This window comes from Lontra canadensis, unplaced genomic scaffold (assembly GCF_010015895.1).
Source record: "Lontra canadensis isolate GAN:19392208 unplaced genomic scaffold, GSC_riverotter_1.0 scaffold51, whole genome shotgun sequence".
Lineage (NCBI taxonomy): Eukaryota > Metazoa > Chordata > Mammalia > Carnivora > Mustelidae > Lontra > Lontra canadensis.
This window is the reverse complement of record NW_022631045.1, coordinates 9429972-9574150: the sequence shown is the minus strand read 5'-3', so window position 1 is coordinate 9574150 and position 144179 is coordinate 9429972. Positions and strand designations below refer to the sequence as shown.

At 38.9% G+C, this 144179-nt stretch overlaps 1 protein-coding gene across 1 annotated transcript; it reads left to right on the top strand.

The window, feature by feature from the left end:
- Window positions 1-67740: 67740 nt before the first annotated feature.
- Window positions 67741-126915, top strand: HTR2A (5-hydroxytryptamine receptor 2A). Its single transcript, XM_032874024.1, has 4 exons — window positions 67741-68123; window positions 68573-69313; window positions 72108-72308; window positions 126029-126915. Exons 2-4 carry the CDS (start codon window positions 68902-68904, stop codon window positions 126826-126828), a joined length of 1413 nt encoding a protein of 470 aa, XP_032729915.1. The 5' UTR covers window positions 67741-68123; window positions 68573-68901; the 3' UTR covers window positions 126829-126915.
- Window positions 126916-144179: the final 17264 nt, after the last annotated feature.

Below are 144179 nucleotides of genomic sequence, written 5' to 3'. Positions count from 1 at the left end.
GTAAAATTCTAATAATTTGGGGATTTGAAGAAAAAATTATATCCAATCAAAGGCTATATTACTTCTCAAAAAAATTATACATTTTAAAGATTTTATTTATTTGAGAGAGAGAGCACATGAGAGAACACAAGCAGGGGGAGGGGCACAGGAAGAGGGAGAAGTAGACTCCTCTCTAAACTGGGAGCCTGATGCAGAGCTCAATCTCAGGATCCCAGGATCACAACCTGAGCTGAAGGCAGACACTTAATCGACTGAACCACCCAGGTGCCCCAAGAAATCATATTTTTATTCAGACTTTTCAATAACAATGTTTTATGCCAAAGGAAAACAGAATAAGATATGAGTTATCAAGGAAAGCAAATGTAAGTCAAGGATTTGGTATCTAGTCCAACTAACTTGCAAATATGACTACATCAACCTAGTATCAATGCATTAAGAACACAGTATTTTCCCCATGATTTTCCTGAGGGATCTACCTGAGAACAAGTTTAATGCCTAAGTAACTAGTGAAACACTAACCTAAGGACAAGAGATGAACATTAATATGCACTTACTTGTAGAGCTAGGACACAGTGATGGTTAAAAGTGTGATAATATATTATTTCACAGTTATATTCTCACAATAAAGAAATTGTACAATTTTTTAAATGGGGAATAATGAGGAAACATGCATCAAGGAATATTAACTCTTTTAATGTGTGTGATAATAGTAGTCTTGTGTAATTCTGAGCCTGCTGTGTAAGTGATGTGGAATAAAGTAATTGGGTAATTATGTGATATTCTAATTCAACCATCCTATCTCCTTGAAAATCAAAATTTCCAACATGGAGGAAAGAAGAGTCATATGTAAGATAGAAGCTACTAAACAGAAACCCTAGTCATGAATTTAATTTGCAAATATTTCTCATTATATAATATTTTTATATGTTTTGGGGATATTTCTTCCTAACTGTCCACTGATAAGGCCTAGAAATAACCAGCCCAGTAGCAGTGAAGAGCCCTACCACGGAGGTTATGGTCTTGAAAACCATTTCTCCCTAAAAAACACCAGGGACCATTGGGGAATGGCTGATTACATGTTTAGACCAGGAAATGTCCAAGATGAAGCACAAGCTATTATCCCACCAGAGAGCAAAGAAGCTATTAAAGACTACTAGGGGCATATACCAAAGACTCAGGAACCAACCCAAGAAGACCTCTACAGCCAAAAGAGGTCAATTTTCTTTTTAATAAGGATAAGATTAAGACACAAAATATATTTAACCCCTTTAATTCAAAATGACTTTTATTAAAAGGGGTAGCCTAATTGATTGGCCTTATGAGATCATGGTGAACCATTCATTAATTTGAAAACTGGTAACTACTATAAAAGGGTTATTTATGCTGTCTTTCCAATTCTAGCTACACCTAGGAAAAACCAAATAGTAGATGAGGGTAAACTTCTTAAGGTTTCAATTAATAGATGAAGATAGAATTGGAGTATCCTAATTATGCAATCTTAACAAATGACTGGATCTGACCAATGTACAGCAATGGCTGTTAACATCCACAGTAAAGAACATGCCCCACCCATGAAATAGTCTTGTCAAAAAATTCTCATGTAATTAAGTTTTTTTTTAAGATTTTATTTATTTATTTGACAAACAGAGATCACAAGTAGGCAGAGAGGCAGACAGAGGAAGGAAGCAGGCTCCCTGCTGAGCAGAGAGCCCAACTGGGGCTCGATCCCAGGACCCTGGGCAGAGGCTTTAACCCACTGAGCCACCCAGGCGCCTGTAATTAAGTTTCTATTGCAGGTATCAATATACGGGAAATGAAAAGGGCAGAGGCATGTGCCAAACCCCATGTTGGGGATGCAACCAGCATACTCAGCCGTGGGAGAAATTCTACAGATCAAATATATGAGTTAGGTTGGGAGGGGAACAAAAGAAAAACCCGTACATTCAAGAGATCATAAAGGGACTATATTATTTGGTACTGCAAAGACATTATACATATGAAGGAAAGACTACAGGGAAGGAGGGTACCAAAGTATTCGAAGTTGGACACTTTGATGGCAAGACAATAAAGAAAAGCAAAAAATTGATTATTTTCAATGTCAATATAGTAGTTATTTTTAGAAGAAGTGGAAGAGGTTGTGATTACAATAGGGAATTGCAAATATAAAATTTTACTTCTTCACATGGGTTATTTATAAAATTACTTGCCTTAATAAACTGTTGTATGTGTTTTATGCAATTCTTTATTTTACACAAACAATTTTTAAAAGTTATTGTAAGAAGATATTTTAGTTCTTTTTTTTTTTTCTTAAAGGTTTATTTAGTTGAGAGAAAGCACAAGCAAGAGAGGCAGAGGGAGAGGAAAAGAGAAACTCAAGCAGACTCCGCACGGAGTGCAAAGCCTGATTCAGGGCTTGATCCCAATACTCTGAGATCACAACCTCAGCTGAAACTAAGAGTTGGGACACTTAACTAACTGTGCCACCCAGGTGCCCCAAGACAAAATATTTTAAATGTTCTATTTCATTTTATTACGTTCAGTTAGCCACTGTATATTCTTGCAGAATATACCACATAGTTTGTCTGATTGATAGTTCATTAATAGATTCAACTAACTTCTTTCATAAAAATGTTAAAGAGGCAATATCATGTACTTATTTCATTTAATCACGATGTACATGTTGTTTTCAATGTAGTGTTCAATGATTCATTAGTTGTATATAACACCCAGTACTCATCTCAACACATGCCCTCAAGACCCATCACCCCGTAACCTGATCGCCCCCACCCCGTCCCATCCCCTCTGAAACCCTCAGTTTCCCAGAGTCCACAGTCTCTCATGGTTCATCTCCTTCTGTTTTCTCCCCCTATCAGTTTTCCCTCCCTTCCCCTATCAGACCAGTGGTTTATCTGAATTTATTATCAAACATTTTTAATAAAAACTCCCCTTCCTGGAGTTACCATTTTATTGAAAACTGTATTTACACACAATCAATCAATAAAAGAAAACTGTATTTACAGTCTTCATGCTTAAGACAGACCATGTGCACAGCATGGACTCAGGAAGTTTTTACAAGGCAAAGTAAAATCTGTCCCAATAGCATAAAAGATCACAGAAGTTTGAGGGCAAACAGGGTATCCATGGAAAGACAGATAAAATCAGAACAATTTTGATTTTAGGCAGAACTACAGAGTATGTGTTGTTTTTCCTCCATAGAACTGAAAATGTTCATAGGACAGGTCAGAGGTAGAACAGACACAAACATCATTAGAGTCAAAGAAAGAGCAATTTCTCCCAAAGCACCTGTAACAGGATATAATTTCTATTTTTGAAATCAAGAATACCTTTACACTTGGCACAGAGGTCTAGCCGACTAGCTTTGATTACAAGGAAGCTAACTCTATAAATCAGAGACTCCCTTCCCAAGGAGACATATCTGAAAGCTGAGCATGAATAGGTTTAGAGTTATTTCAAGAGGTCTGCGAAACTACACATTAGTGAGCAACACTTACAGGCTGAAAGGGTCATCCACATAAAATGTTCACTAACTGTTCAAACATAATTCCTTTTATTTTTAATATAAGAACTACTGAACTCAATTTCTCTCATATTTAGATCTCTATGTATATTTTGATTCAAGATATTTTCCTTTTTTTTGTTTTAAACATTTTCAAAGCTACAAAGTCGTTAGAAGCATAGCACAGGAACACCATATGCCCTTCACGTAAATTCACCAATTCCTAACAGTTATGGAAATACATTCTCATTCTCTCTTCCTCACTCTCTTATGTGCACACCTGTGATGTTCTTTATTTTCCTGATCCATTTTTAAGTTAGCTGCAGACTTCCCCTCTTTACCACTAATACTTTAGCATCAGCTCCTAAGATTAAAACAAAGGACATTTTCCTACACAGCCCTAATACAACTCTCATACCTATTGAAATTGACACCAACAGTCGTACTAAAAATAAAGGGAGAGAGACTAGTTTCAATAACTCCAAAATATTTCCTAAATTTTAACAATTCCTAAAATATTCCTAAATATTTTATTCCTGAATTTGAAAGTCTTTTTTCAAGTTCGTTTGTTTGTTTTTCCTGACTCAGGATATAAACAGGATCAGGGAAGAAATTTTGTTGTTTTTTCCTTTTTTTTTTTTGTTTTTAAAGATTTTATTTATTTATTTGACAGAGATCACAAGTAGGCAGAAGGGCAGACAGAGAGAGAGAGGAAGGGAAGCAGGATCCCTGCTGAGCAGAGAACCCGATGCGGGGCTCGATCCCAGGACCCTGGGACCATGATCTGAGCTGAAGGCAGAGGCTTAACCCACTGAGCTACCCAGGCGCCCCAGTTATTTTTTTCCTTTATTCTTCAATACAGAATTGTCTGAAGGACTTTTTTAATAACTTCCTTTTTTTTTTTTTTTTGACAGAGACCAGGACAGTTTTCCAGAATATACCACATAATTTGTCTGACTGATAGTTCATTAATAGATTCAACTAACTTCTTTTGTAAAAAATGTTAGAGGCAACACCATGTACTTATTTCATTTAATCAGGATGTACATAATGGCCATGTTGCACTATCAGGGATTTTAAGTTTGATTACTTCATTAAGAAGATCAGAGGCAAATGTCTCCATTGAAAGGTTTATTTTTCCCTGAGTTAGCAAAACATTAGCAAGCTATGTTTTTACAAACTTATTGACCATATTCCCTGTTTTTCATCTCAGTGACTTATTTTGCAACTGGAAGTTTGTACCTTTTAATTCCCTTTATCTATTTTACCCACTCCCCCAGCCCCAGTCACCACTCCTCTGGTAGCCACTTGTTTGTTCTCCATATGTCTGGTTTTTTGTTTTGTTTTTTTTTTTTTGTTGCCCATTCCTTTGTTTTGTTTCTTGAATTTCATAAGTGAAGTCATTTGTATTTGTTTTTGTCTGCCTGAAGCTAATAATACAGCATGTTAGTTTATAAGGAACCAGTAAAAAAAAAATATATATATCTATGTATATGTATATACATATATATATGTATATTGGCAAAATAAATTAAACAATACATTAAAAAAATCCTTCCCAGTATGTGCTATGCGAGTGCTGTGAAGTGTGTAAACCTGGCGATTGACAGACCTGCAACCCTGGGGCTAATAATACATTATATGTTAATAAAAAAATCCTTCCTCATGATCAAGTGGGATTTATGCCAACAAGGTAGGGATGATTCATCATACACAAATTAATAAATGTGATACACTACGTTAATAAAATGAAAGAGGTCATCACCATTGTAATTAGTGTGGAAAAAAACACTTGATAAGTTCAACAAATTAGGTATAGAAGGAATGTTCCCCAGAATAATAAAAGCTATATACAACAAACCCACAGCTAATATTATACTGAATAGTTAAAAGTTAAAATCCTTTCCTCTAAGATCAGGAACAAGACAAGGATGCCCACTTTGTCACTTCTAGTCAACAGAGTACTGAAGTCCTAGCCACACCAATTAGGCAAGAAAAAGAGAAGTTATCTGTATCAGAAAGGAAAAATTAAAACTATCGGTTTGCAGCTGACATGATCTTATATATAGAAAATCCTTGGGGCGCCTGGGTGGCTCAGCGGGTGCCTTCGGCTCAGGTCATGATTCCAGGCTCGCGGGATCGAGCCCCACATTGGGCTCTCTGCTCGGCAGGAGCCTGCTTCCTCCTCTCTCTCTCTGCCTGCCTCTCTGCCTACTTGTGATCTCTGTCTGTCAAATAATACATAAAATCTTTAAAAAAAAAAAAAAAAGAAGAAGAAGAAAGAAAATCCTAAAAAGACTCCAGTTTAAAAAAAAAATGAATTCATTAAAGTTAGGATATAAAGATCACCATACAGCAATCAGTTGGATTTCTATATACTATTTGAAAGAGAAATAAATTTAGCCAAGGAGGTTAAAAAAAGAGGTGGAGGTGAAAGATCTGAACAGTAAAACTTTAAGACACTGATGAAAGACTGAAGACAACACAAATGGAAAGTCATCCTTGAGCTCTTGGATTGGAGCAATACTGTGAAGTTACGCATACTGCCCAAAGTGAACTGCAGATTGGTGCAATCCCAATCAAAAATCCCAGCAGCTTTTATAAAAAAATAAATAAATAAATAAATAACCCTATCTTAAAATTTGTTTGGAATCACCAAAGACCCTGAATAATTGAAGAAATCCTAAGAAGAACAAAGACAGAGGCATCATACTACCAGATTGCAAGCCTTATTACAAAGCCAACAATAACTGTAACAGTATGATACTGGCATAAAAGCAAGCACACAGGCCAGTGGAACCTGGCCACACATATAATGTCAAATATTTTTTTACAGGTTGCCAAACACACAATAGGGGGAGCAGTCTCTTCAAAAAATGGTGCTGGGGAAACTGGATATTCACATGCTAAGTAATAAAACTGGACCTTTGTCTTACACCACTCACAAAAATTAACTTAACATGGATTACTTAGGAGTTCCTGGGTAGCTCAGTTGGTTAAGCCTCTGATTCCAGGAGTCTGTCTCTCTGCTTTCTCTCTCTCTAAAATACATACATAAATCTTTAGAGGGAAAAATGGATCATTTAAATGTGAGACCCGAAATCAAACACAGAAATCAAAAGGAAGGAATCTTTGTCACTAGTCTTGGCAAGGATTTCTAGGAAAAGACACCAAGTGTACATGCAACAAAAGCTAAAACCAGTGGGATTACTTTAGATGTAGTGAAAAGAAGGGCCATATGCACCCCAATGTTCATAGCAGCAAGGGCCACAATCGCCAAACTGTGGAAAGAGCCAAGATACCCTTCAACAGATGAATGGATAAAGAAGATGTGGTCCATATATACAAGGGAATATTATGCCTCCATCAGAAAGGATGAATAGCCAACTTTTATATCAACATGAATGGGACTGGAAGAGATTACTCTGAGTGAAATAAGTCAAGCAGAGAGACTCAATTATCATATGGTTTCACTTACTTGTGGAGCATAAGGAATAACATGGATATCAGGAAAAGCGAATTAGGGGAAATCCAAGGGGGAGACGAAGCATGAGAGACTGTGGACTCTGAAAAACAAACTGAGGGTTTTGGAGGGTAGGGGGATGGGGTATAGGTGAGCCTGGAGGTGGGTATTAAGGAGGGCACGTATTGCATGGAGCACTGGGTGTGATGCATAAACAATGAATCTTGGAACACTGAAAAAATAAAATTTTTAAAAAAGAACTCTGTATAACAACAACAACAAAATCAAGTTGAAAAGGCAACCTACAGAATGGGAGAATATTCACAAACCATATATCTGATAAGGAGTTAATACCCAAAATATATGATGAACTCATACAACTCAGCAACAAAAAAAAAGGAAATAATCCATTAAGAAGTTAGCAGAGAGAGGTGCCTGGATGGCTCAGTCAAGTGTCCAACTCTTGATCTCAGGGTCATGAGTTCAAGACCTGCACTGGACTCCATGCTGGGTGTGAAAAACAAAGAAAGAAAAAGAAATGAGCAGAGAACCTGAATAGGTATTTCTCCAAAGGAGACATGCAGTTGGCCAACAGGTACATGAAAATATGCTCAACATCACTCATCACCAGGGACATGCAAATCAAAACAAGAGTGAGATACCACCTCACAGCTGTTAGAAGGGCTAGTATGAAAAAGATAAGAGATAAATGCTAACAAGGTGCGGAGAAAGGTGAACACTTTTACACTCTTGGAGGAAATGTAAAATGGTAAAGCCATTATGGACAACAGTATGGCAGCTCTTCAAAAATTAAAAACTGAGGTATCATATGATCCAGTAATCCCAATCTTAGTTATGTATCCAAAGGAACTGACATCAAGAATCATATTGAAAAAACCATCTGTGTCCTATATTCACTGCAGCATTATTTATAATAGCCAAAATTTGGAAACAGCCAAGTGTCAGTCAACAGATGAATGGATAAAGATGTAGAATATATACGTGTAATGGAGTATTCATAATGGTGTATTATTCAGCCATGAGAATGAAGGAAATCCTGTCATTTTCAACAATATGGATGGACTTTATAAGCCTTAGGCTAAATGAGGTTAAGTCAGATAAGGCAAGACAAATACTGTATGATCTCACTTATATGTGGAAAATAAAATAACTGAACTCAAGAAGAGTTGAATGGTGGTTACCACGGGCTGGGGAATTGGGATGATGTGTAAGGGGACAAAGTTGCAACTAGTAGATAAATAAGTTCTGGAGATCTAATATGCAGTATAGTAAATACAGTTAGTAATACTGTATAATAAACTTTGAAACTGCTAAGAAACTAGGTCTTAATTGCTCTCATCACAAAAAAAATTGTGACATGATAAAGGTGTTAACTAATGCTCCAATATTGCTATATATAAATACATCAAATGAGTACATTTTACACCTTATCATTGTCACAACATTGTGTCAGTTTCTCAATTTGTAAAAATCAAAACAGAAATAGTGTTATCTAAGGAGGGATATTTCACAGTAATGTTTCCTGTTTTCAACAATCTTTGCCCATTCATTTTAACATCTGTTGATGTTACTCTGCTGGAGGGGCCAAGATAGGGATTGTCAAACTTTATTATCTTTTCTGCATTTACTAACATAGTAACTTTTGTTTTCTCAATCCCTAGTTACAAACACATGTACTGTTATCTGGGAGTGCAAATCTCCACCTAAATCAGGAGCTGCATTATCTAGGCAGACACTGGATTTCTGGCTGCAGATTATTTAAATGTCCCGCTTCCCCACAGTTAGCTGCACCAACACACAGGGCAATCAATTCTTGGCTTAGAAGCACTGTTGATTGACAGCACTGTTATCTGAATTATTTGTGCAGACTTCATTATTAGATTTGATAATGATAAACTTTTCGATTTTTATAAAATTCAGAATCTCATTATTCCTGACATCTAGTATTAGGATTCTACAAAGTGATAGGAAATAACCAAATCAGGCTTTATCTAGATCATGAAGACACTAAGCAAATAACTGCACAATCCCTACCTCCCTACATGCTGAGACCAATAGAATTTTAATATTTGATGCTTAATTTATCTTCATTTCTCTTAATTTCCAATGTATTTAATGCAAAGACTACATGGGGCCATGTTGTTAAACTTTTATGCAGGCATGTTACTCTGTAATTTCTGATTCCCTGGGCTGTTCTTGAAAATCAGCCAAAAATTGCTACAGGTGCAGAATTCAGCAGCTTAAAAGCTGCATTCAAGCAGAGACCAATTTCATCAAATGAGAACATGGTATGTAGATCTTTCAATAGGCTCAGATGTAAGGACCTGACTTACTTGTATCCTGAGCCAAGCCAAGAATCTGACTGACCAATTACAGTCCTGCCCCTCTGAGCATAATAGAAACATCAATTGAAATAGAAGTTGCATTTATAAGTCATTTTTGTTGTTATTATTAATACTAAAATTATTAAGTTTGCCAGTAGAAATAGTAAGAGCCTCTTTTCCGATCTAGGGTGATCTTATTCAAGATAGATAGATGGTAGGTATTTAAATACAGATGAAATCAAATAAGATAAAAACAGAGAGGGAGGCAAACTATAAGAGACCTAACTAGGAGAGCCCAGGTGGCTCAGTCAGTTAAGCATCCAACTCTTGGTTTCAGCTCAGGTCATGATCTCATGAGTCATGAGACTGAGTTCCACACTGGGCTCTGCTCTCAGCACGGAATCCGCTTGAAGATTCCTCCCCTCTGTCTGTCCCAACTCACACACAGAGGCTCTCTAAAATAAATAAATCTTAAAAAAAAAAAAAGAAAGAAAGAAAGAAAGAAAGAAAGAAAGAAAGAAAGAAAGAAAAGGAAAGGAAAGGAAAGGAAAGGAAAGGAAAGGAAAAGAAAGGAAAGGAAAGGAAAGGAAAGGAAAGGAAAGGAAAGAAAAGAAAAAGAAACTCTTAACTCTAGGAAAAAAACTGGGGGCTGTTGGAGGGGAGGAGGGTGGGAGGATCAGGTAGCTGGGTGATGGGCATGAAGGAGGGCACTAGATGGAATGAGTGCTGGGTGTTACATGCAAGTGATGAGTCACTAAGTTCTACCCCTGAAACTAATACTACACTATGTTAACTAACTTGAATTTAAAGAAAATCTTGAAAGAAAAAAATACAGCAGAAATCATAAGACCATTATAGTCAATACACCATACCAACTTCCTGGAACATGCTGGGATTACTTATCGTCTTGTTTTAATTAAATTTGAAGGATGATAATGGAGTAAATACTTGCTTAGAGGAAATGCTAGCTTATAGGAATTATGTAAATTTTGTAAGAAAAACCTAATAATTTTTGGATGAAATCTAGAAATGGCTGAAATTGGGGAATGGATCCTGAAAAAGGAGCTAATTCCTTAAACAAACAATGCTTTGTACTTTTTTCAGAAAAATCAAATAAACACTATCCTATTATATGATTTAAAGTAGATTATCATATTGCAAACAGAATTCTTCTACATAAAAGTCCAAATGTTGTTTAATAAGTTCATTAAATACACAGAAGTTTGCCTTGCTAGAAGCAGAAAACATTTGTTCTCTTAATCTGTTGTTCATGCAGCTGTAAATGAGCATTATTCATTCAAGACTCTCTAATATTCACCTTGGATCAGCAGAGTTATTACCTGGTGCTGCACCTTAACACTCAGAAATTTAAAAAAAAAAAATTAATACCTGGGGTGCCTGGATGGCTCAGTGGGTTAAGCCTCTGCCTTCAGCTCAGGTCATGATCCCAGGGTCCTGGGATGGAGCCCTACATCAGGGTCTGCTAAGCAGGGAGCCTGCTTCCCCCTCTCTCTCTCTGCCTGCCTCTCTGCCTACTTGTGATCTCTGCCTGTCAAAGAAATAAATAAGTAAATCTTTAAAAGATAATAATACGCATGCTTGAGCACACCTCCAAAAACACTCAGGTTTACTGGAGATTTACTGGATTCAGATATGTTCATATTTTAAAAGCTCCCCCAAGTGATTCTGATGTATATGGCCATTTAGAACCACTCAGTAGAAAGTAGATATACACAGGTTCTAGCAATTTTTGCCTTGCTAGTTAAACAATATTTAGAAAGGTAGTAAAATCTTCATTTGTATGTAACCCTAACCACCTAAGTATGGAAATACAATGAAACATCATCCTATTTCATTTCATACTATTTTTGTAATTGTTTTAGTTCTAAGAGTCTATGCACATGTTTAACAGGGTTTTTTCCTCCATAAAAACTATTATTAAAGTCACAGCTGAGTCTTAGGATGAATGATATCCTAGGATGAGCAAGTAGAGTTTGGATCCAGTGACATGGCCCAAAATTAATGCTGCCCTGGTTATGTTTTTCAGCCACATTCTTCTCTGCTATGCCTCAGTACTAGTCAAGAAGGGTTTTTGAACCTCAAAATTAAATCTGAAAAGTTAGATCAAACCATTTGAGGCTCTGGAAGTGTGAATCTTGGTAGGAGCCATACCTAAATATGGGTAATCAGAATCAATTTTTTGTACCACCCCAGAATATAAATATAACCTAAAAAGACCTGTAATTAGTCCTAATCTAAACTTCAAGTCTCAAAATTTAAATTCATTTTTTTAAAGATTTATAATTTTTTTTCTATTTTTTTTTAATTTCTTTTTAGCATAACAGTATTCATTGTTTTTGCACCACACCCAGTGCTCCATGTAATCCGTGCCCTCTCCAATACCCACCACTTGGCTCCCCCAACCTCCCACCCCCCGCCCCTTCAGACCCCTCAGATTGTTTTTCAGAGTCCATAGTCTCTCATGGTTCACCTCCCCTTCCAATTTCCCTCAACTCCCTTCTCCTCTCTAACTCCCCTTGTCCTCCATGCTATTTGTTATGCCCCACAAATAAGTGAGACCATATGATAATTGACTCTCTCTGCTTGACTTATTTCACTCAGCATAATCTCTTCCAGTCCCATCCATGTTGCTACAGAAGTTGGGTATTCATCCTTTCTGATGGAGGCATAATACTCCATAGTGTATATGGACCACATTTTCCTTATCCATTTGTCCGTTGAAGGGCATCTTGGTTCTTTCCACAGTTTGGCGACCGTGGCCATTGCTGCTATAAACATTGGGGTACAGATGGCCCTTCTTTTCACTACATCTGTATCTTTGGGGTAAATACCCAGTAGTGCAATGGCAGGGTCATAGGGAAGCTCTATTTTTAATTTCTTGAGGAATCTCCACACTGTTCTCCAAAGTGGATGCACCAACTTGCATTCCCACCAACAGTGTAAGAGGGTTCCCCTTTCTCCACATCCCCTCCAACACACGTTGTTTCCTGTCTTGCTAATTTTGGCCATTCTAACTGGGGTAAGGTGGTATCTCAATGTGGTTTTAATTTGAATCTCCCTGATAGCTAGTGATGATGAACATTTTTTCATGTGTCTGATAGCCATTTGTATGTCTTCATTGGAGAAGTGTCTGTTCATATCTTCTGCCCATTTTTTGATATGATTGTCTGTCTTGTGTCTTCAATAAATGGTGCTGGGAAACCTGGACAGCTATATATAGAAGAATGAAACTCGACCATTCTCTTACACCGTACACAAAGATAAACTCAAAATGGATAAAAAACCTCAACGTGAGACAGGAATCCATCAGAATCCTAGAGGAGAATATAGGCAGTAACCTCTTCAATATCAGCCACAGCAACTTCTTTCAAGATATGTCTCCAAAGGCAAAGGAAACAAAAGCGAAAATGAACTTTTGGGACTTCATCAAAATCAAAAGCTTCTGCACAGCAAAGGAAACAGTCAACAAAACAAAGAGGCAACCCACGGAATGGGAGAAGATATTTGCAAATGACCGTACAGACAAAAGGTTGATATCCAGGATCTATAAAGAACTCCTCAAACTCAACTCCCCTTCCAATTTCCCTCAACCCCTTCTCCATCTCCCCATGTCCTCCATGGTACTTGTTATGCTCCACAAATAAGTGAAACCGTGTGATAATTGACTCTCTCTGCTTGACTTATTTCACTCAGCATAATCCCTTCCAGTCCCGTCCATGTTGCTACAAAAGTTGGGTATTCATCCTTTCTGATGGAGGCATAACACTCCATAGTGTAAATTTTTACACAAGTTCTGCCTCTCTTCATACCAACTTCAAAAGACACACATCCTCTTGTTTCCTTGTCTTAATTGGCTCTTCTAGATCACCTGCAGGTGGGTTAATCATCCTTTCATGTGTTTGGGACTACCACACATTATTATTACTCTTCATCATCTCATTTGATTAAGGGGAAAGACCCTTCTAAAAATCGAACTGGAATGTCTTGGATAGGTGCCTCTCTACCGCAATGTATTCATCAGGGGTTTTTGAATTATGACCTATGTTAGTGATTTGGGGTCTCTAGCGAGAATTTTAAACCTTCCTACCTCTAGCCTATCTCCTTTGCACAAAGATCGTATTAGTGAAAGAATATTAAGTAGCTAATTCTACAGAAATGTGGTGACGAGTACTGGGTGTTATACAAAACTCATGAATCATTGAACACTACATCAAAAACTAATGATATACTATATGCTGGCTAACTGAACATGATAATGAAAAATAAATAAAATGAACTCTAATCTCCCTCATATCCATGAAAACTTCCGATACAGCAAAACAACAACCCATAGTCCTTAGTTCTAGTTTTTATCAGTTCATTATTTATTGGTGTAAGGTCTCTTCTCTTTTCCAAGACAAGCTACCTAAAGGATTTTGTCTTTTCACTGCTCCATGTCAAATGCTTAGCACAATGGTAGATGTATAATAGAAAAGCATTTCTACTGAATGAATGAAAAAATTGTAAGCATAATTACAGAACATTCATCCCAGAAGTCACTCCTAAACCAGTCTGTGACTCTGACTTACCTCACATAGATGTTAAGTAGCAGTGATTTTCTTCCTTAAAATATCTATATCATAGTACCTGAGCACCTCCCTCAAACTATCTCCACTCTCTGTGAGGATCCCAGAGGCCCATGTTCTGGCTAAAGATAGCAGCTTTATCTGTGGTCAAGAGGGTAACTATCATCACTATGCACATTTTTCATTGGCCATATGAAAGGTTCTTTCTGCCATTGCTTCTGACACCAAGTATGTGGGATTTTTCCTCACTCCAATTCTGATTCTCCCATACCAAGTGGGTGTCCAACAATTCAATTCTGACACCAATTCCTGGAACCAGCTCAGACTCCCCAGGTTAAGGGCTCAGTCCCACAAATCTAACCCCACTTCAGATACCAGATGAGTTTTCCAGGCTACTTACCTTCTGCCCAGCTAATAAAAATGTATGGATTCCTTCAAGTTTGACAGCTCACTATAACTACTCACAGAACTCAGGAAAGATTTACTTTTCTTACTATTTACTGGTTTATTACAAAGGATATATCTTAAAAGGGCCCAACTGAAGAGATGCATAGGATGAGAATAGGAAAGGAGGTACAAATTTATCATGTGCTCTCCGGGTGCACCACTGTCGTAGCACTCTGATGTGTTCACTAATCTGGAAGCCCCCCCAAACTTCATTTTTTAGGAATTTTTATGGAAGTTCCATTAGGTCAACATGAACTAGTTAGTCATCAGCCTTTGAACTCCATCTCCAGTCTCTCTCCCTTCTCCAGAGGTTGAGGGGTGAGGCTGAAAATTCTAAGGTCTAATCAAGGCTAGGTCATTCCAGCCCCCATCCTGAAGCTATTTAGGGGCCCCAGCAACAATTGCCTCATTAGCATAAGCTCAAATATAGTTGGAAGGAGCTTCCATCTCCCTCATGACATTAAGAGCTCTGTGCCAGGAACCAGAACAAAAGCCAAGTAGTTTTTCTTATTTTATTATACCATGTTTGTTGCCGCTCATCTTTATTTTACCTGTGGTTATACCGAAGGGAGAAATGTACCCCACATCGGGGTTGCAATCCAGTGTGAAGCTGTAACACAGAACAGCCTTAAGATCCATGATGCCAACACAATCCTCAGACTATACATGGTTCTTTAATATGGTTCATTAAAGCCTTAATGTAGGCCCACCCCAGCAACCTGGTATGCTCTCCCCAGTGGAAATTTGAAAGAGAGCCTAAGAAATCTTACATCATGATCCACATTTCTTCCTTCAAACTCCCAGTAACTATCTCCAAGCCAAATTTCTATGTGTAGACTATTTGGCTTACAAGCAACTCTTACAATTGGTTTTTCCCCTTGTTGAAGCATCCCAGAAGGCTGCCCATGAGTTCCAGATAATGAGAATTTTTTTTTTAAGTAGGTGAAACTTACATAGTGTCTACTACCCAGCAGGCAATGTACCTAGTGCTATACTACACTAATTCAACCCTTACAACAGTCCTTGAAATGGGTACTGTAATTTCTCCATTTTCCAGATAAGGAAACTAAAGCACAAACATCTTCAGGAATTTGTCCAAAGTAATACAATAAATAAGGGAGCCAAGATTCCAATCCCAGGAGTTTGGCTCCAGGGTCCAAGCTCCTAACATCAATACTAGTAACAGCATTTCATGCAAATTAAAACCCATATACTCTATTAAGTGGTTGTAATTACTAAATGATATACCATGTAAGAAAGTATTAAGCTATTATTTTTTAAAAGAAATGTTGGTTTCTCAATTTATTGTCTCTTCCTCTTCCTTCTCCCATTTCTTCTTTTTTTTTCTCCTATCAGCTCCTGGAACAGTATTATGGCAAAGTCCATTGCTCTTTAATGAGGGTGCTGAAAGCAGGATTAACAGAGAGGTTCATTAAATGTGCCAATGGGAACCCCGGATATAGGTTCATACCAGCTTCTTCTAGATGTGAAATCTTAGGCAGAAACAAGTCACAGAACCTCTAGGGATGCCTTTTACAAGAGTAACCAGACTTCAGTCTGCAATATAAAACTGAAAATAGCACTTTTTCTAAGAGAGCTTTTCTTCGGATCAAGACAATACGTCTCTGCCAATTCTCCTCAGTTCCTGCTGTCTTAGAAAACTTTGTGTTTCCATGGAGGAAAAAAATTGAGTCACTGGGATAACACTTAGGTCTGAGCCCACCACCTTAGTAGACCCTCACATACTTTGGTTTCTATGCTTGCAAACTGGCTGAGTTTCTTTGGTCAACATGTACTTCTAATTAGTTTGTGCAGCCTTGGGAACAAGCATGTAAGAGAATGCTTCTGCTTAACCATGGCTAATACCAGCAAACTTTTTCATGGTAAATAGTAAATACTGTGCTGATATGCCCAAAAGAGTTAGTTACAAATGTCAGCCTTGTCCTATCAAATTGTCATCTCTGCTTGTCATCTTCTTGGCTGACACCTGCAAGAGATAATGCCACCCTCAAGTATGTTTACAGCATCCAGCTCGGATAATGAGCCCATTTGCTATCCTACCCTCACCCTATCAAAAATCAACATGGGGTGGGGGGAGTGGAAAATCAGCCTTGAGGAAATGACAGGTAACTAAATCTCAGCCAAGAACCAAGTAGTTCTAAAGAACAAAAGCAAAGCTATGAGTGGAAGGAAGAATCTAAGAGCATAACTTAGCCTGTAATTCACAAGTAAACCCTTATTAGCACATTAACACCTAGAAGTATATGTGGCAACAGGTGCGAGTGTCACCGTGCTTAACTGAATCAGGATGAAATAAGTAGTAACCTTTCATAATTATCATTCCTTCTAAATTTTCACAGTGAGGTGATGAGACTTTTTACGTTTCCTATTGTCATTCCACATCCTTACTAAATATTCCTCATTCAATAAGTATTGCACTCATTATCTAAAACAGAGATGGCAAACTATCATCCACAGGTCAAACACCTGTTTTTATACATTCTTATTGGAACACAGTTATACCCATTCATTTGTATATTATTCATGGCTGCTTTCACGCTAAAACAGAATTCAGTAGTTGCGATAGAAATCCTATGACCTATAAACCTACAATATTTGCTATATGACCCTTTCGGAAAAGTATTTATCAACGTTTAATCTAAATTCTAGGCAAAAGTTTCTGGCTCTGGGTAAGATGGAGTAAACATATTTCCCCCACTGGTTTTCCCATTTGATTCCATTATAAAACCTGGACAGAATGCACATGGAAACTATTGGAGGACTCTGAAAATTAGCAGTGGGTGGACTGAGAAAAAAGACCACAATTCAAAATATCTTCAAACCTATGATGAGTTGGCCATTTCCCTCCCCTTTAGTCAGAATTCCCACCATCTGTCCTTACATGTGGCACAGTTGCATAAGTCTATGGCAGGATAACTAAAGCCCCATACATCTGGCCAAAAGAACAAAAAGGAAATTTCGCTAGGAAATTCCCTAGTTTGCAGTTCTCTACCACTGAAAACTCTATGAGCTTTCAGTGGTAGAGAAGCTTGTGATCTCATAAAGTGATCTCAAATGTTTGTTTGGTTTTTTTTAAGATTTTATTTGTTTATTTGACAGAGAAAGATTACAAGTAGGCAGAGAGGCAGGCAGAGAGAGAGAGAGGGAAGCAGGCTCCCTGATGAGCAGAGAGCCCGATGCGGGACTCGATCCCAGGACCCTGAGATCATGACCTGAGCTGAAGGCAGAGGCTTAACCCACTGAGCCACCCAGGCGCCCTCAAATGTTTTTAATATTTGTAATATTTTAATACCTGGGTTCACCCCCGAGCCATTTGTGTGTAGATAGAATCTTAAAATATATCAGATTTTGAGAAATGAACTAATAGACTACCACCCAAATCTCAGACTGGCCATCACTGGTTGATGCAACAGGGTAGATGCAGCCAACATTTCAAAGGCTTAGAAAAACTGAGCTGATTTTTGAACTAAAGCACACTGAATGCTGTTGTGAATTTGCAGCCTGAAGCTAATCAGGCTGTTAAAACAAAAATGTCCACATTCACTATAGGATTAAACAAGACCCAGAATCTCACAACCTGATATTCAAATTGGGTCAGATATAACCCAAAATTACTGCAAATACACTTGCCGTGGTGAGCATTGAATATTTTATGTGTTGAATCACCAAACTGCACACCTGAAACTAGTATTACATTGTATGTTAATTGGTATTCAAATAAAAACTAAAAAAAAATTACTGTGCATACCAAGAACCAGGAAATTCTCCATTCCCATGTCACATGGGAAAGGCAATCCACAGATGTTAATGCTGAGATTAAATAGATATTAGAACTATCTGACAAAAGACTTCAAAGTGACTATTAGAAAAATGCTCTAAGCAATTAACACTCTTGAAAGAAACAGAAAAATATGAAGTCTCAGCAAATAAATGAGGATTAACCACAAAATGGAAACTTTACAATTTAAGAAATTCAAGACAAATGGTTAACAGCTGAAACTCTCCTGTGAGAGACACTTCCTTTTTTAAAGCCATACAAACATGCTTTCACCAGTGGGGATGATGGCAGAGTAGGAGGACCCTAAACACACCTCATCCCACAGATACAACTAGCTTACACTTGCATCAGAGCCAACAACCCAGTAAAGGATCCAAAGACTTACCAAACAAACTCCACAACTAAATGTAGGTGAGAGGCCACATCAAAAGGGGTAGGAAGGGTAAGGACCTAAACCCTGTAGGTCTAACAGCTGGAGGGAGGGTGCTGCAGGTAGAGAGGAGTGAGGAACAGTCTATCACACCCGGGAGCCCCCAAGAAGAGAAATCCCCATAGCATTTGGAAAATCAGAGGGGCTGAGTTTCATGAGTGCTTCTAACTAGCAGGACTTAAAGCCTGGAACTTTAAAAATCAGTGGGGCTCACCTCTAAGAACCCGAAGGGCAATAGGAAGCTGAACTTTTTTTTTTTTCTTTTGATTTTATTTAAATTCATTTTAGTTAATATACAGTATATTATTAGTTTCAGGGGTAGTATTTAGTGATTCATCAGTTCTTCAAGTGCCCTCCTTAATGCCCATCACCCAATTACCCCATCCTCTCACCCCCTCCCTCCAGCAACTCTATTTGTTCCCTATACTTGAGTCTTTTATGGTTTGCCTCCCTTTCTGTTTTTATCAGAGTTTTTCCTTCCCTTCCCCTATTCAGTTTTATTTCTTAAATTCTAAAGCCTTTAAAGAGACAGCACAGCAAAGAACCTGCAGAAATACAGCTCAGAAGCAGCTGTTGAAAAGGTACCTGGGGCTTAGGGGAGGGACTGTTAGTGACTTATTTCAGAGTTCTTGGAACTCTGAGGGACTTCTCCAGGAACAAAGGCATTGGTTGGCACCATTTTCCTCCCCCGCCCTGCAACCTGCAGGAACAAGCAGGGCATTGGCATTCCCTACCCAAATTGCATACACCATGCCCCAGACCCCAACCCTCCAACATGGCCTGCCTCAGTCCATAAGACCCATAGAAACCGTGCCAACACTGTCTCCTACCTCCCCTGAAGGATGTCCATGCCTTGTTAAAACTACACACACCAACCCCATACTATGCAGAGCACCCCAGACTACCGCAGTGTCTGCAGTGGCTCCAGGATCCCTGTGGAGAAGGACCAGCACTACCTAGTTAGAAGTGTGCATTTATCCATTCTCAGCAGATTGCTCATTTAAGATTGGTGAATGTTATTTTATGTAAATTACACCTCAAAGAGCTGATTTTTAAAAATCTTCCAAAAAAAAAAAAAAAGCCAAAATGTCTTTCATGAAGGTGAGGGTAATTTACAAGAAATGCAGCCTCATGCATCTCCTTACTTTCTGAAGAGATGAAGAGAAGAGAAAGAAACTCTCACATTTCTCCTTAGCTAGGGGAATATAACCAAGAAATGTAATTTCTTGTGTTCATTCTCCAAGAAAGTAAGGCTATCTTAAAGCATGATTTTTTGTGTGCTTTTGAAACATCTCAGACTTTATGAAAACCTCTTATCAAAAATAAAACCAAAAAATAAAAAGAAGTGCACATCCCATCCAGAGTCAGACTTAGCTGACTCTCCTAACACTCAAAAACAGCCACAGATAGGGAAAATGAGGAGACAAGAGGAGTAGGTCACAAATGAAAGACCAGGAAAAATAAAAAACCATAGCAGGAGACCTAAGCAAAATGGATATTCAAACTGCTTAAAAGCATAAAGTTGATAAAAAATCAAAATGGCTGCAGTAATGCTTCCATGAGGCTGGATTTCAAAGTAACCTTTTTTCTCCCTCCTGAAAACCTCCCCTCCACCCTTCTTAGTTTTTTGTTTCAGTACCCAGTACCACCCTGAAGACACAACAAATGAGGCTGGCACCACGTACACAAATCCTGTTAAAAGAAGCTAGACCCTGTATTTCCCTACAAACCTCCAGATAGGCTTCAGTTTTCAAGTCCTTAGCCTACTGCAGCCTCCTTTCCCTGGAAAAGTAATAAAGCTATTGGTCCTCCTTATTCCCAAACTCTGTCCTCACATTAGATACGCTAGCTCAGAGCACAGAGGTCAGTTTTTAACAATAATTTGAGTAACATGCCTGATAGAGAATTTAAAATAATGATCATAAATATTCTCACTGGATTTAAGAGTTGAAGATCTCAAGAGACCCTTAAAAGACAGAAAGCAAAAACAAAAACAAAAAGCAGAGAGGAGGAACACAATAAATAAGATTAAAAATACACTTGATAGAATAAATAGGCTGGAAGAAGCAGAGTAATGAATTAATGAACTAAAATTAATGAACTAATTAATGAAAACTAAAACTAAAATGAACTAAAAGAGTAATGGAAAGTAAGGAAGCTGAACAAAATGAGAGATAAAAGTCATGCAAAATTAGAGCACACTTAGGTAACTCATGACTCCATCAGCATAATCACAATCACATAGGAATACCAGAAGAAAAAAAAATGGAAAAAAGGAAGCAGAAAATTTATTTGAAGAAATAACAGCTGAAAACTTCCTTAAATCTGGGGGAAGGTAACATATCCAGATCTAGGAAGCACAGAGATCCTCCAACAAAAATCAACCCAAGGAGGTCCACACGAAGACACACAGTAATCAAGATGGCAAAAAATAGAAAAAAAATTTTAAAGCAGCAAGAGAGAAGGCAGTGACATACAAGAGAAACCATGTAAGGTTTCCAGCAGATTTTTCAGCAGAAACTTTGCAGGCCAGAAGAGCATGGCATGAGCTATTTTAAAGTGCTGAAAGGAAAAAAATCTGCACCCAAGAATATTCTATATCCCATAAGGCTATCATCATTCAGGATAGGAGAGATTAAGAGTTTCCCAGACCAACAAAATCTATAGGATTTCATGAGCACTAAACCAGCCCTACAAAAATATTAATGGGAACTCTAAGTGGAAAGAAAAGAGCATTAAGTGAGTATGAAAAGTAGGAAACACAAAAGCAGTAAAAATTTTCCATAAAACAAACACAAGAAAACCCCAAAAACCAAAGAACAGTCAAGGGACTCACACAATAAAAGGATATAAAATATGACACCATATACCTAAACCATGAGGGGTGAGGGAGAATAAAGAGCGGGTTTAAACTTAAGCAACTAGCAATTTAATATAGAATGCTATATGCAAACTGTTATATACAAACCTAATAGTAATCAAATCAAAAACCACTAAAGACATGCAAAGAATAAGGTGAAAAGAATCCAAGTAAATCACTAAAGTCAACAGACAATGAAAGAAAAAAGGATCAGAGAGGAACCATAAAAACAAGTACAAAACAAGTAACAAAATGGCAATAATATGTATCAATAATTACTCTGAATGGAAATGGACTAAATGTTCCAATCGACAGACACAGGGTGATGGAATGCATAAAAAAGCAAGACCCCCCTGGGGAAAAAAATATATATGTTTATAAAAAAAAAATTTAAAAAAAAAATTTAAAAAAAAAAAAAAGCAAGACCCATCTACTTGCTGGCTACACCATACTCATTTTAGACCTAAAGATACCTACAGATTCAAAGTAAGAGGATGGAGAAACATCTATCATGCAAATAGATGTCAAAAGAAAGCCAGAGTGGGAATACTGATATCAGACAAAATGGACTATTTTTTGAAGATTCTATTTATTTCTTTTGAGAGAGAGAGAGAAAGTGTACATAAGATAGAGGGAGAGAGAGAGAAAGCACAAGATGGTGGAGGGTCAGAGGAAGAAGCAGACTCCCTGCTGAGCATGGACCCTGATGCTGGGCTCAATCCCAGGACCCTATGATCATTATCTGAGCCAAAGGCAGAGGCTTAACCAACTGAGCCACCCAGATGCCCCCAAAATAGACTTTAAAACAAACACTGTACCAAGACTAAGAAGGACACTATATAATAAAGGGGACAATCCAAAAATATGTAGCAACTATAAATTTTTATGCATGAACATGGAAGCACTCAAATACATTTAACAGTTAATAACAAACATAGGGGAACTAACAGATAATACATAACAGTGGGGGACTTTTAACACTCCACTTGTATCAATGGACAGATCATCCTAAAAGAAAACTCAAGCAATGGTTTTGAAGGACACTGGATCAGAAGAATTTAAAAGATTGATTTGGAACATTCCATCCTAAAACAGAACACACATTCTTTTCAAGTGTACATGGAACATTCTCCAGAATAGAACACTATTAGGCCACAAAATAAGCCTCAACAAGTTAAAAGACTGAAGTCCTATCATGTATCTTTTCTGACCACAACCCTATAAAATTAGAAATCAACCATAAGAAAAAAAATCCATAAAGACAACAAATAAATGAAGAATAACATGTTACTAAACAATAAATGTTCCTGGCTCCTAAAGAAGCCAGAAAAAGAACAAAACCCAAAGCAGAAAGAAGGAAATAATCATTATAGCAGAAATGAATGATACAGAAACTAAAAACAGAACAGATCCATTAAACCAGGGGCTGGTTTTTTAAAAGATCAACAAAACTGATAAACCTCTAGTCAGACCCATTAAAAAGTAAGAAAAGAATCACAAATGAAAGAAATAACAATTAAAGGACAACTGGGTGGCTCAGTTGGTTAAGCATCTACCTTCAGCTCAGTCCATGATCCTGGGATGGAGCCCAGAGTCAGCCTTCATGCTTAGCAGGAACCCTTCTTCTCCCTCTGCCTCTGTTCATGTTCTCTCTCTCTCAAATCTTTTAAGAAATAACAAAAGAGAAATAACAATGAACACCACAGAAATATAATTTTAACTGATTATGAAAAACTGTATGCCAACAAATTAGATAATCTAGAAGAAATGGATAAATTCCTAGATATATAACCTTCCAAAACTGAAGTTAGAATAGAAAATTTGAACAGATTACCAGCAAGTAGATTGAATCAATCATCAAAAAATTCCCAACAAACAAGAGGACCATTTAGCTTCACAGGTTAATTCTAGAAAACATTTAAGAGTTAAATGTGTTGTGATAAGCACTGGGAGTTAATACGCAACTAACGATGTACTATATGTTGGCTAACAACATAATAAATGAAAAAAGCATATCCAAGATATATGGTTTAATTAATAGTAATAAAAGTTTTCCCCACCTTAAAAAAACATTTAAGAGTTAATACCTATTCTTAAACTATTCCAAAAAATAGAAGGAATACTTCCATATGAGGTCAGTATGAAATCCAGATAAAGACACCAAAACAAAAACAAAAACAAACTACAGGCTGATTTCTCTGGTGAACATGGAGGCAAAAATCAATAAAATACTTACAAACAAAATGAAACAAGTTGGGATTGGGAGGGAGACAAACCATAAGTGACTCTTAATCTCACAAAACAAACTGAGGGTTGCTGGGCAGAGGGGGGTTGGGGGGGGGGTTATGGACATTGGGTAGGGTATGTGCTATGGTGAGTGCTGTGAAGTTTGTAAACGTGGAGATTCACAGACCTGTACCCCTGGGGGGAAAAAAAATATATATATATGTTTATAAAAAATAAAATTATAAAAAAAAAATACTTACAAACAAGATCCAACAGTACATTTAAAAAATCATTCATCACAATCAAGTGGAGGTTATTCCCGGGAGGTACATGGAGGTTCAATATTTGCCTATCAGTGTGATATATCACATCAATAAGAGAACAGATGAAAACCATATGATCATTTCAATAGTCACAGAAAAGGCATTTAACAAAGTACAACATATATTCATGATTTAAAAAAAAACCTTCAACAAAGTAGGTTTAGATGGAACAAAACTCTACATAACAAAGTCCGTAATGAAAACCCACAGTTAACATCATACTCAATATAGAAAAACAGAGCTTTTCCCCTAAGGACAGGAAAAAGACAAAACTGTCCACTTTCACTTTTATTAGCATAGTACTGAAAGTCCTAGCCACAGCAATCAGACAATAAAGAGAAATAAAAATCATCCAAATTGGTAAGGAAGAAGTAAAACTTTCATTACCTTCAGATGATATGATACTCTACAGAAAACCCAAGACTCCATTAAAATAAAAAAAAACCTGCTAAATGAATTCAGTGAAGTCACAGGATACAACGATCAATGTGCAGAAATCTATTGTATTTTTATAAATTATGAACTAGCAGAAAGAGAAATTAAAAAAACAGTCCCCTTTATAATTGCACCAAACATAAGATACCTAGGAATAAAAAAGACCAAACAGCTGAAAGACATAAAATCTACACTGATTATACTGAATAGGACACACACAAAAAAATGGAAAGACAGTCCATGCACATGGACTGAAAGTGTATCATTAAAATGTCTAATACTACCCAAAGCAATCTACATATTTAATACAATCTCTATCAAAATACCCATAGCATTTTTCACAGAACTAGAACAAATAATCCTACAATTTCTAAGAAGCCAAAGAAGACCTTGAATAGCCAAAGCAATCTTGGGAACAAAAAGCAAAGCTAGAGGTATCACAATTCCGGACTTCAAGTTATATTACAAAGCTATAGTAATCAAAACACTATAGTACTAGCACCAAAACAGACACATAGATCAGTGGAAAAGCATAGAAAACCCAGAAATAAACCCACAGTTATAGATGTTCAATTTATCTTCAACAAGGGTGGCAAGAATATCTGACAAGAAAGTCTCTTCAACAAATGGTGTTGGGAAAACTGGTTAGCTACATGCAAAACAATGGAACAGGACCCCTTTATTACACCACACCTCAAAATAAACTCAAAATGAATTTAAGACCCCAATGTGAGACCTGAATCCATAAAATTACTAGAGGAGAACACAGGCAGTAATGTCTGACATTGGCCAAAGCAACTTCTTTTTAGATATGTCTCCTGAGGCAGGGAAAACAAAAGCAAAAATAAATTATTGGGGGCACATCAAAATAAAAAGGCTCTGCACCTCAAAGGAAACAACAAAACTAAAAGGTAACATACTGAATGGGAGAAGATATTTCCAAGTGACATTAGATAAAGGATTAGAATGCAAAATACATAAGAATGTAAACAATTCAACACCCCAAAGCAAATGGCAGAAGACATGAACTGATATTTCTCCAAAGATGACACAGAGAAGGCCTACAGACACACAAGAAGATGCTTGACTCAGTCATCATCAGGAAAATGCAAAGTAAAATTACAATATCACCTCACTCCTGTCAGAATAGCTAAAATCAACATGCAGGTGTTGGTGAGCATGTGGAAAATGGGAACCCTCTTCCAGTATTGGTGGGAATGAAAACCAGTGTAGCACTCTGGAAAATAGTATGGAGTTTCCTCAAAAAGTTAAAAATAGAATGACCCTAAGATCTAGTAATTGCACTACTGAGTATTTACCCCCAAAATACAAAAACACTAGTTCCAAGGGATACACGTGCCCCAATGTCTATAGCAGCATTATCTACAATAGCTAAGCTTTGGAAACAGCCCAAGTGTCCATCAACTGATGAATGGATAAAGATATCTCTCTCTCTCTCTCTCTCTCTCTCACACACAGACACACACACACACACACGAATATTACTCAGCCATGAAAAGGAATGAAATCTTACCATTTGCAACAACATGGACTGAACTAGAGTGTATAATGCCAAATGAAATAAATTGGAAAAAAGGCAAATACCATATTATTTCACTCCTATGTGGAATTTAAGCCATAAAACAAATGAGCAAAGGAAAAAGAAAGACAAACCAAGAAACAAACTCAGAGAAAAAAACTAATGGTTAGCAGAGGGAGGTGGTTGGGGGAATGGGTGAAATAGATGGTGGGAATTAAGGAAGGCACTTGTAATGAGGACTGAGTGATGTATGGAATTGTTGAATCACTATATTATACACTTGAAAGTAGTTTAACACTTTCTATTCACTATACTGGAATAAAATTTAAAAATGCCTTTATCAAATAGTAAAAGTAAAAGTTCTGGATCACAAATTGTACGAGTATTTTCTAAAAATTTATTGTTACCTCTTTGATATACCTCTAAAATGAAGTTTTTGTGACTGAGAAACTTATCTTTATGGTCATACATACTTTTTTGCTTGCTTAAACAAAACTGGTGTCACCACACTCAGTTTTTCATCAAATACAAAGCTCTCTGGCAAACACCTATCAAATATTTGGAACATTCACTGAAACATTTTGTACTCATTAGGAAAAAATATATCAAAGACAACTGGGTTGTGCCAAGAGGACATGGAAACTTATCAGAAAGGGCTATCAAAGAATGAGTGCAACTGATAGAAACAATATTAAAATCTATGAACTCAATGATTTAAAGAGATAAAAGATAAAAAACCCATTGCACATCTTTGGAAGTAACTAGGCCACCGATTCCTTATTCTGGAGGTTGGCTATTTGAAAGCAAGAAAATAGAATTAATCATTTTGCCTTCCCTATGTGAACTGTATTTTAGTTTAACTAGTTTCAGTGGATGGATTTTTTTTTATGAAAGTATTCTAGTCAAACTATATGAGAGAGATAACAGACATATACAACTAAGAGAATCATTGAGCACTATATCAAAAACTAATGATGTACTATATGGTGGCTAACATAAGAAAAAGAAAAAAATTAAAATTAACAAAAAGAAAGTCACTACTTTGTAGACCCTAAGTAAAATAATTAATAAAATAATTGATTCAGGCAACAAACATTAACAAGAAGAAACCCTTATACATAGGCTATTAGTATTAATTTATAATAAATACAGGCGATAGAAAAACTAAATGATGTAAAGAAGCCAACTATGCTAAAAACAGGACCTTCTACAGGTTTCTGTTCGCAAGTCACTGATCTGGTGCTAAAATAAGTCAAAATGTCATCAAGAGATATATGTGTTATGGTGAGCCCTGGATGTTGTGTAAGACTGATTAATCACAGACCTGTACCCTTAAAACGAATAATACATTATGTTAATTAAAAAATAAAATTAAATTAAAATTAAACCACTTAAAAAGAAATAGGGATGGAGCAAATATACATTGGAAGAGTCTTAGGAAACAACTATAAAATCCAGTGCATAGATCTTATTTGGATTCTGGCTTAAAAGAGACATCCTTGCATCTCTGAGACAATGATATTGGGTAATAAGGAATTATTAGGTACAATGGCACTGTAGTTAAATTTAGAATGTCCTTTTTTGAGATGCACCTGAAGCATGAAGGTAGAAAATGACATGTCTGATATTTGGCTTCTAAAACTTCAGAAAGGTAAAGTTATAAATACAGAAAAATCCTGATAACTCAAATCTTGAGGTTCAGCATATTGATCTACTAGTCTCTCTACTCTTGTTTATGCTTAAACATTTGTTAAAAACTTCTAGTAAAAAGGTCACTAATACCAAAGATATTTCAAAGTCTACCAGCTAAAGTTCCAGAATCATCTCTGAAAAATGAAGTAACAGAAGATTTGGGTGCATTACCAGCTTCTTTTAAATATGTGGTAGTCTTTTCAAGTGAATATTCTGAAGGGGCAAAATTCTTCATTTTTTAAGTTCTAGTAGGTTTTTTTTTAAGATTTTATTTATTCATTTGACAGAGAGAGAGAGAGAGAGAGCACAAGTGGGGGGGAGCAGCAAACAGAGGGAGAGGGAGAAGCAGGCTCAGCAGGGAGCCTGATGTGGGGCTCCATCTCAGGACCTTGGGATCATGACCTGAGCCAAAAGCAGCCACTTAACTGACAGGGCCACCCAAGCAGGCACCCCTAATATGTTTTCTTTAAAATGAAGTCAATTTTATTTATAGTCTCACATGTCTTATTGTTTACTTTAAGGTAAAATAATTTTATCTCTTAAAAAAAAAAAAGATCAAGCCCAGATCTTCCATTGATAATGGAAAAGAATGTGAGGAGAAAGAGAACAGATCACTGGACCTCAGAACCATCCCTCTCATTCAGAAAATTACCTTCTTATTAATTAAACCCGCCTCCTGGGAGAACATCACTCCTTGATATTCCATCTTACAGCACAGAATAAGAACCATCTCTTACAACTTCAGCAAAACTGAGGTAATATAGAAACACTTATACAAGGTTTTAGTTAAAAACTGGGGATAGAAAAGTAAGCACTAAGAGTAACACAACTAGACCAGGGCTACACAAAGACCAGCCACAGACCAGCAGCATCAGTAATCACTTCCAAGTCTGATACAAAGCAAATTCAAAATAAATAAATAAATAAATTTTTTATCTTCATGGGTCCCACCCCAGAATTACTGAGTCAGAGTATCTGGGGATCGACTCTACAAATCCATGCTTTAAAAAGCTTTGGTTTTTAAGAATCATTGAACTTGATAAATCACCACAGATTCTTACTAAGTTCATTTATGATAATCATTTTCTCAAACTTAAGAGACACATTAGAATCATCTGGGGAGCTTTTAAAAGTCCTAACACCCAGTTCTCACAATAAACTGATTAAATGAGAAACTCTGGGAATAGATGCCAGGCATCAGTAGCTTTTAAAACTCAGCCAGAGGATTCTAATGGGCAGCCAAACTTGAGAACCACTGGTCTAGCACATGACATGCCCCAGCCATCATTATTTAGGAATTCCCCCAGAGGATACTGAAGTGCAGCCTGAGTTGAGAACCAACCAATGGCTTGCATGCATACATGATGCATTCCATCCATCTTCACTGAAGGGTCTAAGCCATCTCACTGTTTGCTTCCATATGACAAGGATAATTTTTTCCCTACACACCACAAATATCCACAAACATCACTCAATGCTGCAAAATCCAAGAATAAGAATGAAGAAGGCCATCAATTCCCTGTACTAGCCTTAAGTGTGTTCCAAGTTCTCATGATTAGCTTTTTCTACAGATGGGTAGTATTGGCAGTATCAACCTCATCATAAGACCCCACTTCCTAACCAGAAGGAGGTGAACTTCCCTATTCCAAAGACTTTAGTAACAAACTTATCAGAATCTACTACAACACAGCAACTTTAACATTTGAATATGAGATAACAATTTAGAGTATTAGGGAAAACTTGTCATCTGTATTACCAAAATAATTGAAGGAGTTGACTATCCAGGAACAGAGAAGTAATTAAAGGTATGAGTGTACTATACACATGTGTGAACCACTCTGGCTTATAATTTAACTAATTGTAGACCCGATGGTTATTAAAGACTTTGGATATTGAGCTCCAAGTTTTCTGAAGGCTGTAGGTTCCCAAAAACAATTCATCTCTGACCAATGCCATTTTGAACTCCCAGCAGAGAGATACTATGACACGTTATGAATTTAGGTTCAGGATTTAGACCCTACATTTGAACCCAGATCCACCACTTACTATGGGATCTGGAACACATTAACCTATTCTAACCTTTATTTCCTTATCTATAAAGTGGGGATACCACCTGCCCTGAAGGACTGCTGTGATAATGTACAGGGCATACTGAAATCATTCAGCATATTTATGGTCAACAATAGGCAGCTATTATTTTCAAAATACCCTGAGTAACTTTCATGCCTCCATGATTTTGCCCCACCATTCCCTATGCCTGGAATACCTTTCCCTTTTATCAACCTGGCTTATGTGATCATTTGGAATTTATTAAATATCCACTATGTGCTGGATCTTTATTAGGCACCAAGGATAAAATAACCAAAATCACACATTCCATTTCCGTTAGGACAACTCAAACTGTTAAAAGCTATGAAGGAAAAGCTAGAAAGAAATTAAAGCATCTAAAAGGGAGCCTCTAGTCTAGGGTGTCAGAGCAGTACAGTGCAGGGTTTGAAAGCATGAATTCTGGAATCACTTCCAACGCTGCTTAATGTTTACACTGAGAAAGTTATTTCAGCCTCTGTGCTTCTGATTCCTTAGTACCTACTAGTGTTGCTGGCACGATTGACTGCTGTAAAAATTAACATAATACCTTGCATACAAGTACTTAATAAAGTCTTCATCTGGTGAAAGCTTTCATCTGGTAAAAGCCATCTTGACTTACCTGTTAACGTTTTCTATGAACTTTTCCAACTATCAGTGTAAGGCACATAGCAGAAACAATACTGTTTCTGGTTGAACGGATACAATGCCCATGGGCTGCAAGTAAGTCAAAGCTTACATCAAGTTATACTAAATTGTACTGCAGTTCAGTATAGAAGCATTTTACCATCCAATTTGTCTTCATTTTAACCTCTATGTAATAGCTGCTGGTGTATTCCATTAGCATCCTCTAAGATCTTCAAAGCGAAGCTGTGTTTTAGTACAGAAATTGGATGATCTTTGTTCAAGTGTATGTCTATACTGTCAATTTAGCACCTATCCATAATAACTATAAGGGAACAACTACAGTACCCTCCAAGCATTAAAAAAAATCAAATTAATCACTGTTAAATATAGTTGTACACATTAAAAGATATTAGAGGAATATCTTTATTCTAATATCTTAATTAGAGGAATACTATGTCCAAATATGGACATAGTAGCTTTCAAGCCATATTTGTGGCTACTAAAAGAAAGCCGTAACTCCCTCAAACATAGAGTTCCCAAGCTTCATGATCTTTTGTAGCTAGAAACCACAAGATCCTTGTCATATTTAAACCCAATTTTTAGGAAATTATTCCCAATATCCCCTAATAACTCTAAAGCCAACTGTGTCTGTCTATATGTACAGATGCAAAGGTTTCACTACAACCAAGCCTCACATAATTAGAATTCTAACAAATCAGCCCTGATAGCACTCTCTTCCTAACAATCACAGCAAGAAAATACCTCACATTTGTATTTACCATGTGCCAGGTGCCATGCAAGACACTGCACTGGCATTATCTCGTTTAATTCTCCCAACATCTGAGACACCAGTACTACTACCCTATTTCACAATGAGTAATCTGAAGCTTAGAAAGGTTAATCTTTCTTTTTTAGCCACTTTTCCTTTTGGCTTTTTTAGTTTATCTGTGTTCTTGTTACAGAAATAGTAGTATCTTAGGGTTTCCCATTCTTGTCTTCTCTGTTGGTATTATAGTTCTCAGCTTCAGGTTATTGTTCCTACTGGTCATTAAATTCCCTGCAGAATTCTTCCTCTGAAAGTGTCCCCCACTGGTTCTGAGAATCAGTGCTGAATATAGCAGTCCCCATACCTATGGGGCATGACGGGTCAAAAAGGGAAAGGGAACTCTTCTACTCTGTTGGTTGAAATTTAAATTGGTTCAGTCACTATAGAAAACAATATGAATTTTCCTCAAAAAAATTCTAACTTAAACTACTCTGATTCAGCAATCCCACTTCCAGATATATATATCCAATGGAAATGAAAAAAGGATATTGAAACAGTATCTGCACTTGCATTTATTGTTTTTCTCTTTAGCAGCACTATTTACAAAAGCCAAGATACGGAACCAAGTTAAGTGTCTATCAGTGACCCAATGGCTAAAGAAGATGTGGTATATATAAGAAGTATTATTCAACCATGACCATCCTGCCATTTGAAACATGAATGAAATTGGAGGGTATTACACCAGATGAAAAAAGGATAAAATACTGCATGAGATCACATACATGTGGAATCTATAAATCTTAACTCTTAAAAACAGAATACGGTAATTTGCCAGGGACTGACAAGTGGAATGATTGAGGAGATGACTGGTAAGGGTATAAACTTCCAGTTATAAGTTCTGGAAATCTAATGCCCAGGATTGTGTTTATTGTCAACAACATTGTATTATATACTTACTTTAGAGTTGGTAAGAGTAGATCTTAACTTTCTCACCAAAAATTAAAATTAAAATTACAAAGATTACAAAACTAAGAACTGACATAAACTGTTAGTTTACACTGTAATGGTTGTGTTACAATATAAAAATGTATCATAACACATTGTACCTTTTAACTTTACAATGTTGTGTGTCAGTTATATCTCAAAAAGACAAAGACCTCTATGTATGGGTTCAAAATTCAGAGAACTTGACAGGAGACCACGAGGAAGATACCTTGTAGACATGGAGTGCAGAAGAAGCACAGAGAAGGTGCTGTTGTAGAAAGGTTTATGTGGAAAAAACTCAGACTTGAGAAGCTGAATTTATGTTATCAGTGTGGAAAGGGGCAGGGCTCCCTCAGGGAATAAGGCAAGTAGTAAGGACAGCCTTGAAGTAGGGAAGAGAAATGACTTAGCTCCTTGAAAGGTCAAATCCTTGGCAAGTTAGATCCTTGGATCCTGCTTCAGGTCAGGCAAGGATTTCAAGCCACAGAGTCTGCTGCCATTGTGACAAGGATGGTACAAATAGCAAAGTTATTCCCAAGTAGGTAACATCTTCCAGCTCCTTCCAAACACAGTTCATGAGGAAAAGATTCTAGATCAATTCTAGGACTGTCCAGCACATTGGGAGGCAACAATGCCCACCTATCAGTTTTAGTTGTGATAAGAAGGAATACACACAGACAGACTGCCACCACAAAGAAATACACTTAGTGACTTAGCCATCTATCTTTCTTGCAGGAAACCCTGAAAAGAGATACTGAAGGGGAGGAGGAGGGAATCTACACAAGGTTGCTTTTCCTTTTCAGAGTGGAAGGAGGGTCAAACAAACCAGGTTGGGTTGGACTCCTTTTGAAGAAAACAAAAAAGGCAGCCCAAATGGGGATTCTGCCTAGTCACTAGTGTGACTGAGTTTGACTCACTACTCAAACCTCAGTCCCTCAAGGTCCCTAAAATACTGGCTTACCTACAGGGTACTCACCTCTGTGTTATGGCAGGATATCTCTACCCAAACCTGTACAAACCTTCCCAGCATTTTAATGTCCAGTCTAAAGAGAGATACTGAAGAAAGTTCCTCAGATTCACCACACTAAATCCTGAAGGAATAGGGAGGAGGTAGGTGGCTGGGCATAAGAGATAAAACTCAACTATGACTCTTAGTCGAAAGGAAATCAAGAAACCGTGGATATTACATAGGGTCCTTATATAAATACACCTCCATCTTTCTCTTCTGCTGCAATGGGCTTGCTGAGAAGCCAGTGTGATTGTTTTGGAACTCAGAAGAGTATGCAAACTAATGGAGACAGCTCACTTGTCTTATGGGAGACTTTATTTTTTTTTTTTTAATATGGGAGACTTTAGATGGAGGGGCACACACATGAGAAAAAAAAAGATTTAATGGGGAATTCTTATTAATTTTTGCCGTAAGGTGTAGGATATAGATCTCTCCTCTAATCTACAAAGTAAAGGTACAAAGAGAGCACCTTCAGAAAAATCACCTAAGCATAGAATACTATAGCTGTTTGGGGGAGAAGAGAGTGTTATGAGAAAGTGCTAAGTCTGGCTGTAAGGTAGGAAAACAGTGAAGGTGGAACACATGAAGCCAGCTTCACCCAAGCTGTGTGACCCATCCTCCTATGGATCAATAATCAACTACTGGACAGGTCAAACACAGAGGGAGAACTCACATCATATGCCCCTGTAAGATGAGACATGTACACAGAGCTAGAAGGGGGCACTGGCAGAGGGACCCACTGAAAATCTGAGACCCTTTGGTTGTCAAGGCAAACAAAAGAATGAACACATCTGGAGGAAAGTCAGAAGCCATTCCAGTTATCTAACTATTGCTGCATCACCAACTATTCCCAAAACTCAACTCAGTGGCTTACAACGACCCACTATGTTATCTCACAATTTTGAGTTAGGAATTTGAACAAGGCATCAGCTGGGCAATTCTGTACCATGATAGCATCACCTTGGATCACTCATCTGTAATTAGCTGGTGATGGTCTGAATAAAAGGTCCAAAGTGTCTACACTCATGTGCCTGGGCCCTTCAGGTGAAGGTGGCTGGAAGGCTGGGCTTGGCAGGATCCCCGGACTTCTCCATGTAGGCTGAGAGATACTCCAGAGTCCCTCCATCATGGTAATTTACCATTGGAAAAGCCATGGCAGGCCAGCCCAAATTCAAAGAAAGTAGACCCATCTCTCAAACAAGCTTTTAAATCTGTTAAAGGAAAAAGTTTAGTCTGATATAATTGTGTTTTCCAAGAAGAATGACACATTCAATCCGTCAGCAAGTTCTGTTGGGTCTACCTTCATAATATATCCCCAACCCAATGGATAGCTCATCACTTTCACCAAAATCAGGTAGTCCAAACCCAGATTATTTTAACAACCTCCACCTGCACTTCCGTCTACCACTCCTGCTTCCTACAATTTTCTACCCAACTGCCAAACACACTTGAGTTCTCAAGTTTCAAGCTGCTTACCATGACTTGTGCAGCCCTACATAATCTGAGAGTTGCCCATTTCTCCAATTGCCTTACCCATCTGCCTCTCACCTCCTCCACTGTTAGCTCAACTGGACATTATGCTGTTCCTCAAATATCCCATATCCATCTCAAAGAGCCTTCACATTTACTTTTCTCTCTGCCTGGGGAGACCTTGTACCAATTCTCAGAAATGGATTCCCCTTGTTATTCAGATCTTAGGTATAATACAACCTCCTAAGATCTTAAAAACCCTATCTAAAGTATGCCATACCCCACCTCCCTATCTTCTTACCCTGTGACATTGTCCTTGGCACTCACCATTGCCTGGCCTAATAGTATATATTAATTTGTATATGGTGATCTATCTTCCCAAGTTGAATGGAATCTCTGTACGGGAGAAACATAATTCCACTCTATTCACAACTATATACCCAGCATCTAGAGCATGGCCTGGAAAAGTAACAGACCCATAATAAATAGTTAATGAGTGAGGCAAATGCCAGAGGCTGTTTGAGAGAAACTGGGAGAAAATGGTAACTGTCAGGGGAACTGAAACTGGAAAGAGATTATAGAAAACATCTTTGTTTTCAATTAGAGAGGTTTTTTTTGGTTTTTTTTTGTTTTTTGTTTTTTTTTTTTTTAACCAGAGACAGAACATCACTAACCCAATTATGTTTGCAGGAATCTAAGTGATTTTTAAATACTGTTAAAGAGGTACCAACACTGAGGATGTCAAACTTCTGACAGGAAAATGACAGCTGAAAATTGTTAGGAATATGTAATGAATGTCTTATGACTAAGCAGGCTATGATTAATAAATTGCATCTTAGAACTAATATGTTTAAGGAATGCATATGAAATTTGATAGTTTCCAGTTATCTTTGTAAATTCATGTTGTGTGCTGTTTCTTCATTTAATATCAAAAGCTACTAATATCTACAATTTATTTATAATTTAAATTTTGTCTCAATCTAAAATATTCAGTCCATTTTCTTATAACATTCACATTTAATTTGTTCATCACCTATACACAGTTTTCACACTGCCCAAGTATTGCTAAACTAACTGCCCCCTCCTCTCACAAATTGAACACAATTAAGGATGAAGGTAATGGTTTTTAAAAACCTTAAGAATCTATACAGTAACCATCTCCCAGAACATCAGCCGATTCATATTCCCTTTTCATAGGCTCTTGCTTCCATCATCTCAGTCCATGGCACTGTTGCTTTCCCTATAAAGAGAGCAGAAGTGGGTAACTGGCCCTAACTGGGCCATTCAGATGGTCTTTACTTCTGAGATGGTTTTTAAAATCCTCCAGCAAAAGAACTTCTGCTTCCAGGATTAAAGTGGAGACATTCTTTTACCTGTTCTTTCCACTCAGTAGAACAAAAAACCCTAGATGTTTGTAAGTAAAATGAGCATAGACAATTCTAAATGGTGGAAAGGAAGCACAGCTAGGGTCATTTGAATCCAAGGAACACTACAGTGGTGAATTCCTTGGGTTTTCTTTTGGCCTCCTTATATTCCAGACTAGGTTCTAGAGAGGACAGAAACCTGGAAACACCAATAGAATTAGACAAGAAAAACCTTAAAAGCCCCTCTCTATTCAAAGGATCAGGAAAAAGGCAGCCTAGAAAGATCAATTATTTTTTTAATAATAGCCACTCTACTCCAAACATTAAAAAAACAAAACAAAACAAAACAAACAAACAAAAAAAACACAAAACCCTACAGTCACATCCAGCAAAAGCAGAAAGGAAAACCTATACTTCCACTCTTGCCAGGCTATACTGAGGCACCTAAAGGATCTATCCAAGCTGTTATTAGTGTAGGCTGAGTAGGTTGCCAAGACACTTATCTCTACTGAATAATAAGCAGCCGTAACTCAATGTGAGTGAGCAACTGCATGGAGAACCTGGGCTTCTAATTCCCACATGGCAGTAACAAAGAGGCACTGCCCTCCACTTCCCTGTAAAAGCAAGTATCAGAGGAAGTCAACTAAAACAAAAAGTATAAATAAGATCCACAGTCTCTTAACAAAATACCCAAAGTCAGATTTCAGTTGAAATAAAATTATACAAAGCCACAAGATCTAAAATTGAAAATAACCAATAGATAATAACACCTAGATAATAGGGTATTAGAAATTTCTGGCAGTGATTTTCAAGTGACCATCATAAAAATACTCCAAGAAACAAACACAGTTGCAACAAATGAAAAATAGCAAGTGTCACCAAAGATTAAAGAACCAAATGAAAAAACTTTATAAGTGAAAACTAAAATAAAAATTTTTAACTCTGAATGGGTTCATAGGTTCAAGTAGGTGTGTGTTTTTCTGCCAGTACCATCCTGTCTTGATAGAGCTTGAAGTCCAGCATTGCGATGCCACCAGCTTTGGTTTCCTTTTTCAACATTCCTCTGGCTATTCAGGGTCTTTTCTGATTCCATACAAATTTTAGGATTATTTGTTCCAGCTCTGAAAAAAGTCGGTGGTAATTTGGTAAGGATTGCATTGAATGTGTATGTTGATCTTGGTAGCATAGACATTTTAACAATATTTATTCTTCCAGTCCGTGAGCATGGAATGTTTTCCCATAACTTTGTGTTTTCCTCAATTTCTTTCCTAAGTGTTCTGTAGTTTTTAGAATACAGATCCTTTGCCTCTTTGGTTAGGTTTATTTCTAGGTATCTTAAGGTTCTTGGTACAAGTATAAATGGTATCAAGTCCTTAAATTCTCTTTCTCCTGTCTCATAGTTAGTGTATTAGAAATGCAACTGATTTCTGTGCATTGATTTTATATCCAGCCACATTGCTGAGTTCCTATATGAGTTCTAGCAACTTGGGGGTAGAGTTTTTTGGGTTTTCCACATAGAGTATTATGTCATCTGCAAAGAGGGAGTTTAACTTTTTTTTGCCAATCTGAATACCTTTTATTTCTTTTTGTTATGGCATTGCCGAAACTAGGACTTCTAGTACTATGCTGAACTAGTAGTGGCAGTGGTGAGAGTGAACATCCCAGTCTTTTTCACTGACCTTAAGGGAAAAGCTCCCTCTTATCCCCACTGAGAATGATACTTACTTTGGGCTTTTCATAGATAGCTTTTATGATATTGAGGTATGATCCCTCTATCCCTACATTGTGTAGAGTTTTAATCAAGAATGGATGTTGTATTTTGTCAAATGCTTTTTCTGCATCAATTGGGAGGATCACATAGGTTTTTTTCCTTTCTTTTATTAATGTAATGTATGACACATTGATTGATTTGCAGATCTTGAACCAACTTTGTAGCCCAGGTATAAATATAACTTGATCATGGTGAATAATCCTTTTGATGTACTGTTGCATCTTATTAGCTAGTATCTTGGTGAGAATTTTGGCATCCACATTCATCAGGAAATTTGGTCTATAATTCTTTTTGGTGGGGTCCTCATCTGATTTGGGAATTATAATACTGACATCATAGAACAAGTTTGGAAGTTTTCCTTCCATTTCTACTTTTTTAAACAGCTTAAGTTTAGGTATTAATTCTTTAAATGTTTGGTAGAATTCCCCTGGGAAGCCATCTGACCCTGGACTCTTTTGTGTTGGGAGATTTTTGATTACTGCTTTAATTTCCTTGCTGGTTATGAACCTGTTCAGGTCTTCTATTTCTTCCTGGTTCAGCTTTGGTAGCTTATACATCTCTAGGAATGCATGCATTTCTTCCAGATTGTCCAATTTATTGGCATGTAATTGCTCATAATATGTCCTTGTAATGGTTTGTCTTTCCTTAGTGTTGGTCATGAGCTCTCTTTTTCATTCATTATTTTATTTAGTTGGGTCCTTTCTCTTTTCTTTTTGAAAAGTCTGGCTAGGGGTTTGTCAATCTTATTAATGCTTTCAAAGAACCACCTCCTAGTTTTGTTGTTCTAGTCTACTTTTCTTTTGGTTTCTATTTCATTGATTTCTGCTATACTGTTTTTCAATTCTCTTCTCTTGCTAGGTTTAGGCTTTATTTGCTTTTCTTTCTCTATCCCCTTTAGGTATAGGGTTAAGTTGTGTAACTGAGAAAGGTCTGCATTGCTATGTACTTCCCTCTTAGGATGGCCTTTGCTGTATCCCAAATGTTTTCAGCAGTTGTGTTTTCATTTTCACTTGTTTCCATGAATTTTTTAAATTCTTCTTTAATTTCCTGGTTGACCTACTCATTCTTCAGTAGCATAGTCTTTAACCTTCAAGTATTTGAGTTCCTTCCAAATTGCCTCTTGTGACTGAATTCCAATTTCAAAGCATTGTGGTCTGAAAATAGGCAAGGTATAATCCCAGTCTTTTGATACTTGTTGGAACCTGATTTGTCCATTGACACCTTATTTGTGAGCCACTATATGATCTATTCTGGTGAATGTTCCATGTGCACTTGAGAAGACTGTGTATTCTGTTGCTTTGGGAAGGAATGCTCGGAATATATCTGTGAAGTCCATCTGGTCCAGTGTGTCATTCCAAGCCCTTGTTTTCTTGTTAGTCTTCTGCTTAGATGATCTGTCCATTTCTGTCAGTGGGGTGTTGAAGTCACTTACTATTATTGCATTATTATCAATGTGTTTCTTTAATTTTGTTATTAATTGGTTTGTATAATTGGCTGCTCTCAAGTTAGGAGAATATAATTGTTAGATCTTCTTGTTGGATAGACCCTTTAAATATGACAGTGTCTCTCTTCATCTCTTATTACAGTCTTTGGTTTAAAATTTAATTTGTCTGATGTTAAGGATTGCTGCCCTGGCTTTCTTTTGATGTCCATTAGCATGATAAATTGTTCCCCACCCCCTCACTTTCAATCCACAGGTGTCTTTGGGTCTAAAATGAGTCTCTTGTAGACAGTATATGGATGGGTCTTGCTTTTTTTATCCAATCTGATACCCTATGTCTTTTTTTTTTTAAGATTTTATTTATTTATTTGACAGAGACAGATCACAAGTAGGCAGAGAACCAGGCAGAGAGAGAGAGAAAGGGAAGCAGGCTCCCTGCTGAGCAGAGAACCCGATGCAGGACTCGATCCCAGCACCCTGAGATCATGACCTGAGCCGAAGGCAGCGGCTTAACTCACTGAGCCACCCAGGTGCCCCTACCCTATGTCTTTTAATTGGAGCATTCAGCTCATTTATATTCAGAGTAACTATTCAAAGATATGAATTTAGTGCCATTGTGTTACCTGTAAAGTCACTGTTTCTGTATACTGTCATTGTTTCTTTTGGGTTTATGTTTTGGGTTCTCTCTTTGCTTAATGGATCCCCTTTAATATTTCTTGCAGGGCTGGTTTAGTGATCACAAATCCTATTAGTTTCTGTTTGTCCTGAAAGCTCTTTATCTCTCCTTTTCTGAAGGACAGAATATCCTTCTTCTAGCCTTCCTGGATAAAATATTCTTGACTGTGTATTTTTCTCACTTAGCATAAGGGTTAGACTCTTGACTTTGGCTCAGGTCATGATCTCAGGGTTGGGGGACAGAGCTGCATATTGGGCTCTGCACTCAGTGGGAAGTCTGTTGGAGATTGTCTCTCTGTCCCTCTCCCTCTGCCCCACCCACTTGCAAGCGTGCTCTCTCTCTCTTTCACACTCGCTCTCACTCTCTAAATCTTTTTTTTTAAATTGAGTTAATTCTAAAACTCCTCAAAAAGAAATCTCTAGCCCCAATTGTTTTCATTATAGAACTCTACCAAATATTTAAAGAATTATCATACAATCTCTTCCAGACAAAATTAAAAAAACACTTGCCAATGTGTTTTATGCAACTATTATCCTGATACCAAAACCAAACAAAAACAGAAAAAAAATGAGAACTACAGACCAATATCCCTCATTCATCGAAAAATTCTTAACCAAACATAAAAAATAGATTTCAGCAGTAAGAATCCTATACCACGACCAAGTACAGATTATTCCAGGAACGAAAAACTGGTTTAAAATCTGAAGGAAAAAAATCCATGTAGTCCACGTTATTAACAGGATAGAGAAAGAAAATCATGAGATCATGTCAATTTACACATAAAAACCATTTAACAAAACTCAAAAAAAAAAAAAAAGAAGTGTGTGTATGTGTGTGTGTCTGTATCTGTTGTGGTGGGACTTTAACTTGATAAAGACCATTTATAAAACACCTACAGCTAACATACTCCATGGTAAAAGACAGGAGTAAAACAAAGATATCCACCTCTATCATGCTAATTCAATGTAGTGCTGGAAGTTCTACCTTGTGCAAAAAATGAAAATAAAAGACCTATAGACTGGGAAGGAAAAAAAAATAAAATAAAACTTTCCCTGTATCCAAAACATGGTATCTATGCATGAACTCCTAGTATGTCCTAAGTAACATTCCTAGATGTAAAAATCAACTCTAGCAATGTCAAAAGACAAAGATGTAAAAATTGTGTTTTTATGAACTATCAATAAAACACCAAAACTGAAAATTCAAATGTTATTACGATAACTTTTAAAAACCCAAAATATTTAGTTATAAAAATAAGCACAGGACTCATATGCTGAGAACTACAAAAGAAAAAGAAAAAGAAAAAGAAAAAGAAAAAGAAATAAAAGATCTAAACTGGAGACTCATACCATGTTCATGGATTGGAAGATTCAACTGGTTAAAGAGGTCAATTCTGAGTTTACATACAAATTGTTTAATACAATTCTCATCAATTACAGTAAGAATTTTAAAGATATAAGTGACGTTGTTTGAACATTTAAATGGAAAGGCAAAAGACCTACAATAACTATAAATTTTCTGAAGAAGAATGAAGTGGGGGAAAAATCAGTTTGCTCAATTTCAAGATTTATCTGTCTACAGTAATCATAACTGTGTGGTATTGGTAAAGGAACAAGCACATCAATAAAGGAATAAACACGTCAGAAGTAATTCCTCACAATTATGCCCAAATTATTTTCAACGAATGTACAAATATGATGCAGTGGAGAAAATGTACCTTTTCAGTAGTACTAGAGAAACTGGTCATCTATAGACAGAAAATGAACCTCCACTGAAGTCCCACACCTTATACAAGTTAAAGGAATCACAAATACCAAACTTTAGAACTTTTAGGAAAAGAAAAAAAAAAACTATCTTCAGGTTTGGGGTCTAGGGCTAGGCAAAGAGTCTTTTAGCTTCACCAAAGTAGCACCCCATGGATGGAAAACTATATAAATTGGATTCCATCAAAATTAAAATATTTTTCTTTGTGTAAGGGTTGATTAAGAGAATAAAAAAACAGTATGGAATGGGAGGAAATGTTCGCAAACCACACATGTGACAAAGGACTAGTCTGTAGAATACATAAAGAGTCCTCAGAACTCAAGAGTAAAATTTAAAATTACAATTAAAATTTTAAAACCCCACACCCTAAACTGAAAATGGCCAAAAGATATCTGCAATCATTTCACTGAAAAGGATATATAGATGGCATATAAGCTCTGGAAAAGATATCCATTATCATGAACAATTAGGGAGCTAAAAATTAAAACAAGATCAGTACAGATTTTAGTCAGAACTAAGAGAGTAGTGACAGCACCAAATGCTACCAAAGATGTATAGAAACCCAACCATTCACACCTTTCTAGTGTTAATGTAAAATTTTATAGCTACTGTAAACATTAGTTTGGCACTATCTTAAGACTCTTAACACACAACCACCTTACAACTCAGCAGTAGTGTTACCAGACATTTATTCCATGGAAGATTATGTTTACATAAATACCTACATGTCAATGTTTATAATTAATGTGAAATAGCAAAAAAGTGGAAACCAGATGTTCTTCAATAGGTAAATGAGTAAACTGTTGTACATCTATACCAAGAACACTATTCCACAATAAAATGGAATTACTGATATACATAAAATCCTGGATATTGACAGAATTAGCTGAGTTGGAAAAGCCCTTTTCAGTACATTACATTTGCATGATTTCATTCATTCACCATTTCTGAAATAACAATTATAATGAGGAACAGATCAGTGGTTATCAGGGAATAAGGAAAGAGTGGAAACAGAGAAATTGAGTGTAGCTCTAAAAAGGGTAACATAATGTATCCTTATGGTGATGAAGTGTTCTGTATCTTGAGTATGTCAATGTCAATATCCTGGTAATATTGTACTATGCTCGTTCAAAATGTTACCATTGGGGGGAAATGAGTAGAGGGCATATAGGATCTATTATTTCTTACAGCTGCATGTAAATTTTCTCAAAAGTAAGAATCAAAAAATAAACAGCAAGTCTATTGGGAGATTGGGCTGAGAGAGCATTTAAATGGAAGCTGGGAGGCAATGTTGGACCAGGTAAAGGCAAAAAAGAAGTTTGCAGTAATGGGAGAATAAAGCAAACATGGCAGGTAAGAATGAACAACTAGGAAAAAGGAGCCGTCTAAAAAGACAGCTGCCTTGATTCCTCCTGACAGCTGAGTTCTTGGTTTCACATTACTGGAAGGCTTAGCTTAGCAGTACTTCCCACCTTTGAGGTATATAAGACAGGTATCTCTGCGTCTCTCCAGTTAAAGTTCCTTTGGGCTTAAGTTACTCTGGATGGTTTCCATTACTTGCCGCCAAACAGTTCCTAACAAGACAGCCATGTTCAAATTACCTCAACTCTCAAAACAGAAGTGTAAAAAACGGGATATGTGAGAGATTCTTTTGTTTTGGTTGCATCAGGGCACTCAATTTTTAAGGGTAATATAGTGTGAGGTAGTAAGTGAATAGAAATACTGATGTTCCAAATATTGATAATAATTGTAAACATGTGCCTGCCAAGGTTAACTTATACTTAACTATATAATGTCTTTTATGTCCCATTTCTCTGAGAAAATTTCAAACTTTTTCTAGTACTAAAACCAAGCTGTTCTGATCCTACCTCTTTCTCCTTAAATTAGCTCATGTTCTGTATTTTTTAAAACAAAGGAATGTTTAGGAGAAACAATTGTTTGTAGGACATTTTTCAAGCTGGATAACTTGTTATTAATTTATTAATTAATTAATCAATTTAATTTTATTTAAATTTATTATTATTAATTCCTTTAATTTTATTAATTTATACTACTGGGTTGTGTGCACCATTAGTGAAACATAGTTATGCTCATGTTCATTTTTATGCTTTTGATGTGGGCCCACAAATAAATGCAACAGGTGATTCAGATCCCTTCTTAGAAAGCAAAAGAATGATTCAATAATCCTCTGAGAAGCGTTTGCCTCAAATTTCTCTAAAATGGCAATTACCCTTTCGTCTCCTAAAATTCAGAATTAGGACAGTTAACTGTAATTGTTTCAGAACACATTTATTGTAACGAAGATCACTCGCCCACCCATTTATCTGTTCGACACAGTTAAGGTTCTCAGTATTACACAATGAGTAAGGTCTACAGATAGGACAGCTCCAAAGACCCTCACAGACCACGGGGAGACACCTTTAGTAAATCTGAACTGGAGGATATCTCACCATTTTGAGTAAGCATATCTGGTATGTACAAAGGGAAAAAAAAAAAAACATTTAGTTCGTCCAAAGTCCCTACAAACTAGGGAGTTTGTACTTAGGATTTTGTGTTTAAATCTCACCACATTATGAAACTGAACATGGAATCTCAGAGGACTTATCTTGCACATTGTTGCGTGGCAACTAAAGGTAAGGTGGAGCCTTTATAGTATCAGAAACTTTTTTTTTTAAGATTTTATTTATTTGACACAGAGAGAGAGATATCACAGGTAGACAAAGAAGCAGGCAGAGAGAGAGGGGGAAGCAGGCTCCCTGCTGAGAAAGGAGGGCTCAATGCAGGGCTCAATCCCAGGACCCTGAGATCATGACCTGAGATGAAGGCAGAGGCTTAATCCTCTGAGCCAACAGGTGCCCCAAGAAACATGTTTCTAATAATGGAAAACTCAAACCAAAAATCAACATTGTATTTTAGAAATTAAGTACCTTTGACCCTAAAGAGCACTTCTGATAGGGACAAAGTAAAATGCATTATGCCCACACAAGCTATGAATGTACAGTTGAAGCTTCATTTTATCCCTGATAGTACAAGACATCTTAACTTGAAGAAATAAACCATCAGGCCGCTTGGCATATTTTTGACTCAGTAAATTACAAAAATATTATCCTTGTCATTTTCTGTGAATGAAACAAGGTTTTAGCTTGCTTCTTTTTTTTTTTTAGCTTGCTTCTTTTTATGTGGAAATAGGATTAAAATAAGGTGTGCCATGGTGCCTGATAGTAAAAGCTGAAACAGCTTCCTTGCCTTATTTAATCCCTTTTCAGAACAAAGCACTTATTAACTACTATCATAATTATAATCCTAATTGTCCAATTTATTGCGTGTCTGTTACATGCCAGGTACCATACTTAGTATTCTCCACATGTTGTATTTAGTCCTCACAACCATCTAAGGCATTAGCATCCCATTTTCTAGGGGAAGAAACCGAGGCTCAGAGTGTTTTGGTCAGCCTCCAGCCACAAACCAGACCACTGTATTGCCAACAAAATCCAACACACTTCATGTATGCTTAGAAAAATAATGACCATGATTGCTTCTGGGATGGTTGGTTCTCTGAGCCTGAGAAAGGGTGGCTGAACAAGTTTTTTTTTTTTTTATTTCATGTACCTACTGCTTGTTTTTTTTTTTTTTTTAAACAAGGAGAATGGATTACTTTTATAGTAAAAGTTACTGAGTTCCTTGATCTGAAAACACCTGCTGTATGAAAACTTCCAATCTTTGGATAACTGAACACAGCAGGCACTGAGTCAACACTAGATAGAACTGAAGTGAGTTAAATTGATTATTCTTTTAAAAATGAAAGATACGCAGAAATTGAAGTATAAATGTATTTCTACCCTTAACAAAGTATAATTAGACTATATATGAATATACATAAACCCTTATTCTTAAGGTATCTTAGCTATATTTTATATATTTAACATTGGTCTATCATAAATATGAATGATTCTCAACTTCTACCTCACAAGTTTATTTTCATGGGGTTTGTTTTAATGAAGAAAATTCGGCCCCACTCCAGAGGACCTGAAAATAAATCTAAGGTAGAATTTAGGCATATGCATTCTAAAAAATCTCCATGTATTTGTTGAACGGGCCAGGGACTGTGAATCCCTACTCAAACTCTTTTTCAAGTAACTTAGTAATTCCTCCTCCTAGGCCCAACAGAATACTGTTTACCAAAACACATGTAGTAGATGAATAACAGCACAATTTCTAACTGTCCCAAATTAGAAGCTAACCAAAAGCCTAGTGACAGAATAAAAAAGTGGTCTATTCATACAATGGAATGCTATGAAGCAGTCAACAGCTACATGAAATAAGGATGAATGTCACAAAATGTTGGTAATAGCCAGACACAAAGAACTACATACTGTGTAATTCCACTAATATAAAATGCAAAAACTGATGAAACTCATTTTTGCTGTGAGAAGTCTAGATAGCAGTTACCTTTGGGGGGCAGGAGAGGAGGCAGGGAAGAGTGACTGAAAGGGAAAATAGGAGGATTTCTTGTATGCTGCTACTGTTCTGTTTCTCCATCTGGTCATGTGGGTATATGAAGTTTGGGGAAATTAATCATGTAGTACTATTATATGTGCACTTTGCTACATTATACAGTATTCTAATAAATCTAAAATGTCCATAAAATATCAGTTATTTGGCAGTTTAAAATTTAAGAACCAAGAAATAATTTAAAATATACAAAGAAGGGGTGCCTGGGTGGCTCAGTGGGTTAAAGCCTCTGCCTTTGACTCAGGTCATGATCCCAGGGTCCTGGGATCCAGCCCCACATCGGGCTCTCTGCTCAGCAGGGAGCCTGCTTCCTCCTCTCTCTCTCTGCCAGCCTCTCTGCCTACTTGTGATCTCTGTCTGTCAAATAAATAAATAAAATCTTAAAATATACATATATATATATACAAAGAAAATGTGATGTCAGAGAATATACAATAGATAAGGGTTGAGATCCCAAAAGAAATAGGCCTAGGAGATTTAAATTCAGTCTCATCTTAACTTCCCAAGATCATCTGTGTTGCATATTATTTTACCTCTTGAAAAGCTGTTGTCAGGATTATGTAACTCTAACTAAAACTTAATAGTTGGCCCATAGTTCACAGTAAGCATTCATTTCTCTCCCTTTCCAGATTTTAGAACAAAATGTATGTTTCACAACAAAGCAGCTGTTATTATTCTTAACTGTAGTATCAGTTCAGGTAAGACTACCAAGAAACGTTTAAGCCAGTTCCGAAGTAGGTAATTCCAGAGGATTTTTAGATACTTCAAATTTTGTTCACTTTTCTGGGGTATGAAAGCAAGTGGTAGGTGGTGACTATGCTACCAGACAGACATCTCCAGCAACCATATCCATGCGGCGGGTAATGTGGTATCTGAAAGAACACTGGCTGTGACCGTTTTCAACAACCAGGAGCTGTGATTCTAACTCAGGTGGTATCACTAAAATGTGTCACTGAAGGAAGAAAATGATCAAATTCCAGCAGCCAAATTCGAAGGCAGAAAAAAAATCGTATCTGGGTATTGAAGGATTTCAAGCTGAATGGCAGTCACAACTAGCCTGTTTCCATTTAAAAGGCAAATCATCAGATGCAGCAAAAAATTGGCATATGGTCATAGTACATTGACAGAACACGTGCTGTGTAAGGAGCCTCTGGCCTCATCATCCAGTTCTCATCCAAGCCACAGAGTAGTTTTGAAGAGGATTAAGAAGGGCAAAGGTTGATAACTAGGACTAATAAGCACAACTTAAAACTGACCAACATTATTTACACCAAGAAGGGAAAAGCAAGGGGCAGTTCAACAATCTGTGTTTGAATCAAAAGATCAAGGATTAAGGAGGGAAATTAGAAATACATTGTCAACAAAATCAAACCCATTCATCATTTAAGCTTACTGCATGTTTTTAGCACCCTACTGGTCCCTTTCTGTCTCCCCAGGCAAAATTGATGCCTCCCTCACTGGCTTTATTTTGTTTTTAGAATAGTACAGTCAGGAATATAATCACTACAACTCCTGATTACAATAATGAAACTATGCCGAGAAACTGAGGAAGTAGAATGGAAGACAAAGGAGTAGCTGGGTCAATCAAGTGGTTTTATATTCCACTCTCATTCTTTATGTTACTTGGTCATTAGGGTCAATTGGAAATGGCTCTACAAGTCCTGAATCATGACCATCCCCAAAATACTAACAGAATTGAGGGAGTTATGGCATGTTATACTACTATGAAAGATTGATATGTTACAGGACATATTCCTGAATATCATAAAGAATGACTAAAGACAATAGCAAAATATCATACTTTGCTCTTTACCTTCAAGTCTTTAAAAATCTAATTTTCTGTCCTCTCCCAAAAAGTGAATTGATGGCTTACAAAAATGGAATCAGGCCTGTGGCTATGAAATCCTTTAAAAAGGTCTGTTTACATGCCAAACTTTCACATGCTGTCTACTTGGATAGGAGATGAAAAATTTAAGTCTGATTTATTCTTAGAGTGACTGTAATGGAAAAAATAGAATTTTAGAATTATAAGGTGATAGAGAATTAGTTCTAAAGTAGAGGTCAGCAGTTTTCTTTTTCTGTAAAAAGACAGATAAACACTTGAGAGTATGTGAGCCAAATGGTCTGTCACAACTATGCAACTCTGCATGAAAGAGGCCATAGCCTAGATAGAAGAGAATGAGCATAGTCATTTTCTAATAAAACTTGATGAAAATAACAGGCAGGGGGCAGTATTTAGCCTGAAGGCCACCATTTGACAACCCTGCTCTTAAGAATATTAAGATGCGGTCTCCACAGGGGAGGCGGGTGAGCACTGGATGCTGTATGGAAGTGTCGACCTACATATGGAAGTGTACACCTAAAACTAATGTAGCACTGCCTGCCAACTAATGAGAATTAATAAAAACTTTAAAAAGATGTGGTAAAATACAGCAAACCACCCTTTTATTCAGTCTGGCCATGAGTAGGTAACATGACTGGCCAAAAGCTTGAGCATGTGCATCTTGGAAGCTATTAAGTTCTTCAAGTCTCCTTACACTGACAAAAATCAGAAGACCTTCTCTTCTTTATGTCTAAACACCCATATCACCTGTTTTCATTAGTGGTGGAATTCAAGTATCAAAACAAAACAAATAAAATAAAATAAAAGGTCTTGACACAATAGGACTGGTAAGAAAAGAAACTCTATCTGGGCCTGACTCCAACAGAATTCACCCGATGCAACAAAAAGACAATGAATTCTAAAATATGTACTTAATAAAATTTTGCCCTTTTGTCCATTCAGGGGCACCATTAGAAACTCCAATAATTATAAACAAATGGAGGCTCTACAGCATATTGCAGCCTTGAACTACTGTATTGGAAAATAGGCTGACAATTTCAGGAGAAAAGTTATGTGGCAAGTACCAAAAGAGGATACCGATGGCTACAAATCTCAAAGCTAGAAGAACCTACTTTCCCAGGAGATAGCCAACTATAATCAAAAAGCTCTTTTATTAATTTAAACATGATAGAATAAGCATGTTGATATCAGGAACTTTCCTAAACCCATTTGGGATAGGGAAGGCAGGGCTGAATGAGGAATCAGGAAGTAGCATCCTGTCAGTGAGACAGTTTGTCTATAGCAAATGTTTGCATGACTGACCTGCAGTATCCATCTTTAATGGCTAGAAAGAACTAAAGCTGTAAATCTCATACACAATATATGACTAGGGACTTGAGGAAACAAGATGTGAATTACACTAGACCTATGGAGAAATTCTCAAAGAAAAGGGAAAGAATAAAACGTGGGGGAGGGGGGTACAACTAGCAGACCAAGACTATTTGCTCCTCTCAAAAAACTTCCAGGAAGAAGATTAAAATATTGACTAAACATAGGTCATGAATGTATAGGCCTTAATAAAGCAATCACACATATAAACTACAGCTTGGAGCAGCAATTCTGTGATCTCAGGCAATCTCAGGTGAATTAACAGAGACATCAGGAGATACAGCAAGAGCTATCTCATGGCAACACATAGTACAAAGTAGTCACAGAAATGTAGACCATATTCAAAATAGCAAAAATAGGCACTGCTAAAACACCATAAAAAAAGACACAAGAGATTAAGTGAGTGAAATATTTTTAAGACGTAATTTAAGAAAATTACAGGAGTTCAAGAGTAAGTTAATCTAGACATTAAAAAGGGACACTAGTTATACTATATGTTGACTGAGTTTAAATTAAAAAAAAAAATAAGAAAAAGGGCACACCACATTGCAGGAAAAACTGACAGGACCAATCAACAGCAATACATTTCCAGGTAAACTTACTAGACATGAAAAGTTTTAAGAAAGTGGGGGAAGGGGCCTAGGTGGCTCAGTTAGTTAAGTGTCTGCCTTAGACTCATGTCATGATCCCAGGGTTCTAGGCTCAAGTCCTGCATCAGTCTCCCTGCTCAGCAGGGAATCTGCTCCTCCTTTTCCCTCTGCCCCTCCATGACTCATGCTTGCACACATGCACTCTCTCTCAAAAATTTAAAAAAAAAAAAAATGCTCAAAGAAAACAGAAGTCTTTTGAGCACTTGAACAGAAGGAATAAAACACTTAAAAATGGTGAAAAAAAAAGAAATTCACTGAACTCCTACTTCTATACAGCTATCCTTAACCAAAGATGGTAAAAATATTGAGGGTGTCCTTTTATTTTCTTTTTCTTTTTTTAGTGTTGGTTGTAATCTCTCCTCTTTCATTCATGATTTTATTTATTTGACTCCTTTCTCTTTTCTTTTTGATAAGTCTGGCCAGGGGTTTATCAATCTTATTAATTTTTTCAAAGAATCAGCTCCTAGTTTCGTTGATTTGTTCTACTGGGTTTTTTGGGGTTTTATTTCATTGATTTCTGTTCCGATCTTTATGATTTCTCTTCTCCTGTTGGGTTTAGGCTTTCTTTGCTGTTCTTTCTCCATCTCCTTTAGGTGTAGGGTTAGGTTGTGTATGTGAGACCTTTCTTATTTCTTGAGGTCCTTTTTTTATTAATCTATTTTATTTTCAGTGTTTCAAAATTCATTGTTTATGCACCAGACCCATGCTCCATGCAATACATGCCCTTTTATTGGCAGTAGCCAAGACACTGAAGAAGCCTAACTGTTCACTGGTGGATAAATGGATTAAGAAACTGCTAGGGCATCTGAGTGGCTCTGTCATTTAGCGTCTGCCTTTGGCTCAGATCCTGATGCCAGGGTCCTGGGATCGAGCCCGACATCGGGCTCCCTGCTAAGTGGGAAGACTGCTTCTCCCTTTCCCACTCCCCCTGCTTTGTGTTCCCTTTCTCACTCTCTCATTTTGTCAAATAAATAAATAAAATCTTTAAAAAAAAGAAAGAAAGAAAGAAATGTGATACATATACAATGGAATATTATTCAGTCTTTAAGGAAATACTACCATTTGGGGGTGGACCTGGAGGGCATGGTGCTAAATGAAGTAAGCCAGATATAGGACAAATTCCAGATGATACTACTTATGTGAAGAATCTAAAATAGTCCAGCACAGAAGCAGAGAGTAGACTGATGGATGCCAGGAGCTGGGAGACAATGACAGGAGGGAAAAAGGGAGGTGTTAAGGGGTACTAACTTTCAATTATACAAAATAAGTCCTAGATATCTAGGATATGGCATAGTACCTATAGTTAATAGTATATTGCATACTTTAACATTTGCTGAGAGGATAGACCTTATGCTAAGTATTCTTACCACAAAAAAAAAAAAAAAATGATGGAGAGAGGAAACTTGAAGGTAATAGATATATTTATGATATAAATTGTGTTGATAGCTTCATAGATGTGTACTTATCTCCAAAGCCATCAGACTATATATATTAAATATGTACACTTTTTATATGCCAATCATCTCTGAATAAAGTGGTTAAAGAATTTATGTACAATGTTCAAGAAAATGACAACAATATTTGATGACATGTTAAAGTATAAATACAGACATGTTTTTCAACTTTTAACACTCAGAGAATATAGTTCCATGAGTCATTTTTGAAGAAACCACTAGAGAATAATATTCCATCAACCAAGAGATAACCAGACAACTATGGCAAAACAGACATTGGTAAGCAGTCATTTAGGATTAAGCCTAAAACAGATGTGAGGATTATGGTCACAAAATATGATTTAACATTATAGGCCTCAGAAGTTCTTAGAAAATGATATCAACAAAACCAGAATGAAAAGCAGAAAAAAAAAAGTAACAGAACTACAAGCATGCTGATTTTCTTCCTTTATAGGCTATTATTTGAAGTTCTTTAGTAAAGGTATACACATATACTTAGAAGTCACCAGAGATGTAAAAAAATCTGGATCACAGGCATAGATCTGCACCCCTGGGTGCTGAATTCTCACAATTCATTTGGTAGGTTAAGTATTTTTTCCTAACAGCCTTTGAGTTTTATGGCAAATTATCTAGAGAAAGACATGATTTTTGTTGAGAAGTTACCTGGAACCAAATCACTGAGACAGTTAAAATTAACATTGACGGAAATGGTCAAAGCAGAGAATCTCAAACTAAGGAATAAAGATATTTCAAGTAAACATCAGGGGTTTTCAGCAGTTACAAAGACTGCAGGTTGCAAAAATCGTTAAATTTTTAAGCCTTCAAAGTTTACATACATAAATGAAAACCATTTCAAAACTATGATATTTCATAAATATTTATAGTTATAAATTTCACTTAACAGTGAGGCACAAGTTTTGTTCAACAACTGGTGGTTCAGAAGATGTAAAAATGTTAGAGCTGCCAATTGAAAGAACCCTATGTTTTGTTCAATGTTATCCTGCACTTAGAAAGTTACTGTGTGGCTTCAGAAGCACATATACTAGAAAGTCAATACCTATCCTTCTCAAACTACTGCAAGATAAGAAAAAGGAATGCTTTCAAGTTTATTCTGCCGAGCATGACGCTGATAACAAAACCAAAGACACCACAACAAAAGAAAACTACAGACCAATAGCTCTGATTATAGATGCAAAATCCTCATTAAAATATTACCAAATCAAATTCAATCCATTAAAAAAAAATCATTCAGCACAATCAAGTGGGATTTCAGAAATGCAAACATAGTTTGATATCAACTAATAAGATACACATTAACAAAATGTAGGATAAAAATCTTATGATTTTAATAGATGCAGAAAAAGCATTTGACAAAATTCAACATCTGTTCATGAATAAAAGTCTCAAAGTGGTTTTAAAGAGAACATCTCAGAGGCGCCGGGGTGGCTCAGTCATTGGACGTCCACCTTCGGCTCAGGTCATGATCTCGGGGTCCTGGGATCAAGCCCCACACTAGGCTCTCTGCTCAGCGGGAAGCCTGCTTCTCCCTCTCCCACTCCCCCTGTTTGTGTTCTCTCTCTGTCTGTCTCTCTCTCTCTCTGTGTCAAATAAATAAATCAATCTTTAAAAATAAATAAATAAATAAATAAATAAATAAATAAATAAAATAGAATATCTCAATATAATAAAAGCTATCTAAGACAAATTCACAGCTAGTATCTTAACAATGGTGAAAAGCTGAGATCTTTTCCTCTAAGATCGGCAACGAAACAAGGATGTACACTCTTACCATGCTGACCATAGTACCAATAGCAGTCAGATGAAGCAAAAGGCATCCAAATTACTAAGCAAATTTGCCCTATTTGCAGATAATATGCTATATATCAAAAACTCTCAAAACTTCAGAGAATTAGAGTAAATGCACTCAGTAAAGAGGCAGGATACAAAAATCAGTATATAAAAATCTGTTATATTTCTATACATTAGTAAACTGGCAGAAACATAAATTATTATAACTGTCCCATGTTGAGCTGCATCAAGAAGAATATAATACCTAGGAATAAACTAAACCAGTAGGCAAAAGACCTATATTCTGAAAACTATGACATGGATGACAGAAACTGAAGATGAACACAAGTAAATGGGAATATAGGTCATGCTAATGACCTGGAAGAATGTTAAAATATCCATTTTAACTACCCAAAACAATCTACAGATTCTATGTAATCCCTATCAAACACCTGTAGTATTTTTCACAGAACTGGAATAATCCAACAATTTATATGGAACCACAAAAGGCCCTTCAGTTTCATTCTTTCACATGTAGCTGTCCTGTTTTATGAGCACCATTTACTGAACAGACTGTGCTTTCCTCCATATATTCTTGCTGCCTTTGTCATAGATTAACTGACAATGTAAGTATGGGTGTATTTCTGGGATCTCTATTCTGTATCACTGATCTATGTCTATTTTTGTGCCAATACCATACTGTTTTGATTACTACTGTAGGTCTTGTAGTACCTGTAGCTTGGTTCTTAAGATAGTTTTGGTGATTTGACCTATTTTGTTCCATACAAATTTTAGTATTTGTACACTTTGAGTATTATATTGTAGTATTTGACTACTTTGAGTAGTCAAAAGCTATCTTGCAAAAAAAAGAACCAAGCTGAAGGTACCACACTCCCAGATTCAAACTATATTACAAAGTAATAGTAACCAAAACAGTATAGCACTAGCACACACTATGAAATGGACATATTCCTAGAAACCTACAATCTTCCAAAACTGAATCCGGAAGAAATAGAAAATCCAAACAGAATAGTTAAATCTATAAATTAAAAAAAACTACTGAAAAATAAATGTCCATGACCAGATGACTTCAAAGGTGATTTCTATAGAAAATTTAAACAAGAGTTACCTAGGGGCACCTGGCTGACTAAGTCAGAAGAGCATGTGACTCTTGATCTCAGAGTCAGGAGTTTGAACCCCATGTTGGGTGTAGAAGTTACTTAAGTAAGTAAATAAGACTTAAAAAAAAAAAAAAAAGATAAAGAAGAGTTACTTCTCCTCTAACTATACCAAAGCATATTCCTGATACCAAAACCAGACGAAGACACTACAAAACAAAGAAACTACAGGTCAATATACCTGATGAAAACAGATGCAAAAATCCTCAAAATATTACCAAATCACATTCAACAATATATTAAAGGATCATTCACCATGATCAAATGGTGTTTATTCCATGGATTCAGGGATGATTCAATATCCCCAAATCAGCATGATATACCACATAAACAAAGGCTAGAAATCATGATCATCTCAACAGATGCAGAAAGAACTTTTGATAAAATTCAACATCCTTTTTTTTTAGTAAGTTCTCAAGAAAGTGAGTTTAGAATGAACCTACCTCAACATAATAAAGGTAATATATAAAATCTCTCAGCTACCATCATCCTCAAAGGAAAAAAGCAGCTTTTCCTCTTAGATCAGGAGCAAGACAAGAATGTCCACTCTTGGGGCACCTGAGTGGCTCAGTGGGTTAAAGCCTCTGCCTTAGGCTCAGGTCATGATCTCAGGGTCCTAGGATCGAGCCCCACATCAGGATCTCTGCTCGGTAGGTAGCCTGCTTCCTCCTCTCTCTCTGCCTGCCTCTCTGCCTACTTGTGATCCCTGTCAAATACATACATACATACATACATACATACATACATACATACATAAATAAATCTTAAAAAAAAAAAGAATGTCCACTCTCAGTACTTATATTAAAATAGTACTTCGCCATCCTAGACACAGCAATCAGACAAGAAAAACAAGAGGTATCCAAATTGGCAAAGAAGTTAAACTTTCACTATTTTTTTAAAGATTTTTATTTATTTGACTGAGCAACCCAGGTGCCCCTAAACTTTCACTATTTGCAAAGAGTACTTTATATGTAGAAAATCCATAGGTTCCACCAAAAAACTACTAGAATAAATGCATGCAGTAAAATTGCAGAATACAAAATGAACACCCAGAAATTGGTCTCATTTCTTTACACTAATAACAAAGTAGGAGAAAAATTAAGAAAACTGTGTTTATAATTCCACCAAGAAGAATATCTAGAAATAACCCCAATCACGTGAAAGACCCATAAGAACTCTGAATATTAATAAGTTGAAGATGACTCAAATAAAAACATATTCCATAGTCTTGGATTGGAATAATATCGTTACATTACCCAAAGTAATCTATAGATTCAACGTAATACCTATCAAAATACCAATGCCTTTTTTTTTTTCTACAAACTGAAGGAGAGAATACTAAAATTTGTATGGAACAAAATAGGCCAAATCACCAAAACTATCTTAAGAACCAAGCTACAGGTACTATAAGACCTACAGTAGTAATCAGAGAGAATAAAACCAAAACACTTTAAACACCCTAATAAAAATGAACTCAAAATCGATTAAAGACCTCAACATGACACCTGAAACCATAAAACTTCCAAAAAACATAGGTACTAATATCTCTGGTGTTGGCCATAGCAACATTTTCCTAGATATGTCTCCTAAGGCTATGGAAATAAAAGCCAAAATCAACTATGGGACCACACCAAAATCTAATGCTTTTGCACAGCAAAGGAAACCATTAACAAAAAGGGTACATACTGAATGCGAGATGATATTTGCAAATGATATAACCAATAAGGGATTAATATCCACAATATAAATGTGATAAAAAACTGGACAGAGAACATGAATAGGGATTTTACCAAAGAGGACATACAGATGGCCAACAGATACATACAAAGCTCCACATTATAATCATCAGGGAAATGTAAATGATAACCACAATGAGGTATCACCTCACACCAGTCAGAATGGCTTGTATCCAAAAGACTTAGAAATAAGTGTTGTTGAGGATGTGGAAAAAAGGAACCCTCACCCACTACTGGTGAGAATGTGAATTGGTACATCCACTGTAGAAAACAGTTACAGAGTTTCCTCAAAAAACTAAAAATAGAACTACCTTATGATCTAATAATTCCACTACTAATATCTTCCCAATGAAAATGAAGTAGGGCAATTGCTGGGTCCTAGGGTAGCCGAACTTTTAACTTCTTGAGAACCTCCATATTGTTTTCCACAGTGACTCTACCAGCTTGCATTCCCACCAACAATGTAAGAGGGTTCCCCTTTCTCCACAGCCTTTTCAATATTTGTTGTTTCCTGACTTGTTAATTTTAGCCATTCTGACAGCTTCGAGGTGGTATCTCATTGTGGTTTTGATTTGTATTTTCCTGATGTCAAGTGATGGGGAATTTTTTGCACGTCTGTTGGCCATTTGTAGGTCTTCTTTAGAGAAATGTCTATTCATGTCTTCTGCCCATTTCTTGACTCATTTATTTGATTTTTGGGTCTTGAGTTTGAGAAGTTCTTATAGATCTTGGATACTAGCCCTATATCTGATATGTCACTCGCAAGTATCTTTTCCCTTTCTGTAGGTTTCCTTTTTTTTTTTTTTTAACTGTTTCCTTTGCTGTGGAGAGGCTTTTGCTCTTGATGAAATTCTAATAGTTCATTTTTGCTTTTGTTTCCCTTGCTATGGAAATGTGTCTAACAAAAAGTTGCTGCAGCCAAGGTCACAGAGGTTTCTGCCTATGTTCTCCTCTAGGACTTGGATGGACTCCTCTCTCTCATTTAGGTCTCTAATCCATTTTAAGTTTATCTTTGTGTATGGTGTAATAAAATTGTTCAGTTTCATTCTTCTGCATGTGGCTGTCCAATTTTCCCAGCACCATTTATTAAAGAGACCCATCTTTTTTCCATTGGACATTCTTTCCTGCTTTGTCAAAGATTAGTTGGCCATAGAGTTGAGGGTCTATTTCTGGGCTCTCTATTCTGTTCCATTGATCTTTGTGTCTGTTTTTGTGCCAGTACCATACTGTCTTGATGATTACAACTTTGTAATAGAGCTTGAAGTCCGTCATTGGGATGGCACCAGCTCTGGTTTTCTTCTTCAACATTATTCTGCCTATTCAGGGTCTTTCCTCAGTTCCATACAGAAGGGGCACCTGCACCCCAATGTTCATAGCAGCAATGTCCACAATAGCCAAACTGTAGAAAGAGCCAAGATTTCCATTGACAGATGAATGGATAAAGATGTGGGGTGTGTGTGTGTGTGTGTATGTGTGTGTGTATGTGTGTATACATATATGTATGTATGTGTGTGTGTGTGTGTGTGTGTGTATATATATATAAAATCTCCAATGGAGTATTACTCCACCTTCAAAAAGGATGAATATGTAACCATTTAAATTGACATGGATGGAACTGGAGGGTATTATGCTAAGTGAAATAAGTCAATCAGAGAAAAACAGTTATCATAGGATTTCACTCATATGTGGCATAGAAGAAACAGTGCAGAGGATCATAGGGGAAGGGAGGGAAAACTGAGCAGGAAATCATCAGAGAGAAAAACCATGATAGACTCTTAATTACAGGTAACAAACTGAGGGTTCCTGGAGAGATGGGTGGGGAAAATGGGGTAATGGGTGATGTGATGAGCATTGGTGTTACACACACCTGATAAATTACTAAACACTACATCTAGAAACTAATGATGTACTATATGTTTGTTAATTTATTTTAAATTTCTAAAAAGATGCCAAAAATAAATTTAAAAAATAAAAATTACTGAAATGCAATTATCCAATCTTCACTTCCACCCTTCCATTCTGAGAATTCACCATATACTTGGTCCTAAGTTTTGTGACTGTGGCAGAAAGATCCATAAAATCAAGTCACCTAACACAGAGGAAGGTCTCCAGGCCATGGACACCATGTATGAATGAGGAACTGTACATACTGCTGAACACGGAGCAAGGGCACTTCCCTAAGATAGACTTGCCTTAGAAAGGGCAGGAAGAGGCTTTAAAACACTGTGGCAGGAAGAAGCCATGGCAATACTGGAATAATCATCTCCAATTCTCTGTCCATGTGAATTCTGGAGTAGAACTGACCTGTTTGGTCTCAGACTCTGGAGCCCTTCATAAACCAGAAGGAATGTGGGGATAACAACGGGCTTCAAAAGGGAGATAATGGACTTAAGGATATAAAGGAGCTCAAATAATTAATTTTATAAATAACATATGTGACCTTTTTTATTCCAATATTGTGGAGGTTTTAATATGCTCATGTGCAATGTATCACCTTATCCTGGATAATGTAGTTTAACATAGTTTGGGATGGACAATAAAGTAGGCATAGTAGTTTTATCTTAATGTATAGTAATATGCTTGTCCATTTCAGTCATTTCTGGGACCCCCATGTGAGATCTTTATAAAAGGTCCTGAGGGGCTTACCTGTCAGAATCAGAAATATCAGGTGTACAGAAGGAAATTTTTGGATTTTAAAAGTGAATAATCCAATTTAAAAATATGTAAGTGATGGATCACTAAATTCTACTCCTGGAAGCAAAATTAAACCAAAAAAAATAATAATAATAAAGAGAATAGGCTGACAGCATGAATAGACATTTTTCCAAAGACAACATACAAACGGCCAACAGACACATGAAAAGATGGTCAACATCACTGATTATCTATGAAAGACAAATCAAAACTACAATGAGATATCACCTCACACCTGTCAGAATGGCTAAATCAGCAACACGACAACAGATGTTGGCAAGAATATGGAGAAAGGGAAACACTCCCGAACTAGCGCAGCCACTGTGGCAAACAGAAAGGAGGTTCCTCAAAAAGTTAAAAATAGAACTATGCTGCAATCCAGCAATCACACTAAGCATTTGGCCAAAGAATATAAAAATACTAATTCAAAGGATTACATGCACCCCAATGTTTATAGCAGCATTGTCTACAATAGCCATATTATGGTAGCAGCCCAAGTGTCCACAGACAGATGAATGGATAAAGGTGGAATGCACATACAATGGAATATTACTCAGCAATAAAAAAGAATGAACTCTTGCCATTTTCAACAACCTGGATGGAGCTAGAGAGTGTTAAGTGAAATTGGCCACAGAAAGACAAATACATATGTTCTTACTCATATGTGGGATTTAAGCAACAAAACCAGTGAGCAAAGGGGAAAAAAAAAAAAAGATTCAAAGCAAGAAACAGATTCTTAACTATAGACAACAAACTGATGGTTACCAGAGGGGAGATGGGTGGGTGGATGGGCTAAACAGATGTGGATTAAGGAGGGCACTTGTTACAATGAGCATGGGGTGATGCCTGTCAGTGTTGAATCACTATATTGCAGACCTCAAACCAATATTGCACAGTTGGTTAACTGGAATTTAAATAAAAGCTTAAAAATAACAACAGCATAAAAATAAAAGGGGCCTCATGAAGGTGAAAATTTGGCTTTTCTGATATACAGCTTTACTCCTGAGGAAGTCAACACTTTCTGTTCAGTTGACTAATCTATGGCTATTGAACCCACTGGAATATAGAAGAACCAGCTATACTGTGTACCCGTTTTATTCCGTCAAAATTCAAGATGGGGAAGAGCTCCAATGTAGGTCCAAACCAAGGGCACAATCAGGCCACAGTGCTAAAAGATACAGCCTTCCCTGAAAGAAGCAAAGACATTAAAAATTTATCCTCTGAGCAGTGAGCTCTCATTTGCATTTCCTCTCATAGTCTGCTTTTTTCATACTGCCGCTTCAGTAAAATGGGCCCAAAGGATTTTTCTCCTTTGGAAAGTACCTCAACTAATAAGTCACCCCATCCCCTACTACACCCCCACCACTGTTAAGTTGGAAATGGAGTGGGACACAGAGGAGAGGCCCAAAAGCTGTGAGGCATGACTCTGATCACACAAATAGAACCCTCACAACCCATTCTGGATCACTACATGCCCTAGTTAGGAATAAGTGTGTTTGCCAGGAATAATCCTCCAGCACATTTCACAGACAGCGACCAGGGTGGCTGTATCCACAGTTGGAGCCAGAACAAAATTTGAGATCCTGCCTAAGCAACTTTGAGATACTTTTTACCAATAGGCAACTGCAAAATTTTATGAGGTAATTCTTTGGGATCAGCAATTACATTTGCCTCAATTAGTTCTGTTTCTCTTATTTTAATTTTTTATTTTTATTTTCTAAACATTTATGCCTTTAGAGAAAGAAAAAAAGAGCACATGCCTGAGTGGAGGGGAGCCAGAGGAAGAAGGAGAGAAGCAAACTCCCTGCTGAGCATGGAGCTCCACTCAGGCCAATCCCATGACCCTGAGATCATGACCTGATCTGAAATCAACCCAACCAACTGAGCCACCCAAGTGCCCCTGTGCTTTTCTGTTACTGGGTAACACTGTATTTTAAATCATTTTGTTGTACACTGTATGTTAGACTTCAATGTAAATAAAAATTTTTAAGTATTTTATTCTCTTGGCCCCAGGACACCATATTCTCTGATTTCTCTCCTCCCTTATCACCCCCCACCTTGTGTCCCTTGTAGGTTCTTCCTCATCTCCCTTACCTCTGAATGTTGAGGTATCTCTGGATTTAGTCCTTGGACTGCTTCTTACTCTTAGATAGGATGAAATTTCTTAAGTATCTCATAACTTTCAATACCATCTATATATTCACAATATCCTAACTTACATATGCAGCCTGGACCTCCCCATTCTCCTCCTTACATTCGACCGTGTTTTAAGACATAGTTATTTGTTACATCTCCAGGTTAACGTACCCAAAACTGATCTGACATCTATCCAAAACTTGTACCTCTAAAGCCTTCCCTACCCCAGTTAAGGATAACTCCATCTTCCCAGGTGCTCAGATCTAAAACCTGAGTCATCTTTGACACTTGTTTTTCTTACATGTCACATCCTGTCCTTCTACTTCCCACTCTCAGAAGTTCCTTTCCCCCTCCCCACCACTGCCCCATGACCCCATGTTTCTCTTGTATATTTTAGCATTTTCAATGACATTGCTCTTAAGGTGACCACCAAACCCATGTTGCTAAACCCAATGGACTCATATATGCTTTCATCTTAATAAACATCTCAATGGTAGTAGACCTCTTAGCCTTTTTCTTAAAAACACTTTCTTCTGTTGTTCTAGGACACCAGACTTTTCTAGTTATCTTACAATTTCTCAAAGGAATTTTTTGCTGAATCTTCTAGTTCTTTCAAACCTTTAAAATCCACCCCTCCTCTTTATTTTTTTTTCTTTTTAAATTATTTATTTCTTTTCAGCGTAACAGTATTCATTGTTTTTGCACCACACCCAGTGCTCCATGCAATCTGTGCCCTCCCTAATACCCACCACCTGTTTCCCCCACTCCCACCCCCCGCCCCTTCAAAAGCTTCAGATTGTTTTTCAGAGTCCATAGTCTCTCATGGTTCACCTCCCCTTCCAATTTCCCTCAACTCCCTTCTCCTCTCTAACTCCCCTTGTCCTCCATGCTATTTGTTATGCCCCACAAATAAGTGAGACCATATGATAATTGACTCTCTCTGCTTGACTTATTTCACTCAGCATAATCTCTTCCAGTCCCATCCATGTTGCTACAGAAGTTGGGTGTTCATCCTTTCTGATGGAGGCATAATACTCCATAGTGTATATGGACCACATCTTCCTTATCCATTCGTCCATTGAAGGGCATCTTGGTTCTTTCCACAGTTTGGTGACCGTGGCCATTGCTGCCATAAACATTGGGGTACGGATGTGAGGTACCACCTTACACCAGTTAGAATGGCCAAAATTAGCAAGATAGGAAACACCCCTTCTCTTTAAATCAAGATCATTCCAGCAATTATTTCCGGCTTCTATTGCACTGTCCATTTCTCCCTTTCTTCTGGTTCATTCCCATGATCACAAACCATGTTATAATTTATCCTTTTTTCAAAAAATCCTCTTCACCTCTTCTCCTATCAGTTACAACTCCATTTAGGTTTTCCAAGAAAAATCCTCAAAGTAACTGTCTATACGGACTATACTTAACACTAACACTTCTTTCTTTTTTTTTTTAATCTATGCTATTGGGCACTTACTTCAACTGCTGCAAACAGTTCTAATCAAGCCAAAAGCTTCCATTATGACAAACACGATGGTCATTTCTTATTTCTCATACTGAGTTCAGGAGTAGTGTTTTATTGTTGAGTACACTCCCCCACTTCACTGTCTCTCTACCTTACTTCTGGGATGTCACTCTATCCCTCCTTACTCACTGGCTGCTCCTTCTCATTCTGCTTGAGTAGTTCCCTTTAGATTTCTCCAACCTCAAAATTCTGAAGTAATAAAGTAATTGAAGTAATCCTTTCTCTATTTCCACTCACCACCCCCCCCAGATGATCTCACCCAGTTTCACACTTTATATACCATCCACATGCCATTGATCACCAAGTTTATACCTCCTCCCTATACCCCTGTACTCCTACTTGCTATCACCAACTACTTAAGTACATGAATTAAAGCAGGAACCTTATCTTTAATGTTATGCTCAGCACTACAACAGTATAGTGCTCAAAGGTTATCTGTTATTTTCATGAGTATTGTTCAATACCCTTATGAGAAAATTTAAAGTTAGTAGCTAATTCCAAGTAGTTGTTTCTTTTACACAAGTCAGTGGTGTAAGAGAAGGCAATTTAAGGCCTTGTTTTCAAACAATCTGGTTTGTTCTAAACCTGAGAACTGGAACATCCAAAGGGAGGAATGGATTATTTATCATTCAGGAAATCTTTTGTAAAAATTTGTTCTCATTCCTAGACTATTAATAAGATTTGGACAGCATAAATCTCAGGGACGTATTCTTTAAAAAGAACATAGAGTTAATGAATTCTATGCAGCCATTTAAAAATAAAATCAAATCTAGTCCATTGAGCAGAGGTAAAGTTGGCATGGTCTTGAAAAAAAAAAAAAAAAACTAAAAAGAATGGATCAAGGATCTAGTCCATGTTTCTTTGAACAAGAGAAAATAAATGATTTCCCAAATATCCAGGCCACATAACAGTTTTTCAGGCTACAATCCATAGAAAGTTTATGCACAGCAAGTAAGTAAGTAAGTAAGTCTCACAAACATACTGTTGAGCAAAAGAAGCCAGAACCAAAATGAGAATATACTACATGCTTCCATTTAAATCAAGGTTAGAATAACATGAGAGGACTTTCACACGTGAGGGTAATGGTGGCTATCTTGACTTGGGGGATGGTTACACAGGCATATAGTTGTCAAAGCTCGAACTATATACTTAATATATTGACACTTTAAATTGGGTTACATTTTATATTCATCAAACAAAGGGTCCTGAAATCGGTGTTCTGGGGCATAGATGGGGAGTGAGCAAGGTAAGATCAGCAAATTTCTTCACTGCACCATCTCTTGCTGCATTTAAGAGGTTAACATACACTCCAGATCTCTAAGAGAAGGCTATAGGATGCATTATGTTCCAGGCTTACTTGCTCAAAGAATCGCCCTCACACATATACTAACATCTGTAAGGCACTGATGTTTCAGAACCCACTAACTTTAAACTGGAAAAAAGTTAAGGGCTACAAATACTGCCACAGCTATTAAAAAAAAAAAAAAACCACCTGATTTAAGCAATCCTCTTTTAGGGAATACTTCCCATAATAAACTGGTTGCAAAACATATCCCTAAAGAAAGTCCAATTATGTACTTGAGAAACTGTGTCCCAAATAAGTTTATTTTGGGGCTGTTGACCTTAAATTCTTTTTTTGTTTTAAGATTTATTTATTTGACAGAGAGAGATCACAAGTGGGGATGGGGGTGGGGAGCAGGCTCCCTGCTGAGCAGAGAGCCCGACGTGGGACTCGATTCCAGGACCCTCAGATCATGACCTGAGCCGAAGGCAGAGGCTTAACCCACTGAGCCACTCAGGCACCCCAACCTTAAATTCTTTATGGAAGTAGTTAGACAGGAAAGCCAGTTGTCTCTTGCAGAACTTTTGGTTTATGAGAAGAAAGTATTCGTCAACATATAATTTTTTTGTTTTGTTTAAAGACATTAAACTCATCCAGAATGGCATTGAAGCATTAAAACACATGTTTAGGGGCACCTGGGTGGCTCAGTGAGTTAAGCCTCTGCCTTGGGCTCAGGTCATGATCTCAGGTTCCTGGGATCGGGCCCCACATCGGATTCTCTGCTCAGCTTCCTCTCCCCACCCCCTGCCTGCCTCTCTGCCTACTTGTGATCTCTGTCAAATAAATAAATAAAATCTTAAAAAAAAAAAACCCACATGTTTAAAAATATTGGCCTTAGGTTCCCCAGGAAGGCAACTGTGAGACAGACTTGTGTGTGGGAGACTGATTGCTGAGAGCTCCAGATCCATACCTGCAGGGGAACGATGGAGGCAGGACTAGGCATGGGGAGGAGATTAACAGTGATGCAATCTCAACAAAGGCCTGGGCAGATCCCATGGAGACTCTGGGACTAGGATGGCCCTTCCACCTCATCTAGCCTCAAGGCAGGGAAACCAGACTTTTGTATCCTCACAAGAAACCAGTTGTATTCTGGCTGCCCTAGAGGAGAGACATGGCTATGGGCGAGGTGGTCTCTTTGGCTGAGAGTAGTTTTCAGACCAAGAATCAGCTGAGAGCCACCAGCTTTCAACATTTCCAGCAACAGGGAGAATGAGTGCCTCCGTCCCAAAGAGGTTGCTGAGCTGCACACCAATGTTCACTTTAGCAGCCAACATGCAGCCCTCTTTGAAACTCAAGAGTGTCTGACCTCCAAGAAACCATTCCCACCAAATCTAACTCCCATGCTGTTAACAGAGTAGCCAAGGGTCTGATTTTCTGAACACACTCCTTTGCCCTGGACTAGTATTCATGGAACTGCAAATAATCTCCAATGGCTATGAACAAAATTATTTCACAATAGAAACCATATACCAAGGAATTCATTGATGAGCTTTGCCATGATTGGAAACCTGGCTGCCCCTGAAGACATCAAGCCTGAAAACATCAGGTTTCTCCAAGAAAAACACAGCAACCCATAAAATAAAATTAAAAAGGCCTTAATTTTCTAACAAAATTTTTAATATTTCCCTTTGCCCTCTTTAATAAAATTTAGCATCCCACTGCACAAAGTAATGAAAAAGGAAGTAGAGTTCTTTGTTTCTCCCTGATTAAGCTTTTTAAAACAGGCTGCCAACTCATTTCTTCCAAAATGCATTTACTAAGGACCTTCCATCAGGAGATACCATGCTTGGTCTTGTAGGTAAGAGATGACTAAGAAGTTCGCCATCTAATAAAGACAGACATATAAATTATCAGTCCTATGTTTCATTCAACAAACAGACCTAAGCACTATATGTATGACCATTAACAAGACAAATGTAGTCTTTGCCTACATGCAAGGTGAGACATGATTGAAGAGAAAGCTTCTGAAAATACCATGCCCGTTGCCCATACTGGGGAAGAGAGCCATGGAAATCTTGACAACTGTAAACCAATGATTAGCCTTTACAGAGCACTCAAGTTTGTACATGCCCGGTACATTCTGACTCTCAATCAATCCTCTCATATAGGTATTATCTTCCCCTATTTACAGATAAGGAAATTAAGGCACAGAGGTTAAGCAGCTTAGTCCAGGTCACTCAGGGGTTGAGTGGCAGGAGTGGATTCAAGGACTTACCTTCAGAACTGAGCCTTGAAAACTGAGTAGGAATTTGCCAGATGGATACTAAGAGGGGGTGGTAAGAGCATTCCAGACACAGGGAAATTCAAGTACAAACACTTTAAAATTATCAACCTGCAAGTTTGTCTCCATGTAGGCTGCTTATAGAAGAAAACAGGAGTCTAGGCCTGGGAAGCGGGAGCAGTGGGGGACAAAGATGGGAGTTGTGTCCCACAAGGGAGAGGCTAAAGGGATGGAAGCACAAATTGGTGGGAGTGAGGTCAATTGTTTCAACAACATCAAATAGGATTAATAAAAATGACTAACATTAAGAACATCCTCTAAGCATGTTGGTTTATGTATTTACATGCAAGACCCCATTTTAGTTTCACCGCCACCTTGAAGGAGGTACAACTATGATCCCATTTAAAGTGAGAATACAGAGTCTTAAAGAGGATGGCTAGATTGTCCAGGGTTCTACTGTTGTACTTATCGAGCTGGGATTTAAAACTAAGGAGCTGTAACCCAGAGCCTAGGTTCTCAGCTGCCCGCTCAAACTGCACAGCAATCACACTCTCCTCCTCCAAGGTATGGCATCAAGGGCAAGTTCCCACAAGAGAGAGGTTCCAGCCCAGAAGACAGGTAAAATGCGGGCTCGAGGATGAGAAGTCTGTGTACACACAAGTGGCCCTGGAGACCAAGATCAGGCAGGGAGAAGGAAGGAAGAGTCTTGGCTAAGAGCCAGCTGTCTCAAGAGATGCTGATTCTGGTGACCAAGAGAATGGGTGGAGATACGCACCAAGAAGCCGGTAGGGGGATGGGAGAATGATGCAGAGGTCAAGGTCCTCTAGGGCACAGATGAAGGTCTCAGTAGGCAGCTGGATATTTAGGTCAAGAGCAGAGAAATCACCTGCTAAGAAGGTACTGATTTGTCCAAGGACATGTTGAAGGAACACAAGTAACAGAATTTGTCTAGAGATAATGTGAAGATAAGAACAGAAACCTAGAAAACCACCACTCTTCAGGATAAGAATCCTTTTTTTCATCTGTAAAAATAACGCTATCTAGTATATATACATATATACACCTCGTGTACCTGCCACATAGCTTCAGTCTTTAGAATGGAGAAGGGTTTTTTTGTTTTGTTTTGTTTTAAACAAAGAAGGCAGGAGGTCTTTAAAATGATCTCTGAAAAACCCTTCTTCCATATGTGAGGTTTTGAATTACTTCTAGGTAAGTTTATTTCTGGGGAAAATAAGTTAGTTGAATGGAGCATGCTACCGATCAATAAAAATACTACTGATAGTTTGAGTATCTCCAGGAGGAGCTTGGCCGCCCTGAGCCCAAGTCGCTGACGTCAGCAACTGCACTTCAGACAGCACTGTGGGCTCTGGGGGGAAGAACGGCACGCTTACAGTGCTCCCAGGATATGCCACTTTCTAGCCTTATTTACGTGCTCCCCCACCCTAAGAACCTCAACAGCACAGCTTACCTGCTTCAACCATCTGCATAAAAGGCAATTCCTGACGTAAGAGAACTTCCCTATGTTAACATGTGGCCAAAAGAGAAAGAGAGAGAGAGAAACAAGGGGGTGGTGGGGGGGGAACGCCTGTTTGGTCCGCCCTCCTGGGCTGTTGCTACCTTGCAGTTTCTGACATACAGATAGAAGGAGGTCTGGTGTGAAGTGCAGGAGGCAGCCTGAGAGCCAGTCCATTCTCGGGGAAACCACGAGTCCCCTGGCACAGGCAGCTCTCCCTACTTTCCGGAGGGATTTCTTTTGTGCGACTTGGAGAGGGGCTCATGAATGATTGCTGAACGTGTGCCTCGCTCAGGCAAGCCGCGCAGGGAGGGAGTGACCCAGCCGAGTGTGGGCAGAGCCGGCGAACACAGACCGCGCAGTGCTGGAATTGGCTCCACTCTTGCAGTTTTTGAAGTCAGCAAAACAGAAATCAAATTACTCTCCTGTTATGCCGGTTGAGGCTCAAGAAGAAGGGACTCTACACTGGCTTAATTACCGTGGGAGATGCAGCAAGTCCCAGAACAGCAAAGTATGTCTAACGTGTGGACCCTGAAGACAAATGTAAGTTCTCACGCTGCTGTCTTTTATTTCGGTGTTAATTTTCTTTCTGCCTTGAAATCACGCTTGGTCAAAATGTTATCATTTCAGTGAGAATTTCTGGTGTGAAAAGTTGTCTGCTAATCTTTGCTTAAGAGTTTTCTTTTCTTTTTTTTTCTTTTTTTTTTTTTTTAACTAAGCATAATGCAAATGGAAATTCCTGACAGCAGCTGTGGCCATTCAGCCTAGAGATGGAGAACTATAGCCCCAAGTACATCCAATTACTATGGGATTAACACAGGATGTATCTTTAATTGCCTTTCTTAATGTAGAATGCGTACCGCCCCTCTGTTTTGGATTGCATGCTGTTTTAATACTGCTGTGGCTAAACTAGTGGGATCAACAAAACCCACAAAATGAGACAGAGCTCAATGAGATTCCTGGTAATTACAAAACTTTTCTTTCCTGGCCAGGATCGCATTTTTCTCCCCGAATGCTCCAAACTCTGCAACCTCTGTTAAAAAGTTCATCCTGCTTTTCTGACCTTGCTTTGAAGGGAAAAAAATAAATAAATAAATGAAACCAAACAAGACTCCACTAACCCCGTGAAGGAAGGAGATACAAAAAGCCACTGCAGTTCAGCTCCCATTGTAATCATGAGAGAAAAAAGGCGACCCAAGGAGCCCAGCATGTACGCCGGCTTCAGTGTGACAGAGCGTGGGGACAGAAAGATGGATGGCGAGCTGAGGTTCTAACTTGGTAGTTTTTCTTTACTTCATCTGCTACAAATTCCGGCTTAGAAATGGATATTCTTTTTGAGGAAAATGCTTCATTGAGCCCAACAACAAACTCCTTAATGCAATCAAATGAGGACCCTAGGCTCTACATCAATGACTTTAACTCCGCAGAAGCTAACACTTCAGATGTATTTAACTGGACAGTGGACTCGGAAAATCGAACCAACCTTTCCTGTGAGGGCTGTCTCTCACCACCATGCTTCTCCTTACTTCATCTCCAGGAAAAAAACTGGTCTGCTTTGTTGACAGCTGTAGTGATTATTCTAACCATTGCTGGGAACATACTCGTCATCATGGCAGTGTCCCTAGAGAAAAAGCTGCAGAACGCCACCAACTATTTCCTGATGTCACTTGCCATAGCTGATATGCTGCTGGGTTTCCTTGTCATGCCCGTGTCCATGCTAACCATCCTGTATGGTGAGTGGCCTTAGCCTCCCAGCTGCACCCACACGGGTAATAGACAGTGTGTGCATGTTAGGAGCAGATGAGTGGAGGCTCAAGGGACAAACTAAACACAAGGGTTTATTTATAGACAGGGGTCTACCATGTTACGCTGGTTAAATCTTAAATTGGCTTTCACATATTAAGAGATCAGACAACCCATTATCCTTGGAGAGTTTGTGCTTTGAAACACATCCATTTTATGTAGTCACTTTAAATGCCCCCCATACAGTCATAAAGCAGTAATTTAGCTGTCATTCTGAATCCACTGGATTTTCGCTTCTATATATGCCCAAGTATCCCAGCCTTCAGGACAGAACAGTTTTAGCTTTGTCACACAGTTTTCAGCACTTCTAATGGAGTGGCAAACCTTCCCAATTACCTTGGAACGTGTGCAGGGAGAACTTTTGCGGTACAGTGGGTCTGATGTTAAAATATGCAGCTTCTACCTTAGAATAAATAAATTAACTCCTGTTTCAATTGTTCCCTACCTCCAGAGAAGCTAATTTAGAAGTATGCCTTTAAATTAGACCCTCAACTCTTTAAAAATACATATACATCAACTCCCCCTGTCTGGTTTGGAAGAGGGTAGAAAACAAATGGGAAGACATTAATCTTGCTTTCTTCAACAGTTTGAAAGAGTCAAACCTCTCAGCAAGTCAGCAAACACTGGTACGGCTTCAGCTGGAAGCAGAACGTGCTGTTCTTTTCAAATTATGAGTAATACAGTTGGATTTCTTTTTTGAAGAGTATTTAGACTGCTGACATAGGCACGTAGCAGTCACCTTATGGTCTTTGTAAGCGGAGATTTTCTGTCCAAGTCTTAAGGGCTAAAGTATATATATATTACCCCAGCGCAGAAGGGTATGGAGGAGGAAGGAGATGGGCAATGGAGAGCGGGCGCCGGTTTGCACGGGGTCCATACTGCTCTTTGCTAGGACAACCTCCATTTGACCACTCAAATGTCACACCAGGATGATTTCATCAAATTTGCCTGTCATTTCCCAGACATGCTGCAGAGGTTCTGGCTTCCTAAGGCCCGACCCCCGCCTCGAAGGCAAACTCCGGAAGTGGTGCATGGCTCCCAGAGGTCCCATTAGGGCACTAAAACCACTGCCAGAGGGCGGAGGTGACCCCAGTAGCAGATGGGGAGCAGGCACCCACCAGCTGGGTTAAAAAGCTAGGACCTGGCCGCCGCCTCCCGCTCGGGGTGCAACGGCGCCCCCTAGCGGCCGCTGCTCCGCATGCAGCCAATTCCAGCCAGAGTTTCAACTCTCACTGGGACTGGTCCTCTCTCACCCCTCAGGGTGAGGAAATGACCCTCCCTATCCCTGCTTAGGAAACCAGACTGTGGCCCGACCTCAGCTGTCTCCTTGCAGAGAGAACTCCCAAGGGCCAACATCAGTTCCGACCAGACAAAGTGTGGCTTCCCTCCAGGCACTGCAAAGGAAGAGGCTCTTGTTTTAGCTCGTTTTTTGGCAAGTAGAGTGAAAGTCATTAAGTTAGACTTGTATCCTGCACCCTTTACTTCCCCAAATATAGGTGGTGGCATTTTGGTGGAGTACACTTGCACATGCGAATCTGTTCAGCTTTGCGGGTCTGGACTACTGACGAGAAAAGGTGATCTTTAGGATTGCCTTTTCACTTGTACGCAGATGTAACATCATCGCTTACACAGTTATCAAAACTAATTTGGGTTTATATAACCACTGGATCCCCTGTAAAACAAGAACAGGACACTTAGAATATGCATTATGGGCCTCCCGCTGTGCTCTTCATATTGGGATCATCGTGACAGCTCTACAACACTCTGTTTGGGGCCCACCTCCTCCTAACCTCCTGAGAACCAGAACCTAGAGAAAAAGCTTCTCGGCTGATTCTCAAGTGCAGCCAGGGCTGACAGCCGCTGCTGCACGCAGCTGTTGCCCCAGTGTTATCCCGGGACCAGGAACACCACCTGGAAACTGGTTAGAAATGGCCGTTCTCCTCCCCCACTGCAGAGTCACAAAATCGACACCTCCAGGTGGGATCCAACAGTACCATTTCAAGACCCTACCTGGGAGGCCCTGAGGCTCACTGAGTTTGAGAACCACTGCCCTGAAACACTCATCAGGACAAGAACACAATGCTTTTCTGCATATCCCCCCCACACACACACACCCCAAATTTGAGTTGAACCCCTAAAGCATAATGTAATTATTTTTCATTTTTCCAAAAAATATTCTCAATCTGGACTTTTACATCATTTATTCATTCACACCAATAGCATTTATTGAGAGACCACTAAATGATATCACTGTGCAAGCCTGAGCCGTTAAAGTTATGGAGACTAAGAGGTGGGCCGAACCTCAGGGAACCCACAGTACGTCAAAGACGTGAACAAGGCGCTTTATTAGAGGAGCTCCAAAGCTATCGAGACTTCTAACTCCTTAAAAACAAAGAGAAAAAGGTAGATGCTGTTAGGGGACACAGAGCAAGAGAAACCCTGAAGACAACCCAAGGTTACCACAACACAGTGGCATAGAACTCCAGCCCCAAGAAATTTCTAAACCCTGAGTTCATCAGCTTGTAGGATCTGAACATTGTTCAGTACAATTGTTTTTGGGCTTTTAAAATACTGAAAATATCTTGTGTTGCCCTTTGCCACCACCTGTGCCTTCCCCACTCCACCCCACCCCCAGAATAGCAGCCCTTCTGGCAGGCTGGGTTCCCTGCACCGCACCGTGGGAGGCCCGAGATCCCTTATTGATGCTAACCTCTTGCATCCCAGGTTACCGGTGGCCTCTGCCTAGCAAGCTCTGTGCTGTCTGGATTTACCTGGATGTGCTCTTCTCCACGGCTTCCATCATGCACCTCTGTGCGATCTCACTAGACCGCTACGTTGCCATCCAGAACCCCATCCATCATAGCCGGTTCAACTCCAGAACCAAGGCCTTTCTGAAAATAATTGCTGTTTGGACCATATCAGTGGGTAAGTGGGTACAGGATTTCAGGGGCTCATCTGAAATAACCATCCATGCCTTCCATAAACACTTGTTCTGTTTTATTGTACGAAAAGCTGATAACACGGACTCCATGGGTGTTTTGTTATTGTCATCTCTAGATTGCAATGTCATATTTCTCAGATTTGCTTTAGGAAGAAAAAAGTATCAACATCACTGGCTGACAACCTAAGTTTGCCCAGTTAAGAACAGACACCTGCAGAGCCAGTTAGAAATAACTGTGCCATAGCCGCTTTCAAATGCTTTTGCTCCTCATCTCGCACTTTCAAATTCACTACTCTAACTCTTGAGCTCCCCTGGAGACCTCCACATTTGTCATCCCTGCCCTTGTCCATTTAAGATGGCAGATCCCCACACTGGAGAATACTCAGCTTCCAGAGGCTGGAGAAAGGTACCAGGGGCTGTAACTCGGAGGCAGAAGGTGAGAATAGAGGAAGGTGGCAGGACTAGCTCAAGGGCAAGGCACTTCTGCCCGCCCAATACCTCTGTAACCCCTCCTCTTGTTAGGTCACCACACACCCGAAGATTTCAACTCCCTTCAGTTGCTTTGATTACACATTCCCCTCTCACCAGTATTGATCTCCTGTTACAACCAACTCAACAGGCAGGAAAGCCCAGATAATGGGAGCCAAAGGGTCAGCTCACAGGTAGCTAAGTCAATGGCACCTGTCACCTCAACAGGCTTGGTTTGTAACCAAAAATTCCCTGGGATTTAAGGCAACAAAGCTTTTCAAGCAAGGACACTGCACCTGCTTGTGGCCACAGCGGTGTTTGCATCTGCTAACAGGAGGGAGGCTATGGGATTTGACGGCAGGCTTGACACCAAAAATTTCAGAGTCTTTGTGATAAAAATCCAAGTTAATAGCAAACGCAATAGGATATTTTGTGTTTTTCCATTCCTCCTGCTTGCCTGGCTGCTAAAGGGGTCCTCTGCAGAACAGGTAACTCCATTTTAGGGATGAGCAAATGGGGCTTCAACAAGTGAAATGACCCGCACCAGACCCCATAGCTAGGACACAGGACAATGCCTGTTTCCTGATGGAAATGCTAACAAATTACATTTGCAGGATTTTCAAATTTTGAAGGGTCTTATCTAGTTTCCATTCTAAAATTCCTAGTACAAGTTGAGGTGGATAGAAGAGCTCATTATGCTTATCTGATCAATCAGGGTACCGGTGCCTAGAGAGGCTTTGTGGCTTTCTGGTGCCAAGCCATGCTCTTCCTACTGCATGACCACCTTCTTTAGAAAACCGTTTTTGTGGGGGGAGGGGAAAGGAGCATGTGGTTTCTGGGCCCAGACTCCTTCTATCAGGAACAACAGAATGAAAGACCAGTGGTTCTCAATCCCAGCTACACCTAAGAACACATGTGGAGCACTGGGATTTAATTGGTCCATGGTGGGGTGACTAAGGAGTAACCAGGGTAAAGGACCACTGAAACACATGCGCTTAGCAAAGGTGGCCGATAATGCAAACAAAGCAAACCATGTTATCATCAGGTTTATTGGAGTGTTCCCCTCGTACACAGTCTCACTGGTGAGACAGAGGCTGGGAGCATCACCCATCTTCTACCTTCTGCCATACACGTGCAGCTCAATAGCACTTGTCCCAAGGAGCTGTTTCTGAGCAAAGACAACCAGCCCGCGGTATTTAAACGCCTTACAGAAAATAAACTGCAGAGAAGTTGCACAAGATGACATTGCTCCTATTCTGCTCTCGCTCCAGGAGACGGGCAGGCTGGATGGGTGTGGGGGTGCGAGGAGGGGTCATCACCAATGTGGCCATACTTACAACACAGCTACAATGTATGGAGCACTAAATGCACGAAGATGAGTAAGAGAAGTATTTGGAGACTTCCAATAAGGTGATGGAGGAAGTCAAATAAGGAAATAAAAAAGCTCTATATCACAAATCCGAGATAGAAGGCTGAGGAGATGGCAGTTGGGAAAGGGTTAAAAAAAAATTCTAACCAAGAGCCTGAAGGTGCTCAGCACAAACATCTGAATTCTCTGCTACTGTTTCCACTTGTTTTACATTTAGATACTTAGTCCAGATGGAATTTTGTGTATACAATCTAACAGATTTCTTCTACCAGTGAATATGGTCTTTTTAGCATCTATTGATATATCAGTACACTGAAGCTGAAAAAAGGGTATTTTGTTTTCTTGATAGATCTGAACTGCCCTTGCCTTCCTGCAATGCATTTATAAATGAAATTGGCTTTGGAGGACTTTGTTGGTTGGTTTATTATTCTTACGAGGTTTTTTTTTTTTTCTTTTTAGCTATATTAAATAAATTTGGGATATTACTGGTTTTTTTCTCTGTGGTCTTCAAATATTTAAATGGGAATGTTCTTTAAAAGGTTTTATAGAGCTTAGTTCTAAAGCTCTGTCATGCTGGAAACTTTCTAAATGTTCTCTTTAATTACAACTCTAAACTTTCTTCAGTAGTTATTTATATTTTCTACCTGGTCTTGGGTTACTAGCTACGTAGAAAGTTGAGATTATCCTTTTATATGGATTCTTGATTATTAAATGCAATTCTTCTTGCTTTAACATCTACTTCATCTGATATGAGTATAGCTCTGCCAGTTCCCTTTTGGTTATTTTCTGAATATATCCTATTCCATCTTATTACTGTCACTACTTCCTGATTTAATATTTAAAGTACATTGCCTACAAGCAGCACATAAAATTTTCTTTAATCCAGTCTATCTTTTCATTGGAATATTTAACCCATTTATAACTAATGCAGCCCAGATACATAGTATTTGGGTTTAAAATGACCATTACTTTTTTTCTTTTGTCCCATTTATTTTATATTCTAGTTTCTATCCTTGCCTTCTTATGGCCTGATCAAGAATTCATTGTTCCCCATTATAAGCTTGTTATCCATTCTTTTAAATCCTTATGATTTATTTTTTTAACCTAATAGAGCCTAACAAATTATTTTACCATTTCTTAGATAATGGAAAACCTCTGGAATATTTTAACTCCATTTATCCCTATCTTTCATGTTCTCTTTTCCTATTGTCTAATTTTACGTACCCTATTAAAAAACATAGGACATAAGTGTTCTACTATTTCCCACATATTGACCATTTCTGTTGCCATTCATTGCTTCTGTCATTTCCATGATTCTGCCCGTCTTTTCCATGATTCATAGTCCTTACTTCTGAATTTTAGAATGACCATGTAGTTTTCTTTCAGCTCGTTATTCCAAACATCTTTATTTAGCCTTCCTTTTAGGCATATTTTTTGCTCAATATACAACTCAAGGTTTCTGGTTTTCCAGTAATTTAGAAAGGGCATTCCAAAGTTCTAGCTTATATAATTTTGTTTGATAGTGAGAACTCAGCTGTCAGACTTAGTGTCCCTTAGAAACCACCAGCCCTTGCCACCCCTTGCTACTTTAGTAGGATTCTTTGTATTTTAGAAATTTAACTATGATGTGCCCAGATAGGTCTTTTAGTTTTGGGTTTGTCCTGCATGGTGTTTATATTCATTCTTTAATTTTTTGCTCAGTGCTTTTGCTAATTTAGCAACATTTTGGCCATTATCTTTTCAAGAATTGCTTCTGCTACAACTTTTCTCCCCAGCACATTTCTTAGACTCGTTTCCCAGATAATAGAAATTTTACCCATGGTTACAACTCAAATAACTTTTCTACATTTTTACATCTTTAAGTCTTTAGTCCATGTAGTTTTACTCCCTTCTCTGGATTATTAAACCTCTCACCAGCTATTTCAGATTTGCTGCTCAACAAATGTATTATAGCCTTAATAGATCACTGTATTTCTAGTTTTAAAATTCCCATTTTATTGTATTTAGTTCTGAAATAATTCTCCATGGTTTCATCGGTTTTCTCAAATGTTAATCACAGATGTCCGGACAGCTGATTACCTGGGATATTCTGTTTTCTGGGGCCTTTTCCCCTTTGGCTGTTAGTATACCTGGTAATTTTTCTTTAATTGAATACCGGACACTGTGTTGAGGGAAAAAAAAAAAAAAAAAAAAAGGAAATAAAATGTTAGTATTCTTGTTCAGAGAGGCATTCTTCAGTTTTATCAGGCAGTTGTCGTAAATCTCTTTAATCCAACTAGGGACTGAGCTTATTTTAGGCTCGCTTTTCATAAGCACTGTTTTTCAGTTTATCCTTACACCTAAGGTATATGCCTTCCTTTTTCCAAATGAAAGCCTGAGGTGTTCTCCATCTCGAAGAACTCTGAAATCCTATCCCCTGATCCTATCCCCTCAGCACAGATTATTCGCTACTCCACCTCTCAGTCCATCCCTCAAATGGACTGGTAAGTGACTAACTGGGAAAAGGGCTCACATGAATACCTTCCTTCTCTTCACTTAACTCCAGAAGCTTAATTCTTGAAATCCTGGCTACCTTGGGTAGCCCGAGCCCAATTCTTTATCCCCCTAACCCCTGAGATATGGTTTTGGGCCTTGAGTTCTGCCTTATATGAAACTAGCATTGCCATGCCTCTTCCTCATTTGAAATTCTCCATTTCATCTTTTCTCATCTCTTCATTTCTGTCATGTCTTTGTTCCTTTGATATTTTCACATTTTTAAAACACAATCTTCCTATCTCTGTCTTTTGATAAAGAAATTCATCCTGTCTGTATTACTATCACAACTGGCAAAAATCAATTTTATTCTTCCCGTCTTCTATTTCATATATTTCCTGTATAACAGTTCATTTACCTTATTTCATGCATTTACTGACTTATACAAGGTCATTCTTTCCTTCACCCCATCCCAATCACTTTGAATTACTTGACTTTTCCATTCTTTTTATTTTTGAAGTCCATCCCAATAATTGCACTGATATATCTATTAGAAGATCATAAGTAATCCAACTAGGTTGTATTCTTTCCTCACTCACCCTGAGTCCCAATTTAGACTTCTCCATAATTTCAAAATAGTAGAGCAATAGCTTTTTAAGCAAGCCAAAGAAAGACACAAACTACAAAGATATAGACATGGCTTACTACAGGAGAAAAAGTTCTATGGGTAAAAATCAATAAAAGCGAAGTCAAAAGAAAGTATCAGTGCATATGAACAGACTGAGGGTTGATATTCCTAACATACAAAGAGTACCTACAGGTCAAACAAAAAGACAACCCAATAGGGAAAAAATATATAAACATGAACAGAAACATGAAATGGACAATAAATGCTGAAAAGAGGACAACTAGTGGACAGGAAAATGCTTAATTTCTTTAACGGTCATGGAAGTGTAATTTAAAACAATGCATTATCATTGTTCATCTGATTGGCAAATTAAAATAAGTAGAAACACCCTGAGTGATGCCCTATGTAGGCTCATACCTTATTTGTGTGAATATGAATTGTTCTTGGACAGTGTAGCCAAAGTTATTAAAATCTGACCTGCCAATCCCACTTCAGGCCATCTGTCCTACAGAAAAATAGAAGTAGATCTAAAGATCTTTAATTCAGAAGTCTTGGAAAATAGCAGAAAAGAAGACTGGATTGTGGTTCACTGTATTGTTTTTATCCTAATTACAGAACATTTTCTAGCTCTTAAGAATATTCAGGTGGGGTTATTGGATAGTCAAATGGAAAAATGTCCAGGACTGTAAGTGCAAAAAGCAAGATTTCAGGGTGGTATGGATGGTCTGAGCCCATTCCAGTAAAATAGGAATAATTTAGGTGAATCTATTAGCAGGAAGAATCTGAGGACTTCAAATTTGTCAAGTAAGGGAAATTAGAAAAAAAAACAACAGATTGTTGTTTTCCCCTGTAGCTTTCTGTATAGTTTTGTCACAGATATTGCAAATGTTTCATTCTTGATCATCATAACATCTGTGGCGTGGGAGAGAAGGCTTCATGGAGAAGGTGGATGACCTTCTAAGTTTGCTTGGATCTAACAAACGGCAACCTTGGGAACCACAACCCAGATGACTCAAGTTTTCCTGCACTTAGTATTTCTGAGATTTGCCGCCGTGTCCCCCTGCTCCCTGCTACCAGCTTGGTCATTTTACTGTTGCCAAGGCTTTCATCCAATTCGGAGGAAAATGAACGTAATTACAAATCAATTGCACTTTCTATTTGTGAACTCTGAGGAAAGAACTGATGACAGAAAAGATTGACGCATTAGATTAAGAAAGATTCTAGGATTTTCCGGATTTCATCAGCCCTTCATAAACCAAATTCCCATGATCAGAGGTAACTGATTTAACCATGATATAAAAAAAGTGAGCAAACGCTTTCCTCACAACGATAGACTTGCTAACATCACGTAGGAAAAGAAAATATTTAATTCTCTATCTGTAGCAGGTAAAGGTACAGGTTAGATAGAAAAAGTGAAAAGGACTATCTTTCACATCATCATAGGACAAGCAAAAACCCCAATTAGAATTTTTTCTTTTATTTCAGAAACATACTTGCACCCCATGGAGTCATTTTGAAGTATCCCAAGTCCAAATAGAATTTTTTCACTCCCCCCTCAAGGATATCCATGACTACTATTCTCTACATTAAGACTACTTTTGTAATAGGATAAAGATAAGCCGTGTCACATTTATTCAGAACCTGTGTCTTCACAAACGGACACCTTTGCATAAATCCTCAATTGAATGCGGTCACCAGGTCCCCAGGTCACAACACTTGCCTTTAAGCAGTCAATAATTTCCTGTCGTAGGCAGATTTATAAAGAAATTTTGAGGGATAGTGAAAATAATCTCAGTGTAGCTTTCATTTTTTAAAGAGGATTTTGAGCATCTTTGGTCTATGAACAACTTTCCATTTTGTTTAGTTGGTTGGCCACAGATCTTGGTTATAAGCCACAAGTCTGGAGTCAGACTATCTGGCTCTGTCACGCCTAAGCTGTGTGACATATAGCAAGTTACTAACCTCTCTGTACCTTAGGTTCCCAATGAATAAATTTTAGTAATAGTACCTATATCATGAGGTTTAGTGAAGGAGTAAATATAGGGTTTGTGTCATAAGTGTTACAACATGTAAACTTCTCTGTAAGGTTCTTGGTTTCTTCCTAACAAATTAGCAGGATTAGTTTTTTTTTTTTCGTGTTTTTTATAATTTTTTTACTTTTTATAAACATAAAATGTATTACTAGCCCCAGAGGTACAGGTCTGTGAATTTCCAGGTTTACACACTTCACAGCACTCACCATAGCACATACCTTCCCCAATGTCCATAACCCCACCACCCTCTCCCTAGCCCCCTCCCCCTGGCAACCCTCAGTTTGTTTTGTGAGATTAAGTCTCTAATGGTTTGTCTCCCTCCTGATCCCATCTTGGTTCATTTATTCTTTTCCTACCCCCCAAACCCCCAACATTGCATCTCCACTTCTTCATATCAGGGAGATCATATGACAGTTGTCTTTCTCCAATTGACTTATTTTGCTAAGCATAATACCCTTTAGTTCCATCCACGTTGTCGCAAATGGCAAGATTTCATTTCTTTTGATGGCTGCATAGTATTCCATTGTATATATATACCACCTCTTTATCCATTCGTCTGTTGATGGACACCTAGGTTCTTTCCATAGTTCGGCTATTGTGGACATTGCTGCTATAAACATTCAGGTGCACGTGCCCCTTTGGATCACTACGTTTGTATCTTTAGGGTAAATACCCAGTAGTGCAATTGCTGGGTCATAGGGTAGCTCTATTTTCAACTTTTTGAGGAACCTCCATGCTGTTTTCCAGAGTGGTTGCACCAGCTTTCATTCCCACCAACAGTGTAGGAGGGTTCCCCTTTCTCTGCATCCTCACCAGCATCTGTCATTTCCTAGCAGGATTAGCTTTTTGTCTGCTTTCACAATTTATCTAGGTATTCCCAATGTGTTACTGGTCGGGTTTTTCCAAATGAATTTTTGTGTTTTTTTAAAGATTTTATTTATTTATTTGACAGACAGAGATCACAAGTAGGCAGAGAGGCAGGCAGAGAGAGAGAGAAAGGAGGAAGCAGGCTCCCCGCAGGGCAGAGAGCCAGATGCGGTACTCGATCCCAGGACCCTGAGATCATGACCTGAGCCAAAGGCAGAGGCTTAACCCACTGAGCCACCCAGGTGCCTAAATTTTTATTTTTATATGATTTTTTATGTATGTTCTTTTCTTTAGGTCTTCTGAATTTTCAATCATTACTGAGATTGCCTTTCCCATTACAAAGTTAAAAAATCTTCCATTACTTTTATAGTTTTATATTAAGTCTTTGAACCATTTAGAATTTAACCTGTGATTTTAGTTTTTCTACACAGCTTCATGTACCCTTTATTTGACCACAATCTGATAATCTACTTTATCATAACCCAAGTTCCCATATATATTTGGATTTAATTCTGGACTTGTTCTGTTGATTTGTTTACTTTTACCCAGAGTATACTTTCAGTTGAGAATGTATAATGGCATTTATTACCTTAGATCAACTCCCTCATTCTTAGACTTTTCATGACTATTTTCACATGCTTTGAGTTTTAAAAATCAGCTTCTATCTAGTTCTGCAGGGTGGGGGAAGGGGAATGGTTTTATTGAAATCCCATGTAGTTTTATAAATCAACTTTCTAGGTCTTTTGGGGGGCATGCCTGTGTACTTTTTTGGTCTTTTCTATTTTTGTGTCTTTGTGAACAGGCTCCTTCTTTGTAGAACAAAGTAAATGTATATAAACAAATATAACTACCTAAAATTTTAGCATTTAGCATTTTAAAAATCACATACAATCTAGGTCCAAAAAGAATAATAGTGAACTATGCTTAATTAAAAATACAAAGTGAATCAGCTGTTCTGTTGGCCTTCATGCTTGGAAGTGATGGGATTACCAACTCTACTGGCTGAGACAAAGTATCTTAGGACTCCTGGGATTCTCTCTTCTGGGACCTGACAGGTTTATGCCCAACTTGCTTATTGCTAGGAGTCAGCCAGCCTAGAAGTGGAATCCAGAGACTCATCAAGCAACCAGGACAGGAGGTGAATGGGTTACCTAAGCACTTTTCCACAACTGGGAGATCACAGTGTAGGCTAGCTCCTACCAGGACACATAGGCAAACTTGAGAAATTCACTTAACTCTCCCTTTCCCTTGGTTTCTTGGCTCATTTTCTCTCCTGGGTGAAGCAAAGTGGTTTTTCGTTTTGCTTCCCCCATATGGCACTGTCCTATCCAGACGGCTAGGAAAGAGCTCTGGGTACCACCTCAATCCGCGGGTGAGTGGGCCAGTGTCTGGGAGCAGGGATGCTCACAGCCACATGGAGACTGCAGTCCTTCCCAGGAGTATCACGGCACCAGATAGCTAAGGGACCAGCCATACTGTCACAGCCCTGAAACAAAGGCTCTGCTGAGCCACTACCCCCTCAGCCAATCTTCTCATTTCTTAGAGGGCCATGGTCCTTTCCCCTTCAGCCCACAGGTGCAGAATTTAGGGACCTGCTAAGCAGCACTAAGACCCCGCTGAGCAGCACTTCCTACTTAGAAATCTCACAGGGAGGCTATGCTCTTGGAGGACACATCCTTGGCTGTCCTTCAGCACTCTTGCCCATGGGTATGAGGCCATTTAATGGCCCATGTCGTTCAAAACCTGCCAGAATGACAGCTGACTTCTTTCTGCATCACAGACTCAGCCATAGCTATGGGACAATATGCTCAATAAAACAGCACTTAGCATAAACTCTCCAGGGCAATTGGAAACTGGTGAGAAAAATTAAGAAGTGATTTGGTGTTAAAGAAGCACTTTATGCCTTGTCAGTCTGTTACTTTGGCTTGCCTCATGGACTGTTCTGCTTTTTTGATCATTCTCTCAAGGAAAATGTGGAAGGAAAGGAGGAACAGTGTTGAGACTTTTATTACTTCTGGACATTGAGAGCAGAGGACTAGCATCCATATACCACCCCTTCTTGCCCACAGGCTCTGTTGGGTACTTCCAGGTTAGGGAGCCTTCCACCTTCTCCACATCTACCCATCGCTTCTGGGCTGGAGGGTAGGAACCCTCAAGTCAGAGGGTAAGGTAGATCATCCGAGAGGTTATCACCAGCACCTTTCATATCCTAGTACCTGTTCCTTCCTTGGCCTAACCAAACCCTAACCCTGGGTCATTTAGACCACCATCCCTTATGGTTACTGCACCTATGTAACCCACAGCTGCTAGAGAAAGTCTCACACTGAATCACATGGTGCCACATATCTCTGGTTTCCAACTTTGCCTAGATGCCCATTGTGGTCAGTCCTTTGGGCCATCTCTAGTGGATCTTTCAACATTTTCCCCATTTAGGTTTTCTTAACCTCAGTCCTTCATTCCCCAACCAGAAGGCCTCATCCCATTCTCCTCTGTGAGAAGGCTATTAAAGCTAATTCCCCTTATCCCTACTTTTACTTTGCAATTTGGGTTTCAATTCCCAGTTTCCAGACACGTATTCCAGGACCATCCATGTTCTTCTGTGCTTTGGCTCTACTTCCTGTCCTTCCCCAACAGGTCTTCAACTCCTCCCCATCCAACTCTGATTTACATTAACTACCCCTAATGATTCTACCCTTGCTTGCTACATTTTGTCACATTGTTCACACCTCAAACACCATCCAACTTTGGCTGCCCTTCTTAACTGCTCAAGGTCTCCAAAGCCTTTCTGTTTCCCAGTCATGTCTAAGAGACACTAATAACATCCTCAAGTAATACATGAATACTTTCCCAATGTGAGGATCTAACAGCTCAGACTACAGAGAATGCAAACTCACCCTTCATCCCTCCTGCCTTTCCAGACCAGCACCCACAGTCTGGGCTAACCTTGATCCTCACCATTACCAGTCAGTGCAGAGCATAAGCTGGAAGGGAACAAGTGAATCGTACCAAGCAAAGCTCCCTCAGATTTCAGCCCTTTGAGAACATCTCAGTCCCTTTTCACTTGGATAATCTTTGACTCTGTTTGCACTTCAAACCTTTGCTGCAGTTTCTCTTGTTTTGGCCCTTTCTTCAAGTTGTTTTTACTAAACCATCTGCTGTCCTCCATTTGTGAATTACTAGTAAGAGCATTCTTTTCATGGGTTGTTCTAGTTGATTGTGATCAATGGACTTTATTCTGTTTTATCAGTGAAAGGAATTTCCAAGATCCTATACATATGTGCCTGGACATGGGCCTGATTCAAAAATATTTCTCATTCCTTACCTACTATCCTTTTATATATTTAATTCTATGGATTGATTGCTTTCAATACTATCTTTTTTCTTTTCCTTTATTAACTCCCAAATGAACCACTGAAGGTTTGTAAGAGGAACCATACTTACAGGCTACACTCAAATGGTTAAGACATGACCAATTCCCACCACATTTAAGGAAACCACCTAGTTTACATATTTGATATAGCAACTTCGGAAACCAGCCAGGATATAGAAAACCACAGTCTGTTTATTCAGGGATGCTTTCTATTTCTGATACAGCAATTAACCCATCTGGGTTTTTTGTTTGTTTTTTAAAGGTTTTTGCTCATTAAAATTTCATTTTATCCAATGAAAGATACTCAAGCCTGTCTGAAACAAAGTTGATCCTCATTTGTTGTCTTGTTTGGCCTGCTGGTTTTGTGTCTTTGTTTTAGGCACTGGCTACTGAATCCCTAGTAAATGGACCAAAAACCATGTATCTGCGGTTCCTCTAATCCAGGGAAAGGAGAGGTTCCTCTTCTTTTGCCCAGCACCTTCCTGTGCTATCCTGCCGGCATTCTATTATGGCTCCAACCACTCTATTCCAGCATCACCATTCTTAGATGCTAATTCACCAACCCAGCCCTATCATTCTGGTTTAACACACATGCTCCCTACATATACTTGAAGACGTTATTTCTTTTGATTTGTCTCCTAAAACCATTTACCAAGGAATCAGACACATAAGAGACCAAGCAGGAGTGTATTTAGCCATACATAGGAAATCAATTATGCTATCTGCTATGTTATCAAGTAAATAATGAGAAATAAATAAATAAATAAAATTTAAAAAATAAATAAAATAAAATAAATAAATGAGAAAGGGATGGCGGAGACCTAGAAAGAAGGGATACAGAAATAAAAGGAGGGAGAGAAGTAGGGTTTCCTGATGGGTCCTTGTAGCTTTTCCCCTGCAGTAAGGCATCTTTAATAGGTCTACCTAGGCCAGCTGTTTTATGTACAGGACCTCACTTGGCCAAGTACAGCAAATAAAGGTTTGCATACACATCTCTAGGGTAGCTTTTTCAGTTCAGATTTAATGTCAGTTTCCATAGTAACAGGTTTGGAAAGGCTGATTCACAGAAGCTAAGAATGAGAGACATTCTATGAGAACTTCTCTAACTTCAGGCAAAAACTAAAAGTCACACTTTTGTCTTTTCAGTAACTTGGTGCTTTAAACTCAGCAGGAGAGAGCCTTATTAAGTCGAGCAAGAAATATTTTCATTAATGAGGTTTCTTTTTTAACTGTTTATATTTCTCGTAAAATTGAAATCTATTATAGAACAGTGTTAATAGGGAATGTTCCTCAGGGGGATGGAAAACTTCCAGATTCTGGTTATGGTCTTCAGAACTGCCCCTGCCCAGCCCTTTCCTCAATGAAAGGTCTTAGCTGCCACTTGTTCACCTGCCTATTTTGAGGTATTTTATCATTTAGCCAGACGTCAAGAGCGTTAAAGAAAACTAAAAAACTTGAACAGTAAGACTGAACTGTAAAAGTATTTCTCTAAGCATCCCTAGTGACCATTCCTAGACCAGTTTCTGAAACAACATCAAACAGACCAAAGTGATAACCGGTAACTGGAGACCATTTATTTCACCCTTGGATGAGAACTTCCTTTGTGTCTGTGAAGGAGGACTTTTCTGTAAGAAAACAATGGAAGCACATTAAAGTTACTATAAAATGCATATGCTTAGAGCCCATTCCCAGATAATCTGGTTCAATAGAAATGGAAAAACTCAGGAATTGGTATACCTCAAGAAGCACTGCCTGAATTATCAGTTTAGAATTTGAATTTTTTTTTATGTATATTCTCCTGGACCATATTTCATATTCAAGACTTCAGATTTGTACATTGCATGTACACATATTTTTAAAGGAAGCATGTAAGCATTTCCACTAGAAGTACACAGCTGTTCAACACAGCTGTTCAACCAGCAAGCAGAAGTACACAGTATGTTCTACATGCAGAATACACCAGACTTTTAACTTCTTAAGGGTAGGGACGAGTCATGTCTTACTTGTCTGTGTAAGTAACACCTCTTTGCCCCAGTACAGTAGGCATTCCATCAATGTTTGCAAAACTGACCAGTAATGAGTCAATCCTGATTTCTTCAGTTTTCATTTCAAATTGGTCAAGGTAATAAGGTACCTTCTCACATAAAGGAATATCATGATATTTGAAAGTTACTGCTGCCCATCAATAACTCTACCAGAATTAAAAGAGGAAAAATACAACTAAGATGACCCAACTAATTTCCCTGGAGCTCTTTTGAAATAGTTTAGAAAGTCTTGGGTCTCACATGGCATTTGTCTAGAATTAAATTACATTTTGATAATCCTTTTCAGCTCTATAATTCCATTTTCTACTCTTGGGTCTCAATACCTAAAATTGTTAGCAAGCCTCTGAACAAAGATACTTTTGTTTTAGCAGCAAAGAATTTTATTTCTAGGTCTCCATTCGACCTTCAAAATCATACTCAGAACAAGTTGGGTGTCAAAATGTGGAGAAAGGCACTGAAAGCTCTCACTGGTCTAACCAAAGTACAGTGTTATCTGCAACTCCTATCTGTTTGCCTACCTGGAAACTTTATGAACTCTCCATAATTATTTTGAAGTAGGGATGGTTCTTGGGTGAATAAACTAATTCACAGACCCTATGGAAAAAGTAGCACTAAATAGCGTATCTTCAGAATGATTTGCTTTTTTTTTCCCGTGGTGGTTGAAGGCAGGAAAAACAATGGCTTATTTAGCAACTCAGAGGCTCAGCAGCCTGAAACAGGATAGAAATAGAAATAGAACAGGTGAGAACCAATGAGTCAAAAGGTTTTTGTTTGTTTGTTTTTAACCCAGCCCCAGTTGCAACTAGAATTGAATAGACAGAAATCATAAAAAAAGGTAGGGTCTTGTGATTGATTTCCCTTTGTTTTTCAGGTCAAAAATGGACCTGTTTAGTTTATAGACTTTTAACAGATCTTTCACAAGGATAAAATAAGAAATCTGAATCGAATCATTTTCATAGTTCTTTAGGAAGCTTTTTCCACATTACTACATTCTAGAAGCTTTGGAAGTCCAATTCCTCAAGGTTGAAATAATTCTCGTAATATAAAGGACTAAAAGTTCAAAGAGAGATAAGAAGAGATGATGGGTTTGGTTAATTTAGTAGCAATAAACTAAACATTTTAAAGTGGTTTTGCAGCACCAAGTCCCTCTGTCCATGATACATTGCCATTCAGAGTTCAGTATCAGGTAATAAGCTGCTCTGGCAAGAGGAACAGTGTATTGAGACCCAGGCAACCTGGACCATCAGCTTTTATGGGCATATGGGCTGTGTCCATTTCTGCACTTGTATGGTGAGAAGTTTGGATTACTGAATTCCTGAGCTCATGGTCAACTCTACAGTCCTGTAGTCTGTAGACTGAACCCTTAAGTCTTGGTATTGAGAATATTTAGGGGGAGCCCAGGCAAAACTTAATTGGAATTTAATATCTCCAAACTACTGACTTAGCTATACTTCATGTTAGACCAATTTAGATAAAATTCATCAGATTAAAACTGAGAACTGATGGAGCTCCACGATAAAATGTAGCTCAAAACTCCAATAGGTAATTAATAGGTCACTATTAATAGAGCCCCAAGGTATTGAGCCAGACAAGATCTTTCCTTTAAAGAACAGTCTAAATCATTAGCAATTTTAATCCTAGAACTATTTTCATTTGTCTCCCAGTAGAATGCATTTTTAGCAAAGAGCCTATACATGGTTCTATATCATGATACTTTTATGACTTGTAATACATTGTTTTTTCCATTACAGGCTCTATTATTACGATTCTAATGACTGTAATCTATTCCTTCACATTGGTAAAGCATAATCTGTTAGCCATTCTCCCAATTCTGTTTCTAGTTTTGACCAGAAGTAGTATACTCAAAAAACACTCACTTGACATTTAATAGCATTTGTTTTATTCTGTCCTTACAGTTGGTTGTATTTTAGTTTAGTCCTTTCGGTTTCACTTGTCTTGAATTTCCTCAAGTCTATTTACTTCAGTCCAAATGATTCCTTCACTTTTCTCCTGTTTAAGGAAGCTGACCATTTTAGAAGTTGCTTTTCTTTTTAAGAAGTCACAAATGAAGGCATTACTTAAAAAAAAAAAAAAAAAAAAGTTGTGGCAAAACAACCAGCGTGTCATTTCACTACTAAGCATATAGTTCAGTGGTATTACATTCAGAATCTTGTACAACCACAATCATTATTTCCAAACTTCCCAACCCAAGCAGAAACCACGTTAAGCAATTCTTCTCCATTCCCTCCTACTGCAGCCCTTGGTAACTGCTAATCTAATTTATCTCTATGAACTGGTCTCTTACATTTCATAGAAGTAGAATTATATTTTTCCATTTGAGTCTAGCTTACCTAAGTTTTCAAGGTTTATTACACTACCTAGAAAACTCTATTCCTTCTCATAGTTCAATAGTCCATTGTAAGTACATTTTGTTTATTGGTTTGTCTGATGGTGGACATGAGTTATTTCCACCTTTTGGCTATTGTGAATAGTGCTGTACTGAATGTTGGCATGAGGACCTGTTGTAGTCCCATTCTTAATTCTTTTGTTTACTGAGCAGTAGGTCATATTCTAGATTTACCTTTCCAAGAAACTGATAGATCGGCTTTCACAGTACCTATACCATTTTACATTTCCATCAGCTATGTAGAAGGGCTCCAGTTTCTCCACATCATCAGCAAAAGCTATCTTGCTTTTTATTGTAGACATACTAGTAGTGTGAAGTGATATTTCACTGTGGCTTTGATTTGTATTTTCCTAATGACTGATGTTGTTTTCTTAAGTTTTTTTGGCTTTGTGTATCTTTGATGAAATTTCTCCAAGTCCTCCATCCACTTTTTAACTGGTATGTTTATCCTCTCATTTAGGATTTTTTTACATGTTCTGGATATAAGCCTTTCAGAGAATATTTGCAGACATTTTTCTCCCTCATAGTTTGTCATTTTCTTGATCATCAAAATTAAACTTGTACACAGAAGGACATTAAATCCAATTTCATTTTTCTTCTGTCACCTGTACTTTTGGTTCCCTATTTCAATCACTTTTTATTCCTTTAATCTAGCTTGCTTTCTTACTCCATCTTCCCTAAGGTTTCTTTATTACTCCAAGTTATACTATTGTTAGATAATAATTCAGTGAGTTATCAAGGATTAAAAGGATTTACAACAAACTGTTTTCCTGTTATTTGAAGTATTGAAATTCGGTGTGGCAATGTTAATAGCAGTGAATAACTTTTCCATTTTTAGAAATGGCACATATCAGTAGCCGGTAAATGTCGATATAGTTTATAAAGCACTTTTGGATGCTTCAAGGATGAAGAGTCACCCTAGACTTCTTTGGTAAGTGCCTGAAGATAGATAATGAAAATGTGGTATAGAGGGTGAAATAGGAACTCAGTCAAATACGGGTAATTTAAAATATGCTACACCTGTGAGTACACTCTCAAAAGAACTAGGTAGGATAATCACATATTTGATGGTGCTAATTCCTTCATTTAAGATGTAGAAGAATCCAACAGTATTTTAGGGAGGTGTTGGTCTAATTCCTTCAGTTGGAGTCTGCTTTTGATTATATGGTGGATTCTTACCAATACAGGTTCTTCTGAATAGTTACTTGTTCTGGGCCATGCATTCACCTTCAAAGACCTCGTACAAATGTTAAATCTCAATACCAAGCTGTCAGAGCTTTGCCTTCTATTTCATTTACAGATCACATTTCCAGCCGCACAGCAGCCTTCCGCAATTCCATTCAGCTTGACTCTCTGACCCAGCTCTGGCAGCTTTGCACATCCAAGGATGTGGAGCTTTCTGATTATGCAAATGTTATGTGCTTCCTGAAGTCTGACTTCTCTAGGGAAAAGACATCCCCATAGTTTTAGAGAGACAGAAAGAAAATGTTTGAAAATGGGAACAATTTCCTCTGATCATCTCTTCAATCATGATTTGTATTATCTAGCTTTCCAACTACTAAAGGAAACCAGCTCCTGAAGAACTGATCATCTCTTTGCAGTAGACTCAATTAATCTAAGACAAAGGAACCTGAGCTTAAACCCAAATCCTTCATGAAGAGCAGCAAGCAACCAGCCCCTTGTTCCAGATGGAGAGGTTATCTGTTATCCAAGGCTGCTCACTATTCAAACATTCTCAAAAAGATATTCTTGAGGAGCAGCAACTCCTTGAATTCTGTGGAGAATCATCTCCTCGGTTTTATTTTTTCCCCTTTTAAAATCTTTAAAAAAGATTTTATTTATTTGACAGAGAGAGACACAGCAAGAGAGGGAACACAAGCAGGGGAGTGGGAGAGGGAGAAGCAAGCTTCCCACTGAGCAGGGAGCCCAATGTGGGGATCGATTCCAGGACTCTGGGATCACAACCTGAGCCACTCAGGTGCCCCCCCCTTTTAAAATTTTAATTCCAGAGTAGTAGCATACAGTGTCATACTGTCTCCTCAGTTTTATACTATGTTGCACACACATGTAGCGGGCTGTCACAGTGCTGATATAAAATGACAAGGGGTAAATGGTGAAACAAAAGATTAAGTGAAAAATGACCAAATATCAGTCTCATGGAAGGGGAGAAGATAATGGGGTTGCCTTCACTTTCTAGGATGAAGTCCAGTTGGTACCAACTTGTAAGTAGCTGAGGTAGTTCAGATATCACCAATGCCAGATCCTTTGTCCACTCTACATCTAGCATATAATAAGCATTTTTTGGAGTAGCTGTTGTCAATGTTATTAGTTCCAGGCAAGGGTTGTTTAGCCTATATATGGAAACTAGTTGGTTAATATATAAAACTATATAAAATATGTAACAAATATAAAAAACTAGTTATTCTTCTATTTCTGGACTCCAAGGTATACTACTTAGAAAGCTTCTCCTCAGACTGTAAAGGAACCAATGGGACATGTGCCTTCAAGCCTTTGCTCAAATGTTCATTTCCTGGTGAAGCCTACCTAAACTTTCCCTCCCACCCAGAAAAGTTTTCACATTATGTCCTATTTCCCACCCATTCTACCCAGCTTATTACCTTCTATTGTTTATTTAGGTTTTATTTTCAGCCTACCACTGGAATATATGTCCCATGAGGGTAGGGGTTTGTAATCTGGTATACATGATCAATCTCCAGCCGCAAACACTGTGTGGTCACCCACAGTCAATGCTCCCTAAATCTGTTAGATGAGAGAACTGAGTCCTAAGAGATAAGTACCTCAGCCAGCTATAGTAACAAGGTAGGATTGGGACACAGACGCAGGTCTTCTGACTCAGTTACTATTTCCACTGTATGTCACTTACTTTGCTAACCTCCCCTGTCCCAGGCCTCTAGGTACATGTATGCAACTCCATCTAGGAGCGGAGATGCCCGCCCCACCCCACCCCTGCCCCCAGGAAAAAGAGGGACTGCAAGTGAGGCAGAGGCTAAAGGATGGGTCAACTCTCCAAGTAAAAAGACCACCCGATCCAACTGTATGTGTGCATCAGCCTCCTGGGTTAGTAACAGATGCACCTCTCTGAACTTTATAAAGGTGAGCTTTCAGAAGTCTAATCTCTAAATCAGGACTGCCCATAGTAATAAACATTTTATATAGAATTTTAATCTACAAAGCAATTTCTAAAACTCTCCCAAGTGAATCCTCTTAGGATTCCCAGGATGTGGGCCAAGATAGAGATAACAGAACTTGAAAATAATGAAGTATGTGAGAACAACAACAAAAAGGCCTCAGCAGATGGCTGGAAAGCCCAGAAAAGCTTACTTGGGTCTGAGCATCCCTATGTTCCATCACTGCTAACTTTGAGGACTCCCACTCCAGTGTCTACATATCCTGCCATCAGTGATAGATGCTCATCAGTGTCCTATACATAGGACTTATTTCCACTCATAGCACAAGATTCTGTGTATATATTTCTACATATGCTTTAAGTGATCCCAAGATTTCCTTTGAATTAGTTAGTTACATAAAGCTATCAAGCAGCCACCAGAAATGTGTGCTATTTAAAACTTCAATGTTCGGTAGACCTAGCCATTGATGGCTCTGACATTCCCATCACATAGTTCTACTAGACAGTGTCCCTGCTAGATGTAGCCCACATGATACAAGACCATTTATAATCTGCATCTCAATCTGGTAGAGCCATAATGGTTTCATAGGACAGTCTGTTGGCAGCCGTGGTGGTAAAATTTGTGCCTAATAGCTTTTTGACACTGGATTCTCATGAACTTTGAGCAATTGCTTTATCTTGTCCTATCTTATGAGGCTATTAGTTTTCTTTTCCATCACATCACACTCACTGACCTGGAGTCCTCAACAGCTGAACCTCTTCCCTCCCCACCTCCAATAGTTTTTGTCAGCTAGCTGACAGTTGATGGCCATGTGAGGCTTGGGACAACCTACTTTGCTATCTTCTCCTTCTTTGATAGATCTTAAAATTCTCAACGTCCAAATTTAATTTAATTTAATTTAATTTAATTCTTAGATTAGGTAAGAAGGCCAGAAGATGGGGAAGTGTAGCAAAATATATTTTAGTAAAAATAGGCCAGACTCAGAGGTAGGATAACTCAAATTTGGCACTCATCGTTAACCCACAGACCAGTCCTCTAACTTCTTTCAAAGTCTCCTTCGTTGTCATTTGTAGAAGTATTCACATCTACTGGAGGCCTGGGGGAATATTTATTTATTTATTTATTTATTATTATTTTTTATTATTTTTTTGGTATCTTTTCAGCATAACAGTATTTATTGTTTTTGCACCACACCCAGTGCTCCATGCAATACGTGCCCTCCTTAATACCCACCACCTGGCTCTCCCAACCTCCCACCCCACCCCCCCGCCCCTTCAAAACCCTCAGGTTGTTTTTCAGAGTCCATAGTCTCTCATGGTTCACCTCCCCTTCCAATTTCCCCCAACTGCCTTCTCCTCTCCATCTCCCCATGTCCTCCATGTTATTTGTTATGCTCCACAAATAAGTGAAACCATATGATAATTGACTCTCTCTGCTTGACTTATTTCACTCAGCATAATCTCTTCCAGTCCTGTCCATGTTGCTACAAAAGTTGGGTATTCATCTTTTCTGATGGAGGCATAATACTCCATAGTGTGTATGGGCCACATCTTCCTTATCCATTCGTCCGTTGAAGGGCATCTTGATTCTTTCCACAGTTTGGCAACCGTGGCCATTGCTGCTATAAACATTGGGGTACAGATGGCCCTTCTTTTCACTACATCTGTATCTTTGGGGTAAATACCCAGTAGTGCAATGGCAGGGTCATAGGGAAGCTCTATTTTTCATTTCTTGAGGAATCTCCACACTGTTCTCCAAAGTGGCTGCACCAACTTGCATTCCCACCAACAGTGTAAGAGGGTTCCCCTTTCTCCACATCCTCTCCAACACACGTTGTTTCCTGTCTTGCTAATTTTGGCCATTCTAACTGGTGTAAGGTGGTATCTCAATGTGGTTTTAATTTGAATCTCCCTGATGGCTAGTGATGATGAACATTTTTTCATGTGTCTGATACCCATTTGTATGTCTTTATTGGAAAAGTGTCTGTTCATATCTTCTGCCCATTTTTTAATAGCAAGAAGTAGAACTACACTGATATTAGATCTTGAGAAATTAAACCCAGATTCTCCCAACCCAGAAACTCTCTCCACAAAAGGTAGCCAGAAGTTATTAATGAAGCAGCATTAGTCAGAACATGCTCTGCATCACAGGCAACCTAAGAGTGCTGAAAGCAGGAAATCTCACCTTTTTATGTAGCCAGGCAAATATAGCCTGTTACCTATGTGGTCTCAAGTCAGGAGTTCAAGTTTAGAGGGCTTACCAGCAACATTTGTCACCTGAAGTACATCCTAGGCTTACCTAATAGTTGGGGTAACCATCTGTGTTACCTAACCGACTATATGCAAATATAAATTTTTCATCTTTATGACAGGAAGTAGTTTTCCAACTCAGAGGGAGGTATAAACCAAAGTCAGGATCCCACCTTCCCACAGAACTTGGTGGATATAGTAGCTCTTAATCACATTTCAGAAGGATGGCTCCCTGGTCCTTGAGAACGATACCCCTAAATTCTAAGTCCTACAAGACTTGAGAAGACTTAAAACTCAACAAGGCAGAGGCAGAATTTAACAGTTACAACTTTATAAAAGCAAGCACCCTAAGAAAAAGGAGGGGTAGGTCTCTCCCCTTTTCCTTATGAGAATTAAACCTTTTGATTTTCATTTGTATTTGTCCTGCTTATAGGAATAACCAATAGGTTATTTCAAATTTGCACTGTCACTTATAATGGAACCTTATCTAATTATTGGGAAAGTAAATCTGGATTAAAGAATCTAAAGTACATTTTTTTTTCTCTCACGTGCATATAGTAAACTAGACCAAAGTAAACTGACCAAAGAGAAAGGTCAGTGAATGCGGGCCCTTGGAATTTTCTTCATTTGAAGAGCTATGTAATCAGTGATTTACACAGAAAGGACCACGCACCTGAAAGCAGTCCAGACAACTTTAATATTTCTACCAATAACTTATTTGACATTACTTGCAGGAATGTCATTTTGTAAATAAATATATAAGAAATATTTGTACTGTAGTGTTACTCAAAGTTTTATTCTATCGACCAAAGAACTTATTTTTTCTTGGATGGGTTGCATTACAGGCCTTACCGTAGACCTTTGCATCATTCATTGTTACTGAAAATCTATGTAACCATAATACACTCTCACCAGTTTTGTTGTAGTTTAGGCAAACTAAAACTACACCATACTACTTCGTAATAGTTGATTCTAGTACTTCATAAAATTCAGTCGGTCAAGAGTCATAGCATCATTCACTTCAAGAACAGTTGCCTGTGGTCCACATAGTCTAGGTTTTATGCTCATAAGAGGTCTTAATGACCATCAAGTGGTCAGAACAGTACCAAGATTTTTATATTCTCATTAAGTATATGCACCTGTTAACCCCGCTAATTTGTAGTTAAACAGGTGAATGTTTAAACAACCAGAGGCTTGATGCATTATTTTAGGTATTCAGAATTCAGAGGTAGGCACTAAGATCTTTTGGTAACTTTTCAATGGCTTTCCACTGTCCTTAGGAGTTATAAATGAGTTCCTTAGACTTAGATGTGAAGCCAGTCTTTCTGCCCCCAGACACCTGCCATTTCTCTACCCTCTCTTTGCCCCACATGTTCCTTCTCTCTCTTCAAGTCAGCCTAGACTTTCCCAACTTAGCAGGCTTACCCTTGCATCAGGGTTGAAGTATTTCCTACCCCACTTACCATCCACTTCACGTTCTACCCTTCCTTTAGATCTTGACTGAGTGGTTTTACAACTAGAACCATTCCAGTTGAAGACACAGAGTTAGTAGACCCAACCTAAGTTATCTTAGTTTAATAGAAGTCACTAACAACTTTATTTCCTATCTATGGTCAGCCAATTTCTTACTGTTCTTCCTATTTCTGGGGTTTTCTCATTAGGAGGCTTCTATGTCATTGAAAGCCCCATTTGATCTAACCCAAAGTGAATTCTACAATACTTATTTTCCAGCTAATTTTTCTTATTCTGTTTATATTTTATTATACTTCATAGTAAAATATAGTTTATCTTCCTCAGTACATATATTTGGGTAGAACCAAGCTTATAGTGCTTACATCTATACTGACTATAGTACTTACCAGAGTAGGCTCCTAATGATTTAAGTAATATTCAAAATCCCTATCCCCCTTCCTTCCCCCAGAGAGCTACTTGCTGTGAGTCTATTTCTTCTAATGTGTGATATGTTTAAACTGCTTGGTTCAAAACTAGAGATGTATTGCCTATATCCCATGTAATAACTGTTGGGTTTAAGTCTACTTTCAAAAGATCCAGTAATTTATTTCATTGTAATTGAGTGAAATCTGGCAAGGAACTTACTTGTCCTCATCTGGTTCTGTTGCATGCTTGGGTGGAGGTCGTTTAAGGCCACAGCTAATTTCTTACGTAAGAAACTAGGATCCCAGACCACTGACCCAGAAACTAAAGGACAGGCAATAGCAAGACAACCTATTTTTGTCACAAAGGAAGTTGTCCCCATGTATATCCAGTGTTTATTATCTTGGGCTCTTTGGCAATATGTAAAGGGCATCAAGACTGAAATTGATTTTAGCTGGGGAATTAGTGATCAGGGACGTTATCAATAGCAATTTAGCCGGAGTCGTCTCCTCTTCAGAGGAGTAGGGGAGCAGAGCGGGCAAAAAATTAAAAAAATAAATCCAGCTCTTCCACCTCTTACAAGTGTTTCCCCCCTTTCCAAACACTAATATCCAGGTAATCCATTCCACCTGCTTCAGTGTCCCCAGGACTTCTATTTGGGTTAAGGTTTTAGCCAGTAAGAGCTAATGGGTGTGAAGTTATACCTCTTCCAGAAATGTGTGCTTATGAGGCAGAGTGCTAGAAGAAAAAGATGGGGTGGGCGGGGAGAAAGGTGTTTGGTAGATACAACAAATGAATCAGATGGAAAACTTTTAGGATGGTGGGAGAGCTTATTGGAGAACAGGCATTTCCAAGGTCTCCCAAACCAAATCCTAGAAGTTGTTCACTCCTCTGCAGCCAGATGATGGGGGAGTGGAGAGAGGAGAGGAACCCTGTTGCTGCGGTTTTTGCTGGTGCCTGGGTCTGGAGGTAATGGAAGTTTAATAAGGGTCTGGGAAATGGGGGAAGGAACATTTTTTTACAATCTCAAAGTACGTGAGAAAAATGGTGCTTAGGAGAAAAAAAATTCCATCCTTTTGTACATCAGCCCAAGCTTCCAAGTTTCAGAAATGCAAACACGCAATAGGATTTGATCTTATTTATTCTTAATTTCACTTCTAAGCTTTTTCCCTCCATTTCCTTCTAAAGCTGGTTGCTTTTTCATTATTTCAGTTCAGTTTCCTATAAGCTGTCAGGAAATAACTAGGACCTTTGAAAAGGATAAATTTGTCTATTTTCTCCGCACTCAGTGAGTTTCCCATTCCTGCTTACAACGAAAATATCTGGCAAGTCTAATTTTAAATAATCAACTTTTCTAATATGGTAATTAAAAGATATGGATCTGAATTTGCATTTGTTTGTAGGAATTCTTCCTGCAAGCCATTCATTTTTTGTCAAGCTCCCTTTGCTTTTCATTACTTCCTTCCTCACCTCCTCCCTGTGGTCAGCCTACCTGACTGAGCAGCCCTATTTCACTCCAGGTTCATGGTCTGCAAATTGTAAAACCATTAGCAAATGTTGATAGTAATCCAAACTTCATTATTTCCCTAATGGAATCTGTCAGTCAGCCACTATGGTTGTTAATGACCACTTCGCTGATAAATAGAGGGTAACTTCAACAATATTCATTTTAAACAAATAAAATCTGTTCTGATTAAGAACTCATTCTGCCCAGTGGGAATCCAATTAAGCCAGCTTCTGGAGGAGGGTTCACTCAGGATCTCTCCACTTAGTCATAGAAACTTAGTTGGAATTCAGTAAAGCTCTCCTCCTTGGAAGCAGAGAAGTTTTGTCCTCCTTCCAAAAGTAAGGGTGATTGCTTTGCAATCCTCACTTGGCCACAGACCTCCCCATTTCAGACCCTAACACAAACCCCTATACACAGACAGACCCACTTACTATATCTGAGAGTTTTTTCTTTCGTCTGTTCATATTACCATTAAGGATCTCAAATTATGGAGGTTTCCATGTATTATATAGCAACATAAAGCAGATTCTGGCTTCAGATCAGAAGTGTAGCCAGGGGTGACAGTCAAAATATTTCACCAACCCATATAACAGACACCAAGGACCTTATAGTGAGAATGACAAATATGTAAATAAAAGACATGATTTGAAGCTGATGGAAGTGCTCTGAGTACACAGGACATAGTTCCCATTATTATGATACTATTTAGAGAAGGTATTCAAGGAAGGCCTTTCAGAACATTTCAGCTGAAACTTTATAAATAGATCAGCTGTATATATCTTGAGGCATTGGACAAATTATCAAAATGCTTTTGTTGCAGATAATCTGATTCAGGAAAGAAATATACCCCACCAATTCTGAGTCCTAGTATTTTTCTCCCTCCCCTCCACATGTTGAATACGGAGGTCTCTTTAGAAGACAGAAAGTAATATTACAGAGTGAATTCCTGTCCCTTAATACTGATGGAAAAAGGTCAAGGGACATTGCCACAAGTTCTTCACTACCGACCGAAGTTAAAATGGCTATTTCTAATCCTTTAGTAACTCGTGACTTTACTAAGATGAAAAACTGAGGTTTATGGCCCATTTATACTGCTTTCTCAAAGCTAACCCTCGCCATCACCCACCTGCTGCTGTCCTTATCAAGTGGCCCACCATCAGCCGAGGCAGAACCCTGAACGTCACTCCTGCCATCTTGCCTCCCAGAGTCTGTGGCTACATCTGTCATTTTTACAGTCTCAGAATTGCCTGTATTCACTCCTCTCTCATCCCCTCTGCCTCAATTTGGGACCTCGTCTTTGGACAGGAATAGTATTATGTTTTCTTAACTAGTCTAACTTATTCCCATTTCCAGTACTCTTGCCAGTCCCTTGTTTAATTTCTAAAGCACAAATATGATCAGGTGTCCCTCCCCTGCCTACAACATTATTAGCTCCTTCCTAGTCCCTTAGGCATAGAACAAGACGTACAAGACCCAATTATTCCCTGCCTGCCTCCTGCAGCTCAACCCTTCCATATCACCTACAGTTCCTCATTGCCTTCTGGTTTCCTTCACCAATGTTCTCCTTTCTGGAGGACGTTCCCCCCCTTTTTTTTTTTAAGATTTTATTTATTTATTTGACAGACAGAGATCACAAGTAGGCAGAGAGGCAGGCAGAGAGAGAGGAGGAAGCAGGCTCCCTGCAGAGCACAGAGCCCAATGCGGGGCTTGATCCCAGGACCCTGGGATCATGACTGGAGCCGAAGGCAGAGGCTTTAACCCACTGAGCCACCCAGGCGCCCCAGACATTCCCCTTCTTTATCACCTGACCACTGCTATTCATCTTTCAAAACTCAGTGCAGCACTCCCTCCTTCCTGGAGTCCTCCCCCAACAGCTATCTGAGGAACTCATCCTGGAAGAACCCCTAGCACTGTCCTTCTCCAGATCTCATAGATCTCTTTACCAAGAGCTCTACTTGGACATACCCTGTCCCACAAATCAACATGTCCCAAGCTAACTCACTTCCTTTCCCCCAAAACTGGACCTTCTCCCCAAGTTCTTGAGTTCCGTGAAGGGTATAAGTCTACGAAGCTAAGAAAGCTTAAGTCTTCCTTTTCTCCCTCATACCCACACCCACTCACAAAGTTCTACCAGTTCTGTTTTTTAGTATCTTATATGTCCACTTCTCGGTCCCCCACTGCCACTGCTGTCACTTCTCTCCTTGTTCACTGCATCAACTCCCTTACTGGTCCAACTCCCCGATAAAGCCATTGTCCGCACTGCCAGGCAACTCATCTGATCCTTTTCATTCTCTGCCAAGGATCATTTAATGGCTGCCAGTTGCTCTCAGGATAAAATTGAAACTTCTCAAATGGCTCACAAGCTCCTTCGAAGTGTGTCTCTTGCATACCTCTCTAGGCTCCTCTTGAGGATCCTAATTTCCTAGTGCATTACTTTCAGTTCCTATTATGTGTTCTGTCTTTTTGCCTCTTGGGAATTTGTCCAGCTTGAATAAACCCTTATTTTGGAGGTCTTAGCTTAGAATTCTTTTCTATCGAACACTTTCTCGATCAGTCTCCAAATCTAACTCAACTGACCTCCGTAGTGTTCTCATAGCACCTTGAAATGGCCACCATCCCTAGAACTTATTAACATGAATTATTAATGCCTCGTACTGAACTGTAAACTTCATGGTGCCAGAAACTGGCTGTTTTGGCCAAGTATTCACCGTGCTTAGCATCATGCCTGACACTTAGTAGACATTCAGAAATTTGCAGGAGGAATAAGTAATTAGGTAATGATATCTCTTTGACCTAAGTTACAAGTATTTTGATAAGAAACTGATCCCAGGATCAAGTACTCTATAAACATTAGCAATCACCCTATTAGATTATTCTAGGTGTCCATTCATCCTTGGAGTTTGTTCCTAAGAATTGAAGCCCGCTGGGAAATTTACAAACTTAAGGTCTGAGACTCCTATCTCATAAAGGTTATCCTTAACCAAGCTTCACATCCATTTAGAGGACTCCTATTAAAAACTCTGCTGCATTTTTTAAAAACTCCTAAGTTTCATAAGCTTGGATCACAGTGAATAGAACATCTCCTTACGTTTTTCTCTCTCCTTTGTTGGGAAAAATAGAGGTTAACTAATTCAGCATTCTGAGGCTTCACTGTCAAGTTAGGAAGTTGGACCTAGTTGTGTGCCTGTATTTCAAGTCTCTTCTAAATCATGTTGTTGATTATGAAGCCACAGGAGATTGCTGTTTTCATTTTAGTGAAAAATTGAGAGAGAAAAACTCTTCATACTGGGGACTCTTTCAAAACAGTAACAGTGTTGGTGGGGACAGATATGCCAGCATCTTGTTTGTAACGCAATGTCAGAACATCGTCCTGTTTCCCAGAGAAACCCATAGCTGGAAATGAAGCAGCAAAAACTACTGCTTGATTCCATGCCTTTGTCTTCAATGCAAGAGGCTCTAATCTCCTCTTAGAGGTCAAGAAATGTACTAGCCAGGAAGAAGGTTTAGGTATGGGATGGCATACTAAGAGAAGCTGGAAGTACAGCTAGAGGAGGAAAGACCATTTGCCCCAATGCCCAGGGCTGTTGATTTTTTTTTTTTTTTAAGATTTATTTATTTGACAGAAAAAGAGATCACAAGTAGGCAGAGAGGCCGGCAGGTGGCAGCGGGGTGGTGGGGGAGGTGCATTGGCAGGATCACCACTGAGCAGAGTTCGAGGTTGGGCTCCATCCCAGGACCCTGAGATCATGACCTGAGCCAAACACAGAGGCTTAACCCACTGAGCCACCCAGGCACCCCAGGGCTCTTGATTTTTAGTAATTCTTGGAGATTCCATCCACATCATAGCTGAAGTATGATTTAATGTGATTTATTAATCTGTATATATATATTATCAGAACTGATCTGGCTGACAAATGTTCTATTTTAGATATTCAAGTTAAGAGTTTGAGGTTACCTGAATTTTGGATTCTTTTTTCCAGGTCTGAAGATTTTTGTAGGCTCTTTACAACACCAAAATGTCCCCATCTACTCACCTACCTCAGACCTTTTTAGAGAGGTAGAGCTTTGGAGTCCTATTCCTTCTCCCTCATCCCATTGGGTTTTACCTGGCTACATGGAATACATAGAAGCATCCCAAAAGCCTAAGGGAAAGCCAGAGAACTAAGTAGCCAAGATGTCCCCCCTGAGAGCACCTCCCTATGCTCAACAAGGGGATATGGAAAAAAAAATCTAGAGACAGCCCCCACCCACCCTGAGATTTATAGGCCACACAAAAGGCTCTCCCCATCCCCAGAAAAGTCTTAGGTTGGAACATGTGAAACTGCCCTTTCTGAAGGTCGAAATGATTACATATCAGCCTTCTCACTTTTCAACCTAGTAATTCAATGCTTGTCTTTGAATTCAAAGACTCCATAGCATCCTCGTGAGAGAGTGAGGGAAATTGGGTTTTAGTTTCCTAGGGTTGCCATAACAAAATACCCCAAACTAGGTGACTCAACCAACAGAAATTATTATCTAGTCTCCCATTCTGGAGACTAGAAGTCCAAAACAGAGGTGTTGGCAGGGTTAGTTCCTTTCTAGGGCTGTAAGAATCTGTTGCATGTGTCTCTCCCAGATCCTGCTGGTTTTCTGACAACCTTCTGCATTCCTTGAATTAATGGGTGCATCATCCAATCTCTGCCTTTATCATCCCTGTGTCATCCCTGTGTGCTTGTCTCAGCCCTCATTTCCACCTCTTTTGTAAGGTCACCAGACATACTGGATTAAGGCTCACCCTAATGACCTTACTTTTCACTTGTGCATCTACAGAGACTCTATTTCCAAATGAGGTCCCATTCACAAGTACACATTCAGGGGGATTGGGATTTTAACAGCTTTTGGAGGAACACTATTCAACCCACAAGGGAGCAGGAGGGAATCTACGGTCTACTGGCCTAAGGCACAGACCAGTTTCAGCCTCAAGTGTTACTAGATGTTAATTATGTTACCACATCTCCACAGCACCAAGTTCCCTCAGTCAGGTCGGCTAATGTTCTCAGGGCAGATTCCAAACTGCAAAGAGGTGAAGTCAGATAGGGCCAGACCTGGGATGAGATTTTATTGTGAGGGGTTCAACAGAGACTCAAAAACCACCAAACTTTGTCTAGACACAATGTTACAGCAGCTTCTACCTTAAGGCAGTCCAAGCCGAAGTGAGCTACGCTGGATGAGTTTTATTATATACCCCTCTCGTAGCATAACAGAAATCTAATAAGTCAACTTCTAACAAATTCTAATAAGCGATTTTAACAGAAGCACAGAGGTGTGGCTTGTGGCCACGGAGGAACCCCTGAGCCTGTGATATTTGCAACACCGCCTACTAGATGATTCTTTTATTCTCGGATGGCTGATCATCTGGTCACACAGCAGTTAATGTTTGTCCTATTCACACAAGAGTTAACATCCAGCTAACATCTAGGATTATCTCCTGAGAGCCTATTGCTGGTATGTACTTTTCCATTTTATCCCATTTAATCCTCATAAGGACTAAGGGATACGTTTGTTTTGTTAGCTAAGAATCTAAGCCCAGACTTGCCACTCTGTGTCCTGTGTCTTCTCCAATACCCCCTCCGTTTGAGAATGTTCTGAAGCAAAACACATACAGCACTGACAACCAGGACCCTTTGGGCTGGTTTCCCTTTAGTTCTCCGGGTTTAAAGGGGCCTCTAGGTCCTGCCATGTAGGGAAACCAGCGAAGACTGCCAACTACCTCTTCTAAATCTAAGAGGAAGTTGGTGAACTGGAGACCATAAGAGCCTGGAATAACCTCTAAGAAGGTGATTGGACCCATGCATGGCAGACACGTCACCCAGATGGGAAAACCAGAGAGCCACAGGCAAGAGTAGTCTGGGCAGGGCTCACCTGCCTGCTGACTAAGCCAAGCAGAGAAAAAACAATGGTGGCCCAGCACCTCCTCCAGCTGGTTGGGTAAGTTCACCATAGGTCTAAAGCTACTGAGATAGAGCTCAGTGACACATTAGAATCACCTGTGATTCTAATTTTTAAGTTTTAAGACCTCCTTATGCCCTAGGCCTTGGGGCTCATCAAAATCAGACCATGGGTTCAGTCCAAGCGTCAATATTTTTAAAGCGCCCCAGGCGGTTCCATCATGCTCCATGGCCAAGAACCACAGAATCACGGCAAGTAGGAAATGAAAGGACCAGCCAGGTGACTGGTCATAACTGTCTCTCTTCCTGCTTCTCCAAGGCCAATGATTAGAGATCGGGAGCTAGAAAAGCAGCCCAGAGAGGTGTCCATGGAGGTCTCTAGGCAGAAAGTGGGTAAATGGGGGAGGGGTCTTTGGGCCCACATTTTAATTCTAAAGGTTATCTGCCCTAATTTCCATCTTCCTCCTCAGTCACAATCACCAGGAGGGGGACACACTGCAGCCCCTTCTCCCGATGTCCAGAATCAGTTATGGTAGCTTATATCCCCGAGGGAGCATTTACACACAAGACAAAAAAAAAAAAAAAAAAAAAAAAAAAAAAAAAGTAGGCATAAGAAAACCAAGTCTCTGTAAAAGAAATAGAACTAGTCGACCAACCTTTACCCACAATTCAGAAGCAACACCCCATACAAAGGAACAAAATGAGTAAGAATGATACAGCAATACTGGATACAAAGATAGGCTAACAATATGCATTCGCAGGACCTTTTCGGGGAAAAAAAAAAAAAAACTAAAAATCATAGGACATAAATGACTTCAGTTGTTAAAAAATATGTGTTTGTACTGGGATAATGTAGCATTGTAAATTACAGGACTAAGATATTCGTTTTCCCCTAAATTAAGCCACAGTTTCAATTCAAATGTCAGAAGGATTTGAGGACCTTGATGAAGTTATTGTAAAATGTTTATGGGAGAAAAACCATTCATCACAGCCTCTTATGCAAGGCAGAGGAAGGAACAGGGAAAAGCCAGGGCTCCCATCCCCCAGTCCAGGCTTGTTTTATCCCACTTGGCTACAGTTCTGAGTTGCATTTTAGTAGCATAAAACTGAAAAGCAATACCGTTTTTATTATTGAACTGTTATCTTGCTCACAGAAAGGTTTAAAAGTTATTAGAGTCAATGTCATCCAAACTCCTCTAGTTTGTCCCTTTGAAGAATTCTCATAGTGGAAACCACTCCAAGCGCACAAGGTCAAAAACAATGCCGTTAAGAACAGTGGGAGGAGGCGAGCCCTCCATACAAGGAGATACGGTCATCCTTGGCAAGAGGGGGCCCCTCCTCCTCTGGGAGCACGCACACCTACAGCAGCACCCGAGCACTGAAACAGGAGTGGGTCCAAACAACAGACATTTGTTTCCTTTTGCTACTGTAAAAAATGACCACAAACTTAAACAGCACTTTCGTTAGCTCAAAAAAAACCAAATTCATTACTCACAATTTTAGTTCGAAATCTAAACCGGGTCTCCCCAGGCCAAAATCAAGGTGTTAGAAAGTCCACATTCTTTCTGGAGACCCTCAGAGAGAAGGCGTCCACTCGTGGCTTCTAGAAGACATCGTCCGCTGTTACAGAGACTGAATTACTCTGACATACCCCTCCAGCTTCCTCTTCTACTTTTAAAAACACTTGTGATTAGGGTGGGCCCACCTGGATAACCCAGGACACACACGCCCTCTTTAAAGGTCAACTATTGAACTTTAATTCCCCTTTCCTATGCAGTTTCCAGGAGACAGATGGAGACTTCTCGGGGTCAAATATTAAGTGGGCTGAAGCTGGTTAAATAGTGTCTTTGTTACTGTCGCAAAATTTAGAAAAGTGATGAGTGCATCATGAGCAAGTACACAGTTTAATTAACCATACCTGCAACCACTCCAGGTGCCCAAAATCTTGTTAAAAGAAGGGCCTTGGGCACCTGGGTGGCTTAGTGGGTTAAGTCTGCCTTTGGCTCAGGTCATGATCTCAGAGTCCTGGGATGGAGGCCCGAAAATCTCGGGCTCTCTGCTCAGCAGGGAGCCTGCTTCCCCTCTCTGTCTCTGCCTGCCTCTCTGCCTACTTGTGATCTCTCTCTCTGTCAAATAAATAAATAAAATCTTTAAAAAAAAAAAAAAAAAAGAAGAAGAAGAAGAAGAAGAAGAAGAAGGGCCTCTCCCCCAGTTAGTCTAAAACCATCCTAACCTTATAAGGTGAGGTGGAGAGCTGCATCGGTTTTTCAGATGTGCCTGTCTCCATTAGATAGATATTCTATGTGAAAGATTCTTTTAGTCTGACTTATTCTAAGTGCTCCGATTTTAACATGTGGCTAGCCTGACAAAGTAACTTCTCCGCAGGATGCTAAAGTTAATTAATGAACGTGTTTTGTGAAGTGTGTGTGTGTGTGTGTGTGTGTGTATGGGTTTTAACCTGAATACACAATTCATCAAGGAGCTCCTTCTTTATCACTTCCCTGCATTTCCTTAAAACTATCTGGCTCATTAAATGTGGACTGTGACTTTGGCTTCTTAATGTCCTTGAAAAATATAAGTTTCTTCCATATTCTCTAGAAGAGTACTATCCAGGAGAAGTGCAATTCTGAAGCTGTGAAGCTGTGTTTTTATTAGGACACACACAACACAGCCTTTGTACACCCAGGCTCAGTGCCTCAGAATCGTTTTTATCCTATAGAGTATTGGGGGATTGCCTCTCTTCTGAAAAATTTACATAGTCACAATAATATAAATTTTCCATCCATTTTCAGGGGGTCTCTGCCCCACCCCTACCCCTGAGATCATCTAAAGGTTCAACTGGAAGAAAAAACATTCAACATCAAAACAGGTGTGGGACACTCATCAGCTGAAACCCATGTAAAGAAAATAAGCATAGCAAGACAACATGAAGGATTAAATGCTAAGGTCTTATTCATTTCATCCCAAAGATATAGCATAAACTGTAAATATATATATATGTGTATATACATACATATATATATATAAATGGTTAAAATAGTAAATTTTACATTACGTATATTTTACCACAATAAAAAAGGGAACCTTATAGGTACAAATTTCCATTTCTTTCAACACTTAGTCATGTAAGCTCTCACAGTTATTTTCTAAAACACCTGAAACAGAAAGAGCACAAAACAAGGTGAACATTTAGCAGATGCTTATTTTTTAAAATGAAAAATACACAATTTTTATTAAAACTATCAATTACATAAGTGTGGGTATTTACCCCAGGAGGTGAGCTAGGGGGTTTGGACTGCCTGCCGGCAAGCTCACCAGTCGGCAGTGGTGTGAGGAGGCTTAGCAGATGTTTAAAAACATATCTCACAAATATAATATTAGTGAAAAGCCAAGCACAAAGGAATCTGTGCTGATGACTTGATGACTCCATTATGGAGAGTTTCAAAGCAGATGAAGCTAACCTGTCACAGAGGTCAGCAGAGCAGTGACCTTCAGGCAGGAGGAGAGGAGGCGTGCCTGGGAAGTGTCTGCAGGGCGCCCGGGAGGTGCTGGCGATGCTGTGTGTGTCCGGCTCAGGGACAGGCTCGCCTTCTGCAACTCACTCACCTGTACACGCACGACTTACACACTTCTCTGTGTGGATGTTCTCCTTCAAGAAGTTGTGTCTGCTGTCAAAACGTAGAGGAGATTAGAATCTTTTAAATGTTAAAACTATTAATGTAATATTAATATAAAAAATGTTAAATTAGAGAAGAAAAACAAACCCTGAGAGATGTGTATTGAGGCTTATGGTGCATGATGACTCCTGAACCCGGAGATCCTAAGCAGCAGGTCCCATATCATACCTCATTCGTGACTCAAGGCCATGACCCTCCTTCCCGTGGGGAGCATCCACATGACTGTAAATGTGAAATTTATGCACAAACACAGGAAGAAGAAGACTTGCAGTCGTTGTACTCATTTTATCAATGGGACACAACATGGATGTCAGGATCCAGACCTGAGGGGGCAGGAACCAGGCCTGATGGACATGACTTCTTAAGCAGCAGATTCCCTGCAGCGAAGAAGTTTGACCAACCCCTACCCCCCAGCCCTGCACACCTGATGGCTAATCTGTTCTGAAGCCACAGAGCAAAGATGCACACAGACCATGGAGCCAGGCTGAATGTATCTTGAAAACCTAGTTCCACCACTTACTGTGTGACCCTAGGCATGTTAGTTAACCTCTCTGTGCCTCAAGTTTTTCATCAGCAAATGAGGAGACTATAGAACCTAACTCACAGCATTGCCATGAGGATCAGGTAAGCTAATCTGTATAAAGTACTTAGGACAATGCTTGGAACACAGGAAACTTCATACAATTATTTGCTACTATTACTACTTTTTACTATTATTATTATTATTATTATTATCAATACCACCATTGCATAGTGTCCCTGATGTGGTTAGATTATAAAGATAAAGTACCATTATCAACTCTAAGATATTAGAGAAAGAGTAATATCTATAAAAAGTCCTCATGTTTAATAGCTTTACCTTTATCATCTAAAAAGACCTAATTTATCAGAGTTTTTACATCCCCAAATGACCTATATTTGGGCAAATTCTTGCCCTTACCCCTATATCCAAGATAATGAAGAAGATTATGATTTAGTCATAATTGTTCTTTTTATGTCCCAAAGGCCTCTGAATTTGCCTGTTCTTTATTCCACAGATCCTTATTTAGTATTTAACATTTAAATACTATGTGCCAGGCATAACTACCTTAGGAAAAGTCCTTGCTTTTACAGAGTTCACATTCATGAAAAAAGAGACCGCAAACAAGCAAATAAATAGACCAACAAAACATTTCATGTGGTGACAAATGCAATGGAGAAAAGAAGTCTGTGATATGCTATAGTCACTATGCTACGGAGTGACTCAGATAGGGTGAGGAAGGGCTAATTTATGTTTACTTCCCAAGAAGGGCCAAACTGAGGAGACAGCATCGAAACTGATGCCCAACAATAAGAAAGAGCTAGCCAAGGGATCATCAGTGGCCGGCATGTTCCTGTAGCGGGACTGGCAAGTTCTAAGGTCCTATTGTGGAAACTAGCTTACAGGGTTAGAGGACCAGAAGGAAGCCGATGCAGCTCAAGCAGTTCATTGAGAAGGGATGAGTGACAGGAGACAAGCAAGGAGAGGTAACCAGGGCCTTATAACCAAGGTAAGGAGTTTGGACATTGTTCTAAGTGCAGTGAGGGACCTCTGAGAGTTTTAAGCAGGGGTGGGGGTACATAAGTAAGGGCAGAAACAGAGAGAACAGTAAGGAAGCTCTTGCAGTATTGGCCTGGAGTACAAGGATGGCTGTGGACATGGAGAGGGGTAGACAGATTCGGGCACAAAACATATGTGGGAGGTAGAATCTATAGGATGTGGGTGAGTGTTCTGCAAGGGAGAATAATGAAAAGAACGACTCCTAGGTTTTTGAGCTGTGTACCTGGATGGATGGATGGTAGCACCGTTAGCTAGGATGGAGAAAGGATGGGAAACTGGCAGTTGGGGGATGGTGGTGGGGAAGAGCATGCATTCCAGAGTTCTACTGTCACCATGAAAGGTTAGGGGACATCCGAGCTGAGAGAAAAAGTGGGTAGCTATGTATTTGTTGATTCCTTATTAAACAGTTATTTCTGACCTTGAATGGCATACTTTAAATGAAGAGCTCCATGAACCTGAGGGTAGAGGTTTTATTTGTTTTCCATTCCCTATCTCTTGTTTCTATTCCTGCCTCCCACATATGAGATCTCACATAATGCTCAAGTGGATCTCCAGGCTCTTTACAAATAAACACTCTTATTCCTTAAAGCCTAATGAAATATAAGCCATAAAATGAAAGCAATGAACAAGCTGTCTAAACACTGATGTAGATGAAAGCCCTCTAGACTAGGGATCTGGAGGCCATGGTCCTAACACAAAGTGAGGTACAGAAGAAAACCAAAGAGTCCTACATTTGAATCCTAGTCTGTTCACTCATTAAGGGAAAGACCTAGAGCCAATGATGGAGTATCTTGAAACCTCAGTTTTCTCCACCTGAAAGTGGGGATAATAATTCTTGCCTTATGGGACCCTAGTGAGGATGAAATTTGTTGACATCCATGAAGGTTTCTACAGTGTCTGACACATGGTGGACACCTATAAACAGGTGTACATAGGACATCTGTAACCAGGATTCTTTCATTCTTTTTGCCAAAGAACCACTCTTTTTTATTATCAGTGTAAACTTTCATAAAGCATTTAATATCTCTCTACCTTGGTTCATCAATTTTGAAAGAAAGCAACTTCAACAGATGATCATTAAGCTCCACCTTAAGTCTTGGAAAACAACAACAACAATGGTCTTCTTGATAAAAACCAGATAAACTTAGTGAAAGCTGCTTTTTAACCTGGTATCAGTGCATCTGTCTGAAAACTTACTTAGACTGGGGAAGACAGGGCATTGAGAAGCAGAAATTACACCAGAGAAATATCTCCCCAATGTCACAAAAATGTTCTCCCCCAAACCACTAGAATATCAGACACAAACACTTTGCAGAAGATGGAGTAAATGACATCCCACTGAATAGCGACTTTGGGATCGCTCACTGCACGTACAGTCTAAAAGAAATCAAAACCCAAAGCTCTTCATCTCTGGCTTCCCTAAACTAGATAGGAAGTTTGGAGATCTTGGCAAACCAGACTGATGAGTAATGAAAGGGATGGGAAGGTGGAATTGTAGAGAAGCTTCTAAAATCCTAGCAGCTCAAAGAGAAGGTGGCTATGACAGGAGGGAGATCCTGATTTAGCTCTGGTTAGAAAAATGAGTTACTAGTTGGGGACTATCTATGTCCCCTCCTCCACAGGCACTGTCAGAATGAGAGTTTATCCACCTGTGTGACAACAGCATTGATCTGAATCCAAGGCAAGCACCTCTGAAACCCAAGCTGCTTTGAAAACAGTATGGAGTTTCCTCAAAAATTAAAAATAGAGCTATCCTATGACCTGGCAATTGCTACTGGGTATTTACCCAAAGATACAGATGCAGTGAAAAGAAGGGCCATATGCACCCCAATGTTCATAGTAGCAACGTCCACAATAGCCAAACTGTGGAAAGAACCAAGATGCCCTTCAACAGACAAATGGATAAATAAGATGTGGTCCATAATATACAATGGAATATTATTCAGCCATCAGAAGTGATGAATACCCAACTTTTACATCAACATGGTTGGGACTGGAGGAGATTATGCTGAGTGAAATAAGTCAAGCAGAGAAAGTCAATTATCATATGCGGAACATAAGAAATAGCATGGAGGACATTAGGAGAAGGAAGGGAAAAATGAACAGGGGGAAATCAGAGGAGGAGATGAACCATGAGAGATTGCAGCCTCTGAGAAACAAACTGAAGGTTTTAGAGGGGCGGAGGGTGGGGGGATGGATAAGCCTGGTGGTGGGTATCAAGGAGGGCACGTATTACAAGGGGCACTGGGTGTTATATGCAAACAATGAATCATGGAACACTACATCAAAAACTAATGATGTACTGTATGGTGACTAACATAACATAATAAAAAATATTAATAACTAAAAAGAAAGAAAAGAAAAGAAAAAGAAGCCCAAGCTGATAAAGACCTTGCTTGATCATTGAACTTAGGAACCAAGGCAAAAATATATTTAAGCCTAGTGGTAGAAATAGTGTCAGTCTATCCATATAGGGACAGTAACTCCAAGAGCAAAACCAAGACGAGAAGCCCATAAGACATATGAAAAAGAAGAACCCCAAGGAACTTTAAAGTTCTAAACCTGTATCAAGCTAAATGAACAATGAAAACTTTGTCTAGCCCAGAGATATCTCTTCTTTGGCTTGCTCAATGTGTAATTTTTAAACCGAACTTGATTGTTCTTAGACACTGTCCAGTTTACCAAGCACCATTCTCCTGTCTTATAGGAAAGGACATAGCTCACTTATAGTACCAGGCTAGCTCCATAAGCATTTCATAGATACCAGTGTGTAATGTTCAGATTGACTCATTTTTAAGTATTAAATACGTGAGCATATGCTGACCACAGAGATGACAGAGAAAGGGGACAATCACGGGGAAAAGATAAAAATAGGAAAAGGCCAGAAATTATAGCATTGCCCTCTTTGGAAGAGGCATCTCCCCGGCCCAGCCCAATTATAACAGCTACGAATCATGCCATGCAAAGGTCAAGTTAAATGTGTGCCTACCATATTTGTGGCTGGCTGTCTCTTTCAACTAACCTTTCTATATTTGGGGAAATTCCCAAGAGGCAGAACTCAAATTCTAAGCCTTCCTTATAGCTAGGACATTGGCTTATAGCCTAGGTTCAGCCATATAGCAATGCCTTGGCAAAACTGTGATGGGAAAAGAGCAAAGTGAACAAATAGGAAGGGCAAACCACCTCCGTTCTTGCCAGCATGGAGATGGCCCAGGTGTGAGGCTTCTGGGAGGTGCATAATTGAACCCCTGTTCTAGAAGTGGCATTGGTGAGGCAGGAGCTTCTGTGGTTGTTCCTCCCGGTGCTCAGTGGACAAGGAAAACAGCAGAAATCTCCTCTACCAAACCAAGTCCATAATACAATTGAATTCCTGGAATCTTAGTCTGGAGCCCAGCCCTGTCAAGAATTCTTTAAACTACTCAATATCATTTTTTAACTCATTTTCTGCTATATCAGCCCAAATCAGCTTCTACTACTTAAAACCGAAGTATCCTAACTGATAAAACAAGCGATGGCAGACATATGTTGGAGAACCTTTCAGTGGGGGTATCTTGGGAGAATGCCATTCACACTAATTTCTATGAACATTAATACCTGTGGAAGAAGCCCCAGGTTTTATAAGGCCATCCTTGTCCCCACAGAGGAGGTGCACAGTAGAAATCTCTCTTTATTCTTGCTCTGTGAATCCTACATGTATTTTCTACAGCAATATCACCTTGGACACGTATTATTCAGTAGTCCTAGCAGTTGACTTAATTGTTACCATCCACAGAAGAGGTCATTAAATTTTCACCATTTGCTAATTAGTTATGGAAAATTACAGGGCTGAGAAGTCCATTATCAACCACCTGAGAGATGGTCTTGCTTTGCAAGGCCTCTATGTTAAGTGATGAACAGGTTCCTTATTAACAGACCTCTACACAAGCAAACAAAGCACAGATTTTTGAGCTTAAACTGTAAGAATGACATCAAGCTGGTTTGGATTTCTGTTACAACCAAACATTGGAAGTTTGAGCTATAGAAGGGATTTTAGATAGAATGAAGAACTCAGCATATTGAGGAAGGCTGTGGAACATTCTTGTCTATGATTTCCATGTGCTAGACAATACTGTATTTTACTGCCAAAGGAATAGTAATTCCCATTGTCCCTCATGATAATCTTTTAAAGGGAATCCTATTAAATAATCAAATAATACTCATTTAAAAGGTGAAAATTCTCACAGGGATTAAGTGCTTGCTTAAAGGTTGTAGGGAATCCAAACTTGGGTTTTCTGATTTCAAGCTGATGGTTTTTTCTCCTACATCAGTGGCTTTCAAAGTGTGCTCCTGGGAGTTCTGGCGATACCCAAGACACTTTCAAGACATCTATGAGGTCAATACTATTTTCATCATCATCATCATCATCATCACCATCATCATCATAATAATATCCAAAGAAAAAGAAATCACCCATGTTTGCTGAAGAACTACCACAACAGTCAAACAGGGAAACCACCTCAGTGCCCACTAATGAATGGATGAAGAAAATGTGTGTGTGTGTGTGTGTGTGTGTGTGTGTGTGTGTATTGCAATATTCAGCCTCCTTTATACATATAATATAGTATTATTCAGCCACAAAAAAGAAGGAAGTCCTATTATTTGTGACAACATGGATGGACTTTGGGGCCATTATGCTAAGTGAAATAAGTCAAAGAAAGACAGATACTATATGATATCCATTACATATGCAACCTAAAAATATTAAACTCATAGAAACAGAGTAGAGTGGTGGTTAGCTGGGACTGAAAGGTGGGAAATGGGGAAATGTTGGATACAGGATACAAACTTTCAGTTATAAGATAAATAAGTTCAGTTATAAGATAAATAAGATAAATATAAATAAATAAGTTCTAAGGTATATTATGATGACTATAGTTAATAATGCCATATTCTATATTTCAAAGTTGCTATGAGAGTAGAGCTCTAATGTTTTCACCATAACAATAACAACAAAATGGTAAGTGTGTGAGATGAAGGATGTGGGAACTAACCTTATTGTGGCAAACATGTCTCAATGTATAGTGTATCAAATCATCTTAAACTTATACAATGTTATATGTCAATTATATCTTAATAAAACTCAGAAGAAATAAGGTATTATCATCCCTTTTCCCTTCCATCCTTCTATAAGATACAGTGGAGTTTAATGGAGGATATATGGTGTGTGATATAGTAGACTAAAACAGAAGCATCTATGAGAATCCAGCCATTCTTTGTTAAGCCTGACATTAAAAGAGACTTTCAAAACTAAAACAATGCCCTTCTTCACTATTTGATTTGTTTTGATTTGATTTGTTGTGGGGAAGTTTAATTATTTTTCATAAAAATGCTATTTATGTTAATAGGCAAGGGGTTTATTAGCTATTTTTGATGAATTGATAAATTATTTTAAGTGTCCTCAGTTTTCATTTATAACGCAACAAATATTTATAGGTATAATCCACAGAAACAAAGATTCTTTGGAATCCTCAACCATTTTTTTGAAGGAGCATGATTTGCGAGCAGGGGGCAGGAGGGTGGTGGAGGAGCAGAGGGGAAGGAAAGTGACAAGCAGAGTCTGCGCTGAGCTCAGAGCCCACATGGGGCTCCATCCTGGGACCTGAGATGGTGATCCCAGCCAACATCATGAGTCAGATGCTGGGGCGCCTGGGTGGTCCCATCCATTAAGCCTTCAACTCAGGTCATGATCTCAGGGTCCTGGGGTCAAGCCCCATCTCCAGGCTCCCTGCTCAGCGGGGAATCTGCTTCTTGAACCTCTGCCCTTTCCCACCTCTCATGCTTGCTCTCTCTCAGACTGTCTCTCTCTCAAATAAAGAAAATCTTAAAAAAGGAAGAAGAAGAAGAAGAAAGAAAGAAAGAAATGAAAAGAAAAGAAAGGAAAAGAAAAGAAAAGAAAAGAAAAGAAAAGAAAAGAAAAGAAAAAAAGAAAAGAAAAGAACAAAAAAAGTCAGATGCTCAACTGACTGAGCCACCCAAGTGCTCCTGGAAGCCTCAGTCATTTTTAAATGTGTAAAGGAGACTTGAGACCAAAACATTTGAGAACTGCTATCCTGCTTTAAGCTGCCTTTAAAACAAACTCCAAGCTTGAGAGCCTCGGTGGCTCAGTTGTTAAGCGTCTGCCTTTGGCTCAGGTCATGATCCCGGGGTACTGGGATCCAACCCCACATCGGGCTCTCTGCTCCATGGGAAACTTGCTTCTTCCTCTCCCACTCCCCCTGCTTGTGTTCCCTCTCTCACTGTCTCTCTCCCTGTCAAAAAATAAATTTAAAAATGTAAAAAACAAAACAAACAAAAACCTTCAGGCTAACTACAGATTTACCTAGTTTGTGTTACTTTTAACCAACGGATACCCGTGCTAACCCTAGTTTTTCTGCTTACATTTCTGTACCTTCTTTCTCCCCAGTTTTGGATTGATGAGTTAATGAACAACAAAAGTCTTGGATTGTAAAGCAGTGATTATAGCCTCAAGTACCTTCTTCCTCTCAAATTCCTGAAGTACCTAGTTCACTGTACATTCAATTAATATTTAATTAATGGATGAATGACTGAAGCTGATTGCTATCACACAGAGAGGACCTGCTTGATGTCCCTGAGAAATAACATGTGTGCCTGCCCCTGAGTTCACAGGGGCCCATCAGACAGAGCAGAACTCAGCACCAGTAAGGCCAGGCAGAGTGCAGGCCTGGAGTCACATCGATCACATTCCTGCCACCACACCCCACCTCCCGCCATCCCCGTCTGCCATCCACAGCACGAGACCCGAATCCGCAATCCCGTCTCCTCCACGGTTCTTCCCGGGAGACAGTAACCCACAATAACACCACATTCTGACCTCACACATCAGTCTGAATCCACATCATCTATTTTGCCTCTTGGTCTCATTCGATTCTGCATTGTCTTTGTAGACTAGATGTGTCTATTTTGTTTTCCTAAGATCTGAGGCTTCGTAAAGGTTGTCAAAGGCCTTTTGTGGCACCCAAGAGTCTAGCATAGACTCAACTGTTTGTTCACCAACGCCCTGTGTAAATTAGGGAAGGCCTTTGTTTATTACCTCTGCCTTACAGAGGGAGGCTTTAAAGTTAAGCAACGTGGGGTCTCCCAGCCAGTGATTAACAGGATGCACACCTGCGTCTTGGGTGACCCATTCTGTGCTATTGTCACTGTATTAATGCTCTCGTTTCTCAATACATACTTGTTTAATTTATCTGAAAAAAAAAAAAAAAAGCTTGGAGAAAAATAACAGCTCTAAATCCAGGTGATAAGTCAAAACATGCAAGAATAAACCCAGGTCTCCTGATTCCCACGCAAACACTTTGTTTTACGGGATCTTTTCCCTTGTGATTTTAGCTGTTAAGGTGGTCAGTGCCTGTGCTGGTTATATGGAGTTCTCAGGAGAAAAGTACACAAATTAGCATCATAGTAATATCCACTTTCCTTCTTTCTGCCCTTGGGAGCTAATTAGCAGCCACACTGTGTTTTCCCAGCAAAAATGAAGGGAAACATTATAAAATAATTCAGTAAATTCAAGCTGTGTCTATAAAAGTGGTTATGATTCACATTTATTATAACTCCTTATCTTTGTTCCCCCCTTCATTCACTTACTCATCGATCCCACGAGAATTTACTAAGTGCCTAGGATGAGAATTACATCAGATGCTGTGCTTGAAATAAGGAAAAGATGTCCCTGCCACTAATAAGACTATCATCTCATGGGTGAACTGACGCTCCTAGAGAAAAATTCTATGGTATTAGAAGTGTAAAATTAGTGCAGTATAAATTACTTATGGAGGCAATGAAGGGATATAGAGTAAAAAGTCTCTTATTACAGATAGAACTTTAGGAAAGCTTCCAACAGAGGATGTCTTGAAAGAAAGATGTCATGAGCTATCTCCTCAATGTAGGATATGGTTTGGGAATATAACCTCCATCCGTAGCCCCCCAAAACCCAAATAATCATACAATCAAAGCAAAAACAAGTTGCTTCCTATGCAAATGTAGCCACAAAATGAGGTTACCTCAGTCCCCCACGCCCAGCCAGCTGCCACCACTAGTGCCCTGCCACAGAGAAGTTCTGGAGTCCGCACTGGTCGGTAGAGCATTTCAAGGAAGAGGAGAATCGGAACCGGTCCAGGGCAAAATGGAGAAATGAGCCTGTACCTTCCACTTACTACTTCCAGTGCACCTTCCCTCATGGGAAACCCAACATGCCACAGATACACATCCATCTCTGACTTGCATCCCTGAGCTATGCTCTGTGTCCTCTGGCCTATGACTGCTTCCCTTTCCAAGGGCCATGCCCCCAGGAGTCTCCCCTGCTATGTGTCTCTGTACCACTACAACTTGAGCTTGGATTGACAGTTAACCCTTGGAAGTTCTACAGGTACAAAAACATGGGATCTCTCTCACTCTAACAGTGGGACATGGCAGTGTACAAAGCAAGCGTCTGGGAAAAGACACATGCAGGGAGCAGGCAGATCTAGAGAACTCCTCAGATCATGCTAGGTGCTTAGCTGAAAAATCAAGCTATGTATAATTCTATTCTAAATAGTTCAAGAGATAGCATAAAGAAAAGAGAAAACACCACATGACTATGTCGAAAATAGAGAACATTGAATGATCACATTAAGACCAGATCACAAAGACTGGGTGCCTGGGTGGTTCAGCTGGTTGGGCGACTGCCTTTGGCTCAGGTGGTGATCCTGGAGTCCTAGGATTGAGTCCCACATTGGGCTCCCTGTTTAGCGGGGAGTCTGCTTCTCCCTCTAACCTTCCCCCATCTCATGCTCTCTCTCTCAAATAAATAAATAAAAATCATAAAAAAAAAAAAAAAGACCACAAAGACCTTGGAGGATGGGTTCAGTACTTGGTAATGGCTTGAGCATTAGGGACACTATAGTTCTTCATTACATAACACGATATATGTGGTGTGTATAAAAGAGTTTAGGGGAAGAACTGACAACCTATAGGCCTGGATTATATAGGCACCTGCTGCAAGCCATCTTCCAGATACCATAACCGTTTCTGCACACACGCTCTAGGCCTCTCTAGGCCCGAGTCTCTGAAATGAGATATCACATGTGAGACTCATTCTCCAAGCTTTCAGAAACAATCACTACAAAATCTGTCCCTTTTAAAACAAATGGAATGGGTGGCTGGGTGGCTCAGTGGGTTAAGCCTCTGTCTTCAGCTCAGGTCATGATCTCAGGGTCCTAGGATCAAGCCCCGCATCGGGCTGTCTGCTCAGCAGGGAGCCTGCTTCCCATCCCCACTGCCTGCCTCTCTGCTTACTTGTGATCTCTGTCAAATAAATAAATAAAATATTTTTTTAAAAAAATGGAAGATAGGATGTGATCCTTTAAAGATGAGGTTCAGTGATATGGGGCAGAGATGAATTTTTTCTCTTTTTTTAAAAGATTTATTTATTTGAGGGGGAGAGAAAGAATCTCAAGTAGACTGCCTCCTGAGTGGGGAGCCTAAAGCAGGGCTCAATCTCATGATCCTGAGATCGTGACCTGAGTCAATGCTTAACCAACTGAGCCACCCAGGCACCTTGGAATTTTTTTTTTCAAGATTTTACTTATTTATTTGACAGGGAGAGAGAGATCACAAATGGCAGAGGCAGGCAGAGAGAGAGGGGGAAGCAGGCTTCCTGCTGAGTAGAGAGCCCAATGTGGGACTAAATCCCAGGACCCTGAGATCATGACCTGAGCCAAAGGCAGAGGCTTAACTCACTGAGCCAACCAGGCACCCCATGGAATCTTTTTTTTTTTTTTTTAAATAATAAACCTCTGTTAGTGAGTATGTTGCTAAAAGAAACTTTTCCATTGTTGGTGAATAGTGTAATATCCACTGATTTAAAGAGTCAGCGGGTGACAAGGTGAATTGAGGAATTTGAAGTTTCTCCATGACTTGTGATACCAACTGCAAAATGAGGCTCTGATAACTTATCCATATGCCATCAGATCATTCAGATTCTATTTGGGCTTCATACCATATTGACAGGGAAAAAAGATGGTCCATGGAAATCAATCTGCCTAGGGATGAAAGACATGGATGGGCTGCCAGGTGTCACAGTGACAGCTGACAATCCACATCTTACGAGTCTCAATTCAGCCCCTTTACCTTCCCAGAATGTAAGATCACGATATGAACACACAACTTCTGGGCTACTGAACCCAAAGGAAAAGGAATGAGGGTCTGAAGAGCAAGATACCAACTTTCCAGGACTCTACTGGAGGGCAGTTAGTGGGGCCTCCAACTGCAGCCGTTCACAGCTGTTCCTACTTCAGGGAGACTCTGAGCACTTCTTCGGAGTATCATACATTGCCTGGGACAGAACACAAGCTCTAAACCTTGTTGGAGATGTAGCCGTAACAAAGTATCAAAACAAGGATATGTGGATTTATACAATAACCTCACTCAACACATTTTCCCCCCCCAGATAACTCATGCCCAACTTGAGGGAGGGGCAGAGGACAGGTTTCTTTGCCTCTCCATCATTTCTCCACTTGGCTTTGCTGTGGAAAGCCTACTGGAAAGTGATAGATTTGTTTAACCAAGGGAAAGGAAGCAGCTATAAAACTATTTCATTTAGTTTCATTTCAAAATAAAGACATTATTTATTTATTAGAGAGGGAGGAGAGGGTGGGAGGGTAGAGGGGAAGGATAGAGAGAACCTTTAGCACCCAGCACAGAGCCAGATGCAGAGCTAGATCTCCCGACCCTGAGATCATGACCTGAGTCGAAATCAAGAGTCCGAAGCTTGACTGACTGAGCCACTCAGGCGCCCCTCAGAATGAAGACATTTTTCCTAAGCTTTTAACGCTATACATCCCAGGTTCTCAGCACTAGTTGTGTATCAGTATCGCCCAGATATTCTTTTATTTGAATAACATGTTCATATGGGGCCTGAGCATTAGCATTTTTTTTTAAGTACTAATATCAGAACCTCTGGGACTGGACCCCATGCTGTGTAATTTTTAAAAGCTCCCTAGGTGATTCTTTTTTTTTTTTTTAAGATTTTTTTTTTTTTTTTTTTTTTGACAGACAGAGATCACAAGTAGGCAGAAAGGCAGGCAGAGAAGGGGTCGGGGGAGCAGGCTCCCTGCTGAGCAGAAAGCCTGATGCGGAGCTCGATCCCAGGACCCTGGGATCATGACCTGAGCTGAAGGCAGAGGCTTTAACCCACTGGGCCACCCAGGCGCCCTCCTAGGTGATTCTAATACACAGCCAAGGTTAAGAATAACTGCCACATAAAAAAGAAACTAGATGTTGATTCTAAGGATTTTCGTTTTGGAATACCTGTCTGGCTTCAAAGAATAATGTCTCATCAGAGGAAATTCTGACTTTGAGATTAAAGAATGAAAGAAGAAAGTATCAAATGTAGAGAAATGTGTGTGTGTGTGTGTGTGTGTGTGTGTGTGTGTGTGTGTGTGTTCTGTACATAGGGTATTGAAATAACTTAGTGTTTATTAACTACCTTGGGGGCTGGAACATTTTTGCTAATCTGATGAAAACTCTGTCTCAAAAAAAATGTACATATATGAAAGTTTTGCAGATTTCAGGAACATCACAGACTTCCTGGAACTAATGTTAAAGACCTCTGCAATAGTCAGACTGTTATAACTACTTTTGTAAATAAGCAGGTAAAAAAATCATCCATAAGAAATGAGAGACCTAAGTAGGAGCCTTGATTTTGCCCCTAAATAAATTACCTAAATTTGCTCCCCCCAGCTTTTCCACAAAGTGAAATTTTTATCTAACCATAGGATAGTGTGGGTAATGTTTTTACAATTGTGTAAAACAAAACAAAACAAAACAAAGGTCAAGAGTCAATGGATATATGTGAAAGTACTTCGAGAAGCTATGCTTTATTATTAGAGATATCAAGAATTAATGTAAGAAAAAGAGAAATGATTTAAGAAGAAGCATACAATTTCTTGAGTAACTGACATGTTTATCTAGCTCTCACGTTTATGGACCTCTGCCTGTCTGAAGACCATAGATTATAAGGAATTTGGTAACTCTAGAGCTTCACACTTTGTATTAGAAGGATGAGTCCCAGCCCCAGTTCCCTACATACTCAATCTCTCTTTCCCCGCAGTATGACAACTATCCTGCAGTTTTCACTTATGGTGTTTTCTGTCAAACTGCTAGTAAGTCCATTCTTACGTGAAAAAATTCAGCGTAAGTTAAAATACAAAGGAAAGACAGTAGTTCCAGAGGACATGAAACCTATGAACCAAAATTCAGTCTCTTTCACAAGAGCCCTGAAGTATTTGTTTCTTTCCCCTCTACCTCCCACAAAACCAGAGGCCCTGGGAACTCCCACTCTCATGTCCCCTATCAGAGGGTCACTACTTAGTAAGGAACCTTATTCCCCAAGGAGACACTGTCTCAGAAGTACATTTGGTCCCGAAATATTAAAGTATAAAAATCTAGGATTGAGAATAAAGCATATCTTTCACAATCAGTGCTTCTGATTGAAGGCCATGCACCAGACTGTGGTTAGATGGGAAGCAGAGGTACAAACTTGATATGCACAGTAAGCAGAGCTACCCTAAAAGGAAAACACCAGCCCCAGCCTTCACGCTCCTGGGTGTCAATGTTTCCCATTCATTTCATTGTCTGAGTTTTAATGAAAATGTTCATGGAGGGTCCAATGCAGATAGTGAATCTTCACTATTTACTGCTCCTCAGAAAGATATATTAAACAAAATGCAGAGTCACGTAGTTTAAGCTACTGTCTGTTTGATCATAAAGGAAAATGCTTTATATGCAGAAATTTCTAGTGAGAGGAGATGTCAGGTCTCCAAAAGCAGCTATTATCAAACAAAGCAGCCAGAAAATTAATGCACTGCAGATGGCTATGACCGCAACCTTGGCTGTGAGCCAGCGTCTTCCTCTCTCGGTAGAAGAATGTTTTTGAACTGCTTCTTGTACTCACAAAGCTTCCCTAAATGTTCTAGTTCTTTGACGTAAAATTCTTTCCCCTCTTTTACAGTGTATTGTTCTAACTCTCTAGATATTCTTTCCATAAACCCTCGCTGACCCTTTACTAGCAGTGAGGCACTGAGAAAGAATGGTATATGACTGTAGTCAGGACATTTTTGTTATACATAAAGAGGAATGGGCCATTTAAAGAACAAACTAGTTTGATTCTTCTCCTCCAAATCAAGGACCCCCTTCCAGACAGCCTGCCTGTGCCTTCTTGCCATATCCATTTTAAAGTGGTTCTTTAGGGATGCCTGGGTGGTTCAGCCGGTTAAGTGTCTGTGTTCAGCTCAGGTCATGATCTCAGGGTCCTGGGATTGTGTCCCACATCAGGCCCCTTGCTCAGTGGGCAGTCTTCCTCTGCCTATCATTCCCCCTGCTTGTGCGCTCTCTCTCTCTCTCTCTCTCTCTCTCTCTCTCTCTCGTCCTCTGACAAATAAATAAAATCGTTAAAAAATAAAATAAAATAAAATGACTCTTTATCCCTGGCAGCTAAAAGGAATCTCTACCTCAGTAAGATGACTCCATCATCCCTTTCCATCCCTGTCCACAGAAGTTGAGCCATTCTGGAGAGGGGTGTGTGTGTGTGTGGGTACATGTGTTTTCTCCCAAACAAGGACACTCATCTGATTTCCAAATGATTGAAGAATTTTTAAGTAATAGCTTGGTGTTTTAAGTAATAGCTTATTCTGGTTGAGAACTGCCACTTACATAAATCACCAGGTTGCAAACAAATAGGGCAAAAGACTCTCAAGGTAGAGACTTCTTTTGCATAAAGAAAATGCATACCCAAGCATTTAAAAACAAAATAATACACCTTTTATTCACACAGTTGATTTTTGTTTATGCGTTATCGTGACTAATAGTAATGGCTGCAATTCATCACATTAGAAAAGCGATCAACAGTTCTAGCAGCAAGCACAGAATTAAAATTGATTGAGGCCCTTTGTCACCCTGGCAGAAGCTAATAATTACATCATTATTAAAATGTAGCCAATAGCCAAAACTTTTTAACTTCTTTTGGTTTAAGACAAAATAGAACAAAATCAAGTTAATGTATTCAATTTGAATAATTCTGTGGAGAAGGCTACTCCCATGTTTATCTACCATTGGCAGAACATCCACTCTGGACTAAGGACTGTCCTAGGTGCTTTGAATATTGGATTCATTTTATCCTTCCCACATCTTTGAAGGCATGTTAGTGCCAACCTCATATGATAGATGAGGAACTGTGGGGATGAAGTAACCAGCCCAGCAGCACAGAGCCAGGACCAAGACTCAAATCCAGGTCTGTCTCATTCTAAAGTTTCCATTCTAGTCAACTACACTGAGCAACTGCACTGTAGAACCTTGTAGATAAATACAGGAAACACAGTTCACAGATACGCGTTCAAACACTTGGAGGACAAAACAGTCATCTTAGAAACCATTTCTTAACATTTATGATCAAAAGTTTTCTGAAGGTTAAACAAAACTGGTGTGTGTCCAGAGTCTGAAAGGATGTTCCCTTTGGAGCCATAGTCCTTCCATCCCTTCCTGACCCACAGAATGTTATCAACAGGCTGGGACAGAGAGGAATAACAGAAATGAAGAGTCATTAACCACACTAAGTGTCCTTAAGACCAGCTCTGGTGTCATTTATCTCCGCCTTCCAAGAATACTGGGATGGCCTAGCATGGACAAGTGACAAATACAGTCAATGAAGTCTGTGAAGATAATGGCAAATGCCACTGAGAAAGCTTTTGGAGTTAAACATTATATTAACCCAAGCTCATGTCCTCCTCCTGGCAAGAACGGCCAGTGTGAGGGGAAACGAGGTTAGGACAGTTGGGCCTATGTTTGGGTAGAGCCGAACTGTCCCAAGCATGCACAAATTAGATTATAGAGCCTGAAAGTTCTTCCAGATGGGTAACAAGACTCAAGCCATAGCTCCCAACTTGGAACTGAACCTATGTTCTTGGCTAGATTGTAACCACTCATTAGACTCTGAAGGGTGGTCAGGAGCAGTGTGCAGGACACTCCATTATACAACTTTGAGGGAGGGATTAGAAAGAAACTTCATTCTGATGTTCTCCCAGGGTGCCCTTTGGCATCTACCCTATCACAGAAGAAGCAATCTTAAACTAAGTTATATACAAACTAGTTATTTGATTCATGTTTCCTCTCCTTCCTCATTTCCCTGATGTTTCCTTTAGGGCATCACATGATTGCCAGGAGAGGAAGGCACTCCCCCGCCCCCCAAAATTGTACAATGGTGGGAGTGGCCAGGTGAAGCTCCCTTAAATTTGGTCCTACACCATGGGGGATAAATTAGCAGGATTAGAGGCCAAGCATTCCTTTTACTCACTTTGTTCCCTCCTCTGCCTAAGCCCTATCCCTAAGAGAGCTGTATGGGTTCTCCAAATTTCAGTGATGGAACAACTAACCATGGGTTCACATTTTCATGTCTTCTCTCATCTTGTACCTAACTCTTATATTTGTCAAGAAAAGTTTTATCTTCTTATTTTTTTTAAGATTTTTATTTATTTATGTATTTGACAGAATGAGAGCAGGAGAGCACAGGCAAGGGGAACAGCAGAGGGAGGGGGAGAAGCAGGTTCCCGGCCCAGCCGGAAGCCTGGTGTGGGGTTTGATCCCAGGACCCCCAGATCATGACCCAAGCCGAAGGCAGTTGCTGAACCAACTGAGCCACCCAAGTGCCCCTATAGCTGCTTATTATTTGTATTCCGCCATTATGAATATTCTACAACTAAAAATACATAAAGATTTTTATAGAACAATTAGAAATGTGAACACTGATTCTATAATAATATTAAGGAAATATTAAATTTCTATTTAAGAGTAGGATTGTGATAATATGAGGATTTTAAAGAATGTGTAGCTTTTATATCTACATAAGAAAATATGTACAGATTGGATGATATGATGATTGGGATCTGTTTAAAAATAACATGGGAGGGACGCCTGGGTGGCTCAGTTGATTAAGCAGCTGCCTTTGGCTCAGGTCATGATCCCAGCGTCCTGGGATCGAGTCCCGCATCGGGTTCCTTGCTCTGCAGGGAGCCTGCTTCTCCCTCTGCCTCTGCCTGCCATTCTGTCTGCCTGTGCTCGCTCTCTCTCCCTCTCTCTCTGACAAATAAATAAAATCTTTAAAAAAAATAAAAAATAAAAAAAAAAATAACATGGGAGAGGTTGTAGCAGGTAGGAATATGGGTGAAACCAGATCGTCCTTGAGTTCACTAATGTTGTAGCTGGGTGATGGGTTCAATGCGCTAGGTTTGTTTTGGTTTTTCAGTGTTTTCTTTTTTTTTCTGCATATATTATAACTTTTTAATAGCAAAAATCTTCTTTTAAAAAAGAATCAAAGGATACGTGGGTGGCTCAGTGGTCAAGCAGCTGCCTTCGGCTTAGGTCATGAAACCAGGGTCCTGAGATCGAGCCCCACATTGGGCTTCTTGCTCAGCAGGAGCCTGCTTCTCCCTCTGCCTGCTGCTCCCCCTACTTGTGTTTGCTCTCCCATCCCGTGTCAAATAAATAAATAAAACATTTAATAAATAAATTAAGAATCAAAATTAAAGTTAAAAAATGTAATTGGTGAGTTACTTTAAATTCACACTAGAAAATCATATTTTCTAAAAATGCTTTAAAATATGTGCAATTCTCTCTTAACTGTAGAGGGTTATGGAAGGAGGTGGGTAGGGGATGGGCTAGATGTGTGAGGGGCATTAAGGAGGGCACTTGTTATGAAGAGCACTGGGTGTTGCATATAAGTGATGAATCACTAAATTTGATTCCTGAAACCAATATTACACTGTAGCCAACTAACTAGAATTTAAATTACAATCTGAAACATAATTAATTAAATATATGCAATGTTCATGACTGAATGTTAAATGGAATAGGAAGATCTAAATCTGTGCATAAAATACTGCATATACATGTATATTTACTTATACATGTAAATGGAAGAAGAAACTACCTAAAATGTAAATTGGAATTTCCCCTGGCTGGCAAGAATATATATCAGTACTCTTTATTCATTACTTTTTTCTTTTTCAAATTTTCTGAAAAGAAAATATGTTTATAATTTTATGAGGGCATTTTTATAAATTATACTCATGGCACAATGTTAGGAGAAAAATAGTTAGAAACTGTATATGAAATTCAATTATAAAATGTGTGTGAATGCTGTGTATGTGTGCTTATCTAAAAGAAATAGCATCATACTGTTAATGGTGATTATCTCTGGATGGTAGGTGGCATCACTGGTCATTTTTATTTTTGTGTGAATGTATTTTATTCAATTAATAAGTATAATGTTGTAATCAGAAAAAATACAGCATGAAAAGTTAAAGCTAGACTTATTTAACTTCTGTTTTTAAAACATTTATTTATTTATTTTAGAGAGAGACAATGTGCATGAGCAGGGGTAGGGGCAATGGGAGAGGGGGAGAGAGAGGGAAAGGAGCAGACACTTAACCAAATGAGCCGCCCAGGAACCCCCTGTACTTCTTTAAAAGTAAAGGACTATTGGGGCACCTGGGTGGCTGAGTGGGTTAAGCCTCTGCCTTCAGCTCAGGTCATGGTCTCAGGGTCTTGGGTTCGAGCCCTGCATCGGGGTCTCTGCTCAGCATGGAGCCTGCTTCCCCCTATCTCTCTGCCTGCTGCTCCCCCTACTTGTGCTCTCTCTCTGTGTCAAATAAATAAATAAATAAAATCTTCAAAAAAAAAAAAAGAAGTAAAGGACTATATAGGGCAATATAACATACACATATAAGAAACCATATGTTCTATATAGTTAATATATATTTTATATATATTCATACATATATTACAACTATATATGTCACTACTATAATTATATATTAAATTTATATAATAATCCCCTAATATCTGTAATTCCAAGAGAATTTTAAATTCTCACTGCAAGTATATATTGAGCTTTTAAACAATGTTGATACAGAATCCTTTGCCTGCCACCATTATGTAGCAATGCTCCTCATGTAGACAATTCCTTCATAGGCATGTCTCATTTTCTGTCCAACTCCAGGTATCTCTATGCCAATACCAGTCTTCGGGCTACAGGATGATTCCAAGGTCTTTAAGGAAGGGAGCTGCTTACTTGCGGATGACAACTTTGTCCTGATCGGCTCTTTCGTGTCATTCTTCATTCCCTTAACCATCATGGTGATCACCTACTTTCTAACTATCAAGTCACTCCAGAAAGAAGCTACTCTGTGTGTGAGTGATCTTGGCACACGGGCCAAACTATCGTCTTTCAGCTTCCTCCCTCAGAGTTCCCTGTCTTCAGAAAAGCTCTTCCAGCGATCCATCCACAGGGAGCCAGGGTCCTATGGCAGGAGGACTATGCAGTCCATCAGCAACGAGCAAAAAGCTTGCAAGGTGCTGGGCATCGTCTTCTTTCTGTTTGTGGTGATGTGGTGCCCATTCTTCATCACGAACATAATGGCCGTCATCTGCAAAGAGTCCTGCAACGAGAACATCATCGGAGCCCTCCTCAACGTGTTTGTTTGGATCGGTTACCTCTCCTCGGCGGTCAACCCACTCGTGTACACACTGTTCAACAAGACCTACAGGTCAGCCTTTTCCCGGTATATTCAATGTCAGTACAAGGAAAATAAAAAACCATTGCAGTTAATTTTAGTGAACACTATACCGGCCTTGGCCTACAAATCTAGTCAGCTCCAAATAGGACAAAAAAAGAATTCCAAGAAAGATGCCAAGAGCACAGATAATGACTACAGTATGGTTGCTCTAGGAAAACAGCATTCAGAAGATGCTCCTACAGACAATATTAACACAGTGAGTGAAAAGGTTAGCTGTGTGTGAGAGACTGGTTGCCATAGCAACCACAGACGGCACACTAGGCAAATTTTCACTTATTCTGGGGGAAAAAAAAAAAAGAAAATAGGGAGACTGGAAAAAAAATCAGGCCAGTCTAGTAGAACCAACAAAAATATTTATATGCCTCATTTTATTCTGTCAATGAAAAAAAACAAAAAAAAGCAGGGTTAAATGACACAAAATGTGCACTTCAAAAATGTTCTGACAGCATTTCAGCTGTGAGCTTTATGATACTTATTTTTAACATTGTAAATGATATGTCTTTAAAATAATTAGCTTTTATTGTATAATTATACTGAGGCCATAAATAAGTCTAAATTACCTTCTATTTCAAGTGGAAATCTTATTACTCTGTTGTTAATTCACGGCATGAGTTGGTTACCTATTGCTGTAAATAACAATAGCTATAACTAGTGAAAATTGGTTAAATATAATATAATGACCTCTTAAAGAAAAATCTTCTTTAAAACTTACTATGTTACATATTTTGAACAACAAAAAAAGACACTAAGGACAGTGTTACAATATTGCTAAGATAATTAAATGAAATACTTGACGACTTTTTCAGATGTCATTTGGAAATATTCACAAAGTTGCTGGCATTTGCTGCATTTCAAGCTAATTCTTCTCAGAAGTGAAAAAGTTTTAAAATGTTATTTAATAACTACCGCTGCTTTCTCTTCTACTATTTGTGCTTTATTCTGAATCTCCAATGTGGTCTTTTGTAGTGTCTGTTCTACTAGGTAAACTATCAAAAGGATAATTTAACATTACCAAATACGTTTCTAGAAACTGCTTCTCCTGAACAGCACCATAGCAGTGTTTGGTAACTCGCTCTTTGACGACCACACCGTGCATGCGCTCTTCTGAGCAGTAAGCAGTATTGATGTAACTGTGTCAAGATTGAGGAATAAACTCAGGTTTTTGGCTACTGACAGCATCAGAACCTTAGGACGTCTCTGTAAAATGCAGGTGGCTTTCCTCTTGGCACCCATCAGGTAAATTGAAGTTTTCAGATCAATCAATCTATATTCTTTACTAAAACTGTTCAGCTTTGGTCTCATAATCATCTACTGGGTCTATACTGTCTGTGAAGAAATGCCCCAGGTACTGAGGATATAAGAAGAATTAAAACAGTTTTCCTGCCTTTGAAGAAAATGACCTAACTGGACTAGTCCTTGTCAGAAATATTGATTAACAGACATTTTGAGAATTGGTTCAAACTGTTTTCTTCTTACTTCGTTCAGAAGGCTTGTTTCGACTCTGAGGGTAGTTTTCTCAATAAGTTTCCCGATTGGTTGCCAATAAATACCCACCAAGTGAGCGAGGAGGGGGATACAATAGGAGGTCAAAATTTGCAGTTAGTTTAGAAATACACCACAACCTGGACCCAACCTGTCACTACCAAAGTTTCAAGGAAAATTTCTGTTTTACTTCCCTAAAAATCTGATTTCTTACTCACTGACACTGGACTCCCTAAAAAAGAGCAGTAATACAGTGTTTTGTAGAAAAGTTTGCTAAAGAGAGAAAAAGTTTAATAGTAGTTAATTCACCTTGATATTCCTCTAGATTAAATTAGACATTCTTACTAAAATAGATGTTAGATGATATGAGATTACAACACTGAAGCATTTCTATTAAATGAAAAATGGTTTTTTGCTCTAAGCCATTTGAAAAATATTGTAGATTTGAAAACTGAAGAATGTGGGAGATGCCACTGTGTAATTTGGAAATGCTTTAAGGCTATCCAATTTAATTCTTATAGGTATGCTGAAAGGTATGTATTTCAAAGCTAGAATTTACAGCAAACCACTTATACCAAGGCTGCATTTGACCTGAACCACTTTAATGATAATACCATACTAACTGGGAAAAATACAAATGTTAAAAAATCTCAGCTCTAAAGTATTTTGCCATAGTTTATAACTCTGCACATTGCATTAAATACTAGAGAAAAGATTACAGATTCTACCCCCATTTACTCAATCTTGATCAGAATGAACATAAATACTGCCTGACCAATGTCTTTTGACTACATATATATTACAAATGTGTATTTTTTTTCTTTCCATAAGTATCTACTCAAGTGTATATAGACAAACATGTATCTGTGTATATGTACAGACATGTTCTCATGCACTTTATTCGATATTTATATTATATTTATATGGAGAAAAAGCAAGAGTCATTAATGAAAACACTCAGTATATACACATGTTTGCATGTTTGTATCCTGTCAATTAAAATGTGAATTCATGTTCTAACGTTTCTACGACCTTCCATTGCTGTCAAAGCAGATTAAAATGTAACAGAAGTATCAGCTCTTTAAATAAACTGGAAGTTCACCTAATTTTGTGGGAAGACTTTAACACAATTCTATGAGGGTGGTGAAAACAGTGGTCTTTTTAATAGCTGAGTAATCTTAAATAAAATGGTGGACCCTTTCAGACCCTTTTTCCATCTGGGGACTTTCTGACTACTAAGGCTTTCAAAACACCCCCGCCCTACCCCAATGAGACACAGTGCTTGAATGATATATGGATCTGTGATTAAAGGACTCACTCCTAATCAATGCTTTAAGTTGAACAGTAGATTGTTCTCTATTTAAAGAAAGGAATTAAATGCCATATAGTTAGGGGAAACACTCAGTTTAGACATACTTAATCTACTTGGCCACAGTGCCATCTCATGGTCATTTTTTAAAGTGCTACTGTAGCCAAATTGAACTAAGTTACTGTACTGCTTTTGGCAAAGGGTGCTTCTCCCATTTGTGCATCAATGAAACATATTTATAAAGTGTTAAATTATTCTGTGCCATATATAATAAATACAGTGAAGGTTATTTTGTGTAATGATTTTAACCAAGGTGATTCTAAAAGATTTCAAGAAAGAATAATTATAAATAAAGTATACTCAAAAATCAATGTAATTTTATGAGTACGTAGTTTTGTCTGCTAAAGGGAGTTACCTAAACCTTTCAGCCATCAAACTAAGAACTTGTGTATCATCCAGATACTTTGAGAGCCCAGAGCCTGTACTCTGAGGTTCAGTGACTGAACCAGGATCAAGCTGGTTGAATTAGATTTAAGATTGTGTGATCCAGTTTGCAATTACCTGCAGCAGAGAGATGCTCTAAGTTCGGTCACTCCATCTGGTTCAACACAGCCCAGAAACACAGAGAACCACTGCTGTACCCCCAACGCATGCACACCACTACTGATGGGTACGTGTGTACACGTGTACCCCAAGACGTGCAAGGGACCTTCACACACACATGACACACATTTTCACAGGAGATAATTTCAGGAATTGAAGTAAACCAAGAAAACATGGTATCCTTGAATAAACTGGAAATTGCCCTGATTCATCATTTCACCTCTAAATGTAGGAAAAGTTTATGAAATCCGGGCAGTAGGTATCTTTTCCAAGAGTTTATAGCTCTATGTATTGAGTACCTACCCTGTGCTGGGAATTAAGCTGGCTGCTTTGCTTGATTGACCTAAAGGAATCTTCACAACAATCCTATGGGGTAGGTATTACTATTTCTTATTTTTTAGAGATAAAGAAACTGAGATTCAGAACAGTTAGTAACATGTCCAAGGTCACGCTGCTGGCAAAAAAAAAAAGAGTGACAAGTTCAAGCCTGGGTCATCTGACTCTGAAGCATAAAATTCTTGTCCCTGCCCAATATGGCATGGGAGGAAAAAACAGCAAATTCAGAACCAAAAGATGCAAGTTCCCATCTTAGCTTGCCTACACACTGTTTTATAACCTCGGACAAATCACTTAAGAACCCTGGGCCTCAATTTCACTGTCTCCAAAAAGGGAGCCACAAGTAGCTGACCTAGCTAATGGAAAGCGTCACTTAAATGAGGTAATGGCTAAGGCTGTGCTTGATAACCTATAAAGTACCATGTAAATGTAATAAGTGTGTTGTTATTGAAAAGAAAAATACCCAAAGCCAGTTTATATTATTAGCCATCAGAGCAAATTCCACACAAAATTGTGGGCTAGTCAATATTATTATTCAACAGCTTCTACTATCCTTTCCGTGAACATTCTCATTTTTTAAAACATACTGTTTTGTCCATACCATGATGCAGAGTTCCCTTCACTGGTATTTTTTCCTGCTTACATCGAAACTTACCCATTCTATGACCCATCCTATCAGGTTCCTCTTCTCTACTAGAGCCCCAATAAGTAATTCAAGCTGACAAACCACTGTCTATCACTGAGGTCCCTTCAGCTGTCCACCATGATCATAATCCATGATTAAAAACTTTAGCCCCAGGAAGACAAGTGAGAAAGAAATTTAGGGACAAGAAATATTCTCCTGGCATCACTCAAATGACCCACAGGAAAACAAGTATTTTCAGAAACTTCGTAATGTGTATGCAGTTTTATAACCTAACATTAAATTTTAACTCACAATCATAATGATGATTTTGAAGAAAACATGTGATTTTTAAGATTTAATTCTAAAATGAGAACACTAATAATACTACTGAGCTTATCCTAAGTTTTATAGTCAATGGACATTTGTCCCAGTAAATATGCAATAGGACAAAACTCTATTTATATTTATTATTTGTGCAGCTGGTTTGTTTGCAAAAAAAAAAAATGGTTTCCTTATTTTCCCTTAATGATATATACCCCAGTGTTCTCCCTTTTTGATATTTAATGACAACTGTCCTTTGATATTTAATTAAATTGTCCACCGGAGCCAACACATTAGGGGAACTTTTCACACCCAGCTGGAGCCTCAGGCATGAGAGACTGAGGAAGGACACCTAGGTCCAATCTGCTGCTATTGTCTGACCCTGGACAAGTCAAAGACTTTCTTTATTTTTTTTTTTCAAGTCTATAATAAGGGACTATAATCAGCGATCTTTTCAGAAGGTCTCTTCTGAGTCTGTTTATCCCGATATTAGGAGTCCAGTCCAGGCTCTGATGAACCAAGACACAGCTTCATGAACCAAGAATATTTTGGAACAATTCTCATATTCTCTGAAATTCTTCAGATGCATTGCAAATAAATGACAACTATAACTTTTATATGGGAATCTTTTAGAAAAATTAGATTGTTAAGGATCCAAGGAGTTTCTAATGTATGAGACCAAGAGCCAGATATCAACACAAATGATTCCTACTGTGGCATTTTTCCCACCATCAGCCTCATTTCTGCACATCTTATAGATGGTACAAGATATCAGGTTGCTCTTTTTAACAGGCCGCAGGTTCCCTAAAGAACAAGTGCTCTCACTATTCAAGTTCAACTTCCTTGAAGGGTTAAAATTCAAAAGTTCAAAAAGATTGAGATACCGTGGTGCAACAAGGATCTCTTTTTTTAAAGCTAGATTTTTGTTGAAAATGAGCCAAGGTCATTTTAGTTTTTATTTATAATTAAGATTCCAACATCTTTAAAGGTGTTTATTCTGGCTTCCAGAGAACAGCACAATTTGTACTTCCTGCCCTATATTTATTTCAGATATTGAAAGGCAATAAAATCCCATTATTTAGATGATCTTGTCTTAGTTAGGTTGACCCCAAGTACAGAGCCAAGACAAGAACTCGAGTGCAGATCATTTATGTGGCACATGATCTCAAGAAGGAGACAAAATAAGGAAAGAGGTAAAGTCTATTTAAGGGTGTGGTATTAAGGATAGTACAGACTGTTAGCAGTCAATTCCACTAGCAGCAGCAACAGATGACTTGGAACCCTTCACTACAGCTGGAACTAAATTCAAAGGTGGGCCAAAAGCACCTGGTTGAGAGTTTGCATGAATGTTTTACCCAGGCAGTGATTAACTATGGTCTCAAAAATCAGTATGTGGGGCACCCACATGAGGGGTGGCTCACTCAGTTAAGCATCTTCTGCCTTCGGTCTTCTGCCTTCAGCTCAGGTCATGACCCCAGTGTCCTGGGATCCAGTCCCACATCAGGATCCCTGCTTAGCAGGGAGTCTGCTTCTCCCTCTCCCTCTGCAGCTCCCCCTGCTTGTGCTCTCTCTATCTCTCTCTCTCAGTCTCTCTCAAATAAATAAAATCTTCAAAAAAAAACAATATGCATCCTCAATAGAAAGTGGTGTTATGGGGTGCCTGGGTGGCTCAGTGGGTTAAGCCACTGCCTTCGGCTCAGGTCATGATCTCAGGGTCCTGGGATCTAGCCCCGCATCAGGCTCTCTGCTCAGCACAGAGCCTGCTTCTCTCTCTCTCTCTCTCTGCCTGCCTCTCTGCCTACTTGTGATCTCTCTGTCAAATAAATAAATAAAATCTTTAAAAAAAAAGAAAGTGGTGTTTTATGGTTAGTAACAATATTTAAATGAACATCCATTCATAATGTACAAACACGTCTAAACTTATTACTAAAGCTCTAGGATTGACAAACACATTTCCTATAGACTGAAAGTTGATAATTCCTTCCAGCTTTGGTTAGAAGGTTCTGGATAGCCATTATCATTCCCACAGGAGCTGCAAAAGACCTAGAGAAGCTCTCTAACGCCCTAATATGTAATACAAATTCTCTGTATGAGTTCTACTTACTTAGCCTAAGTTCTAAACTACTGAACTATAAGGAACAAAAAGAAACATACCCAATAAATTCAAGAGCTAGAGGAGCTTAGACATCATCTGATATGGGCTTCTCATTTAACAGAAATGATGATAAAGAGCCAGGGAAATTAGAGAAATTATGCAAGGCCACCTGGCCAAGCAGCATCAGAGGCCACAATAGGATGGAAGCCTCACTTCTTCCAAACTCTACTTTTCCCCTTCCATATGCAAAGATGATCAAAGAAGGGCCCACTGCTCTATAGTTTATATGGCTTATTTATTCATATAACCAAAAATATATTTAAATTGGGTTGAGAGACCAGTGCCACAAACTCACTTATTCTCTCCATGTGTTTGTTAGTGAGGGTCCACTATGTGTATCTTATACCTCAGGCATCGTTAAGTGTGGGAAATCTTCAGATGAAATTGCTCCTTAAAAAATATTAAAAGGACATGTTTGGTGGGGAATTATCCTATCCTCTTTACAAAAGTCATGTTTGTGTTGCTGAACCTACTGGCTTTGTCACAGATTGACCTAGTTGATATGTGGATGGATAACTCAACACACTTACCCAATGATGCTTCTTAAGACACTGCATCCGAAAGACGTCCCCGCCGCAAGACCTCCACTCTTCTGCTGATGTTTTCACAGCTGCAGACTCTAGTGAAAGCAGATTCATGTGGGTCAGTGGCAAAAGTGTTTAAAATATAGAGTTTGTAAGTTAGTTCTAAGGGGGGACAAATTAGGGTGCCTGGGTGGCTCAGTGGGTTAAGCCTCTGCCTTCCCCTCAGGTCATGATCTCAGGGTCCTGGGATCTAGCCTTACATTGGGCTCTCTGCTCAGCAGAGAGCCTGCTTCCCCCTCTTTCTCTGCCTGCCTCTCTGCCTACTTGTGTTTCTCTCTCTGTGTCAAAAGATAAATAAAAGTCTTTAAAAAAATAAAATAAAATAAAAAATAAAGGGGGAAAAATTAAAATTAGATATAATGTTCAATATTACTAACTCTAGGCTCCACTATCAATGTTCTACTTTCTATAACGCAGGTTCACATGGGATATATAAAGAAGAATATCCAAAATATGGGAATTGAGTCAACAGAGATAACCAAACCAAGAAGAATTTTTTTTAAAAGAGGAAAAAATGTTAAAAAGAAATAAAACAAAGTCAAAACGAATTTGCTCAGCATGTAGACATTTAATAACTTACCTCTCTGGGACACTGAATATGAGAAATATCTCTAAGTATTTAATTTCTAAAAATGAGATGGTGGGTTTTTTCCAGAACTAGCAGGAAACCGGAAATGTGACTTATTCATGAGTGATTATGAGTGTGACAAATTTAATTCAACTAAACATATTCAAGACTGAAAAGCAAGAAGAGCAATTTGCATGAAAATGTCATGCTATTCTGAGCCTTCGGTTCACTTGTCTTTGATAAATTCATCCCTATACTTGTCTACGGAAGAATGTGGAAGCTCTGACTCACATTTGGTCCTCCACCTGTCCACCAGACAGACCTGACCAACTAGCACCACCCGAAAAGAATAAATCTTGTCAACCTTGGAACTATAATGATAATCATGATGCAAGCACCATGTTATCTCAATTTATGTTAAGCACAATAAAACATTGGAACTAGAGGTACATTTAGGTAATAGTCTACTTTAAGAAATTTACTTAATGAATTTGAATCTGAAATACAAATTCGAGCGGTGCCTGTGTGGCTCAGTCGGTTAGAGTGACTGACTCTTAGTTTTGGCTCAGATCATAATCTCAGGGTCAAGAGATGGAGCCCTGCATTGGCCCTGCAGGAAGTCTGCTGAATATTCTCTCCCTTTCCCTCTCCATCTACTCCTTCCCCTGCTCACTCTCTCTTTCTCTATAAACAAATAAATCTTAAAAAAAAAAAAAGAAATATAAATTTGAATTTGCTGATAAATTTGAAAGACAAATAATTTCCCCCTTGCGGAAGAATATTTTTTACTTGAATTCAGTAATAACTTGTGTTGCTATTTGTCTTATTTGCCTCTAAGAATTCAGGCAAAATACAGCTAGCTACTTGTAGGTAGGTGATAATGTGCACATAAACATAAATTACAATGTTCTGATATTTTTTTGAAGTAGTGAAATTAAACCCAGAACCATCCAATCTACCTTCGTTACAGAAGGAGGAATGTAAAAGGAAGACACTGATATTACTATTTATTGAGCAACTATTTTGTGCTAAGGGATTTCATATATGTAAGCCCAGTAATAGGTCTATCTGTATCTCGTTGTAACTGGTCAGGAAACCGTTATCTCAAAGGGAAATTTGCCTAATTTGCCTAAGCTAAGGAAGAGAACCAGAATTCAAATTCGGATCTGTATGACTGTTAAGCTTTAACAGTTTCCTAATTCCGTTTCCTAATTCCACTATGCCAAAGATTAGAAAACATTGTCTACAAAGGGTCAAATAGTACATAGGTTAGGTTTTGTGGCCCATACAATCTGTCACAACCATTCAGCTCTGGTGCTGTAGTGTGAAAGCAGGCATAAACAGCAAGCAAATGAGAAGACGTGACTGTCTCCCGTTAAAACTGCATTTACAAAAACAAGTGGCAGGCCAGATTTGGCCCCTTGGTAATAACTAGCCATTTCTGGGCTACATTGTCCAGCATCAGTAATAATTACAACAAACACAACAACTAATAACATATTCTACCATCCCAACTATTCATTTGAACTCTTATTGAATGCTAAATATTTTATTCCATCTTTTAAGATACCATTTCATTTAATTTTTATGGTATCAACACTACATTCTGTACGGAAGAAAACTAAAGATTAAGGGACTTGCCCAAGCTCACACATAGTAAAGTGAAGCTGGATTTTGAATCAATAGCCATGTTCTCAGCCACTTGCTCTGTTTCTTCCCTACCCCAGAAATGTAAGCGCACATTTCCATTATGCCCGCATTATGTCCAAGACTGCCCAGCCTAAGTTAATCAAAGAAAGAAGCACAACAGAACTTCCACCTTATTTAAGGGAGAGCTCCTCCTAAATTCCCTAACCTACAGTGCAGAGTAGATTACACATTGCTGAATAAACATAATTTTAACCTGTAAGTATAGTTCATCATAATATGACTAATTCTTTTTTTTTAAGATTTTATTTATTTGACAGACAGAGATCACAAGTAGGCAGAGAGGCAGGCAGAGAGAGGGAGAAGCAGGCTCCCCGCTGAGCGGAGAGCCTGATGCGGGGCTCGATCCCAGGACCCTGGGATCATGACCTGAGCCCAAGGTAGAGGCTTTAATCCACTGAGCCACCCAGGTGCCCCATAATATGACTAATTCTTATATAAAGGACCTTTCCTGATCTTGTAAGATATAGCCACCATATACTGTTTGCTTTCTCTTCTCTTAACTCACCTTTATGCACAGAAAATGTATCTAACATTAATTTCCTCTTAATGAAAGCTAAAATGAATAAGCCTATGTCCTTCACACCAGTCGAATGATGCTCAAAAATCAATTTCTGATATTTCCTTTCTACTTCTTGCACTAATGAATAAAAGAATGGATTTGAGCAGAGGAAAAAAATACTACTTAAATTGAGTGTTAGAGGGTTCCTGGGTGGCTCAGTCAGTTAAGCATCTGCCTTCAGCTCAGGTCATGATCCTAGGGTCCTGGGACTGAGTCCCGCATCGGGTTCCCTGCCCAGTGGGAAGTCTGCTTCTCCCTCTCCTACTTCCCCTGCTTTGTGTTCCCTCTCTCACTGTGTCTCTCTCTGTCAAGTAAATAAATAAAATCTTAAATAAATAATTAATTCATTGTTAGGCATGCTGGTTCATTGAAAAACCTCCTCAAGGTCCTTCAGAGAACGCGGAGTTTATTAGCAGGAGACGGTAAGAATGAGTAAGCAGTAATCGCAAATATCAGAGACCTCGCAGAAGCCCAGAAAGAAAAGCCCAGTTTCATATCAATTCTAGGACCTGAGTTTACACAGGCACTAGATCTTCCACTTGATCATCCGTGGGACCCAGCTACGCCCTCTCAGCCTATTCCTCTCTGTGCCTCTTCTACTCTTCCTGTGTGTCCCACTTGGCTCCCTTCTGGCTTCTTTTTACTTCTAACACCTTCACTCACGCTCCGCCATGACCTCTCTCTACTTCATGGATTTCTATCTTCTATACCTGCCACTAGTTACTGGATCTTTGCTGTACTCTTCTGTTCAGATTTCTAAGACGGTGATCAAGTTGGTCCAGATTCTCCCTATTTAGGCAGAGATTTTATTCTGAGCTCCTCTTATAGTCCACTACCATGGTATGGTGAGATGCCCCTCCCAATCCAATTAGCTGTGTGGTCTGTGCGGAATGGTCTGTGCGGTCTGTCTTCTCTCCCACCGGAGCCCTGGAGAGAAGAAGAATTTTCACACAAGGGGTTAAGAAATGCCCAGCACTGTGTCTATCAGCACCTTATAGGACAAGGCAAAGAATCTATGGACTTACTATTCTGGTAAGAACAGCCATCTCCTTGCAACATGGGGGGTTAAGGGGGTAGGAGAAGAGTAAATGAAACAAGATGGGATTGGGAGGGAGACAAACCATAAGTGACTCTTCATCTCACAAAACAAACTGAGGGTTGATGGGGGAGGGGGTTTGGGGGGGGTGGGGTTATGGACATTGGGGAGGGTATGTGCTATGGTGAGTGCTGTGAAGTGTGTAAACCTGGCGATTCACAGACCTGTACCCCTGGGGATAAAAATATATTATATGTTTATAAAAAATAAAATTTAAAAAAAAAAGAACAGCCATCTCTTTCAAATAGCACTCCCATTTCTCACCTTACATTATTTCCCTTGTAATACAACCATTTCCAATTTCCTATCTGTTACCTAGACTATAAAATACAGTAGTCACATTTTAAAGAATGTTACCACGAAGCAAGCCAGCCAATTTTCTTTTCTGGGGCAATCTGCAAGACAGTCATTGCTAAATAATACAGAAGCTTAAGTACAAAATCCAGGAAATACAATAGGCTGGAGATGAACCAAACCCAATGACGCTTTTCCAATACCTGCCCTGGGAACTGTGATGTGATGACCTCTACAGGTAACACCATGTACTGTGATTAGAATAGTCACGCTACAACCTAAAGAAAATTAGACAATTCAGAAGGAAAAACGTGCCAAGCCTCAGTAGAGGAGAAAATTACTTGGTAGCTGAGTTGGAAACATTTATGTTATCGGGCATCCAGAGTACTCCAACCATCTGACCCCTATGGTATAAAGACACACCTAGGAGAAGAAAGGCACAGAGCAACACAAGTAGGCCGCAGCCCCCAGTAGGATGCCCAGTTTATACCTGTGATCAGAGAAGAGCATGGATTTCATTATCTGTAAACCAGAACTCTAAGAAGAAATGAGGGAATTAACTATAGGATGTTAATAAAAATAAGCTAATATATCTTTCCTGCAATGCAGCAAGAATTATTTGAGTTATTCCATATTTCTTAGATTCACAATAAGAAGTTACATTAGAGATCCTGAAGGCTTTATTTTATTTTAACATAATGGCCTGGTTAGGCCATTATGGGAAGCTGTATTTTAAATATAATGGTAAAAGATTCAGGAAAATATTAGAAAGGACATGGGCTTAGGAGTTACATAGACAGTACTTTAGATTCTGCCTCTGCTATTCACTGGCTGTATGAGAAAATACTGAACCTTTGTGAGCCTCATCTGCTAAATGGGGATGATAGTATTTTGTGGAGTTGTAAGAATTAGAGATAGATCATTGAACAGCATTGGACCTATTCTAGATGATGACTATTAACATTACTAGCTAGAGAACAAAGGCACAACTCTACTTGTTACAAGGACCCACCTGATTGTCTCCTACCCAAAGGAGGACAAAAATGAAGGCAAAGGGGCCTCCAGAGCTAATAAGTCATAGGCAAAATTTACACATGAGATCTGGCAAGCATCTCAATCTATTCTATCCCCATCTTGTTTTTCCCTTGGTGTTTATATAAGAAGGTGAGTTATCAAGGAAAAAAGCAATCAACTATTGTTTGGGGCTTTCTCACCAGTATGGATTTAAAAGGAGTCATCTCCTTTCCCTACCTCCATCTGTCTCTAAAGGTCTGAAGGCTTCCTCCCATGAGGGGGCTGGTGAATAGGCCTGTTTCAGACCCACCAACGTCATGTCTTTCAGAAGCAAAGAAGACAGAACTAATGCTTTAAACTGCAGGTGGGGATGATGGCCTGAGCCACAGTTCCCCTGACATTTGGAAAATTGCAGGTTGAGCACTTCTACAAGTGAAAAGAGCTGCCCTCTACCCCATCTAGGACCCTGGGACTTGGTAAGTCTTCTGTTGGGCTGCCAGAAAAGCAGATGCCTTGGCAAGAAACTCCAGGCCTGATGCAGGGGTGGAGGGGAGAACCTTCCCACTCTTGCTCCTCATCATACCCATAGCCATGAACATCTCCAAGTTTCAGGACTATGACCTTTGGATTCTTACAAAGTAAAAGAATGGACTCCCTGACAACAGTGACCAAACCGGACTTTTCTCCAACCTTGTGGGTGAGGGAGGATGGCTCAGGGAGAGGAACTCAGGCCCAGATTTATTTTTATTTAGAAAAATAAGTAACTGGGATTTGCTTTTGAGGTTCATTATATAAAGTAGCAATAAGAAGGTAGAATGAAGGAAAGTTCCATTTCCTTTTCCAAGTCTGTCCTTCGATGATATGATAGACTATCAGTCTTGCCTGCCCGTGCAGAGAAAAGGCCTCACTCCATTCCCAGGAAGCCATCCCTGGGTAGAACAATCCTGTCCTAACAGTGGAATTCTTGTACCACTCACTGACATTTTCTTGGCACTAGCTCTCCAGCAACCTCAGCTCTCCAGAACAGAGTTATGGAGAGAAATGAGTGGAAAGGGTTTCTGAGTAGCCAAAGTCACCTTCATCAAGGCCATCAACACAAGTTTCTTCTTTATTGCATAGAAAAAAAGGCCCTCAAACCCGGAAGCAGAGTCAGTCTGTTTATGTAATAAGCAACAATACATCCCTCACACTTTCATGAATGTCAGTATCACTATAAGGCTCAGAAGATGAGGTGCTCTTGACTATTGTCTGGTTTCTTGTCACAAAACTGATTAGGAACTGAAGAGGGAAATTGGGAGGAAATAGGATCTCAAGAACAGCCCATGAATGTGACTAGATACTTCTCATCTAGAATAGGTCCAGTAGAGCCAAGGGGTAGACAGTAAAACCATAAAGTGGATAGTAGAAGAAAATCACCTTAGGTCTAACAGTTTCTTTCTGCTACAAATCATACATGCTTCAAAGGCCCCCAAATAACAGTTTTCAGTGTTCAAAACACCTGGCAAGTTGGTTTAAAGTGCAGATTTCACTTATGAGTACTCCTGGAATTTTCCTCAGGGCCAACCAGGGTCCTGGGAAATTGAAGTTTTTTTGAGATCTTCCGTATTTCTGTAACAGTAAGTCCTTGGACCACTCTGCAGAAACACAGAACTGAAGATATAACTGCACCCATGGTATTCTTTCCTTCAAAGATCCTGAGCTGGATGTTGGGAATTCAGAGATGATGGAGTCATCGTGTCTATCCTCAGGAGGCCCACAGCCGAGGTGGAGATACAGACAGGTAGACAAAATCTGCAATAATGTCATTGATGCTATGCTGATGCATATTTGTACCTACATCAGCCACACTGGCAACACACAGAGGACAGGAAACTACCTTGGTGGAGCTGGGAAGCCTTCACTGGTGAGATGTTTGAACTGCATCGTCAACAAGCATGGAGTCAACAAGCAAGGGCATTTATCACAGATGAGCTCGGAGGATGAAAAAGCAACAAGCTTTTTCGGTGAACTGTAAGTTTGACCTTGACAGTGAAGGAGGAAGAGAGGAACAGCAGTTGAGGTAGAACTGGACAGAAAGGGGCTCGGTCAAAGAGAACCCTGAATTGCAAACTTCTCATGTGAGGAATCTCTCCTGTGGGCAGAGGGGAGCCATTGACAGAATGAGCAAAAAAATAACATGGAATCAGATTTGTACTTTTGATCTTTCAACACCGGTAGGGAGCCTTAAACAGTGTAAGCCTGAGCCTTATCTAAAGCAATTAAGCACTAAGGGTGGAGAAGCCCAAAATTTGAAATGTGCTAATGTAAGGAACTAATTAGAGATGGGAGGACTATAGCATCAAGCTCTCCAGGAACTCTTAACGCAACATGCACACCATCTTTTAACTTTAAGTCCAAAGTCCTTTACCCTTAATTCCAAAGCCAAAAAGCTCTAAAAAGTAAAACATAATTCTTAGTAACTGATGTAGCAGCAATGCCTGGCCTGACCTAGAGTTATTTGTGACAAAATCTTCCCTGATCTTATATGAGACTATGCATAACTTTTTTTTTCTTTTTAAACTTATTTATTTTAAAAATTCAAGTATAATTAATATACAGTGTTATATTAGTTTCAGGTATGCAATATAGTGATTCAACAATTCTATATGCCTAGGGCTCATCATGTTGGAGCATACTCTTAATTTCCTTTTAAGTTCTTTTTTTTTTAATCATTTTTTAAATTTATTTTCAGCATAACAGTATTCATTGTTTTTGTACCACACCCAGTGCTCCATGCAATCCGTGCCCTCTCTAATACCCACCACCTGGTTCCCCCAACCTCCCACCCCCCCACCTCTTCAAACCCTTCAGATTGTTTTTCAGAGTCCATAGAGACTATGCATAACTTTTGATTATCCCACTTAGTATGACTATCTGTGTGTTTGCTGCAGAAGTATTACAGGATATGATTCTGGGAAACTGCTAGCTCCTGCCAGTAATGTTATGGGATGTGTGGTTCAGGGTCCAGATTTCCAGTTTAAAATCAGAACAATCTGAATTCACGAACACATTTGGCCCTAAGAGGTTGGGGTAAAGGGTTGTGGTCCTATGAAACCAGAGCCAAGAGCCTGTCGTGGGGGCACCTGGGTGGTTCAGTTGATAAAACATCTGCCTTCGGCTCAGGTCATGATCCCAGGGTCCTGGGATCGAGCCCTGCATTGGGAGTGTGTTTTCCCCCTCCCTCTGCTTGCTGCTCCCCCTGCTTGTGTCCACCCCCCCCCAGTCAAATAAATAAATAAATAAATGATCCTGTCCTGAAAAGCAGCCAGAGCATCAGAAAGAAAAGGAGAGCAACAAGACTTAGACATGATGGAGACAAAGAAATCCCATTTCTGGCTTAGGTCTTGGATAATAAAGATGACCACCATCCAGAATGAGGAAAAAGGAATCAAAAGATTAAGGAACACTTTATAGGAGTTCAGGAACCTTCCAATTCAAATTATTATTTTTTACAATGGTATTTAAATGGGTATATTACAAATATCTGGACATCCATGTGTCTGGAATATTTCATACCTCTTAAAACCTAGATAAATGAATTCAAAGCAATAATTCCTTATATCACTGTGTGCTTCAGAGTGCACAGAGCACCGCTCTATAACTATGGAACTTAGCCATTTGAGCAACCCCAAGGCATGTACTTATAGACTTAGCTAAACTTTAATTAAAAAAAAAAAGCAGTCAGTTTATTTTTGCATATGTAATGTTTCAAGACATATACTCAATATCAGAAAGGCCTCTGTGGTACAGGGAAAGGCTTGATAATATGGGGGGAAAGAATCTAGAGAGCCACATGAAGTGTAATTAGTACTTCCACATCAGTGCAGAAAATGTTCAGATCTATACTGAATTCATCAAATTGTACATGTAGCATTATGGGATTGCTGTAGGAGAAAAAGAAGGTAGGCTGTACCTGTTTCCCCTCAAGCATCCTATCAGTGTGGTCTGATCACTATTTACTTTCAATCATCAAATTTTTCTCCCTTCCAAAAAAATGGTCTATGATTGTACATCTATTAACCTCAATTGTATTTATACCTTAATCTCCTGAGTCAATAACAAATTGAATTATTCATTCTTGATCGCATTTTTCTTTATAATCCGGCATTTATCAGACGGTTCCATGGCACTTTGCACTGTCCTTGCCAACTGTAGATGCTAAATATTTGTCTCAATTAATCTACATGTCTGATAAAGTTCATGTTAAGTCCACATACACCTTGCCTAAATGAAGGGAAATGTGTCCTTGACAAAAGTTGTCAGTCTCATCTGTAACTTTTTTTAATGTGATGCAAGTAACATAAGACTATTTTGTTGTTGTAAAAGATTCAAACATACAGCAGCACACAGCAAAGTGGGAAGGTTCCCTTCGTGGCCATTTAGGCTCTCCTACTTCATGCCACTGACAATAGTTTGATGTAAGTCATTCATTCTCCACACCCTTTCCTATGCTCCAAGAGCAGTTCAAAGGGAACTTTCTATTTAGGTTCTCATTCTCTCTATCTCTTTCTCACTCCCTCTCTCTGTCTCTCTCTCTTTCTCTCTCAGTACATTTAATATCTTCTCCATCAGGAAACCCTGTTGGCTCAATCTTCAAAATATATCCATCACCCCACATTACAAATATCTGGACATCCATGTGTCTGGAATATTTCATACCTCTTCAAACCTGGATAAATGAGTTCAAAGCAATAATTCCTTACAATAATTCCTTACATTCCACACTGTTACCACCTTGGTCCAAACCACCATCATCTCTCACCTGGATAACTACAGTAGCCTCCTTCCTGGTCTCCTGGTCTCCTGGTCTCCTGGCTTCTGTTCTTTCCCCTTTCTAAAAATCTATTCACAACACAACAGTGAGAAGGATCCTTATGAT

Excerpts from the sequence above, each read along its gene's own strand:
- HTR2A (XM_032874024.1), top strand. The coding sequence starts at position 68,902 with ATGGATATTCTTTTTGAGGAAAATGCTTCATTGAGCCCAACAACAAAC. Across the intron at positions 69,314-72,107 it reads CATGCTAACCATCCTGTATG|GTTACCGGTGGCCTCTGCCT; the intron begins GTGAGTGGCCTT and ends CTTGCATCCCAG. Across the intron at positions 72,309-126,028 it reads TGTTTGGACCATATCAGTGG|GTATCTCTATGCCAATACCA; the intron begins GTAAGTGGGTAC and ends GTCCAACTCCAG.